Below are 126,706 nucleotides of genomic sequence, written 5' to 3'. Positions count from 1 at the left end.
CAGTTATTCTTTTCATTTTGGGTAGGAAACTTGACATAGAATGGTGTTTTTTTTTTTCTCACATTCATGATAGAGTTCATTCATGAAATTCATAGTGAGGTTTACCATGAATATGAGAGAAGATAACACTATTTTGTATTCCGCTATCTTTTGGGAGTATCTAAGAATTTTTTCCCAAAAAGTAAAGAACTCTAGGACTAACAACACTTCCCCACATCAACATTTAATGTACTTCACCCACCTTCAATTGCATTAAATATTATTGAATTTGCCCTCAGCCTGTACCCAGGCTAGTCACCTTGAAACACATCCTGTTAAAAAAAAACTATAGTCTACACTTTTTTAAGTGTCTTAAGCCAACCCACCCCCTTTATATTTATTAAAAAAAAATTATTTTAAACTTGCCTTAATGCCGAACGAACCAGATTGGTTCAACTTAAATTTGAACATCTAAAATATTATCTAACTAAATTTTAAGTATTAGCATGTATACTAAATTCAACAATAAATAATAAAACCTAAGCAATTTTTTTTAGAAGAATATATAATCTACACATAATCAAGCACACTAACTAAATCATCATGAGAATTCATAATGTTCATTATTGTTCAACCCATTTAAAAAAGAAGAAATAAAATAAATACGTTTTAAATTGTTTCATGTCACCTTCCAAAAAATTGTTTAGAACCAAAATACCACTTCAATTGTCATTATTTTTGTGTCAATAAAATTAATAATTTTGGATATTTTAGTAATTTAAATGCGAGTTAGATTTGAGTACTTAAAATATAAAATCCAACATTTGCAAAACCCTAGTAGATTTACAATTTTAAACCAAACCCCATTTAAAACATTTTAACAATATGGGTATTCTAGTTGGATTGAGTTAGAAACCCACTAAAGTTAAACTGTAAGTATGTGGTAAAGAAAGAAGTTGAATGTCAGCCTTATAAGTGTATAGGCTACTTTAGGAGTTGAGCTTACACTTATAAAACTTTTATCTACTACTCTCATTATCCTTAATTACTTGACCAAAACACCTAGAAAAAAAAAAAAAAAAAAAATCCTCTAAAGGATTCCCTCCTTGGCTTTGTCTCACATGGCTAAAGAGAGAGGTGTTGTTCTATAAGTGTTTAAGCTATGTTTTCCAAAAAAAAAAAAAAACAAAATTGGGAGTTGGGCTTACACTAATAAGGTTCTGCTACTACAACTACCAATTGGGCCTACAACAACGTCATCTTTGCAGCCCAACCCAAAAAGAGAAGAATGCTATAGTCAAACGTCGCTGTTTTAGATATGTTTCAGTTATCAAAGAAAGCTTAGTGAGTTCACAGTTCAGGAAAAAATTGGCAAATAACACCAATCCCCAAGTAATATAGTTAGTTAGTGCTGTTTCTAAACTATATACTAAACTAGCATTTTGAGTTTAAGAGACTCGGTTTACCCCTAAGAACTTGAACCTTATAGGCTAGATATAGGCTGGATTTCCGTGTTCTGATGTAGATGACGTGGTTTTTTATTCACATGGAATCCACCTGGAACTCGACCCTCAAAGGCTCGATTTCATAAAAGAAAAATCCCCTTCACACTATCATTCACTCACACTCTCACCATTCTCCACTCTCAGTCGTTCACACTCACCATAGAGACACTCTCGTTCCTCAATCTGATTCTTCCTCTACACTCTCAATTCCTTGTCCGCCACCAAATTCCTCGTCCAAACAAGGATTCTTCTCCCTCAGTTCTTCCCCCTAAATCAAACCCACACACTCCGGCCACCCTGCCTCACTGAAACCCGCTACCCATAAGTCCTAGCTTCTATATCACTAAAACCCACAATCTATAGAAGCGCGTGAAACACCAGGTAATCCATTTCTTTGTTAAATGCTTTTTTTTTTGTTTTGTGGGTTTGATTTTTTATTTTTATGCCTTTTTTGTGTTCGTGGGTTGAACTATTGATATATGCTTAAATCATTGAATCATGTATATATTGATATACAGATCCTCATTGTCCTAAAATTCACTATTAAAAAAAAGAATTAGGCCAATCAGATTTCTATCTTGTATTTTGTCAAAAAAAGGGAACAAGAGTGTGTGAGTTGGATGGATCTTCTATCAAATTTCTATGCATTGTTCTATGATATGCATTTCATTTCATTAATAGCTTGTAAGAGTTGCTAAACAAAGGGTGTTTTTGCAAAACGGTGATTTGAGTTTAAAATTAGCGATTTGTAACAAAAGCTAAGCTATGAGTGTTGGCATTGCAAAATGGAGTTTTGGGTTTTAAGAATGCACTATTAAGATTGGTTAGGGTTTTAAGAACGCCTAACCAAAAAAGGCCTAGTGGAGGCATTACAAAGGAATTTACTATCACTGATGGTTTTAGCATTTAGTCCTTTTTTTCTCTTTGCACTGGTAATGTCATGTCTGAGCTCTGTAAATGTAAATTAATTCAATATGAAATTCCACAGTGTGTTCTTTTCCAATGATATAGTTTTAGTGGAGGCTTGGAGTTGGTTGATGGTTGATTAGTTTGTTCTAAATGATATTATGTTGATTTTTGCTGCTTGATGTATTTTTTGCTTGCAAGTTGTTGACCTAGGGGTGAAATTTAGGGATTTTGAAAGTTTTCACAAATTTTTAATGACATTTAAAGTCACATGATGAATAATGCATACAAACTAATTATAAATAAATATATATTTGATTTGGTATCATTCACTAGAATTTTAATCTATGAGTATGACATTTATCATCTTCTGATGTCTGAACTCTCTAAGTTAAGATGCCCTTATTCCAAATACCTTGTCAGATTTAAAATATATTTGGATATATTGAAACTTAATTTTGTTGTTCTTGAGTTGACTTTGCTCAATTTATGTTCAGCATTATTAAAAACTGACCAATCTGAACTGAAAAAACTTCTTTATTAAAATCTAAAGTGAAAAATTGTGGGAAACAACATTTAATGAAGTGAAAAATAGAAGGTTGCTGGGTTACCAAATCTATATATTACTAAAAGCTAAAACGTAACGTTTAATGTTGTTGCTCTCACGTTGCGCCACATCAGCTGCCACGTCATTCCTTTTTTTCTTTTTCTTTTTAAAACATAATTTGTCCTACAATTTTAAAATGGTTTTTACAATTTTCAGTCCTATAAATGCAGTCCATTACTTATTTATTTACTACAACTATCACCCTATAATAAATCCAGCTTACTACTTATTTATTTACTTCCACTATCACCCTATAATAAATCTGTATAATTAATCCAGCACACCTCTTATTTATTTAGTTCCACTATCAAGCCCAACCCAAAGCCTTTTCAGTTCAGTTTTAGGGTTTTGTGTGAGCCTTTTCAGCTTAATCTATATATTACTAAAAGCTGAAGCATAACGTTTAATGTTGCTGCTCTCACGTTGCGCCACATTAGCTGCCACGTCATTCCTTTTTTTCTTTTCTTTTTTAAAACATAATTTGTCCTATAATTTTAAAATGGTTTTTACAATTTTCAGTCCTATAAATGCAGTCCACTACTTATTTATTTACTTCAACTATCACCCTATAATAAATCCAGCCCACTACTTATTTATTTACTTCCACTATCACCCTAGAATAAATTTGTATAATTAATCCAGCCCACCTCTTATTTATTTAGTTCCACTGTCAAGCCCAACCCAAAACCTTTTCAGTTCAGTTTTAAGGTTTTGTATGAGCCTTTTCAGCTTAAAAAAAAAAAAAAAAAAAAAAAAAAAAAAAAAAAAAAAAAAAACAACAACCACCTTTCAAGCTTTAGGGTTTTTTTTTTTTTTTTTTCCTTTCCAATTTTCTTATAATTATTTTTAACATTTATTTTTTTAATATTTACACTTCTCCAACCTTTCTCTCTCCCTTACCATTTCATCTCCCTACTACTTCTTCAATCTTTCTCCCTCCCTTACCTTTTCATCTCCCCACTACCCTCTACAATTAATATCATTCTTCCCCTTTCCCTTCATCTTTCTTTATTTTTGTCTCTTCTTATTCACACTCTCTTACTATAAATTTGTCACTATCTCTTCTATTCTATACATAGTTTTCCCTCACAAAAAAAAAAAAAAAAAGGCTCCCTCTCTTTCTCCCTCTCTCTCTCTCTCTCTCTCTCTCTCTCTCTCTCTCTCTAAATTTTTTGGTGGATTTTTTTTTTCTTGCATCTCTACTTTAGGTTGATAATTTTTTTTATATTCTTTAAAACGCTATTTTGGGTTAATGCGATTTATTTTGTTTTTTAAATTGTGATTTAGTTTTGTTTTTTAAATTGTTGTTATTGTTTTTTTATTTTTTATTCTCTTTGATTGTTAAATGTTATTATATTGCGTTTGTAGGGTCACAGTTTGGAGCCCAAGCCCAACAAGTATGGGGTCTTAGTCCAAGGAGCCCAGAAGCAATGAATTTGTAGAGAGTGGGCTATAGAACTAGGTCTTAGCGAAGTGGACAGTAGTTAATATTGGGTTATACTACAATTGAACACAAGTGGTGCATGTTAGTATCCATAGATCCTTAGTCCGAGGAGATGAAATGAAGGTATGCTGGTCCTTGTTCGAAGATTACGGTTGTTTGTACTATTCCTTTGTTCTCCTCTCTTTTTTCCCTCTCTCTCCTCATAAGGACTCCCTTTCTTATATAGTCTTCTTGAATCCATCGTGGCCTTACACTTATTGATTATCTGGACACTTACTTGAATGTTTGTCCCATTGGACACCCCCTTTCAGCCTTTTATGAGTTGTGGTGGCCAAGGCAGCATTGTTCACAAGTTCTCTCCACATTAATGCGGCCAGAAAAGTAGCTGCAACGCATTTAATGCGGCAGCAACTGCCTCTCCGTGGACACCTTACATTCCTTCTTTCCTGCAGGTCTGTGTGACTCATCCCTGCTACTAATGTCCGTTGGGGTGGGTCCTTCTAGTAGAGAGAGTGCATGTTTGAGTCATACTCATCACGTTCGAGGAGGCATTTCTCCTCGAACCGCCCTCTAAATGTCCCCCTATCCACAAGAACTAGGCCGGGAGCCCTTTTGGCACCCACTTCTTCTCCTCAGACATGGCTGATCTTCCCGTATGGGGCCCAAGGCCCATCATATGATTTTGGGCCTTTGCCCTTACAGCGTTCTAAAGAATTAAATATAGCATATAAAAATATAATATTATTCTATTACATAGCATGATTTGGATAATTTGGTATTTATTCTGTTACATAGCATGATTTTTTATAGTGCTCAATTTAGATGTTAAACTATGAGACTTTACTAATTTTTGTTTATTTTCTAATCCTTTGTGGTGGAAAAAGTACTCTTAATAGTTGTATTAGAAGTACTCTATAATGCCATTTATTTAAAGAAAAGCAAAGGTTAGCCAAACAAAAATAATCGGATAGGTGACAAATTTTAACTTTTGCAATTTTATTTTTATTATTATTATTTTATAACAATGCATGCATAGAAATTTAATTCTTAGATTTTGCTAATAATTGTTTATTTGATAATATATTTTCGGCGGCTGAAATTATAATTTCTACAAAGAAAATAACCTTAATAGATTATCAAAAACAAAATTTTATCCTAATATTGATTCAATTAATCATTGTTAAGTTTTTTTTTCTTTTTTAGTTTACGTTTTTTTGGTGTTTTGGATTGTTCCTATATTACATTTATGATTGTTGCTATAATAAATAAAATATAATTATGAAATACATTACTCATTATTAGATCAGTTTAAATTGTAAAAAAAAAATTAATAAAACCACCATAAAAATAATAATTACACGCAGCGCGCGGGTTTGTGGCTAATTATACTAATGTCTAATGCTTGCTGTAGTAAATGTGGGGGTGTGGTTAGTTAAATGTTGAAGTTCCACATGGGATACTAATGACAAGCGTGAGTGGTTAGTAGGCTTAATCTTTTATGTGTTATTTTAATATTATCTCCTCAATTGAAGTCTCCCCAATGTGTTATACCCCTTGAATTCAAACATAAAGAGTACTGCTTGAACCACCTTTGTAGCTTGATAGGGTTCCAAAAGATGATTATTCATTTTAGGCATGCATTAAAACTAATTATATTTGATTTGGTATTAGTGTAGCAACTGTAGTTGCTGCAGAAACCAAAATTCAATCTATGATATTTTCATCTTCTGATGTCCTTTTTTTTTTGGTAAGTCTAAAGTTTAAACTTATAACTCTTAAGATTGGTATGCGCTTGTTTTTGTTTTTATTTTATCTTTTAAGATTAGTAATGTATGTTAAACAATTAATACCTTGCAAGTCACTCATTTATCAAACTAACTACTTATCATTCTTGTGTAGTATGGTTGCTGCGAATGCTGACGAGATTGAGGCTGCGCAGCCTGGACCCATTAATGATTCGATGTTGACTCTGCAAGCCCAACATTGGTCAGATGCTATTTGGAATGGGCAGGTAAAACACATTATGTCGTATAACTTTGCGTAATATAACTTTATGTAAATTATATATTAATCCATGGTTTTGTCGTGTGCAGGATCCGGGGACACTTACCTGCCGCAATCATAATGAAGAGTTTAACAATCTAAAGCTAATGGTGGATGACCGTGTGGTTGACATAATTAAGGGAGTTGGTTTGGAAGGACTCCTCAGGACCCCAAGTAGAGAGATTGATCATGGACTGATAACGGCCTTAGTGGAGCGATGGCGATTCGAGACTCACCTTCCATATGCCACATGGTGAGGTGACTACCACGTTAGAGGATATGGAGATTCTTTTCGAGCTTCCTGTTGATGGCAAGGCTATAGTCGAGAGCACTGCCGAAGTTTGGAGGGACGTGTGCCGGGACTTCCTTGGCTTTACTGTTCCTATGGATAATACGTTAGTGCTACAAGGCCAAAGGATTCTCATCAAACGACTTTTGGAGCAAGTTGCAATTCCATTGCCGCCTAATGCTGAAAAGGATCAGGTGCATAAGTATGCACGATGCTACATTCTAACCCTACTGGGGGACACAATCTTCATGGACAAGTCTGGCGATAGGGTGCATATAATGTAGGTGCAGTTATTGGTAGACCTTCGCAACCCACAAAGGTACAGTTGGGGAAGTGCTTGCCTTGCATGGTTGTATAGAGAGTTATGCAAGGCAAGCGATAAGATGGCAAGTCAGATTGGTGGGTCCTTGCTGTTGGTCCAGTATTGGGCATGGGCCAAGTTCCCATTTTTGTACCCAAGGGTTGAGCGTGGCCCGCTAATAGATGCTTATAGTCCTCCAGTGTCTGGTCCATTGTCCATGAAGTAAGTCTCTACCTCAGACACCTTATATACATTCCATGATCATTACTTAACCATGTAACTTAATTACATTATAGATTGATTACATTATAGTTTTAATCATAAAAAAATTTTAAAATGTGTTTCTGGGGTTTTAATCAAAAGAGTATGTTTGTAGGAAAGTTGTAGATATTGATCTCCTCGCTCTTGATTGTAGGAAATTGTGGGTCCCAAGCAAGAAAAACAGGCCCTCCAACGTCTTTTTACTCCGGTATCGCGAGCAAATAGCTTCAATGCAACCAAACTAGGAACCAAAATGTGTTTTTGACATGTTTAGGAAGAGGATATAGCTTTAGTGAACTTTGAAATATACACATTGTAATTGTCAATTACTCGAAAAGATGGAAAGTTTCCTAATGTGTTGCCTACTTGTTTTTTAGCTGTTGTAGGTGGTGTGGCAACCATATGAAGCTGAATTAAGTGACCTTCCTACATACTGCATTGTAGGGAAGGTAGTATGGACGGCAACGGTGCTGCTTGTATGTTTCCACCTAGTAGAGAAACATACATCGGATCGTGTTGTTCGTCAGTTTGGGATGGTCCAGGAAATTTCCCAACCTATTAATACTGATGTAGTGCTTCATAAGATTGATTTAAGGAGGAAGTCGGTGTCGATTGGACACAAAAACATGCTGAGCATATCCTCAATTGGGGTAATTGATTCAAAAGGCGGTGTCATGCAGTGCTTGGTGATATGCCTCTTAACCATGAGTACTTCGACTGGTTCCATAGGGTAACTCGGATGTTCATTAATCATGGGTGCGCTAAAATGATTATAATGGTAAGTTCTTTCATTTCTCCATGTCTTATTTAGTCTTTGAATTTGTTTCCTTGGGAGCTTTTTGCATTCTGAGTTAGGCATGAGAATTTTCAAGTGTTTCCTCATGGTAGCCTCTGTGATTTCAAACATTGTTGAGCATTAAATATGCTTTGTCGAAATGTTGTTGTTGTTGGGTTTTATGTTTTTTTTTTTTTTGGTTAAAATGGTTATGAGTAACGGATATATGGAAGGAGTGGTTCATTCTAATCAGTTTGGAAAATATATATGATAAGAGGACAAGGAGCTTTGTTTATGTCTGACCTGAAAGTATTAACTAGGTATAGTTATGGCATGGTGTAAATGCATCATATTGATGCATTACAAACTTATAAAACGTCCTGTAGGGATGGAAATTTAAATGATTACTTCCTAGTTTTCATGAAGCATACCTTCACCTTAACATTAAATTTAATCACTATAGATTAATGCGGTTCAAAATGTACGTAGATTCGGAAAGCGTCATCTATAATAATTGCTTGTGAGGCTGTTGGATATATCATTTTGCTATTGATAATATAGTCATTTGCAAAATGACTATATCTCCTTATAATTAGTAGAAGTTACTAGCACAGCTCTTCATTTTGATTTGGTATTGTATTACTAATGGTAGTAATGTACTTGCAAATTGAAGGATACCTCCGTTTGTTGAGGCGTCATGAAATGGACACTCCAGACTACAAGGACATTATTGATGTGCTGAAGGCAGTGAATGAGATTGACTGTGTATGCGGTCATATTGTTGAGGCCCCAAATGAGGAGGCAGCTACTCCTAAGGCAGCGGCTACAAAGAGGCCAAGCAAGAGCACAGCTCCTGCTAGACGTGGCCATGGTTAGTGTGTTGCAACCCCTCGAGTTGTCCCTAGCCCTGATCCCTCTCCATCCACCCCACATTCATCTCCTAACCTCGACATCCCTCTACCCACCCCACATCCATGTCTTGGGTCTAACATCCCTCCACCCACCCCACGTTCATTTCCTAAGCTTTCACCCATTTCATCCTTTGGCCTAGGTATTGACTTCAATCCAACCCCTCCTTTCATGCACACGGAGCCACCCTCCCACACCAGTAGCCATATAAACCACGACTCCCTCCCACCCACTAGCTCTACTGGCCCCACTTCGGCCATCGACCCACTCCATGCCGACCATGTTCAGAGCGAAGCTCAACAACTACATATGCATGTGCAGACTGAGCAGGCCGTTGGGTTACCTACAGAGCTAAAAGGTCGGCCGAAATGCACATCAAAGGCACCTCCTTGTGGAACAGGTGGTCACAAATATGGACATAAAGCTGGGCACGAGACATCTGACCAAGGACATGTAAGACCTCCTCCTCCGCAAAGTAAATATTATATGAGACAGCATAAGCTTCAAAAATGGTAACTGACAAAGATTGTAATGTAATTGCTGGTTGACAAAGATTGTAATTGCTAGTACATTGATGTTGCATGTGTAGAAAGATAGGCATTAGTCTAGTATTTTGATGTGAACAAGTGTACAAAGTTAGGCATTTCTCTAGTATTTTGATGTATCAAATTATGTGAACAGGCAGTGGTGATATAGAAAATTCCTTCCACCATCATGTGATTGGGTCCATGTGTCTAGATCCTCACTCATTAGATATGTGTATGGCATATAGTGTACAGGATCACCTTTCTTCGTTTGTGCCATCACATTCCTCCTAAGGGCATTAATCACAACTTCCTTAATCGTTTGCATTATAGATTCAAATTTAGCTTCCTAAGTAGCATATCCAGCTTTCAAGGCCAATGCCTTTAGAATCGAATCCTGAAATTGTGCGTTGAAGTTACTAGCAACATGTCGAAGGCAATATCGGTGAAATACTCGTAATCTTCCGTCATCACCTCTAGGCCACGCTACAATGGCGCTTTTGATACCAACATGCTGGTCAGAAATAATGCAAATGCCCTCATCAAGTATCACATGCCCTATCGAAACCCTGAGGCACTCTAAAAATCACTCCCAACTAAGCCTTGAATCCTTGTTCATAACGACAAAGGCGAGAGGAAAAACTTTGTTGTTAGCATTAATTGCCATTGCAATCAACAACACCCTTCAATATTTACCATACAAATAGGTCCCGTCAATACTGATCACTGGCTTGCAATATCTGAATCTATCAATGCATGGAGCGAATGCCCAAAATACATAGCGCAGTAACATCGTACCAAGTACGCTCCTAGGTATGGTGTGATAGAAGTACCGGGTACCCGGATCTTGATCCAAGTATGCCAACAACAACTTTCGCAACCTTTGGTAAGACTGTTCCCAATCCCCGAATATTTTCGCAATTGCTTTTTGTTTCGCATCCCATACCTTATAGCAAGAAAGCTCATGATCATACTTTGTTTTGATGATGTCCTAAAGCTGATCAATACGAGCACTGTGATCTTGTCACAATTTTAGAACAATTTCTGATACACCAAAATTAGAATCCATCATTCTACCGTCTCTTCACAAGCCAAGGGGTATACAACTATATGGACCCACATAAGACATGACCATTTATAGACCATTAAGTTTAGGCTTCGTGAATACCCCAATGTACCACTTGCATGACTCATCAATGCATGTCGCGCACAATTTACTTTTGACCGACCTATTGATTGTAAAATTTCTATTATCCTTTGCTGCGTAAATTATGAATGCATGCTTCACCGCCTCTTTATTTGCAAAAGTCAACCATTTACTAAAATTCATCCCCTTTTCCTAAGTACAAACAAATGGTATCTGAAGACATGAAGGATCAATCATATTTTTCCAAGTATTTGCATAAAATGACGAGGCAAGAGGTGTGTAAGCAATGGTCATATTTGTAACATGTTGGACACCAATATCATCATCCGCATCACCTTCATCACAATCAACCATATTTTCATCTTGAAAATTGGAGCAACTTCATGGTCATTAACATCCCTATTAAAGTTTCCTCGCTCAATCCTCTCTTCGTACTTATCTATATAATCAAGATTTTCACCACTATTGGCAGCATGATCTTCGTCTTTGTCTTCCTCCCCTAAATGTGTCTCTTGAGGTAAGAGTGTTTCACCATTATTGGCAGCATAATCTTTATCTTCGTCTTCCTCCCCTAAATGTGTCTCTTGAGGTGGGAGTGTATAGTCTTCCATTGTAGTGCATCCATCATCTAGGGCTGTAAAGTTAAAGATGTAGTTGTTTGTTGCACCTCCTCGGCACCAACTTCTGCAAGCGGCTCCTAACTGACGTACAACTCAATAGCATTTACTTGGGGCATTTTATGGATCCTATTAAACATGATCTTCACATGTTTGTCTTTTTTGATCGTCATATACCTGTAATTTATCCATTCATGAAGGACTTCTTGTGGGTAACGGTAAATAATCTTTATGCCATAAAAAGCAAGGTTCAAATTCAATTCTTCCATAATTTTCATCTTCAAATCATTCAACGTCTTCAACTTACAACGTATCACCATATAATAGCACTCAATACTCGACCCTTTAAATGGGAATCTGTCAATCTCGTCAAGATTGATAAGGGGTCCACCGTAGTATATATTTATATCAATCATCTTCAGTTGTAATTGTAAACCTATTAGAGTCAAGTGTAATATGTTAGTGACATAATTTATCTTTTTCATTTAACATCAATTACAAAACCTTTTATCTAGTCAAAGTACAAAAATTACAACTTGTTACATCATATGCATATATAAACACACCTCACATTTGCATATACTCACCCCACATCACATAAAAACACACTCAATCATTATCATTTCATACTCAAACTGAAAAAAAAAAAAAAAAAAAAAAAAAAAAAAAAAAAAAAAAGAAGCTAAAGATACAACTGCAACTGAATTTGGTTGTTCAACTATAACAAAACTCACCCCCATTACAAAATTTCAAATCATTCTAACATAAGTTTTGATAAAGAAAAATATCAAACCAAACCAAAAAAAAAAAAGTCATGATCCATTACATACCCATGATAAAAACCTAACAATACAAATATATCTTAAATCATTTTTACTTTTTATAAAAATCTAGCAAATACATACACTAACAACTAGATACATATGAACAGTATTTACAACAATATCTTAAAAACCTCACTCAATAAATCAATGAAATTGGTAGAAGTTCAAAAGTGTAGATACCCTTACCTAACATGTGGATTTATGAGCGGCGAGTGTTAGGATTGTATGAGAGAGTGAGAGAGTACAAGAATGAAGAGAGGTTTTCTTCACTATTCACTGCTCGAGAGACCCACAACAGAGAAAGAGTTGGGGTCTAAATGACCTTTATGTCAAAATAGAGACCCATCGAAACCACATGGATTAATATCCACCACACTTTGCAAATCGAGCCTTTAAGGCTCGATTTTGATTTTAAGAAATCGAGCCTCTAAGGGTCAATATGGAACTTAAGCCTCTAAGGGTCGAGTTCCAAGTGGATTCCACGTGGATAAAAAACCATGTCATTCTACATTAGAACACGAAAATCGAGCCTCTAAGGGTCGAGTTCCAAGTGGATTCCACGTGGATAAAAAACCACGTCATCTACTTCAGAACACGGAAATCGAGCCTTTGAGGCTCGATTTCTTAGGGGTAAACTGAGTCTCTTAAACTCGAGATGCTATTTTAATATATAGTTTAGAAACATTGCTAACTAACTATATTGCTTAGGGATTGGTGTTATTTGCCAATTTTTTCCCACAGTTCACACGTCCAAGGAACTTGAACTCCATGACCAGACAAGAAGAGAAATCAAATCAACGATATTGCTATTGTAGTTCACTACACAAGCACTAAAATGACAATCAATCACAACCCACAACAAGGTTTCACTTTCTCTTTTAATGCAAATGTTGTCTTTGTTGTATTACTTTATGTTGTCCCAATTAAGATTTTCATATAAATAATTAATCCTTTAGATAACCCAATAATTTTTTTTTTCCTTGTTTAAATTTATATATTTTTTTTTTTTGGCAAATTGCTTCGTTTAAAAGAAGAAAAAGAAGAAGGGTCAGGATTTTTCTAATGATTCTGTGGATAAGATGACTAAGAAAACAGAAATCTTGGGAGGTACACTTCAATTGAACACAACAATTGTTATCTACGTTTTTCCTTTATCTTAAACCTTTAAGTTGTATTCATTGTTTGTTCAATTGCTCTCTTATTGCAAATGCAGTGTAGGATTGGGTTTCGCAACAATGATATCACCCAACATACTAAAATCAAGTAACTTTTTATTTGATTGATAATCATATAAAGTGGAAACTATTTTAGCCAATTGCATCAAGCTTAAACTTCTTTCTTGCATTCTTTCTCCTCCGGAAGCACACACTAAAATAAGAGGGAAAAATTGATTGGTGGCATATTAGATCAAAACCAACAAAAAAAAAAATCCTTTAAACTGTGTGAATTCTTGGCACTTGTGTTGTAGTCATTGGGAGACTTTTTTAGTTCATCTTGAGTAAAGAGAAGTAGAAACCTGTAAGTTCATATCTTCCTACCTAAACAACAAACCAGACGCAAGTATACATTTTGCCCAGTAAGTTGGCATCATGCCTGTGTAGGCGTAAGCCGAAGTTCTCAAAAATGTTGATTCTTGGGAGCATATTGATAAGAATATTTTCCTCACTTCCGGGTTTCTTGTTGGTATATATAGTTGATTGTTAATGATACTTTGCATAAAGGTTGGATCTTGATGCGATGGTAAGTGCTCTCCGCACAAGTGAAGTGCTAAAGGTTTGAGTGTGAGAATAGGTTAGATCCAAAATTAGGAGTAAGACTTCCTACCAACTACCTTCCCAAATCCAACAATAAAGGCCTTGTGCGCTGAGTTTGAACTTTTTCAGATGAAGTTTGTAAGGTTGAATTTTATCAATCATCTTGTTGGCTTTATTCCATGCCAAATTTGCTTATATTTTAGCAATTAGTAACTCATGTAAGGGTAGTCTGTGAGAGAACGTGAAGACATGCTCAAGATTGTGCAAAGAAGCAGGAACTCGCGACTAGATCTCGCGGGTGGCTCGCGGCTTGCAAGCCGCCAGAAGTTGCACACGTGCCAAGCATGCCAGAAGTTGAAGCGTCATGTCAGCTAGAGCACTACAAGACAAAAAGTACAGACTAGCCGTTTATTTACCTCGCAGCTTGAACTCGCAACTCAGTCAAGTCGCGAGGCCAAGCCGCCAGCCAGCTCTATTTTGAAAAACCTGACTCTTCGCATTCCTCTCTCACCTTAGTATATATACCCCTTATACCCATGAAATGTAGAGAGCTTTTAGAGAGAATTTTGATAGAGAAACCCTAGAGAAAAACAAGATTGACTCATCCACAATCTTCACATAGAGACTCTTCAAATTCCTTTACTCTCTTCCTCTTCATTGTTACATCCTTGAGAGGTACATTACCAAAACCTTTTCTCACCATACCTATATCTGTGAGAAGGCCATTTGGTGCTTTGGAAAGCAGTTAAGAAGGGACCAATTTCATATTGGTTGATGCTATAGTCAAGTAGCGGAATCCGGTAAGCTAAAGAAAAAATAGGTTTGGCGTAACCTCGTTAGAGTAGGAGGTTGGACGACTTAGGTACACTGGGTAGATTAGGCTTGGAGGGTCTTCTGCTATTCATATATCCTAACTGCATTCTTTAGTGGATTATTTACCGCTTGGAGGGCGGCGGAGAGGTTTTACGCCGAGGGCTTCGGTTTCCTCTTTGATAACACATCGTGTGTTGTCCTTGTGTTTGCATCTCTCTTCCCTTAATCTTTGCCATTTAATTTCTGTTGTGAATGTGATTTTATTTGGTCTAAAATTGTTTATCAATTCTATTATATTCTTATGTTCATATTTTGCACATTAATTGTTTGATAATAAGCTTGAATTGATAATTTGTAAATTGGGGGTCTAAACGTTCAAGGTGTTTTATACACTAATTGAACTTTCAAAGTTTATCAAATTCCTTTATAACTGTTCTAGAATATAATTATGCTTTTTAACTTATTCATTTGTTGAAGACTACCGATGGTAGAAAAACCTCTAAATTTTCATTCTATGTTCGTTCGGCACTATGGATATCAGGGTTTCAGTCATTCCTGTCATTTGAAAATGCTTTGACACTTGGGAGTAGAAATCTTTCATGATGCACAAACAACTTTCTAAGATGTCATTATGAAATTGGGTCACTTTTATTATATGCAGATGAAGTTCTCATGGTATAGGATACAGAACATGACTTCTCTTTTTGTAATCTTTTGGGTGCTTGGTTTTATCTATTCTTGAAAATTCAGTATAACGAATTGTTAGTAAGACTTCTACACAAGGAAAATTATTTTGGAGTTGTTAGAATGAGTTATATATGTTATTCTACAAATCAAATTTTTCATTTGATGTATTCACATGCGATGAAAGATGATTAATGAACTGGTATTGTTTCTTTGAATGTTTCACACTTTTAAATTGTGCTTCATACCTTTGTCCATGTGCATATTATCAATTAAATATGATACAGAGACCTTTATGATTTTGCTAGATTATATGTTTCTTTAGCCATTTTGGGTGTCTTACTGGCTGTGTTCATTTTAGAAAGAAGGGGGGGGGGGGAGGGGAATTGGATATTCTTAATCTCATTGTAAAAGATTGCAATGTCCATGGTTCATATGACTCTGCAGTTTTTTAGTAGAGCTTTCAATATCTTCTGCGAGAATAATCCTGAGAGTGCAGGAGATAGACGTAGGACAGTTATGAGGCCTCCACAAGTTCTTCAAGGGGGCACACAAAAGACAAGGTTTGTAAATTTTATGATCTATGAAAAACATATGCTTAGTTTTTGCTTGTTAAACATTCATAATCTTTCCTTCACATGTATTATTGCTGAGAACCTGTTCAAGATAATGGTTATGTGCTCACCTTTTTTAATCTACTTTAAAAATTCCAATATTAAATTTTTGCTTCAAGATTTTTAAAGGATTCAGATAATTACTACCTTTATTTGGGTTTATTTATTACTTACTTGAGTTGTTATGTCATACAAATATATGGTCACCTTTAATGCCATTTTGATTGTTTCTATTGTTTTGGAATGCATAGGCAGACAGAGCATGTCTTAACATTCTTACCTTCTAAAATGGGGACAAGAAGGGATCTTTGGGTGGACAACCGCAGTTAGTAGTTAAGGGTAGATTTGCTCCTAAAAGCTTGGAAGGGATCCTGCGAGACGTTTAAGTACGTACATAATATACTATTTCCTTGGAGAAATTATGAGATGCATATATCAAAAATCTAGTGTGAAAGTTGAATGAGATAAACTAATCCGTTGAGGATCCATAATCGACTCCAAATTTTGGAACTAAGGCTTTATTGTTGTTGTTGTGTTGTTGTATATATCAAAAATTCAGTGTGAAAGGGGAATGTGCTAAATTGTTTCAAATTCTCATTAATAAGTAAAATTAGTAATCAAAGTTACAAAAAATTGGAGCTAGAAAGGGATATACCTTTAATCTTAGGGATATACCTTTAATCTTAGGGATATACTTTTAATTTTAAAAGTATTATATCAAACTAAGTTAAATTTTATTTTGCATCATACAAATTTCAACTTATAAATTCATGATCTGACTAATCGCTTTTGTCTTCCGCTAATTACAAAACCTACTACCTACCAGAAACATGTCATAAGTAAACATGATACTCAAGTTCTCTCTTTTCCTTAGTTTTGATGATTCCAGTCATCTCCTAAAGATAAGGTCTCAAATGAATTGCATATGTTGATCAGTGCTTGATTTGAGTCATAATATCAGCTCTAAGTACTAAATTGTCTGGACCATGTTTTGTTGCGGTAGATGAATATGTCATAAGTAATAGCTGCAATAGTCCAAATACCTCACAGAGAGAGAGAGAGAGAGAGAGAGAGAGAGAGAGAGAAACCCTTGTTCAGGAAATTTGTCTCAAAAAGCCTCCCCCCATGAAAAGTACGCTTTTTATAAGACAAAATTTGGGTATTCATGTTTTAATCCAATGGTTTAAGTAGACCCTAGATGTATTAGATGGTTAAGATCAAAATTTAAAATTTTCTATAGGTTTTAAATCACAATGCCCCCTCACCCAATAAGTTTTAAACTTTTCATAGAAATTGGTAATATATATATACACACACAATTTTAGTTATTTTTTGAAACATTTTAGCTTGCATGGGGAGAGATATGACAAATTAATTATTTATCAATTATAATAAGACTATTGGATCATGGGTGGATAGCTAAGGGCTAAGATATTTATAATTGTTTTGCATTAATAAATTTACATTATTTAATTATTTCAGAAATGTTACAGTGAAATGTGTTATTGAAATATTCCGTTCCAAATAGGTAAACTAGAACGGTTATTAGGGAACAAATTTAAAACTTTGCTCACATTGTGGACATTTATTCTCATTTAGATAAAGGGTTTTACTGCTGAATGTTGATGCTCCTTTGTTTTGTTATTGGGTTTTTCTTATAGGCCTGGAGTGCAATGATAGCTTCTAACAACCACTAGTTGTCTAGAGTAAAGAGTTTCAACTTAAGAAAACCCGGTCTAAAGAGGGCCACTATTAGGCTGTTGACATGTGACTTCATGAGAAAATGGACCTCCATGACCATCAAATGCTAGGGATGCATGGGGATTTGGCTTTGACTTATAAGGTACAAATGGTTCCTTTGTGATGTGCATTTCACCAATACCTTCATCACTCTCCTCTATATTCCCCTGTAGCTGTAAAGAAAACTCAAGGTTCCACAACACATCATCCATAAATGGCCTGTCAATGCGTTGATTAGCCACACAAGCATTCGGGTGCAATCTTCCCCTTTAGATAAGGGATCCGGATCCTCTCCATTTCAAAGTGAAATGGAGAGTGTCCAGTTAAGGGATAGGATGCATCTAAAATAAATCAAGGGTGTAAAAACTGCCACGTCAGTTAAAATTTAAAACACTTAACTCTACAAGTTCAACTGTGGTGTGGTTAAACAAAAGGGTTAACTCAGTAAACCCATCTTATCTCAATCTCTCTTCTCCATCGTTGAATGTATCAAAATCACCCACGTAGAATATAGCAAACCCATCTTATTTTCCTTTGCCAAACCAAATCTTACCCTCTTCTTTCTCCCATGTCTGTATTTCGCTGATGGAAATCCTTTGGTGGTGGCCGGTGGGTCAGAAAATTTAATGGGTTTCGTTGTGAAAGAGATGAAGAAATTCCTTTTGGTTTTCTTGGCAACCAAACACTAAGTAAAGGAGTCTAAAGAGCAAATGAGATTATATGGGTTGTCCTTTTGATATTTTGGCTACTTATTAGATTTAGGAATGAAGAAGATTTATGGGTTGTTCTTTTGATTTTCTTGGCTGCCAAACGCAGAATGGGGAAGATCCATGCGACTTTTTCTTTGGATTTTCTTGACTACCAAACACAAAATTAATAATAATTTTATTTTAAGAAAAAGTCTAAGAAAATCTTTGGTGTGGTGTTGATGAAACAAGAAATTGTGTGGTGTTAATGTCCCACTTGCTTGTTGTCATTGTAGTCTTCCTTTAGAAATCCCAAGTTGCTTGTTGTCTCTTCCTTTAGAAATCCCAGGTAGCTTTGCACTAGGATAGAATGCACAAATGGCCTTACACACCGTTAATGTTTAAAGAACCAAATTGGACATTTTAAAGAAGTTTTGGATGTTTGGCTTAATTCTTTTATTTCTCGGACCATTGGTGCCACACCATCTAGCGTGGATTCGGATTTGAACATGATGATTTGGCCTACCACATGCTTAACTGTATCGTGCAAAATGGCAAATCCCTCTCCAAAAGCTGCCCCCACAACACCCCCTAAAGCAAGATCAGCCATATCTTTTTGGAACCTCAATTAAGAAAGAAATACAATACGACAATGGAGAAGAGAGATTCAGAGAGCAAAGCACAGCATTGGTGATTTTGATACATTCGGCGATGGAGAAGAGAGATTGAGATAAGATGGGTCTGCTGAGTTAACCCTTTTGTTTAACCACAGTTGAGCTTGTAGAGTTAAGTGTGTTAAATTTTAATTGACGTGGCAGTTTTTACGCCCTTGATTTATTTTAGATGCATCATGTCCCTTAACTGGGCACTCTCCATTTCACTTTGAAATAGAGAGAATCCGGATCCTTAGATAAGGATCAATTATCTGATCTAGAATACCTTTCTCATGGCACTGTGCAGCCCACTTTGCCAAACTCGCTTGTCTAGAAGTGTTGTGTCCATTACTGGCCAAGCACACAAGATCTCAAAAAGAACAACCCCAAATGAGTAAACATCAGATTTTTTTAGTTAGTTGTTATAACAGGAAGTACTCTGGATCCAAATATCCAAAACTAACTTTAACAACTTTGGTTACATGTGTCTTATGACTCTTGTCCAAAGTAGGATACATTTTTGACAAGCCAAAATCAAAAACCTTGGCAACCCCTTCTCATCCAAGAGAATGTTAGTTGTCTTAACATCTCGGTGGATAATAGTGTGCTTGGTACCAGTGTGGAGATAGTGTAAACCGCGACTAGCTCCAATGCATATCTCAAACCTTCGCTACCGGGCAATGGCGGTTTTTGGGTCTTGCATAGATGCTCACGCAACATTCCATGAGCCATGTAGTCATAAACAAGAATTATTTCACATTTTTCTTCACAATAGCCAATCAATGAACAAGGTGGAGACGACGAAGTTTTGAAAGCATTTCAATCTCAATTTAAAACTCATGAACTCCTTGCCCAAAGAGTGGGTTTCCACGTTCGATTGCTACTTTGGTTGCTCCATTGTCAATTTCTCCCTTGTAAACTTTACCAAAACCTCCAACCCCAAGGAGTTGAGCCTCATCGAAGTTCTTAGTAGCAGTGCTGATCTTAGTAAATGAGAAGTGGCGACAATGGTTCTTGGTAAATCCTCTTGATGTTCTTTGTGCCACCAAGAAGGAACTACCCTTGCACTCAAATCTTTTCCATGCTGGCGACGGGAAGCAGTAATAAGAAAGAAACCCAGAACAAGTGCTAAGACAATTCCACCACCAACACATCCAATGATAATTGCTTTTTGATTCTTTGTTTTACCACCATCAAATGATGCTCTAGCCCTTGTTAGGTCAATCACATCTTGTTTAGGAGCAGGAATAGGATTTGGCCCAGCAAGATTACCATTTGAACTATTAACTTTGAATATCTCTACCTCACTCAAGGTCACATCGTAATAATCAGGCTTACTAGATGGGACAGGATGCAGCACAAGCCACATATTCTACTGTGGGCTTCCATTTGAAACAAGAACCACGTACTCCTTATACACCGCAATCCCATCTTGCTCACCTGCCCAGGTAATAACATTTGCCCCTTGCTGAGCAATTTGATTATAAAGGAAGATATCAAACACACTTTGAGTAATCTTGGTTATATTTCCTTGAATTTCACAGAAATGAAGCCTAACAAGGTAAGAGAATCTGGAATCAACTGAGAAAATTCAAGTCAAATTATAATTGAGATTGATTTGAGTATTCGGCCCCATTGATCTAACAGCGCCGTAGACATCAACTGGGGCAACAAAAGTAGGTATGCCCATAGGATACTGGATTGTAATGTTATCAGCAAAATATGCAACCCCAAAGGAAGCCCCATAGAGGTATGGCAAGTCATCAACCCAAGACCTATAAAGACCCGTATCATGGGAGGGTGAAATATCATTTCCACCAATGTTCAACCTATTTGGAAATTTAGACCCCAATTGATAGAATTAACAAGTTTTAAACTCAAATTGTTAATTAGATTTATTGTGAATAAACCTTATTAAAACAAACAAACATCAATATCATGTCAATATTATGCATAGCGGAAAATTAAATAAGACAAGATATGATGACCCCGGAAAACCAATGAAACAAACTAGTTTCACAAAAAAAAAAAAACCTGGGGTGAAACCTTCCCGAAAAGCAATCCACTATAATAAAGAGAAGTTTCAAAATCTAGTATAAAACATTTGTCCCTAGACTCTACAATTCCCGTAGATGAACTTACAGCAAAAACCTTTTACCGCTTCAAAACCTCTGAACTCTTCAATATATGAACGCCACCCTTTTGCACGAATCTCAGTACGTGACTAACCAGAGATGCACAGCTCCCAGTACATGACTAACACACCAACTTAAAGAGGATTGTTAGCTGCAAAATTCTTCACTTTATCAACAATGAAGATTAAGAAGCACTTGGTTACAAAATCCTAAGGCGCAAAGACGCAGTAGTTTCTTTCAGAGAGAATAAGGCACTTGGTCACTTTTTGCATGTGTTCTCCTTGTATTCTCTTGTGTGACGGCTTTTAAAATAAGCCTTATATATGTCTAAGGTTGTATAAAAAGAAACCCTACACAAATACATAAGCATGGGCCGAAAATCATATCTGAAAAACTTATTTTTGTAATTTTTGATAGATACAGCTGTCAAGCAGCTGTCAAGACTCATTAAATCTAGATAGATACTATTTGTCGCAAGCTGTCGAGAATCTGTCCAGCTTTAATGAATAGCCCTTCTTCACTTAAACAACATGTTTCTTGAAGTATTAAACACATCCTAGATCTACCCAAATACAAGTAAAGTGCGTTTTGTCAAAGGATTAGTCAATTCTAAATTGACATATGTTCCTAACATGATTCACATATGTCCTAACACAATTGATAAACATTCTCAAGTGCAATGGAGTTATCAATGTAGAAAGGAGCATTCTGGCCCACAATCATTAGAGTTCCATCTGTTGAACTATAAATATCAGGCATTGACACAATCTCAATGCCTTTCACAAATGCATACACCCTCGGAGCTTTGGCGGATGGGACGAAACTTATATCTACAAGTTGCACCCTCATCATCGATTGAATACTCCTTCACAAGAAATGCAAAATTCAATGCTTCCAAAGTTTGTGCAGCATTGAAGTTGTTAAGGAGAGTATAAGGCCCAGTCGTGACGGAGAAACTATGAAGCACGGGTGCGTTTCGGGACTCGGGTGCGGGTGCGGGTGCGGGTGCGGGACTCGGCAATTTTTGAAAAAGTAGGGTGCGGGTGCGGCGGGACTCGGCGATTAAAAAATTATTAAAAATATTTTTATTTATATTTTCTATATATTTTTACTATTAAAATATTCTTAAAAAACACATTAATATACTTGATTCACAAAACAAAGAAAGAATAAGGCAAGAAACGCATCTGAGGCCAGAATTTCGGCCTCTCCGGCGATTTTCACGGCCGATTTCGGCCTGTTTCGGCCGATTCCGGCATGTTTCGGCCGATTCCGGCCTGTTTCGGCCGTATCGGTCGCCGGCCGATATGGCCGATACGGCCGATACGGACCGATACGGCCCGATTTCGGCCGCGTCGGCGCCGATTTTTCCCGCGTCGGCCCGAGTCGGATCCGCCACGTGGCGCGACGCGGGACGGACGCGCGGTCTGCGGCGTCCCTCCCGCGTCACCGCGTCCCGCCGCGTCGGACGCGGGTGCGCCGGCCTGGGAGCCGCGTCCGTGCATCCTTGCGGAGAAAACACCATCAGATGCATTTAAGCCCACGTAGGAAGCTGCATAAAAGTAAAGACAGATAAATTTATGACCAGCAACAACCGGAATACTATATGTGAAATTCGAGGAAAAACTCGAGCATTCATGTATGAGACTGAAGGGTCCTGAATAGCAGCTTAGGATGTGATGGATTTCCCATTTGCTGATAGATACCTAGACCCAATATCAGTGGTCCATTGTCGACCATAAGTATCGGTACCTATAGGACCCCCACAACTTAGGAGGATTTTCTCAATTGGTACATAATTGGCAGCCAGATTTGCATGAAATGTAAAGGCCAAGTAAAGAATAATGGGTATAGGTATAGACACAAAACCAAGATTATAAGTGTTCCTCAGTGACTTAAAGTTCAAAATTTTCACCAATTGGTTGAGGTTTTATAAACCAAAAAATGGATATTTAATGATTTGAAAAAATCTTGAAGTACTCACCAAATCACTCAGAGCCAAGAAAATGCAAATGATTAAAGAAGTTGAGCTCCAAAGGTCGGAGTTGAACAACTATTACTACAAAATCTGAGTTACAAAAACGAGAAGCTGAAACAAAGTAGAGCTTGCTTTTCTATAATCTACCTTATCTCTTTTATAGTCTAACTTAATTCTTGCATTTACTGTTTATTTGGATTAATGCCAAATGTGGTAATGTGTTTGCAACTTGCCTACTTTCCATTGCTAGGAGCTGGCAGTGGACGACAAATTCAACGAGGAAGTGATTATGTTACAGAAATGCGTTAAAAGGAAAATCAGTCACATTTTTTCCATCGGTTGTATTATTTTTGGTTAGAATCAACTGACCCCTCAGGGATTCTCTTGCTAATTTCAGATGATTCTATGGACTATTTGAATTGAGTAAAGACAGATGCACCAATTTTTTCACACAACTTGTTAATGTGGCAATTGTGATTGGGTTAACATTTAACAAAACTCACAGATTATTATTGTCGCCACATTTATCATGCACTAATCACAACAAGATCATATCAATAATAGTAAAAGAATTTGTAAAAATTTGGTGTCAGACCTAAATTACTTTAATTGTGTCATCTCTATTAGAACCTTAAGTGGGTCTCAGCTGATTTCCGAATGAACACATTACATAGGTGAGTGTAGGCGTGTAGCTGTCCCTGAAAATTTGATGGTATTGGTCTTAATTAGTTAATAATTCTAATAGTGAACATTATTTCCCAGAAGTTGCAGAAGCATGACAATTACAGTGGTCGTAGTCCTAATAGTAATCAAAGTGAAGTGAAGACCCTTTCCTTTCCTTTCCTGGATGTCACTATAAACACCTCTCCCGTCTTTGCACTCATACGGAAATCAAAATCACCTTACTTTATACGCACTCCAAAACCAGACCAGTCGGATTGGTTACATTCAACAATTTTCCCAGGTACACTATTCACTAGCATGTTGTTGGACCCCAAGTCTCTCACACCATTCATAATGTCTTTCTGACTAGACTCATCCCTCCTCTTCACTTTTGAATTCAAACTTACTCCAGTTGTATTTATACTACCTGGATTGCATTGATTCTTAGTCCAGATTTACAATCACTAGGTGTTGCACTGTCATCCTTTTTGTGTAACACCTAATAGATCATGAAAATCCTAACCCTTTGTATCAATTCATCCTTGACAGGCATGATTCTTTTTTTCTAGTCGGTGAACCTTGGATAATAAAGATACTAATATCTAGGAAATTCTCCATTTATTTACGAGCTTAATACAATCAGCTTCCTCCTTTTGAAAAGGGGAAAAAAAAAAAGCCAATAACATTTATATATACCGTGTGTCAAATGTGCATGTCACTTGCTAAGATATTGAATACCCAAAGTAAAAGAACAAAGTTGCACAAAATGCAATGAAAGTATAAGTGACATTTCAGGGTAACTATAATTAAATTAGAGAAAAGTTAACATAAGTTTATGAAATATTTTTAAAAACTTTATATGGAAAAAGAAAAAAGAGATTATTTTTAAAAAATTTTCATAAAAGTGGTATCAAAAATTTTCTAAAATGATCCATTAACGAATAATCTAAAGGCATTCATTATGCAAACTCATTAATTTATCATCTTAAACATAATGAAGAAATTAGTCGTAGACCCATGTGATGCGTGAGAATAAATAGTTGTTTTGTATTGTAATATAATGTATAATTTTTTCTCTAAAATTTTTTGAAGATAATTTGTTCTCCCTAAAAATTAATCAAATTTTTATTCGATCCAATTAGGTCTACTTCAGTCCAATTTGGTCCACTCGGTCCAATTGTCTCCACTCAGTCAATTTCGGTCTTCCTTCAGTCCATTTTTGACTAATTGGGCCTTAAATTGATTCTTTTTGTAGCTTCTTTTATATATAGTTTAGCTCAAAAACTCCTTTTTTTACTTAATTTTTGGGTTGAAAAGTATGAAATTTCATTATAATTGTGCTAAACTCTTTTGTTTTGAGTTAAAAAATACAAAGAAAATACTAAAATAGACATTAGAAAATAGAAATATGAGCCCTAAAAATGCAATAAAAATTATAAATATTCAAAAGTCTTATTCGGTCCACATTGGTTCTATTCAGTCCATTTTGTCATCTTTGGTCCAATTCGGTCCAATTTAGTCCATTCTATCCACTAAAGTTATATTTGGTCTGATTCGGTCCATTCAGTCTTATTCAGTCCACTTCTGTCCAATTCGGTCCATTCAGCCCACATTGTCTTCATTCAGTCCACATTCAGTCCATTCTGTCCGTTCTGGTCCTATTCAGTCCATTCTATCTACTTTGGTTCTATTCGGTCCTATTCAGTCCACTCTGTCCACTTTGATCCACTTCAGTCCTATTTGGTCTATTTTGGTCCTATTCGGTCCATTTTGTCCACTTTGGTTCTATTCGGTCCATTCTGTCCACCTCGGTCCTATTCAGTCTACCTTGGTTCTATTCGGTCTGCTTCCATCCAATTTGTCCTTTTCGATCCGATTTGGTCCTATTCGGTCCATTCGTTCTCATCCAGTCCATTCGGTCCTATTTGGCCAAACTTGTTTGGTCCATCAGTCCATTTGGTCCAATTCAGATCACTTTGGTTGATTTTGGTCCACTTCAATCTATTTTTGTGCACTTGCATAATGAGAAAAGATATATTTGGGTTGAAAGCACCTACCTAAATCCAAATTTATTAAAAATATATATAAATATCAAATTCGTAATATCCAAAATATTAACCATAGCATTTTTTGTTGCTACACTTTTTTTGAGCCACATTAATGTAGCAAAATAAATAAATATATACACCTGTATGTATGTATGTATGTATCATGTATGAATAATTTTTATTTAAATAAATTATTCAAATTATTCACTCCCTTAAAAGAGATTATCATGATAATCAAAGCAAATATCAAACTTATATTGAATATGTATAATTTATTCTCTAAATTTTATTGTAGAGAGAGAGACTACTTGTGATGGGGAACTAAAAAATACAACACCAAAACGTAGGAACCCAAAAAAGAGTTTTAAAAATCACAATGATTCATCAATATAAAGTAGAGTTGCAAGAAAGAATAAAAAATCAAAAGAAAGCGAATAACTACTTTTTCAAGAGAGAATGTGAGAGAGAATAATAAGAAATTTATAGAAAATAATATGAGAAGAAAAAAAGTAAAATAAAAAAATATATATATAATAATAAACACCATATTATCCAAGTCATGTTATGTAATTGTAGGGACTCAATTCGTAATGACCCCAAACTGATGTTGGGTTCGTACGTTAAGGGTCCAAACAATATAATTTGTAGAGCGTGGGTTTGAAAGGCTGGGCCTTGGTCACCGGACGGTAGTTAATCAGGGTTTCCATAGCGATTTACACAAGGATGAACCTAGCGTATTTAATAATAATCTATTCCGGTACCTCATGAGTGGCTCCGGTCCTTAGACCTCGTCCAAGGAGCTTCACGTCCTTCTTATTCTCCCTTTTTTAGTACTCCATGGTTTGGAAGCCCCCCTCTCTTTGGCGCATAAGTCTTCACATTATATAGCCCTTCTCGGTTGATCCTAACCCTCCACCTGTTTATCAGGCAGGTACCTATTCAAATATCTGTCCCATCAGCCGCCTCCCCCTGCTTTTTGTTAGTTGCACTAACCGAAACCACACTGTTCAGGCGTCTTTTCTCATTAATATGGCTAGGACGTTTGTGGGCGTGTTCAATGCGGAGGTGACGTATTTACCTTGAACCACCCCCACTCCATACCCCCATGTGGGTCCCATTCTACTCGCCTCTTCTTCTGGGGGCATCTTGGAGGCAGCCTTTGACTAGATGTCGCTCTTCCCTTTGAAGTTTGGGGATGCCGAGGACAGGGTCATCCTCGGCCGCGTCTCTAGGCTATTTGGTCTTTCACCACTTGTCCTCGACAACTACTCTCCTCGGCACGGGCTTTAGGTCCTAGTGGAAAGTGGACTGGGTCATAAGTTCTCTGGCCCACAGTAATAAAACAACATTATATTCTTATATTCTATCTTTATAATGCAATAAGATAACATTTATGAAATCAAAGAGAATAAAAAATATAACAACTTAAAAATACAAAACTTAGTCACATCAACCCAAAGTAGAGTTCCAAATAATACAAAAATTCATCAACCTAAAGTAGAAATGCAAGAAAAATATAATAAAATCCACCAAAAATGAAAAAAAAAAATGAGGAAGAGAAAGAGAGAGAAATAACCTTTTGTGTGTGAAAAACCTATGAATAGAATGGAAAGGAAAATTGTAAATTTATAGTAAGAGGAGGAAATAAGAAAAAACAACAAATAAAAGAAGATAAAGGGATAGTGGAAAAATGATATTAAGGTAGATAGTAGTGAGAAGATGAGAAGGTAAAAGAGAGGGGAAAAGTTGGAGAAAATATAATAATAAGTTTGGAAATTAATAAGAAAAAAAAAGAATTAAAAATAAGAGAGAAAATGTTGAAAATGGGTGGATGATGTAGCTGTTGATGTGGCTCAACAAGAGCGTAGTAACAGTAAGTGTTCTGTTTTAATTTATACACACACACACACACACACACACACACACACACACACACACATATATATATATATATATTTATATATATTAAGGATGGCAATTTTGCCTAACCCTGCTTTGACCCACCCCTCCCCGCTTCGCCCCATGTGGGTTTTCCCCACCCCGCAAAGGTGGTGGGCGGGGATGGGGTGAGATTTTAGACCCGCACCACGGGGCGGGGCGGAGCGGGGATGGGTTTACACTTTTTAGACCTACCCCGCCCTGCCCCGCATTAATAAGGGTTAAATTGCAATTTTTTCATACCCTAAAACCCTACTATTTAAACAAAAATATCATCAACTTATTTTATTCTACCTAACGTGGCTCTTTACCTCTTTTTTCTTTCTAGCAAATTTGGAAATAAAGTACCAATTTTAACGTTTTCTTTTGTCTTTATTAGAAACAAATTTATATAGTATTGAATTACTGATTTCATTCATGATTCATACGTCTTTCTCAACTTAGATTTCATCATGAACATAATTTTTTTTTTTTTTTTAATGAGGTACGAGTCTGAGACCGAATATTTTTCTGTGTCATTGTGTGTGTGTAGGCATTTGTCTGTTATGAGGTATAGGTTTGAAACTTTGTCCCTTTCTCTATGAAATAGTCACAAAATGGGAGGAATTAACTAATGCACACTACTTAGTAATTTATAACATTTACTAGGTAAAAGAGACGCATCTTGAATGCAGCTTTATTCTTATCTCTTATTGAATGGATGTTTTGAAAAATATTAGACCTATCAAAGAGGAAAAGAAAGTTATAAAGGAGATTTGTTTTACTGTTTTTTAGGCCAATGAATACCCATTTGTGTATGTGCTGTCGTTGCTATGATTTCTAATTTAATTGTTTAACGACGTTGGTAAATATAGTTTAATTATTTAACGACGTTGCTTAATTGTTTAACGACGTTGCCAAGGAGATTTGTTTTAATTTTTTTCTTTCCCATTATTTTATATTATCTTTGTTGGAGAAATATAGTTTGCCCATTACTAAGGAGTGTGAAAAAATGGTAATAGTTGTAGGGAAAATTAATAAGAAATAAAGTTTTACGGGGTGGGGCAGGGCTTCACGGGGCATTAAGGGGCGAGAATGGGGCAAGAAATTTTCCCCATCATGCGGGGCAGGGCAAGGATGGGGCAAGAAAAATCCATGTGGGGCAGGGGCGAAGAGCCCATCCTTCAGCCTCGCCTAGGAATGGCAATGGGTCAGGTTCGAGCCAGGTTTCTTTATATCCGAACCCGACTTGCAGGTCTATACCTGAACCTGACCCGTTTAATAAACAGGTTTTTTGGTTGCACCCAAACCCGACCCGTAGGAGCCCGCGGGCCCCGACCCAAAATCACTAACAAAGAAATCGGTAAAAACCCAAAACCACAAATCATCACAGAACAACATTTTCCTAGCAATTTTCTTGGCATCCAAATGGATGCCAAGATCTAACAAACCCAGACATTTTGCAAATCCAAAAATAAAACTAGTAAATATGAAAATCCCACCAACAAAATACAAAAAATAAAAAATAAAAAAATAAACCAACAAATTTGGCTCACAAAAACAAAACCCAAACCCAAATTTTGCTCACAAAAACACGAAAATAAAAAAACCCCAACCCATCTAGTGGTGAGTCTGTAACTGGTGAGGGGTAGTTCACGGTGGCTGGGCTTGTCAGCGAGGATTTCCTTGGTCGCTTGAGGGAGGGCTTGCGTGGGGCTTGATCGCTTAAGGGAAGGCTTGATCAATGATCACTTGAGTTGAGATTGAGAGTGAGAGTGGAAACTAGAAACTAAGGTTGAGGCGTGAGAGGCAGAGAGGGGCGGCTGCTAAGTGAGGGTAGAGTAAGAGAAGAGTGAGACTAAGGGTTAGATATATGGTAATATATATATATATATATATAGTTAGGTTTTTTGGTAATTTTAGCTAAACTAAGTGGGTCGGGTCGGGTTGGGTTTTACTCAAAAACCGAACCCAACCCGGACCCACTTCGAGTTTTTTTTTTTTTAAAACTCAAACCCGACCCTATTCTTTATCAGACCGGGTCGGGTACCCTCGGATCGGGCAAAAATTGCCATCCCTAACCCCGCCCCGCCCCATTGCCATCCCTAATATATATATATATATATATATATATATATATATATTTGAACTTACGTCAATGTAAAATTTTTGAATGGGAATAAATAGAAAATAAGGTGATTTTCTAAACTAGTCAAACATTATAATTTTTAACAAGACAATTGAATTTGGACTCCTTTAATTTCTGCAATGATTAAGATATGATTACTTAATTCTCTAAAGAAACTCTAACAACACAACAATGAACAATCTCATGCTATTGATATTTGAAATATAAAAGGTAAAATCATAGAAAAAGATCAAGCATTTATATATATAATGTTTTAGATTAGGTCTCATATTTATAATTTTGTCAAAATTAAAGTCAATTTGAAGACTCTGTCAATCTCCATCATTCATTTTCATTACTCTGGACAATAACCAAATAGAGAAAAATGGTAGTCATTGAAAAAAGTTCGTGTTTCACCTTGATAACTAGTTCCAATTTTCTAGCATAGAATTTTCATTTTCACTTTCTCACTTTAAGGGGAGCTGTCTCTCTCTCTCTCTCTCTCTCTCTCTCTCTCTCTCTCTCTCTCTCTCTCTCTCTCTCTGAGGGCCAGCTTCTTGTAATTGTCTAGGTCATCAAGGTTGTGTGAGTATGTGACCACTTTCCTCGAGTTGTGTGATTAACGTCCAACGATTACTAGCAATCGAGAGGATTAGAAATGTGATCGCCAATGTTGGGCACTTTATTGGGTTTATTGACTACAAATGTCGTCAAAAATTGTCAATGACAAGATCATTGACTCTAGGAGTGGTTGCCAACATCAGAGTGAGCTGAAAACCAATTGACAATCACGCTTAAGGTCAGGCAATAGTTGAGATCAACTCGGATATTATGTTGAATTTCAAACTCTCTGCTTATAAAGGTTTCCGATTCCCTAATATTTATTTTATTACTCTTAAATAGTCATTAATAAAAATTTCAAATACCCCTTATGAGTGACAAAATAACAAAATTAGACATTTAGTCTAAACTATGCATTCCAACAAAAATCAAAATTTAAACTTTTCTAGAAGATTTGGACCACAAAAGGTTCCCCCTTCCAATGACTGTCTAAACAATACATAGAAATTGGCTATGATTTTTTTTTTTAATAAAAAAACTCAATTGATTTTTTTCATAAAAAAAATAAATAAAAAAAAACTCAATTTCGTAAGTGTATATAGGCCATGTATATAGAAACATCTCAGGCTTGCATTGACAGAGAAAAAACAAATTAATTGTTGAGTTATTATCATTTGGAGCTAGGCACTTAGCCTTATTAATCAATGCTAAAAGAATGATATAGACCCTGTTGGTTGATTTTAGCTGAATTAAATAAACTTAATCAAATTAACCAATTATGATGTTCTATGAATGACACGGGCAATTTATTTATGAAGTGAAAAATCAATGGATGAACTAGAGTTTCGAACACAAATTCCTAGAGCATCTTCATAAAAGATTAAAATATAAGAGCATCTCCAACAGGACTAGGCATCTCTAAATTTTGGAGAAAAAAGCCACTATTCACGCCCAAAATGAAGTCCAACAGCCTCGGCATCTCCATATTTTTTTTTAGATTTGCTACAGTAGCTCTCAGGCCTGGAGAGCACTGTAGCAATCGTTGTAGTTTTTGCAAAGATTATTTCTCATTAAACTAATACCGGTTGAATTAAAAAAATATTTTTTCCTCTTTCCTCCCTTTCTCTTTCTTCCTCACTCTCTTTCTCTCTTCTTTATCTCAACGGCTACAAAACGCAGAATACAATCCAAACATGAAAACACTTTTTCTCATAAACCAAATGAAATCAAAAAAAAAGAAAAAGAAAAGAGAGAGACCTATTCATGAGCAAAATAATTAATTCAATCTCAATAATCACAACCGATTAAAATTTTTAATTTTCACTCAATAATCACAACGGTAACAACAGAACTATTCTTGATCTTTTCTCTCAAACATCTCTAAACTCAGTCTCAATCAAAATACAAACTCAAATCACAATTTTAAAACTAATCAAATTAGAACCCAAAAAAAAAAAAAAACAAAGCTGACCCATCTGAGCCTCGGTGGGGAGGAGGATATGCGGTGGTGGGAGAAGGACAATCGGACGATCTTCATGTGTGAGAGAGAGCTCCAGCCGAAGTGCTGCTAGAGAAAAAAAGAAAAAAAGAAAAGTGCTCCTAGTGTTCCAGCCGAAGTGCTCCAGCCGCTGCTAGAAAAAAAAAAAAAAAAAAAAAAAAAAAAAAAAAAAAAAAAAGGTGCTCCAGAGAAAGTGCTAGAGAAGAATAGAGATAAGGGAAAGGTGTGGAGGAGAAAAAAAGAGGAAAAAAGAAAAGAAAAGAAACGTGTGGAGGAAAAAAAAGAGATAAAAGGAAAAATAAAAAATCCTAATTGAAAAATACTACCACAATATTTTTACAATATTTTCTCAATAAATTTTAGGTAACAGATTTTTATTAGTTAATATTGGCGAGTAAAAAAATAATTTCAGTGGTGGGTTCAAATTAGAACTAGTAATAATTTTCCACATAAATTTTGTTGTGAAAGTATTGCGTAAAATGTTGTGAACATAGCAATTCTTATTGAAAAATATAGTTGTTAAAAAAAGAATAAATGATGATTAAAAAAAGAATAAACAATAAATGATGAAATAATATTTAAATGAGATAGAGAATCTGTTGGAAGGTGTATTTGAAAAAGTGGGTAGTTAAAAGCTAAATGTCACTGTTCATTCTCCAAACAGGTAAAAATTAGACAAAAATTTAGAGAGGCCGCTGGAGATGCTCTAAGCCTGGAGCATCAAAGAAACTTGTTTTACACTAATATCCATAAGTGAGCCCAGGATCATGTTGTGTAGCTATTTTCTTACACACGCTTACATCCATTATTTTACACAAATATTTCCAATTAACGCTAAAATCTACTATTTAAAAATAGATAAAAAATGTCCACATTAAAACATGAAAATGGATGTGAGAGATTAATTGCCATTTTCTATTTCTATAGGTCTAAAGTGCAACGACAACAACGATTTTCCTAGAATTTTGAACTTGCTCACTTAAAAAAACCCAGTCCAAAGACGGCCATCATTAAGCTTCAAGGACCTGTCTTCTTCAGATAACAAACCTCCACCCCCATTAAAACCTGGAGATGTATCAAGATCTTTCTTCCAATTACAGGGTACTAATGCCTCTTCCTCGAAGTGGTTTCCACCAATACCTTCGTTGCTTTCCTCTGCACTCCTTTGTAGCTGCAAAGAAAACTCAAGGTTCCACAAAACTTCATCCATATATGGCCTGTCAATGCCCTGATCAGCCATGCACTTAATTGCAATCCTAGTAAACTGCTTAAAGCTTTCAAGTGCAATCTTTCCCTTTAGATAAGGATCAATTATCTGATCTAGAATACCTTTCTCATGGCATTGTGCAACCCACTCTGCCAAACTCACTTGCTCATCTGGAAGTGTTGTGTCTAATACTGGCCGAGCACACAAGATCTCAAAAAGAACTACCCCAAATGAGTAAACATCAGATTTTTCAGTTAGTTGTTGTATCAGAAAGTACTCCGGATCCAAATATCCAAAACTACCTTTAACAACTGTGGTGACATGTGTCTTATCCAAAGTAGGATACATTTTTGACAACCCAAAATCAGAAACCTTAGCAACCCACTTCTCATCCAAGAGAATGTTTGTTGTCTTAACATCTCGATGGATAATAGTGTGCTTGGCACCAGTGTGGAGATAGTGTAAACCACGAGCAGCTCCAATACATATCTCAAGCCTTCGCTTCCAAGACAATGGAGGTTTTTGGGTCTTGTATAGATGTTCACGCAATGTACCATGAGCCATGTAGTCATAAACAAGAATCATTTCACAGTTTTCTTCACAATAGCCAATCAAGGAAACAAGGTGGAGATGACGAAGTTTTGAAAGCATTTCAATCTCAGTTTGAAACTCATGTACTCCTTGCCCAGAGAGCAGGTTTCCACGTTTGATTGCTACTTTGGTTGCTCCATTGTCAATTTCTCCCTTGTAAACTTTACCAAAACCTCCAAACCCCAGGAGTAGAGCCTCGTCGAAGTTATTGGTAGCAGCGTTGATCTCAGCAAAAGAGAAGTGTCGACAAAGGTTTCCTCGAAGTTCTGGGTGCCACCCAGAAGGAACTACCCTTGCACTCAAATCTTTTCCATGCCGATGACGAGAAGCAACAATAAGAAAGTAGCCAATAACAAGGACTAAGACAATTCCACCACTAACACTGCCAATGATAATTGCTTTTTGATTCTTTAGTTTACCATCACAAGAAGATGGTCTAGCCCTAGTTGGGCCAATTACATCAGGAATAGGATTCAGCCCGGCGAGATTACCATTGGAATCATTGACTTTGAATATTTCTACTCCATTCAGGATCACATCAGCAAAGGTTGGTTTTTCGTCATTGTTTGGATGCAATGCAAGCCACAAATCCTGTTGTGGGCTTCCATTTGGAATAAGAACCACATAATCCTTATACACTGGAACCCCATGTAGCTGACTTGCCCCTCCTGCTTCGTCACTTGCCCATACAATAACATCCGCTCCTTTCTGAGCAGTTTGATTATATAGGAAGATATCGAACACTACTTGATTAACCTTGGTTATATTTGTCTGAATCTCGCAGAAATGAAGCCTAACTAGGTAAGAGAACCCGGAGTCAACTGAGAAAATCCAAGTCAAATTGTAATTGAGATTGATTAGAGTATACGGCCCCATCGATCTAGCAGTGGCATAGACATCAACTGGTGCAACATAAGTAGGCATGCTTGTAGGATATTGGATTGTCATGTTTTCAGCATAATATGAAACCCCGTAGGCAGCCCCATAGAGGTATGGCGTGTCATCCTTCCAAGACCTATCAAGACCTGTATCATTGGAGGGCGGAATATGATTTCCACCCACATTCAACCGATAAACATTCTCAAGTGCAGTGTTGTTGCCAATGTAGAAAGCAGAATTTTGACCCACAATCATTAGAGTTCCATCAATAGAACTATAAATATCAGGCATTGACACAATCTCTATCCCATTCACAAATGCATACGTGTTTGGAGCTTTGGCAGATGGAATGAAACTTATATCCAATGTCTGACCATCAACATTGATTGAATACTCCTTAACAAGAAATGCAAAATTCAGTGCTTCAGCGGTTTGTGTAGCACTAAAATTGTTAAGCAGAGTATATGACCCTACTGTGACAGAGAAAATGCCATCGAATACATTTAAGCCTGCATAGGAAACGGGATAAAAGTAAAGACGGACAAATTTTCGACCAGGAACAACGGGAATTTTATAGGTGAAATTTGTGTAAAAAACCCGAGCAGTCATGCAAGGGACTTGAGGGACCGAAGGTTCTTGAGTAGCAGCTTGAGATGTGGTGGATTTCCCACTAGCTGACAGATACTTGGACCCAATATCTGTGGTCCACTTCCGACCATCGGTATCACTGCCATTTGAAGCTCCCCCACAATTTAGGAGGATTTTCTCGGTTGGCACATAATTGTCGGCCAAAGTTTCATGAATTGTAAAGGCCAAGTAAAGAATAATGGGCATAGGTATTGTCATACGACCAAATTTATGAGTGTTCCTCATCGACTCAAAAGGTCCACTTGGTTACAGTTTTCTCCTAATTTGGAAAGATCATGAATCAGTAATCAAATCAATAGAGCCAAGAAAAAGCATATGAATAAAGAATTTGAGCTCCAAAGCTCGGGGTTTTACAACGATTAACACAGAGAATTGAGCTTCTTAACACCTGAATGAAGACTAGAACAAAGATATATAAGCATGGAATCTTAGGCTTTTGGATGAAGAATCTAGAATCAAAGACCAAAAATAAGACAATAAGATTTTGCACCAAAGCCCCTACTAAAGTTTCAGATCCAGTTACTGAGCTACCGGAGTAGCTAGAAAGGAAGACAGAATACGAACTTAAGCACTAAGATTGAACTGAACAGATTTCAAGGCATTTAAGCTGAAAAGAAAAGACTGATTGGGAGAATGAAAGTTAAACTACTGGACCAGAAGCTGAGACTCCCCGAGTTGAAATGGGATTCTAAGCTTTGGAGTTCAGGGATGGTGAAAATTGCTTGTTTAAAACCTAGAAACTGTAATAAAAGCCGAGCTTGCTTTTCTGTACTCCAAGACTTAGCTTTCTTATATACACCACTTAAAAGTGATGATTAATTTCTTAGATGTTTCGGATGCCGTATGTCCTGGGCTGCAATTATCATCTTGAAATAGATTATAGTCATAGATTACGACAAACACGTGAACTAAAGTCAAATAAACCAGCTGGAAAAACCATGCAAGCCATGAAAGGGCTCCACCGATCGAATTCTCACATGCATCTTTCACTAGCTGACTAGCAAGTCGCAACTCGTGGGCCATTCACTTATTCGATCTAAGTGGATATTATCTGTAAAACACGTAATTGGTTTTCCTTTTAATTCGTTTCTATTCTGTGATCAAACCTCACTGGATCGATCTTCAACTGCTAGCTCCTGGCAAATGGCAAGTGTGCAAAGTTTCAAACACGTACAGTACCACACTACCACGTTCATCATTTTGAGATCTCAAACCCGTCTGGTATTGCGTTGGAATGTGAGGAAAAGAAAGAGCTTGGGGTACATATATAAAAGTCTCGAACAAAATTTGTCACATAATTAATTGGCAATTTTGTTAGAATTCTAAAATTTAATGTTACGTGCAAAAGAAGTGGAGTTTCTGTTATAGATTTTAACGTTATGCTTGCTGCAGAATATTTGGATGTATGCTTAATTTTAGGATCAGAATAAGTTGTTGCATAATATTAGGATTAATTGCATTTGTATTTGCATTTTAGTAGGATAAGGGAATTTGTTTATCAAGTGTTTGGTGGGTAACGGCTAGTGGAGCTAGTGTTTGAGTTTTATTAGGATTGTTTGTTCCTAAAATGCAGGGCTTATCTTGTATAAAAGGAGCAGTAGTTTATTTGAATAAAATCATCAGATAAGAATTATTTATGCAAAGTAATCTGTAAAGGTCAAGGATTCCTCAATCAATCCTAATTTTCTTTTTAGTGTTTATCCAATATCTATTAATTATCAAAATAAGTAAAGGTCAAGTCTTGTACGTACCATTTAAACTCTCCTAAAGTTAAACAACTTTAATTGGAATTCCAAACTTTAATATTAATGCTCAATTTGTTTCACTATAAAATGTTTTATGCAAAATATTTTCAGCATTAGTTTGTTTCATTATAAAATTTGGTTAAACCTGAAAATATTTTTCATTGACCATAAAATCATTTGTAAAGTGTGTGACTTATAAAATTTTGGTAATTAAAATACAATCCAATTTTGGTGGTTTGTGTTGGAAAAATTTTACATATCATACCTAACACTTAAATCATTGAAATTTTTTTTACAACAAAACAAGCCGAGTGATAAAGTTCTTTAGTGTAACTTTTAATAGAATTTATAAAAAGTAACGAATTAACGAAATATCCATGCCCTTTTTTTATTTAAAAAAAATGGCAAATGCCCTTGTAATCCATCATCATCATCAAACGCTAGAATTATAGCTTTTCAATTAATATTGTGGGGCCCAATAGTTTGTGGGTTCGGCCCGCTCGCTTATGGGGAGTCCACAGACCCCAAACTGAAGGAGGTCAGGGCCCAAGCCCAAAAATAGTAAGCCCAAAGGGGCCCGAAGATACGGCCGAGGACAGCTTAGTCCTCGGCAGACCCAAAATCTCATTGATGAAAGTGGCATACAAGCAAACTTAAAAGATCAGAAAATATCTCGGGGAAATTGTCCTTAATACCCCTCATTGATATGACATTGCACCTAACAGAACCGGATTCTTAGACTTTATTAACCATGCCCAACAATGCTGGGATGGGATTGACGGAACAAATATCAGTCCTGGAAAAACTGACCCTACACGTGGACGAGGGACAACAAACGTAGGCTAGTATAAAAGGAAAGGTAAACTAATTAGGAAGAGGCTCCCCATCTCACTTCCTGGAAAAAACTCCAGGAATGAGAATGCCCGGATAGTATATGCGCTCCACCATGGAAAACCCATCGACGGGTAACCGGAGAAAAACACTAGTGCTCCTCGGACATGATCCGAGGAGTCCAATCCCTCAATTTATAAAGTTATTGGGCTTGGATATCCGGACTAAAGCCTTTTCTAGTCTAGATTTATCTAAGGTCCGGCCTGTATTAACGCCCCGTGACCCAACGCTAGCCTTTCAAGCCCACTCTCTACAAATATTATTGTGGGGGATCTTTCGCGCGCGAGCTCAACGTCGTTGCTGGGCCGTTTAAGAGTCGTGCCCCTACAAATATTAATTCTCTTTATGCAACTACTTTACAACTAAACCTCTATAGTTAGAACTCTACCTCTGATATAGGACAGAATCTACAATTTAATTTTTGTAATTATTTAATTACAAAAATTAAATTGTAGATATATTCTATCCTACATCAAACTCTTCTACTTGAAACAAACTCATCATCAAGTTCATGTTTGAAATCTAAATTCTTCCGCTCCAAATAAACAAATACTTTGAATGCTTGAGCTCCTTAATCTTCTTTATGCAACTACTTTTGAACTCTACCTCCAACACAATCCTAATACCTTAATCCAAACAATTAAACATCCTTTACCGAAGTTGTGGATGCATGAAAATTATAATGATTATAGTCTAAATAAAATCATATGTTCTACTTTCAGTATTCTATTTAATGTTCGACCAATAACAATTTGTTACACTTTTCTATATATACATATATAATACTAGACTTATCACACGTTCTTTGTGCCTGCAATAAGGCTCTTTTTTTTTAATTTAATGGATTTAGTGAAATAATGTTTAAAAGTAAGATATAGATAGTGTCCTAATTTTTAGAATCTTGATAAAAGTTCGAAAGTCTAAAACTTAGAGACTCTTTTAAAAATAGTAAATTACTCTTTTAACCATTTTTTGTTTTTAAATTTAAAATTATTCAATTAAAAAATAGGAGTATTCTTGAGAGTTTTAAGAATTTGTGTGAGTATATTTTAGTACGCAAAATAATGAAACCCAAACAAGGAATTCAGTTATTAATAATATAGATAATTAAAAAAAAAATTAACTAACTAACCATCATATTTTCAATTTGTGAAGTGTAAAATAAAATTCTTTCTTGTCGATAAACAATGGTTGTTTGTCTTAGTCCCAATAGTGAGCAATTGAATACCTTTCTTTCTTAGATGACATAATTGTCTGTCCAATCCTTCCTTTATTTTTATTTTTTTTTTAAAGTCCAATATTTTAAAACGACCTTGTCATGTCTTCCCACCGACACTGAAATCAAAATTGCCTTATTTTGTATGCATCCCAAAAACAGACCATTGATAATGTCTCTCACACTAGAGTCATACCTCCTTATAGTCCTTACCCTGGTTTTTAATAAATATTTTGGAACTGTCTATAAGTCTTGCCTACCTCCTTTTTTTTTTTTTTCTTTTTTCTTTTTTCCTTTTTTGTCATAAGATCTTACATACCCTTAACATGATTTCTTAAAGTCGGCAAGCCTTGGATATAGTAATTATCTAGGAAGTTCTCCATTTATTACCCATTATATAGGAACTTCTTCGTTCTGAATAATTAGAAGCTTAATGCAAACAGCTTCCTTCTTTTGATAATAATAAAAAATAAAAAATGAATTTCCTCGTATGCTTTAACTAAGGGTATGTTTGGATACAACTTATTTTTACTGAAACTGAAAACTGAAAACTGAAAACTGAAAACTGAAAATACTGTAGCAAAATTATTTTTAAATGTGTAAATAGTACCGTGGGACCTATTTTTAATATTTTTTTAATCTGTGAACAGTGCTAAACAGTGTATGAATAATGCTATTGTCCCCTAAAGCAGTAACGCCTGCAGGAAAAAAAAAAAAAAGAAGTTAAAACGCAAAATGTGGCTTTCAGCCGAATCCAAACTCACACTAAATAAAAAGCAAATCTTTTGTTTCATTCAAAAAAAAAAAAAGTAAAGATGAAAATACAATTTACTGATGCACTTGAACGTTCACTTTATTTACCTGATTTTTTTTTTTTAATGTTTTATTAATAAAGTGCAAATATTAGCCTTTCCATGCATTACAACTCATCGAATTATATTCGTGGGTTTATACACGTGTATGACAGGTGTGACATAATTTGGGAATCTTATTAGATGTTTAAGATGGCATGTGGCTTGGGCTGCATAATATCACCTTCAACTTAGAGTGGCTGATAGCCAATGATATGACCTCGAAATAGTTGAGTAGATAGCGACCACGCCAAAAAAAAAATATCAAATACAAATAAACTTGTGTAAAACTCTACAACTAAGGTTGGGTTTGGATTGTAAAGAAAATGGGGAAAAAAAAATGTATTTGCGTTTTTTCTGTGGGTCCCATGCACTGTTCATGGGACTCGCAAGTACAGATTTCAGCAAATTTTTCTTTAAAACTTGGTTCCAAGGCACTATTCACATATTTAAAAATTATTTTGCTACAATATTTTCAGTTTTCAGCAATAAACAGTATCTAAACATACCCTTAAACTCTACAGTTAGAACACTACTTTCTTACAACAAACCTTATACCTTATACCTTAATCCAATAGTGAACAATAAACATCCTCAACCGAAAGTTGCAGACAGTTTTTACTTTTTATATAAATAAATAAATATATATATAAAGTAATTAAATTTAAAATATACTAAAATATATTGGTAGAGAATAAAGTAAAAAAAAAAAAAAAAAATGTGAGTGGGACAAATTATTTTTTTTATTCATTGTAGTCTTAGTTGGGAACAATTCAACACCCATTTCTTTCCTAGATGTCATAATTGTCCAGTCCTTCCCATAAAACAAAAACAAAAAAAAAAAACAAAATTTTCCAATCCTTCCAAAGTCCAAACGCCTCTCATGCGTCTTTCCACCACGTTGAAATCAAACTAGCATGTTGTTGGCTGGACTCTCAACCCATTCATAATGGCTTTCACACTAGACTAGTCAAGAGTCATCCCTCCTTGTCCATTTGTATTAAGTCTTTCTGGACCACAAGGTAAGGATTTATTTCAAGTCGGCAAGCCTTGTATCATATCACATCATGATTATCTAGCTAATTCTCCATTTATTAACCCAGTAGGATCTTAATACAAACAGCTTCCTCCTTTTTTGTGATAAATTATTTTTAATTTAATAGGTACCCTTAAAACATTTATTAATTAACCATTTCTTAATACAATATTTTCAGTTTTCAGCAATAAGCAGTATCTAAACATACCCTTAAACTCTACAATTAGAACACTACTTTCTTACAACAAACCTTATACCTTATACCTTAATCCAATAGTGAACAATAAACATCCTCAACCGAAAGTTGCAGACAGTTTTTACTTTTTATATAAATAAATATATATATATATAAAGTAATTAAATTTAAAATATACTAAAATATATTGGTAGAGAATAAAGTAAAAAAAAAAAATGTGAGTGGGACAAATTATTTTTTTTATTCATTGTAGTCTTAGTTGGGAACAATTCAACACCCATTTCTTTCCTAGATGTCATAATTGTCCAATCCTTCCCATAAAACAAAAACAAAAAAAAAACAAAATTTTCCAATCCTTCCAAAGTCCAAACGCCTCTCATGCGTCTTTCCACCACGTTGAAATCAAACTATCATGTTGTTGGCTGGACTCTCAACCCATTCATAATGGCTTTCACACTAGACTAGTCAAGAGTCATCCCTCCTTGTCCATTTGTATTAAGTCTTTCTGGACCACAAGGTAAGGATTTATTTCAAGTCGGCAAGCCTTGTATCATATCACATCATGATTATCTAGCTAATTCTCCACTTATTAACCCAGTAGGATCTTGATACAAACAGCTTCCTCCTTTTTTGTGATAAATTATTTTTAATTTAATAGGTACCCTTAAAAAATTTATTAATGAACCATTTTAGAAAATTTTCAAAACCAATTTTATTGAAAATATAAATAATAAAAAAATCGAAAAATCAGTTTTTTTTTTCATTTCTTATAAAAACTTTTTAAAATAATTCATCAACTAATATCTTTTGGTTTGGATTAACAAGTATCCTTAAAACATTTGTTAATTAATCATTTTTAAAAAGTTTTAATACCAATTTTATGAAAAATTAAAAATTTTTTTTTTCATTTCCTATAAAAACTTTCTAAAAATAATCTTAAACTAATGTCTCTAAAGAATACAGGAAATTTTCCCTTTAATGTTTTACTATAATAAAGTTGAAAATATTAACCTTTCCACTATTATTAATGGAATTAGAATTATAAACGTGGGCTTTAAAACATCAAAAGTGAAAGAGTGGATTGAACAGCTATAATTGCTACCTTTGGGCTCACCAATAAAATGACTAAATATTAACCAATTGCGCCTAACATCATCTATGCAGCCCAACCTTAAAAGAAACAAACGCCGCCGTTTTTGGGCTCTACTCGTATCCCTCATTTCAGTTTCGGTACATCAAACTCCATAGAGACAATGTCACAGTAGACACATCCGACAAAACTCGACCACGACAACCAGAAAAGACAAGAAAGATAGAACAAAACAACTTGTCGTTGTTTGATCAACCGTCAAAGACTCATCGTCTATGCAAGTTTTACCTCAATACACCAAATTGTTAACCAACTTCACCATATCCAACTTCAAACCCCAGAGAGTCTGAGACAGTTAGAGGCCAACACAGAAGCTCTGAAATTACAATCAATCAAAACCCATATGGAATTGAAGGATGATGTCTCAGATGTAAGCTTCTTTTTCTTGATTTCTAGATATTAATAATTTATTATTTCTCATATCCTTTGAGTTACTTATGAACCCAGAAGTACTTTCAGCTTCAGATACTTCTGGGTGGTAATAGATTACTAGTGCTGCTTAAAGTTATTGTGTTCTGCTAATCCTTGATTTCAGCAAAGATATATGCTCATCTTGATGTGACCAGGAATTCATACATATTAGAATACTGTTCAAATGCAGTTGATAATGTGGACCTTGTTTTCATAGCAGGTAAATATATAATGTGGATTTAATTTTATTTCAAACACAATCCGAGCTCAAACTCATCAATTTTACTATGAAATGGATTATACTATGAACTTATATAAAAATTGCTCATCAATTTTGCTATGAACTTATAAAAATCAAATTCACCAACTTTGTATTGTTAAAAGTGATTTTACTATGAAATGGATAACTAATATTATCAATAAATTATAAATATATTTTATGAACTTATTTACAAACTTACACCATCCAATATCAAGTCTATATTAATAAATTTTTTTACATGTATACATATAAACAAATAATTTTAAATATAATATAAATTGAGCCTCATGCTGCCTTTTTTGTTTTCTATGGAAATATGCATTAGGAAATGTTTGGTTCAAGTTTTCTGAGGAATCAAGTATTTATTACAATTTTTTTTTTTTTTGGGTTAATTTTTCCTTTCTTAAGCTGTTAAATCAGAATATATTGTTACCTATTATGCCATATTGAGTGTAGTTGTAACATTTCAGGATGCATAGGCAACCAGAGCATGTCATGACTTCTTACTGGCTGAAATGGGGACAAGTGGATCTTTGGATGGACAACAGCGGTTGGTCGTTAAGGGTAGATTTGCTCCTAAAAACTTTGAAGAGATCCTGCAAAGATACATAAGTACATTTATTATAGTTTTGTGATAGACCTACTTCTTACTTTAGTCTATCTCTAATCTCATAGTCTACCAGATAACATGTCATAAGTAGACATGATACTAAACTTATCTATTTTCATTAATTAGCTTCTTCCATGTATAGTATTTTTATTTGGATAAGTAGTCAATTTATTTATTCAATCAAAAGAATGGTATAGCTAAAAGTACACAGGAAATATAAAATAGATACACCCATAGTTAAATTTTATAATTGCAATGATCGCTCAAATCTAAAAGGTTAGTAAAAGAATAAGATACAAAGAATGACTTCTCTTTTTGTAATATTTTGGGGACCTGGTTTTATCAATTCTTGAAAATTCAGCATAACGAGCTATTAGTAAGACTTCTATACATAACAAATTCTTTTGGGGTTTTTCAGAATGAGCTCAATTTGTTCTACTACAGCCCAGATTTCTCTTTTTGGTGTATTCACTTGTGATGAAAGATGATCAATGGGACTGGCATTGTTTCTCTGCATGTTTTTACACTCTTTGCTAGGTTTCTATGCTTGATGCCTTTTTCTCATGTTCATAATATCATTTTTTTTTATATAATCGTGCATGATATCATTTAAATAAGATACAGAGCTTTTTATGATTTTGGTAGATTACATGTTTCTTTGGTCATTTGGGTGTCTAACTAGCTATGTTCCTTTCAGAGGGAGGGCGTAGTGGAGGGAGGGTGGTGGTGGTGGGTGGGTTTGGATATTCTTAATCCTTTTTGTAAAAGATTACAATGTCCATGGTTCTTATGACTCTGCAGCTTCTTAGTAGAGTGTTCAATATCTTCTGAGAATAATCTTGGGCTTGCAGGAGATAAACGTAGGACAGTTATGAGACCTCCACAAGTTCTTTAAGGGGCGCAAAGAAGACAGGGTTTGTAAATTCTATGATCTATGAAAAACATATGCTTATTTTTTGTCTTAAACTTTTATATTATTTCCTTCACATGTAGTACTTCTGAAAATCAGTTTAAGATAATGGTTATGTGCTCCATTGTTTTAATCTATGTAAAATTCACAATATAAATTTTTTCTTCAAATATTTTAAAGGATTCGGATACTTATGACTTTTTTTGGGTTTATTGTAACTTAAGTTGTTATCTCATAGAATATATTGTTACTTTTTATGCCATTTTGAGTGTTTCTATCGTTTCAGGTTGCATAGGCAGCCAGAGCATGTCATGACATTCTTACCATCTGAAATGGGGACAAGTGGATCTTTGGGTGGAAAACAGCAGTTAGTAGTAAGGGGTAGATTTGCTCCTAAAAGCTTTGAAGGGATTCTGCAAAGATGCATAAGTAAGTACATAATAGTGATATACTATTTCCATTGGGTTACTTGTTTGGTTATTATCATTGAGGCTGGGCACTTGAGTTTATTAATTGAGACAAAATGGATGTTTATGATTATTAAAATCTGTAAAGAGAAATTCTAGGTTTTGTACAATTTAAAATACTTGCCTATGCTAGCCATTCCAAACAATTTTGGCAATAGCAAGCAGATTGGATTTTTCAGATCCGTAATCTATGTTCTCTCTTTGTCATTATCTCTTAAGATTAATCTTTAAGTGAAATCTACTGCCAATGAACTCTCAGAAGCTAAGTTATTCATGATTACACTAAAATTGATCTCAAGCTGAATACATCGAAGCTTGAGTCATTGTAAACTTGCTTGCTAAAACAACCCTTTAAGTAAAATGTAATCCTTTTATTTATTTTCTATGGTTTTTTTAATAGTTCTGAAGTGCAACAATAGCTACCAACAACCACTATTCCCTTGGGGTTTCAAACTTGCTTGCTAAAAAAACCCAGTCCAGAGATGGCCAGCATTAAGCTTCTGACACATGACTTCTCGAGAAAATGAGCCTCCACAACCATCATAACTTGGGGATGCATCAGAATCTTTCTTCCATACATGGGGTACTAATGTCTCCTCCTCAATGTGCACATTGGCAATTCCTTCATTTATCTCCTCTGCACTAGCTTGTAGCTGCAAAGATAACTCAAGGTTCCACAATACTTCAGCCATGGATGGCCTGTCTCTGCCCTGATCAGCCACACATTTCATTGCAGTCACAGCATACTGCTTGAAGCATTCAGGTGCAATCTTCCCCTTCAGATAAGGATCAGTCATCTGATCAAGAATACCTATCTTTTGGCAATGTACAACCCACTCCACCAAGCTTACTTGCTCCTCCGGAAGTGATGTATCCATTACTGGCCGAGCACATAAGATCTCAAAAAGAACAACCCCAAATGAGTAAACATCAGATTTTTCAGTCAGTTGCTGTAACAATATATACTCTGGATCCAAATACCCATAACTACCCCTAACAACAGTTGTTACATGTGTTTTATCCAATGTAGGACCTATTTTTGACAAGCCAAAATCAGAAACCTTGGCAACCCACTTCTCATCCAAGAGAATGTTTGTTGTCTTAACATCTCGGTGGATAATAGTGTGCTTGGCACCTGTGTGGAGATAGTGTAAACTGCGAGCAGCTCCAATGCATATCTCAAGCCTTTGCTTCCAAGGCAATGGTGGTTTTTGGGTATTGTATAGATGCTCACGTAGTGTTCCGTGAGACATGTAGTCATAAACAAGAATCATTTCGCAGCTGTCTTCACAATAGCCGATCAATGAAACAACGTGGTGATGACGAACTTTTGAAAGCATTTCTATCTCAGTTTGAAACTCGTGTACTCCTTGATCAGAGAGCGGGTTTCCACGCTTGATTGCTACTTTGGTTGCTCCACCATTAATTTCTCCCTTGTAAACTTTACCAAAACCTCCAAACCCAAGGAGTAAAGCCTCATCGAAGTCCTTGGTTGCAACCTTGATCTCAGCAAATGAGAAGCGTTGACAAAGGTTCTTGGTAAATCCTCGTCCATGTTCATGGTGCCACCTAGAAGGAACTCCCCTTGCACTTGAATCTTTTCCATGTCCGTGTTCTTGGTGCCACCTAGAAGGAACTTCCCTTACACTCAAGTGTTTTCCATGCTGGCAACGGTAAGAAGCAACAACAAAGAAACCAATAACAAAGGCTAAGACAATTCCACTAGTAACAACTCCGATGATGATTGCTTTCTTATTCTTTCTTTTACCATGACCAAATGATGGTCTAGTTCTTGTTGGGTCAATTAAATCTTGTTTAGGAGCAAGAATAGGATTCGGCCCGGCCAGATTACCATTTGTATCATTAACTTTAAATATTTCTACTCCATTCAATATTGCATCGTAATTCATGGGGTTGGAAGATGTGTAAGGATGCAGTGCAAGTGATAAATCCTGCTGTGGACTTCCATCTGGAACAAGAACCAAGTAATCCTTATACACAGGAATACCAGCCAAGCCTGCCTTGAAAATAACATCCACCCTTGGCTCCGCAGTTTGATTATAAAGGAAGACATCAAACACTCTTTGATTAATCTTGGTTATATTTGCCTCAATCTCACAGAAATGAAGCCTAACTAGGTAAGAGAATCCAGAGTCAACCGTGAAAATCCAAGTCAAATTGTAAGCAGGATTGATATTGGGATCCGGCCCCATTGATCTGGCAGTGACATAGACATCACGTGGAGCAACATAAGTAGGCATGCTCGCAGGATACTGGATTGTCATGTTGTTATCAGCAGAATACGAAACCCCAGAGGCAGCCCCATAGATGTATGGCAAGTCATCAGCCCAGGATCTATAAAGACCCGTATCAAGGGAGGGTGAAATATCATTTCCACCCACATTCAACCGATAAACATTCTCAAGTGCAGTGGTGTTATCAATGGTGAAAGAAGCACCCTGACCCACAATCCGCAGAGTTCCATCTGTAGAACCATAATTATCAGGCATTGACACGATCTCAATGCCATTCACAAATGCATACGCCCTTGGAGCTTTGGCAGATGGGACGAAACTTATATCCAATGTTGCGCCCTCAACATTGATTGAATACTCCTTGACAAGAAATGCAAAATTCAATGCTTCTGTAGTCTGCGCAGCACTGAAGTTGTTAAGGAGAGTATAAGACCCGGCTGTGACAGAGAAAACACCATCGGATGCATTTAGGCCTGCATATGAAGCAGGATAAAAGTAAAGACGGACAAATTTACGACCAGCAACAACCGGAATACTATAGGTGAAGGTCGAGGGAAAAACCCGAGCACTCATATAAGGGACTGAAGGGACCGAAGGGTCCTGAGTAGCTGCTTGGGACGTGCTGGATTTCACATTTGCAGACAGATACTTAGACCCAATATCCGTGTTCCATTGGCGACCATCAGTATCGGTACTTGTAGGAGGACCCCCACAACTTAGGAAGATTTTCTCAGTTGGTACATAATTGGCGGCCAGAGTTGCATGAATTGTAAAGGCCAAGTAAAGAATAATGGGTATAGGTATAGACACAAAACCGAGTTTATAAGTGTTCCTCATTGACTCAAAAGTTCAACTTGGTTTCAGTTTTTTCCTGATTTAGAAAAATCTTGAATCACTCCCCAAATCAGGCAGAGCCAAGAAAATGCATATGACTAAAGAACAGAGATATACGAGCATGAGATCTTTGGCTTTTGGGTGAAGGAGCTCGAAACAAAGACGTAAAATATGACAACAAGAATTTTCAACAAAATTCCATTGAAGTTTCAGATACTCATACCAGGATAGCTACACTTTATGAGCGGAAGACCTGGCATAGATTGAACAAAATTCTATTCTAAGACTGAAGAAAATTCAGGAAATAGATTACAAACTAAAGCACCAAAGGATTGAAGTGAACAGATTTCAAGCCATTTAAACTGAAAACAAAGACTGATTGTGGGAAAATGAGAGTTTGCCTTCTGGACCAGAAGCTGAAGCTGAGACTCACAGTGAGTTGAAATTGGGGTTAAACACCATGACAATCTTCTACTTAAATTAAATGACAATTAATATGAACTCTTTTTTGGCTGAGTTAGCCAATTATACGAACTCTGAATAAATATTGACCAGGAAAAAAAAATTCGAACTCGGAAAATAAAGTCCATAGTGGAACGGTCTTTGACTACAAGCCCCTGACAAATGGCAACTCCGCAAAGTTTCTAACACGCTACCACATTTTCTGGGTTACATTCACATTTCGAGATCGCAAACGCGTCTGGGTTATTTTATTTTATTTTTTTTTACTCAACTGGGATTCCAACATTGAAACTTTAAACACATTTTTAAACATTTTAAACAATATTACATATTTTTTCACATACTTTTCCACTCACACTTATATCAAAAACACTCAAACTCCTCTACTAAACACCCCATTGCTAAAGTTTTTTAGTGCACTTCCCTTTCCTGAATGTCATAATTGTCTGTCCGCTCCTTCCAAATGCCTCTGTTTACGTGGCTTACTCTTCCCAACTTCCCAATTAACATTGAAATCAAAATTGCCTTATTTTGTATGCATCCCAAAAACAAACCATTGATAATGTCTTTCACACTAGAGTCATACCTCCTCTTCGTTCTGAATAATTAGAAGCTTAATGCAAACAGCTTCCTTCTTTTGATAATAATAAATAATAAATAAAAAATGAATTTCCTCGTATGCTTTGACTAAATAAAAAAGCAAATCTTTTGTTTCATTCAAAAAAAAAAAAAAGTAAAGAAGAAAATACAATTTATTGATGCACTTGAACGTTCACTTTATTTACCTGATTTTTTTTTAATGTTTTATTAATAACGTGCAAATATTAGCCTTTCCATGCATTACAACTCATCGAATTATATTCGTGGGTTTATACACGTGTATGACAGGTGTGACATAATTTGGGAATCCTATTAGATGTTTCAGATGGCGTGTGGCTTGGGCTGCATTATATCAACTTCAAATTGAAGTGGCTGATAGCCAATGATATGACCTCGGAATAGTCAACTAGATAGCGAGCACGCCAAAAAAAAAAATATCAAACACAAATAAACTTGTGTAAAACTCTACAACTAAGGCTGGGTTTGGATTGCAAAAAAAAAAAGTGCGTTTGCGTTTTTCTGTGGTTCCCATGCACTGTTCATGGAACCCGCAAGTACGAATTTCAGCAAATTTTTCTTTAAAACTTGGTCCCACGGTATTATTCACATATTTAAAAATTATTTTGCTACAGTGTTTTCAGTTTTCAACAATAAATAGTATCCAAACAGACCTTTAAGCTCTATAGTTAGAATACTACTTACAACAAACTTTATACCTTATACCTTAATCCAATAGTGAACAATAAACATCCTCTACCGAAAGTTGCAGACAGTTTTTACTTTATTTATATATATATATATATATATACAAAGTAATTAAATTTAAAATATACTAAAATATATTGGTAGAGAATAAAGTAAAAAAAAAAAAGTGAGTGGGACAAATTATTTTTTTTATTCATTGTAGTCTTTTTTTTGATAACCTTATTCATTGTAGTCTTAGTTGTGAACAATTCAACACCCATTTCTTTCCTAGATGTCATAATTGTCCAATCCTTCCCATAAAACAAAAAACAAAAAACAAAATTTTCCAATCCTTCCAAAGTCCAAACGCCTCTCTTACGTCTTTCCACCATATTGAAATCAAACTAGCATGTCGTTGGCTGGACTCTCAACCCATTCATAATGGCTTTCACACTTGACTAGAGTCATTCCTCCTTGTCTATTTGTATTAATTCTTTCTGGACCACAGGCAAGGATTTATTTCAAGTCGGCAAGCATTGTATCATATCACATCATGATTATCTAGTTAATTCTCCATTTATGAACCCAATAGGATCTTAATACAAACAGCTTCCTCCCTTTTTGTGATAAATTATTTTTATTCATTGTAGTCTTTTTTTTGATAACCTTATTCATTGTAGTCTTAGTTGTGAACAATTCAACACCCATTTCTTTCCTAGATGTCATAATTGTCCAATCCTTCCCATAAAACAAAAAACAAAAAACAAAATTTTCCAATCCTTCCAAAGTCCAAACGCCTCTCTTACATCTTTCCACCATATTGAAATCAAACTAGCATGTTGTTGGCTGGACTCTCAACCCATTCATAATGGCTTTCACACTTGACTAGAGTCATTCCTCCTTGTCCATTTGTATTAAGTCTTTCTGGACCACAGGCAAGGATTTATTTCAAGTCGGCAAGCATTGTATCATATCACATCATGATTATCTAGTTAATTCTCCATTTATGAACCCAGTAGGATCTTAATACAAACAGCTTCCTCCTTTTTCGTGATAAATTATTTTTAATTTAATAGGTACCTGTGGGGACCGGCTCAAAATAACAGGTTGGGCTTTGGACCCGTCTGAGGACCCCAGCCCATCCGAGGAGTCAATGTGACTCAAGCAATCCATATTCAGACGTCACTGGAAACAAAGACGACATGTCCGAGGAGGAATTTCTCCTCGGATACTGAAAATCCGGAGCAAATATACATCCCAGCCACTGAAACCCTTCTCCTAGATACGTGAACAGGAAAGAAACACGAAATATCTAAGCAAAAGCTGCCACCGCCACATTGAATGCACTACAGCTACTCTCATGGCCACATTAATGTGGAGAAAACCCCTGAACAGTGCTACCTTGGCTACCGCAACTCACAAAGAACTGAGAGGGGTATCTGATGAGACAGGTGCTCAAGTAAAGGTTTAAATGATCGACAAGTGTAAAGCCCAGATGATAAGAAATGGCCTATATAATGTGTATAAGTCCCCGTAAGAGGGGGCATAATTAAAAAAAAAAAAAAAAAAGGGAAAAAGACTATTGCATGCAAAGGAATCCTGCTGCTTTAACTTGTATCTAGAAATTATGTTTTATCCCTATAATTCTGAGTGGATTTGGAACACTATGACTTTTGTTCTTGTTCATGTATTCCCTCAACCCATGCAAGATCCCGTTAAGCTTACTTAAACCTAGTTCTTAAATCCATACTCTACAAGAATTCATTGTGTTGGACTTTTTGGATCAAGACTTGAACAACAAGGACTGGGCCACCAAATTGTTCCCCCATAGTACCCTTAAAACATTTGTTAATAAATCATTTTAGAAAATTTTCAAAACCAATTTTAGTGAAAATATAAAATAAAATAAAAATTCGAAAAATTAGTTTTTTTTTTCATTTCTTATAAAAACTTTTTAAAATAATTCATAAACTAATATCTTTAGGTTTGGATTAACAAGTATCCTTAAAACATTTGTTAATTAATCATTTTAAAAAGTTTTAATACCAATTTTATAAAAAATATAAAAATCTTTTTTTTCATTTCCTATAAAAAAATTTCTAAAAATAATCTTAAACTAATGTCTCTAATTAAAGAATACATGAAATTAAGGCTCTGCTTGGGAGGAGGGAATGGAATGAAATGGAAATGAATGAAAAGAATCATTTTAAAATATTTTTTCCTTCCATTGTTTGGGAGTTTTAATGAAAGGAATGAAAAGTCCATTCCCTTGTTTGGAAGTTTAAGTAGGAGGGAATGGAATGAGTAGGAGGGAACATTCATTCCTTTCTATTCCCTTAAAACCTCAAATTTTCATTCCCCCCAAAATTGGGAGGAATGAGAGGGAATAGAATTAAATTTAATGATTTTTTTACTAAAACTTCCAAAATACCCCTGTATATTCAATTATTTATTTTAAAATAGAGGTCTAATAGTAATATTGTCATAAAATGATTCCATTACATTCCCTCCATGTTACTCCCTATGAGAGTGCCTTTTTTTTGTGACACTCAGGCCCAAGGATCCCGGGCCTGATAAGTGGTTTGGTGAACCGGGCCTTGACTCACCGCAGCTAACAGGCTGTTTAAGAGTCAAGTAATGTACAGGGGATGCTTCCTACAATACAAGTAAAATGACAAGCAAGGATATTCGTATTGAAAGACATGCCAAAACAACAAGGTAAATTCAAAAAAGAAGGATCAACAAAGAGGCACAAAATAATGTTAGAAGGATCCTTAAATTACTGAGATGTATTTCATTAATATGTTCTCTATTATGGTTACAAAAGGCTCACTAGGACGTGATACAAGGTTCAATCAAGCTCAAAAATTACAGTCTTGAATGGCTATTTCAGCCTTCAAAACTTCCAAAATTTGATTCTCTTTGAATCTGAGTATGTGCAATGGTGGCTTTTATAGGATACCAGGAAGCAATATTCACTTTTCCCTTAGTGTTTTCTTTCTTTTCTCCACAACTTTACTGATAGTTCTCTTCTCTAAAAATCTCTTTTTTTCTCTCTGCCTTGTCTTCGTAACCTACCCCTTCCTTTTATAATGAAGTTCTGGCCTCCCAAAGGAACCATTAGTTCCCCTGTTTTGTCTTATGGTGAAGCTAGCCTGTTCCGTGCCTATCACTCGGCAAGTTCTATTTCCCGTTTTTCTCATTCTTTCCTTCTTTCAGCTTTGATTCCTTTGAAAGTCCCTGGTTGGTTACCTTCTTCGGGATATGCTGAGGTATGCCCTTCTTGGTCTCACCGTTTGGCAGTTCCACTTTTCCCCTTTTTTCCCATCTGGGCGGAATCCTATTCTGCCAACTTGAAAGTCGCCTGTTGCCATTCTCTTTTTTGTATTTCTCTGTTCTGGTTCCCCGAAACGCTTTCTGCTTGTGCCATGAGAGGTCGCTGGGTCTTTTGGCGCTTGTGTTTTTTGCTCTGTTTCTTATTTTCTTTTCCTGTCCTTTTCTTTCGAGCTGTCCTTATCTTCTTTTGACTATGCGCCTAGAAGGATCCGCGCCTCTTGATGGTTGCTAAGGATCCTGGTTACTTAACCTCTTGCCGTGGGTTTCTTTTTCTTCTCGGTGTTTCTTCGTCTGGGTTTCAAGCCTCCTGGGCCTTTTTATTCTTTCGTGGTCCCCTTGCACCTGCTTCTTTGGACTTGGCTTGTTTTTCCTTTTGGGCCTGGCTCACTCTTTTGAGCCTCTCTCACTGTGATCCTTTTAGACCTCAACACTCCCAAACAAAATTACTTACATTCCATTCATTTTCATTCCTTTCCATTCCTTAATTTTTAAACATCCAATCAAGGTTACTTAATTTCATTCCATTCTATTCTTTTCCCTTACTTAAATACATTTCATTCCATTCCATTATATTCTATTACTTTCCATTCTCTTATGATCATTCTATTCCTTTCCATTCTCTTCTCTTATAAACTCCCAAGCGAAGCTTTAATGTTTTACTATAATAAAGTTGAAAATATTAACCTTTCCACTATAATGGAATTAGAATTATAAACGTGGGATTTAAACCATCAAAAGTGAAAGAGTGGATTGAACAGCTATAATTGCTACCTTTGGGCTCACCAATAAAATGACTAAATATTAACCAACTGGGCCTAACATCATCTATGCAGCCCAACCTTAAAAGAAACAAACGCCGCCGTTTTTGAGCTCTACTCGTATCCCTCATTTCAGTTTCGGTACATCAAACTCCATAGAGACAATGTCACAGTAGACACATCCGACAAAACTCGACCACGACAACCAGAAAAGACAAGATAGATAGAACAAAACAACTTGTCGTTGTTTGATCAACCGTCAAAGACTCATCGTTTATGCAAGTTTTACCTCAACACACCAAATTGTTAACCAACTTCACCATATCCAACTTCAAACCCCAGAGAGTCTGAGACAGTTAAGAGGCCAATACAGAAGCTCTGAAATTACAATCAATCAAAACCCATATGGAATTGAAGGATGATATCTCAGATGTAAGCTTCTTTTTCTTGATTTCTAGATATTATTAATTTATTATCTCTCATATCCTTTGAGTTACTTATGAACCCAGAAGTATTTTCAGCTTCAGATACTTCTGGGTGGTAATAGATTATTGTGTTCTGCTAATCCTTGATTTCACCAAAGATATATGCTCATCTTGATGTGACCAGGAATTCATACATATTAGAATACTGTTCAAATATAGTTGATAATGTGGATCTTGTTTTCATAGCATGTAAATATATAATGTGGACCATGAAATCATACATATTAGAATAGTATAAATACAGTTGGTTTCGTAGTATCATAGGGTTACCAAAAATTGAAAAGTTTATAATTGTTGATTTAATTTTATTTCAAACACAATCCGAGCTCAAACTCATCAATTTTACTATGAAATGGATTATACTATGAACTTATATAAAAATTGCTCATCAATTTTGCTATGAACTTATAAAAATCAAATTCACCAACTTTGTATTGTTAAAAGTGATTTTACTATGAAATGGATAACTAATATTATCAATAAATTATAAATATATTTTATGAACTTATTTACAAACTTACACCATCCAATATCAAGTCTATATTAATAAATTTTTTTACATGTATACATATAAACAAATAATTTTAAATATAATATAAATTGAGCCTCATGCTGCCTTTTTTGTTTTCTATGGAAATATGCATTAGGAAATGTTTGGTTCAAGTTTTCTGAGGAATCAAGTATTTATTACAATTTTTTTTTTTTGGGTTAATTTTTCCTTTCTTAAGCTGTTAAATCAGAATATATTGTTACCTATTATGCCATATTGAGTGTAGTTGTAACATTTCAGGATGCATAGGCAACCAGAGCATGTCATGACTTCTTACTGGCTGAAATGGGGACAAGTGGATCTTTGGATGGACAACAGCGGTTGGTCGTTAAGGGTAGATTTGCTCCTAAAAACTTTGAAGAGATCCTGCAAAGATACATAAGTACATTTATTATAGTTTTGTGATAGACCTACTTCTTACTTTAGTCTATCTCTAATCTCATAGTCTACCAGATAACATGTCATAAGTAGACATGATACTAAACTTATCTATTTTCATTAATTAGCTTCTTCCATGTATAGTATTTTTATTTGGATAAGTAGTCAATTTATTTATTCAATCAAAAGAATGGTATAGCTAAAAGTACACAGGAAATATAAAATAGATACACCCATAGTTAAATTTTATAATTGCAATGATCACTCAAATCTAAAAGGTTAGTAAAAGAATAAGATACAAAGAATGACTTCTCTTTTTGTAATATTTTGGGGACCTGGTTTTATCAATTCTTGAAAATTCAGCATAACGAGCTATTAGTAAGACTTCTATACATAACAAATTCTTTTGGGGTTTTTCAGAATGAGCTCAATTTGTTCTACTACAGCCCAGATTTCTCTTTTTGGTGTATTCACTTGTGATGAAAGCTGATCAATGGGACTGGCATTGTTTCTCTGCATGTTTTCACACTCTTTGCTAGGTTTCTATGCTTGATGCCTTTTTCTCATGTTCATAATATCATTTTTTTTTTTTATATAATCGTGCATGATATCATTTAAATAAGATACAGAGCTTTTTATGATTTTGGTAGATTACATGTTTCTTTGGTCATTTGGGTGTCTAACTAGCTATGTTCCTTTCAGAGGGAGGGCGTAGTGGAGGGAGGGTGGTGGGGGGGGGGGGGGGGGGTGGGGGGGGGTGGTGGTGGGTGGGTTTGGATATTCTTAATCCTTTTTGTAAAAGATTACAATGTCCATGGTTCTTATGACTCTGCAACTTCTTAGTAGAGTGTTCAATATCTTCTGAGAATAATCTTGAGCTTGCAGGAGATAAACGTAGGACAGTTATGAGACCTCCACAAGTTCTTTAAGGGGCGCAAAGAAGACAGGGTTTGTAAATTCTATGATCTATGAAAAACATATGCTTATTTTTTGTCTTAAACTTTTATATTATTTCCTTCACATGTAGTACTTCTGAAAATCAGTTTAAGATAATGGTTATGTGCTCCATTGTTTTAATCTATGTAAAATTCACAATATAAATTTTTTCTTCAAATATTTTAAAGGATTCGGATACTTATGACTTTTTTTTGGGTTTATTGTAACTTAAGTTGTTATCTCATAGAATATATTGTTACTTTTTATGCCATTTTGAGTGTTTCTATCGTTTCAGGTTGCATAGGCAGCCAGAGCATGTCATGACATTCTTACCATCTGAAATGGGGACAAGTGGATCTTTGGGTGGAAAACAGCAGTTAGTAGTAAGGGGTAGATTTGCTTTTAAAAGCTTTGAAGGGATTCTGCAAAGATGCATAAGTAAGTACATAATAGTGATATACTATTTCCATTGGGTTACTTGTTTGGTTATTATCATTGAGGCTGGGCACTTGAGTTTATTAATTGAGACAAAATGGATGTTTATGATTATTAAAATCTGTAAAGAGAAATTCTAGGTTTTGTACAACTTAAAATACTTGCCTATGCTAGCCATTCCAAACAATTTTGGTAATAGCAAGCAGATTGGATTTTTCAGATCCGTAATCTATGTTCTCTCTTTGTCATTATCTCTTAAGATTAATCTTTAAGTGAAATCTACTGCCAATGAACTCTCAGAAGCTAAGTTATTCATGATTACACTAAAATTGATCTCAAGCTGAATACATCGAAGCTTGAGTCATTGTAAACTTGCTTGCTAAAACAACCCTTTAAGTAAAATGTAATCCTTTTATTTATTTTCTATGGTTTTTTTAATAGTTCTGAAGTGCAACAATAGCTACCAACAACCACTATTCCCTTGGGGTTTCAAACTTGCTTGCTAAAAAAACCCAGTCCAAAGATGGCCAGCATTAAGCTTCTGACACATGACTTCTCGAGAAAATGAGCCTCCACAACCATCATAACTTGGGGATGCATCAGAATCTTTCTTCCATACATGGGGTACTAATGTCTCCTCCTCAATGTGCACATTGGCAATTCCTTCATTTATCTCCTCTGCACTAGCTTGTAGCTGCAAAGATAACTCAAGGTTCCACAATACTTCAGCCATGGATGGCCTGTCTCTGCCCTGATCAGCCACACATTTCATTGCAGTCACAGCATACTGCTTGAAGCATTCAGGTGCAATCTTCCCCTTCAGATAAGGATCAGTCATCTGATCAAGAATACCTATCTTTTGGCAATGTACAACCCACTCCACCAAGCTTACTTGCTCCTCCGGAAGTGATGTATCCATTACTGGCCGAGCACATAAGATCTCAAAAAGAACAACCCCAAATGAGTAAACATCAGATTTTTCAGTCAGTTGCTGTAACAATATATACTCTGGATCCAAATACCCATAACTACCCCTAACAACAGTTGTTACATGTGTTTTATCCAATGTAGGACCTATTTTTGACAAGCCAAAATCAGAAACCTTGGCAACCCACTTCTCATCCAGAGTCAACCGTGAAAATCCAAGTCAAATTGTAAGCAAGATTGATATTGGGATCCGGCCCCATTGATCTGGCAGTGGCATAGACATCACGTGGAGCAACATAAGTAGGCATGCTCGCAGGATACTGGATTGTCATGTTGTTATCAGCAGAATACGAAACCCCAGAGGCAGCCCCATAGATGTATGGCAAGTCATCAGCCCAGGATCTATAAAGACCCGTATCAAGGGAGGGTGAAATATCATTTCCACCCACATTCAACCGATAAACATTCTCAAGTGCAGTGGTGTTATCAATGGTGAAAGAAGCACCCTGACCCACAATCCGCAGAGTTCCATCTGTAGAACCATAATTATCAGGCATTGACACGATCTCAATGCCATTCACAAATGCATACGCCCTTGGAGCTTTGGCAGATGGGACGAAACTTATATCCAATGTTGCGCCCTCAACATTGATTGAATACTCCTTGACAAGAAATGCAAAATTCAATGCTTCTGTAGTCTGCGCAGCACTGAAGTTGTTAAGGAGAGTATAAGACCCGGCTGTGACAGAGAAAACACCATCGGATGCATTTAGGCCTGCATATGAAGCAGGATAAAAGTAAAGACGGACAAATTTACGACCAGCAACAACCGGAATACTATAGGTGAAGGTCGAGGGAAAAACCCGAGCACTCATATAAGGGACTGAAGGGACCGAAGGGTCCTGAGTAGCTGCTTGGGACGTGCTGGATTTCACATTTGCAGACAGATACTTAGACCCAATATCCGTGTTCCATTGGCGACCATCAGTATCGGTACTTGTAGGAGGACCCCCACAACTTAGGAAGATTTTCTCAGTTGGTACATAATTGGCGGCCAGAGTTGCATGAATTGTAAAGGCCAAGTAAAGAATAATGGGTATAGGTATAGACACAAAACCGAGTTTATAAGTGTTCCTCATTGACTCAAAAGTTCAACTTGGTTTCAGTTTTTTCCTGATTTAGAAAAATCTTGAATCACTCCCCAAATCAGGCAGAGCCAAGAAAATGCATATGACTAAAGAACAGAGATATACGAGCATGAGATCTTTGGCTTTTGGGTGAAGGAGCTCGAAACAAAGACGTAAAATATGACAACAAGAATTTTCAACAAAATTCCATTGAAGTTTCAGATACTCATACCAGGATAGCTACACTTTATGAGCGGAAGACCTGGCATAGATTGAACAAAATTCTATTCTAAGACTGAAGAAAATTCAGGAAATAGATTACAAACTTAAGTACCAAAGGATTGAAGTGAACAGATTTCAAGCCATTTAAACTGAAAACGAAGACTGATAGTGGGAAAATGAGAGTTTACCTTCTGGACCAGAAGCTGAAGCTGAGACTCCAGTGAGTTGAAATTGGGGTTAAACACCATGACAATCTTCTACTTAAATTAAATGACAATTAATATGAACTCTTTTTTGGCAGAGTTAGCCAATTATACGAACTCTGAATAAATATTGACCAGGAAAAAAAAATTCGAACTCGGAAAATAAAGTCCATAGTGGAACGGTCTTTGACTACAAGCCCCTGACAAATGGCAACTCCGCAAAGTTTCTAACACGCTACCACATTTTCTGGGTTACATTCACATTTCGAGATCGCAAACGCGTCTGGGTTATTTTATTTTATTTTTTTTTACTCAACTGGGATTCCAACATTGAAACTTTAAACACATTTTTAAACATTTTAAACAATATTACATATTTTTTCACCACATAGAGTATTTATATCAGATCATCTAAAGTCTTCAAAAATAGATCTACAGTGCAAATTTTACACATTTTGGACCAAAAAACACCCACATCAGTGGGTGTAAAAATGTGTAAAATCGTGTATATATTTCCATGAGCTACAGTACCCGTGTATTTACACGGGTACTGTAGCTCGTTTATAATTATTTTATTAATATCTTCTCTCTCTCCTGCATCTGACTCTCTCATCTCAACTCTCTCTTTCTCATTTCATCACTTTTCTCTCATCTCAAGTTCTCAACTTTGCAAAGCCGATTCTCATCAAAAAAAAAAAAAAAAACCTCTGCAAAGCCGATCAGCTTCTCCTTCTACTTCAAAATCTCAGGCTTCGAAGACGAAGACGACGCTAGCTCTCAACTCTGCAAAGCCGATTCCCATCAAAAAAAAAAAAACCTCTGCAAAGCCGATCAGCTTCTCCTTCTGCTTCAAAATCTCAGGCTTCGAAGACGAAGACGGCGCTAGCTTAGCGGAGATCTTGCGTGGCACGGACTGAGTCCGATCGGCGAGTTTGGGTGGCAAGTGAGTTGGGAACGCCGATCAGCCTCTCCGATCCAACAATCCGTTTGGAAACGAAGACGGTGACGGAGAATTGATCGGACATGGAGGGTGAGTGGGTCAGATTTGTTGTGATTGTGTCGTTGTTGTTGTGATTGTTGTTGTGGAAGATCGGTGAATCATTGTTGTTGTGATTGTTGTTGTGTCATTGTTGTTGTTGTGGTGATTGTTGTTGTGGAAGATCGGTGAATCAATGGTCGGATTTTGTTGAAGGGTGGCTAGCTGGATGTGGGTGTGGACGGAGAAGACAAGGTGATGAGTCTGTGCCAGAGAGGAGAGGGAATGAAATAATAAAAAATGTAAAAAAAAATGAATATTTTATTAAATAAATGTATAGAATAGATAAACTGATGTGGGTGTTTTATAAAAGTGGATGTGTAAAATAGAAAAAGTAGGTTTTTTCTTGCAAAATAGACAGAAAATTTGCACGAGCTGATGTGGTTGCTCTTATATCAAAAACACTCAAACTCCTCTACTAAACACCTATTGCTAAAGGTTTTTAGTGCACTTCCCTTTCCTGAATGTCATAATTGTCTGTCCGCTCCTTCCAAATGCCTCTGTTTACGTGGCTTACTCTTCCCAACTTCCCAATTAACATTGAAATCAAAATCGCCTTATTTCAGTTTTTCTAAGTGAATACTATTTTCAACCATTTTTACTGCAACTTAATGATATGTGTGCTATTGTAATTGATAAACCATCACTTTGATATGAATTCATTGCTTAATAATACATGTCAAGATTATAATAATAGTTGTGGCACGAAATTTGTCCAGGCAAGATTTTAAAAATTAAGTTTTTTTGACCGGCTTATGCTTATGGCTTACCTACCCTTTGTTGGACATGATTTTTTTCTAAGTCAGCAAGCCTTGGATATGATAATTATTTAGGAATTTCCCCTTTATTAACCCATTAAGAACTCTTGTCAAAAAAACAAAAAAAAAAAAAAAAACAAAAAAAAAAAAACAAAAAAAAAAAAAGAACTCTTGTCAAAAAAAAAAAAAAAAAAGTTTCTACAAACTTCTAGGAACTTTTTTTTTTCTTTTCATTTTTTGCTGAATAATTAGGAGCTTAATGCAAACAACTTCCTCCTTCTGAAAAAGAAAAAATGGAATTTCCATGCATGTTTTGGCCAAATAAAAAGCAAAAATCCATGATGTGTAATTTGTTTACACTTTACTCATGTACCTGACCCAAGTTCACTTTATTTTCCTGGTTTTTAAAATGTTTTATTAATAAAAATGATAATATTAGCCTTTCAATTACAATTCATCGAATTTTAAGAGTGGGTTTAGACAAAGTTTGGCTCAAAATATGTTTAGAACTATCTTTTCCAATTCATTACATGCCAAATTATAAGACTATTCATGTATATCATTTAAATAAATCACATGACTTGACTTATTAAAAAGTCATATGTGATATGACTTTGACCATACCTGTTTTCAATTGTTTCATAATAAGGTGAGAGGAAGACAACTCTAAAATATGTTTGATGCTAAACATTTTGTGTGGGTTTTTAGATGTGTATGGTGGGTGTGACGTGGTTTGGGAATCTTAAACTTAGGTTGCATTCGCGATATGATGAGAAAAGACAACTTTTTTTACTATTTAACTTATTTTTGCTATTATTCATGGGTTTTATTACACTTTTTGATATTATTCATGGATCCTACTATACTGTTTCAACTAGTTTTTAGTTTTATCTATAGTACTTTCAACAAAATGTTTTCAGTTTCAACTAAATAAACTGTTCTCAAATGGACTCTTAAAGCAGAAAAATGAACAGGGAAAGAGTGGATTGAACAAACTACAGGTGCTAACTTTGGGCTTACAGCATCTTTGCCTAATGGGTCTCGCACCAAAAAAATTGACTAAATATTAACCGATTGGGCCTACATCATCTATGCAGCCCAACCTTAACAGAAACAAACGCCGCCGTTTGGAGCTCCACTCGTATCCCTCATTTCAGTTTTGGTGTATCAAACTCCATAGAGACACTTCCTCAAAAAAAAAAAAAAAAAAAAAAAAAAAAAAAAAACTCCATAGAGACACTGTCACGGTAGAAATATCCGACAAAACTCGAACAAGACAACCAGACAAGACAATAAACGACTTGTCGTTGCTGATCAACCGTCAAAGATTCGCCGTTTATGCAAGTTTTACCTCAAACACACCGAATTGTTAACCAACTTTACCATATCAAACTTTCAAACTTCAAACCCCATAGAGTCTGAGACAGTTTAGCGGCCAATACAGAAGCTCTGAAATCGCAATCAATCAAAACCCACATGGAATTGAAGGATGATATCTCAGATGTAAGCTTCTTTTTCTGTATTTTTAGATATTATTAATTTATTTATTATTACTCATATCCTTTGTCCTATGAGTTACTTATGAACCCAGAAGTACTTCCAGCTTCGGCTACTTCTGGGTGGTAATAGATTACTACTGCTGCTTAAAGTTTTTTTTTCTTTTGCTAATTCTTGATGTATATGTTCATCTTGATGTGACCATGAAATCATACATGTTAGAATGCTGTATAAATACAGTTGATACCGTGTACCCTGGTTTCGTAGTATTACAGGGTTACCAAAATTTAAAATTTTTAAAATTGTTCGTATAATTTTATTTCAAACACAAACCAAGATCAAACTTATCAATAAACTATATTACTTATCCAAACTCGGTTCAGATTCTTGATGAACAAGCTCGCATTTGTTCGCTAACTACTTAAGTAACTTATTTTTTTCTTATATATGATAAACACTATTACACTACGACAAAAATCATACATCTTAGATAGAATGATTTTTGTTTATGAGCTTATAGAAATCAAATTCACCAACTTTATATTGTTAAAAGTTATTCTACGATGAAATGGATTACTAATATTATCAATAAATTACAAATAATAATTTGATATCTTATGAACTTATTTACAAACTTACACCATCCAACGTCAAGTCTATATTAATAAATTTTTATACATGTATACATAAAAACAAATAATATTAAATATATACAAATTGAATCCTATACTCTCAAGCTTGTTCATGATCACATTATCATGTTTGAGATTGGCTTGTATAATAGTTGAGCCTAAACTTGGGCTTGAACTCAGTTCATTTACTAAATAAACGAACATAAATAAGTTTTTCCTTGAGTCGAGCCTGAGCTATTTATAAACAACTTTGTTCATATACAACCCTCCTAACAATACGAAAGTTTTAATTGACACATAGAAAGCAAAATGGTTGGAATGGTGAATGAGAATAGTTGGGTGTGGTTGGATTTTGCAAATCACTTCATGTTTGTAAAAATATCTTAAATGATTTAGTTTTGCAGATTGCTACTTTTGATCCTACTAAAAAGAAGAAGAAAAAGAAAAAAGGTCTGGGTTTTGCTGATGATTCTGTGGATAAGTTGACTGAGAAAACTGAAAATGTGGGAGGTAGACATGAACTCGGCAAAACAATTGGTATTTACCTTTTCCTCTTATTTTAAGCCTATAAGCTGTGCAAATACTTGCTACTTGTGTTGCTTTCATTTGGAGACTTTTTTGGCTTGTTCACTGCAGTATCTGATGAAGAGGAAGTTCTTAATGATGAAAATGTCGACTCTTGGGAGGATATTGATGGTAATATTTTCCATTCTTGTGTTTTTCCATTGGTAAAAAAGGGTAGTTACTTATATTGCAATGAGATAAGTATACTTACATCTAGTTATACTCATGTCATCATATATCAAACCATGTAGTCATGGATGAAGAAGGGAAAGGGATTGTCTTAATGCAGAATTCCTGGGATAGAACTGATCGAGATTATGAATATGAAGAGGTGTGTACTACTGCTCGTTCAAATTTTATGATTGTTAGGGATGCTGTGAATCCAAATAGACATTAAAATGGAAAATGAAATATTATTGATTCTTTTATTACAGATTACCAGTGGTGGAGAAGCCTCTAACCTCTCATTCCTTGTAATCTAGGACACTATAGATATCAGGGTCTTAGTCATGTCCTCACTTGAAAATGTCTTGACACTTGGAGCAGAAAACTGCCTTCATGCACAAACAACCTTCTAAGATGTCTTTAGGAAATTGGGTGGGTGTCTTTTAGTATATGTAGGTGAAGGTCTCGTGGTATAAGTTACAAAGCATAACTTCTCTTTTTATAATCTTTTGGGCATTTGGTTTTGTGACTGCTTAAAAATCTAGCATAATGAGCTGTTAGTATGACTTCTATTGTGGCAAATTCTTTTGGAATTTCTTATTTTGAGCTATATGTTCCAAGACAACTCTCATTTTCATTGCTTTTAGTGTATTGACATGTGACAAAAGATGATTAATGGGACTGCCATTGTGTCTTTTTCATTTTCACACTTTTGGCTTGTTTCTGTAGTTTAGTACCCTTCTCTTGTCTCATGTGCCTATTATCAATTAAATAAGACACCAGTACCTTATATGATTTCGGTGGATTAAATGTTCCTTTCATCATTTTGGGTGTCTTTTTGGCTGTGTTCCCTTTATTTCTTCTCGACTAAACTTTTATGGGTCATATATCTCTATATATTTTTCTTTCTTTCTTTTTTTGGGTGGGGGAGAGATGAGGGAGGTGGATATTCTTAATCTTGTTGTAATGGATTACAATGTCCATGCTTCTTATGACTCTGCAGCTTCTTAGTAGGATGTTCAATATCCTCCGCGAAAATAATCCTGAGCTAGCAGGAGATAGACGTAGGACAGTTATAAGGCCTCCACAAGTTCTACGAGAAGGCACGAAGAAGACAGTGTTTGTAAATTTTATGGATCTCTGCAAAACGTACGCTTAATTTTTGTTGGTTTGAACTTTTATAACCTTTCCTTAATATGTAGTACTGTAGACAACCAGTTTAAGACAACTGTGATATGCTGCCTTTTTTCTTGTCTATGGAAATATACATTAGGAAATGTTTGCTTCAAATTTTCTGAGGAATCAAATACTTGTTACATTTTTTTTTTTTTTGGTTAATTTATGTCTTGCTTAAGCTGTTAAATCAGAATAAATTGTTACCTATTATTCCATATTGAGTGTCGTTGTAACATTTCAGGATGCATAGGCAGCCAGAGCATGTCATGACATTCTTACTGGCTGAAATGGGGACAAGTGGATCTTTGGATGGGAAACAGCGGTTGGTCGTTAAGGGTATATTTGCTCCAAAAAACTTTGAAGGGATCCTGCGAAGATACATAAGTAAGTACATTTATTCTAGTTTTGTGATACACCTACTTCTTACTTTAGTCCATCTCTAATCTCATAGCCTACCAGATAACACGTCATAAGTAGACATGATACTAAAGTTCTCTATTTCCATTTATTAGCTTCTTCCGTGTATATATATATATATATATTTTTTTTTTTTGGATAAGTAGTGAATTTATTTATTGAATCAAACGAATGGTATAGCTAAGTACACAGGAAGTATACACTAGATACACCCAAAATTAAATTCTAAAATTACAATGATCACTCTAATCTAAAAGGTTAGTAAAAGAAAACAAGCCTGATGCAACCATCCTTCAAACAAGGATAGGAGGAACATCCACTTCAGATCCAGCATAGCTCTTTCACAGCCCTCAAAACTTCTAGCATTCCTCTCCCACCAAATGAACCACATTAAACAATGAGGAATCGCCTTCCAAATTTCTATGCATTCATATCGACCAAAATCACCTTGCCAACAAGAAAAGTAACAACTCCATGACTCCTTTAGGCATAATGAACCCCAAACCTGCTGAAAACAATAGACCTAACCCCCTGGCAGTAGAACAATGAAGAAGTAAATGATCCACTATTTCCCCACTCCTCTTGTACATACAACACCAATCCACCATAAGTATATGTCTTCCATGCATATCTTAAAGTAAGGGTCTCAAATAAATTGCACATATTGGTTGGTGCTTGAATTTGTAGCATAATATCAACTGTAAGTACTAAATTGTTTGGACTATGTTTCATGGTTGCAGATGAGTATGTCATGTGTAATTGCTGCAAAAGTCCAGACACAATTCTTACCAAGGAGAATCGTCTCTTCTTTCTCAGATGTGAGCAGGTACCAAAATCTTTGTCCTAAATATGCAAACGTAATCTTGTTTATTTATGTACAAGTATGCAAATGCTTTGGGAAGCACAGATATGGTGCATGGTTTTGAAACTTACTGGATTGTCTTGACTCCTGATTGATAGTCATTAACCAATTGATTCTGGAATTTTAATGTCAACTTCCTTTTCTGGTCTGTTCTCACGTGCGCATTAGGACATATCGAGAGCCAAATTTGAGGAAGAAAAACCTTTTAATGGCTGATTGATTTTCAAAGGCCAATCTTGGACGTCTCCTATCTTTTGGTTGGGGATGTTTGTGGGGGGGGGGGGGGGGGGGTGTGTGGGGGGTGCGGGGAGGAGGGTAAAAATTCTGGCCAAGAGACAAAAAGATCTAAAGGTAGCTCATTCATTCCATTTATACTACACAACTAATTGGTTTTCTCATTATAATGCTAATAAATGATAAGAAAACCTTGGAATCATATGACAAACTCATCTGGAAGCTTCCCCATCACCAAATGCTCTCCTTGGTACTAATCTTTTGTAGATTGGCATGCAAAAACAGGGAATTTTATCACTAGGTGGGTTTGGAGCAGAACTTTAGTACTTGCTAACGTTTCAGCTTTAAGATTAAGGGAATTATTTAAGGGATTAAACAATGAATACTTATCAAATTATAAATAAATAAAAGGAGTAACAACAAAAATAAAACAAAACAATAAATGTAGCAGAAAGGATTATAGGAATTGATTCGCCTTTTGTTTTTTTGATTCAATGTTTTCCCTCTTTTGTAGTGTGGTTCTAGCCGGTCTGTGGCCCTCATCAAGGCTGGTTTTATTGCTAGGGTGGAGCATCGGAAGGCTGGGACATGATTCAGTATATCATATTTTGTCCTTCTGAAGCAGCCTAATGTCAATTATGAAGTTCAGATTCTATCTTGAATTTTGTATTGCAATCCTTAATTCCTTATTTTGACTTTTGAATTTCTTTTTCCTTTATTTATTTTTTTTTTTTTTCCCTTTCTTCTCCTGTTATTTCATTTACAAAATTTTGAAATTGATATTTCCAATACTAGCTAGCAATTTCCTAGCACTGTAGAAATCATTAAAATGAAAATTTAAGCAGTTATCCAGTTTCTAGGTTTCCTATTCCTTCAATTAGTATGCTTTAGGTCCAAATGGTGACATGTAAGGTTTAGTCATATCATCATATGTATTGTGATCAATCAAATTATGAATACTTACTGTGCGTAAAGAATTAATAAGAAAGCAGTGCTGTCCTCTTGCAATTAAGGGAATGGAAAGAATGAGTTAGGCTGTATCATACTATGTTGTGCTTGATCATAAAAGTGTGGTAAATAGTGAAAGGATCATGCTAGTTCATCTATCTTTGCATGTTGTTAGGTTAGAGACTAAGCAGCATAGGACAAATCACCATGGTTTGAAGTGGTGATGTTCTGGGTTTCACTTCTGGCCACCTAAAGAATTGAAGTACCTTTTCCAAATGTTGTTGGTTTAAAATGAACGTACACTTATGCTTATTAAGGCCACAAGTTCTACTGTGATCATGTAAACAAGTGCAATAGATACCATTAACTTGTTAAGACGAAGTGAATGTAACCAGGGCAACAGTGCAACACCATGTATATAATATTTAAACACTAAAATGTAATATTTATTGTTGTTACGCTTCTTTCGAGCCACATCAACGTAGCATTTTGGTTCATAAGGTTTGTTTCGGTTCATTTAGGTCTTTTTTTATCCACTTCGGTCCATTTGGTCCTTCTTAGTCCTATTCAATCCATTTGGTTCATTTCAGTCCTTTTTAATCCACTTTGGTCATATTCGGTCCATTCTGTCCTTCTTAATCCACTTTGGTTGAATTTGGTCTATTTTAAAGTAATTGGACCTTAAATTGATTCTTTTTGTAGATTGTCTGTTTATTTTCATTTTCATTTCTTTTTCTTAATTTTTGGGTTGAAAAGTATGAAATTTTATTCTATTTTGGTCAAGCTTTTTAATTTTTGGCTAAAAAATACAAAAAAATAACCATTAGAAAGTAAAGATATGTACCCTAAAAAAGCAATAAAAATTATAGATATTCAAAATATTACCTTAAAATTAAAGTTTCAACAATTTAGGCATTATATTTATATTTGGAACCAAAGATCTTGTAGTTAAATTGACACTTCTCCATACACAAAATGCTTGGGGGATTGGGAGGAAAAGGTTCGAACTATGGATTAGCAGAATATTGTAATTATCTCTCTAACAAAATATTTATATTTGGAAAGAAAAAAAAAATGCTGCAATTTTAAAATTATATATATATATATAATAATTTAAACTTAATGTAACATATTACACAGGCTCCATAGAATGGAGGTATACAATTTTTTTTTAATAACATCTTATTCACTTATATATAAAAAATATTTAAATTATGTAATTAAAAGATTAAATTACGTTTTTCATGTGTGTGTATATATCTTTATATAAAAAGCGGCTATGCCGCTACAGTGCTTCGGCACTATGCACTCAATGTGTTTGCACTGTGCAAGCACTGTAGCGGCAACAGTGCTTAGGTTTCGTGAGTCCTCTTTTTTTCTTTTTTCTTTTTTGCTTTTTGTTTTTTTGTCTTTTCTTTCTTTTTTATATACCATGCTTTTGGTTTAGTTGACCGACACTAGAGTTACAGTCCCTAAAGTTTTTTTTTTTTTTTTTTAAATATTTATGTAAGCTGGTATATATATTGTTATACTGACGCCACAATATTTTCACAATTATTGATCGGCACTATAGCTATAGTGCCTAAAGTTTTTTTTTTTTTTTTCAATAATTGTTTGTGTTTTTTTTTTCTTTTAAATATTTATGTAAGCTGGTATATATATTGTTATACTGACACAACAAATTTCACAATATTTTCACAATTATTAACATGTCAATTTCTTACAAGTCGAAATAAAATATGAGATTATGACCAACTGCAATTAAAAATAAATTTTTTGAGAAAATGTTACAACACTTATTGTGTAACACTTATTGTGTAGTGCTTTTACTGTATCGCGAATGCGCATATGTACAGTAGCTACAATGCTTTTGGTTTAGTTAACTGGCACTGTAGGTTTTTTTTTTTTTTTTTTTTTTTTTTTATTAATTGGTTTGTGTTTTTTTAAAAAAATATATATATTTATGTAAGCTGGTATATATATTTTTATACTGACACAACAAATTTCACAATATTTTTACAATTATTGACGTGTCAATTTTTTACAAGTCGAAATAAAATAATAAAATATGAGACTGTAACCAACCACAACTAAAAATAAATATTTTGAGAAAATGTTACAACACTTATTATGCAGTGATTTTGCTTTATTCAAAAAAAAAAATTCTGGCACTATAGTTACAATGCCTAAAGTTTTTTTTTTTTTTTAGTAATCAATTTATGTTTTTTTTTCCTTTTAAATATTTATGTAAGCTAGTATATTTATTGTTATACTAACACAACAAATTTCACAATATTTTCACAATTATTGACGTGTCAATTTCTTACAAGTCGAAATAAAATAATAAAATATGAGACTGTGACCAACCACAACTAAAAATAAATGTTTTGAGAATATATTACAACACTTATTGTGCAGTGCTTTTGGTTTATTCAACTGACATGATAGATACAGTGCCTAATTTTTTTTTTTTTCCAGTAATCAGTTTGTGTTTTTTTTTCTTTTAAATATTTATGTAAGCTGGTATATATATATTGTTATATTGACACAACAAATTTTACAATATTTTCACAATTATTGACGTGTCCATTTCTTACAAGTCGAAATAAAATAATAAAATATGAGACTATGACCAACCACAACTAAAAATAAATGTTTCGAGAAAATGTTACAACACTTATTGTTATCACAATATTTTCACAATTGTTGAGATCTCAGTTTTTTATAGATCAAATAAAAAAATGTTAAGTCTACAACATTTTAACATTAATTTCTACAGTGCCTAAAGTTTTTTTTTCCAGTTATCAGTTTGTGTTTTTTTTTTTTTTTTTTCCTTTTAAATATTTATATAAGCTGGCATATCTATTAATTATATAAAAGGAGCCAAAGGCTCATGAATAGTGTTTTATTGGGTTATTCAATTAGTGAGGTGCACTTTTTGTTTTCTTTCTCTTTTTTTTTTTTTTTCTTCAAGTATGCCAATTGGTTTGAACTTTGTTTTTGTTTTTTGTTTTTTGTTTTTTTAAGATCTTTATATGTTTACTTTGTACTTGCATTGCAAGTTTACATTGTAAATACACAAAAGTGGTTAATATTATACACATTTGCAAAAAAAATGATAAATATTGGACAAATTTGTAAATGTGTACAAAATTTGACAATTTTTTTGTGTCTACAATATAAATTTATATTGTAATTAAGTACAATGTATACATAGAGATATTGTGAAAATGTTGTGACGCATGTGTCAATTCCTTATGGGTCCAAATAAATTAAAATAAAATAATAAAATATCATACCGAGATCTAGCACAACGAAAAATGTCGTTATATATTGTTGTTATTACAATATATTCACAACTAATGAAATGTAAGTTATAGGTCAAAATAAAATAATAAAATATTGAATTGGGATCCATCACGGTCTTATATGAATGAGATTAACTTTTTATGACATAATTATCAAAATTATTAAAATTAATGTCTCTTTTGATTAATGTAAATCTCTATTTTGTGATACAAATAAAATTTAGAATAAATCTTAATCACTACTTTTTTTTTCTTTTTTTTTCCATGGCACGTGCTAGCCCTGACTAGTTATATAAAAAGAGTCAGAGAGTAGGGAATAAATAACAAGGGTGTTTCTTCTCCAAAAAAATAAATAAATAACAAGGGTGTTACTATAGTGTTTGACTACTTGTTAATTTGTTAATGGTGGGGGTGGGGGCAACAAACGATTGTAAATTGAGCTTGGTGAACAAAGTAGTCAGAAAAAGAAAAGTAAAGAAAAGAAAAGTTACGAAAAGGATGTGCGCAACGACCGTTGGTAGTTAATAAAAAATTGGATAGCCCCACAATGGACCAACCGTGTGTACGGGTTAAATATTTAATGCACTATATTTAACTATTTTCTAGATACTATTTTTTAGTTAAAAAGATTAAAAGACAAATCACAAAAAACAAAGACAAATGCATCATAAACATTCACACTTGCACTTGTATATTGCATATGTCAAGATATTTTATCCTTAAAGTGCAAAAGATATATTTTATTTGTACTGTTAATTGTAAAAAAATTTGCAACAGTGCTACATTACTGTCATATATGCTATAGTATCGTCTTACATATAAGACGGTATTATAGCAACTTATAAAACTTAAATTTTATATTTTATTAATTTTTCCTCTCTCTCTCTCTCTCTCTCTCTCTCTCTCTCCCTGAATCACTTTTCTCTCTCTCTCAATCACTTTTGGGTTATATATTTTATTGCGTATATATACTATTTTAATGTATTGTATGAGAAAATAAAAATTGAAATATTGAGTGTGTTGTAAAATGGTATGATATAAATAATAAAATAGTTTTTAAGATAGTAAAATAGAATTTTTTGTAGAAACCGGTTGTTTTTTTTTTTTTTTGGAGAGAGTTTCAACATATGGCGTCCATTCCTGATAATAACTCTTTATCATCAGACCAAAATACCAATCAATTTTTGGTGTAGGCGGGGATTGAACCCCAGATCTCTTATACAACCATAAGAGACTTTACCAGTTGAGAATTTTTTGTAGAAACCGGATGTGAATGCTTAAAATAACAAGGTCAAATGTCCCAAAATTTTTTTTTTTTTGCTAGGTAAATGCGGGGGCTTGAATCCCCGAGTGAAAGGTTTCTTTACAAACCGGGTACCATCTCACCTGGAACTGGCGGTAGTCAAATGTCCCACAAATTGAACAAAATAACAAAGACAAATACATCATGAAATGAAAATATCCCACTTTACTAATTCATAATGCTTTAACTATTATTTTGAAATTACATAAATTTATGAAACTAATAAATCTATAAATTTGAGAAGTTTTTGCTTCTCAAAAAGAAAAAAAAAAGTTTAAATTTAAAATTGATGCATAACATATGGCTTTTAAAGTCACTAATGCACTGCACTTATTGACTTGAGCCAACTCTTCATAGGCAGGTTATGATATTAATTAAAAACATATTTTTACTAAATTTAACTTTGAATTTAATAGCATCAAACTGTTGTGCTTATGCCTTCGATGAGAAGTCATGTTTTTTTCTTAACTTAATAGATTAATCAAAATATAATTTTTATGAAAGTATTCCAACAAAAGCCTACCAGAAGCTGTCCAGTAATAGCAAGACGCATGTCTAGACCGTGACGAAGAAGAAAAAAGACCCTAGCCATTTTATTTTCACTAAACGGCTACAAGTACGTGGCATCCACTAAAAGAAGGATTAAAAGCATCCCCATAAAAACAAAATCAAATTCTTCAAGCCGTTTTCTTCGGAAGGGCCCTTTCTTTCGCTCATGTCAATGTGTGCATTGGAATCAGACTCAGGTCCTTGTGCTCTGATTTGTGGAATATGTTCACTGTTTGTTTCTGGTAAGTGTTTTGTAAAGTGGGCGCTAGGCTGTGCAATGCCAATGCAACAGCTTACCTTTTAGCAAAATTTAACTATTTGACACTCACAAAAGTTATTTTATCTATTTTAAATTTTCACATCCAACATCAATAAATTTATATTTTTAACTATTTGATTAAAATAATACAAATAACTCATTAGAATAATAATAATAAAAATATCCACAGCAAAAACCAACCACAACCACCTCCACCATCAGCCACAACAGGAAAAATAAATAAATAAATAAAACACACACACACACACACAAAACACAAAAAACTCAAAAAAAAAAAAAAAAACACCAACCCAATTCCCCAATCTTTTTCCTCAACTCAGTCCAAACAAAATCACCAACCACAAAGAAAATAAAAAATCACCAATCACAAACAAATTCAAAAATCACCAATCACAGAGCTAGGCTTTGGTGAGGAGGATGGTCTCAACGTGGGTCGACGAGTTGGGTCAGCGGAAACCCAGCACAAACCGAAGACAAACCCAAAAATCAAGCTACCGTGGGTTCTTTGTTCTTCTTCGGTCCGTCAGATCAAGATCCAATAGAACAGATTGGCGATGGGGCTTGGGGAGATGGGATCTCGACGGTAGGCGAGTTGGCCAACGAAACAAGGAGGAGATGAGGGAGGCACTAGACGCCTAGAGAGAAAAAAAAAATGAGAAGGAAAAAAGAAGAAAGAAAAGAAGAGAAGCTAGAGAGAGAGAGTAAGAAAGAAAAGAGAAAATATTTTAATGAGAGAAGAGAGAGAAGTTTAATAATTTTTTTTTTTTTTTTTTAGCTTCTTGCTACAATGCACAACCATTTAATTTGGAGGAGTCCAGTAAGGTCTTGTAGTTTGTTTCTTTCTCTCAATATAATTTCTGGTTCACCAAAAAAAAAAAAAAAAAAAGATGAAATCTTTGTTGGGGTTCTAACGAAGATTCATGTTCCAAACCCCATTAAAACAAAATAAAAAGACAAATACTTGTACAAATTCAAGGTTTCAGAGTCCGACATAATGGAAATTATTTAAAATGGGTAAGGAAGAGAAATGCTAATTAAAAATATAAATTGCACAGGGCATTGATCCAAATTACCAAAATATGCATGCTTACTTGACCAATAAACCAATTAATTTTCTGCCGAGTTTGATCTGTAGCCCTGCCCAAATGATAGAAACAAAAGCAGCCCAAAAAAAAACAAACTACAAAAGGCGTAGTTCTCTTGAAAACCTCTTCTGCTGGGTATTTGCCATACTTGGTAAATGATTAAGAGCATTTTTGGTAGACTGTAATAAATACTATGTAATAAATACTATATGTAATAGTTGTTTTTATGATTTGGCTACTCAATAGTTTAGTTATATTTTTATTACAAATAATAATCATTTCTTATGAATAGTTATTCTTTAAAATGAGGAATAATTCTTTCTAAAAAAATTAAAATGAGGAATAATTAATACCTTTTCAAAAGGATTGTAATAACTATTCTATAGTAGATGTAATAATTTTTAAAATTAATATATTCCGAAATAAATAAACTTTTCATATACATAACAATTATGAAAATAAAAAATCATCCAAAAATAACTTATCTCTCACTCAAATTTAAAAAATATTTTTTTTGAGGAAATATAATTGTATAAGTAAAATATTTCCTAAAATAGATTTTAAATTTTATTTCAATATTATAATTCACAATCAAGGTTTTTTTTTTTTTTTTTTTTTGAGAAACTAGACTGGAACTCCAGACTGGGCTTTTATTGAACACAATTAAAAACTTAATGAACATCCGACATAGCAAGAGGGAGGATATCTCCTGGTAAGTCTTCAACCCACACCTGAAAGTCTAACCCAACCCAAGATTTTTTAGCCAAAGCTGGCCACTCTATTACTGTTTCATTTCACATGGCAGAAGGCAAAAATGGCCCATTACCATCAATTTTCAAAATAATTTGCCCAGAAACACTGTTTCTAAACTATATAGCAATATACCACTTTTTTAGGTACTCGAGCTTGGCAAGCTCGAGTACCATGTTTTTTTAATCCACTATCGCCCCATATTCAAGGAGCCCTATAGTGGCGTTTTTAATCCCTATAGTGACGTTTTAGGGCCAAAAAACGCCACTATAGGGCCCCTTGAACCTGTTATGGGGACTTATAAAAAAATTTTGCAGGAAAACGCCGCTATAGGGCCCAAAAACGTCACTATAGAGCTTAAAAACGCCACTATAGGGCCCCTTGAACCTGTTATGGGGACTTATGAAAAAAATTTTGCAGCAAAACGCCGCTATAGGGCCTGAAAATGTCACTATAGGGCCCCTTAATCTGGTATGGGGGCTTAAAAACGCCGCTATAGGGTCCGAAAACGTCACTATAAGGCTTAAAAACGCCACTATAGGGCTCCTTGAATATGGGGCAATAGTGGATTAAAAAAACATGGTACTTGAGCTTGGCATGCTCGAGTACCTAAAAAAGTGGTATATTGCTATATAGTTTGGAAACAGTGTTTCTGGGCAAATTATTTTGAAAATTGATGGTAATGGGCCATTTTTGCCCATGGCAGAAAGTAAAACTCTGTAGTTGACTAGATAAGGGAGTATGTCATCCACAATATGGCCATAGAAGGATTGGCATGGATTCCCACCTTGGACTGCTTGGATTACCTGTGTAGAATCACCTTCAACTACGGGCAGTTTGGTTTACTCTTAACTCAAAACTCAATTCTCATTTAGGAATAGCAATGGGGCGGGGCGGGGCGGGGCGGGTCCAAAGGGTGGGGTTTTCGCCCCCGCCCTGTAAGATTTTGTCTTGTCCCATCCCTACCCCGCTTCGCATGACTGATAAAATTTCCTTGCCCCATCCCCACCCCTAGAGGCCCCGCGAAGCCCCGTCCCACCCGGTAAAACTCTATTTTTTTTATTAATTTGCCCAACAATTAGTACCATTTTTTTAATGAAATCTATTTCATTAATAAAAATTATACTTGAAATTACAACTAAATTTATCCCATCAAATCAAATCAATTTTTAGAAAAATTGAATAATATATCCAAGTGTTTAACAAGACAATCATAAAAAAATTAAAAATTTAAAAAAAAAAAAAAAAAAAAACTCATAATATATAATACATAACAAAATAAAGACAGAGAACCACATTTGGTAGAATAAAATAAACTAATATCAATATATTTGTTTAAATAGTAAGGTTTTAGGGTATGAAAAATTTACAATTATAACCCTTAGTAACATGGGGCAAGACGGGACGGGAAGGGACAAGATGAGGTGGGTCTAAAAAGCCTAAACACATCCCATCATGTCCCGTGATGCAGGAATAAAATCTTGTCTCATCTCCACCCTACCACCTTTGAGAGATAGGAAAAACTCGCGCGGAACAAAACGGAGTGGGGCGGATTAAGCGGGTCATGGAAAAATTGCCATCCCTATTCTCATTTCTCATCATTCAAACTCAGTTTTCATGACTAATATCTCGATCTCTACTTTTTCCTTAACTCTATCTTATTTTTGTTTGGTTTCAAATCTGGGTGAGCTTAACTCAAAATTTTGACAAAGCAATGGAGCCCATGTACTGTGCAGATCAAAACGGTAACACGTCTCTCTCCTCCATCTCTTTCAATTTTTTTTTCACCTCCTCTTTCATGTAGCCTGAAACATTGAAACCTTTCTCCTCCCATTTTCGGCCGCAACCACTTCCAACAACCCACAAACCCACCAATTGCAATTCTCAAAAACCCAACCTAGTATATATATATATATATATATATCAATAAATAATATTACTTGTCAATGATAGATAGAAAAATCTTCTATTCTCATTTCTCACAAATCCCTTATGCATAAATGGATTGAATCCTCGTACTAGTTTTGAAACAAAATGCAAAATTGATCTATAAAATACCCTTCCATACACAAAACTTAAAGCACACTGGTCACCTGCGCAGAGTGACCACCGACATTTCTTTAGTTGTTTCGCTTTATTCGGCTCTCTCAGGTAAACAATCTCTATCTTTCTTTCCCTGTATATACAGACTTATCTTATACATCTGCAATATCTGCATGTAACCGATGTCTCACTCTCACAGGTGGCAACCACACACACCTATAGATCTCACATGTTGTGGGACATTGGTTTATATACCACCATTACAAAAGATACTACAGTTAAACCACGAGAGTCCTATGCTATGATGAGAAATGTGAACTAAAATAGATAGTAACAGATAGTCCCAAAAAACACACACACCCAGGATATGAAAATTGCTAGCATTGGCAATGTTTGTTTTGTTTTATTTGCTAAAATCCTCGGGCATGTCTATTCCAATGCCATTTTCTTACGGATTCTGGTTTTTTCCTAGGACCCACTGGAACGTACCTTAGGAGTGATGTATTTGCAACTTTACTTCTACCCTTCAATTTGTATGTCAGTAGGCCATTGCTGAAAGTGAAGAGAAGATAATGGTTAGATCAAAGGAAGCAAATTTTCTTGGCTTCAAAGCTAGGAACTTTATCCCTTCTTGACTACTTCACTTTTGTAATAAAGTGGCTTACAAAGAAGACACCTTAGACATTGATACTTATAAATGTGTGGTCCATGAAATGGGCATAATGTGGCTTTTTTAATCAAAACCATGGATACCCAGATGAGAAATGTTGGGCTAAAATTTTTTTCTTTGGTGACCATTTTTATGATTCTTATTCAAGTTTCAAGTTCCACGGTGGCTGATTCCAGCGGAGATGAGCAATTGGAAACCATGGTGGAGGAAGATGAAAATGAATTAGCGTACTCTAGCAGAACTCATGGGTATATACCCAACACAACTTTTTTATTTTTTGCTATAGTGAGTGTCTAGGTTCATCAAGCACCTAATTATTCCTCTAGATGTGTGTAGTTCTTTTTCACACACACCATGAAATTACATGGGGGTGCTCAAGATGCTGACTAGGAGATTTAAACCCATGAATCCTTTTTTTTTAGTTAACTTGCGTATGATAACAAGGACACATGAAACATATTGGTGCATTAATTATACACATCTTTTTTGCATGCATGTGTATTTATGTTTGATAATGGATTTTAAATTTAATATTTTATTTATTAATTAATTATTGATGAAAAGGAGTTCATCGAATGTTTTAACTAATTTGTTTAGGAGGACTGATGAGCTGGGAGCCATGGAAGATGATCCATGGCTAATGGTGCAGAAGAAAGGGAACCAATTTGTTGTTAATGACCAACCTTTCTATGTAAATGGATTTAACACTTACTGGTTGATGGTATTTGCGGCGGATCAATCCACAAGAGGAAAGGTCTCAGACCTGTTCAAGCAAGCATCTTCAGCGGGTCTAACAGTTTGCAGGACTTGGGCATTTAATGATGGACAATGGCGAGCTCTTCAGAAATCTCCATCAGTTTACGACGAAGAAGTTTTCAAGGTACTTTAAAGTCTCAATTGTTTCTGTGATCTCATGCTTTTGAAGTTTAGTTCTTTTTGCATAACAACATCAACTTTTTAGAATCTCCATTAGCATTGAGTAACATTTGTGTTTAGATGGTTTTGGTCTTATTCTGCAGCAGCCTCAGTGGAAAGTGGCTCCTAATGGTCTTTTTATTGTAAAAAAATAGAGCATGTGAAGGTGCAGCAACAAGCAGCTGTGTCTGCTTGTCCTTTGAGAAATTAAACAAAAATTTTATTTCCTTAAAGTTGGTGCCGAACTCATTTAGGCCTTCTTGCTTCATTGATTATGTGATATTAGTGTTGAAGTGACATGTACTGTGATTCCCTGTCTTGGGTTACAGGCCTTGGATTTTGTGGTGAGTGAAGCAAAGAAATACAAGATCAGGCTCATAATGTCACTAACTAACAACTGGGATGCATACGGTGGCAAAGCACAATATGTAAAATGGGGAAAAGCTGCTGGCCTGAATTTAACTTCGGACGATGACTTCTTTTCTGATCCAACACTCAGGGGCTACTACAAGGCGCATGTTAAGGCTAGTTCTTCTACTATGATAACCTTCTTATCTTTGTTGAACTTGGATATCAAACTTGAAAAATGAGCATGAGATAAATGTGTTGCCAATAAAATCTGCCACATGAAGTCTTCATCCTTGGGGATTACACATTAATCTCTTTCACATTTCAAATTCAATTTTTTTCCCCTTTATTAATGATTTGACAATGCAGACAGTACTTAATAGAGTCAATACACTCACAAGTATAACTTACAAGGATGACCCCACAATTTTTGCTTGGGAATTGATGAATGAGCCTCGATGCACCTCAGATCCCTCTGGTAACAAACTTCAGGTTTGTTTTACAACTTGGTATTGTATTCTTGGCACCCTTTAAAGAATGATTCTCTTTTTTTTTTTTTTTTATTGGAAAAGAATGATTCTCTTCATTCCCTCTTAAAGTGATTGAATTTCATTGTTTTCTAGGAATGGATAGGAGAAATGGCGGTCTATGTGAAAAGCATTGATCCAAAACACTTGGTGGAGATTGGATTGGAAGGATTTTATGGTCCTTCAACACCTAACAGAGTTCAGTTCAACCCAAATACATATGCTCAAGAAGTCGGAACTGACTTTGTCAGGAACCATCAGGTTCTTGGTGTTGATTTCGCTTCTGTTCACATTTATGCAGACTCATGGTGAGTACTCACCCATCAAAAATTCTCCCTTCAAAAATAAAGACTTGCAACCATGATTGATAAACATTTGATTCTCCCGTTATATGCCTATACACAGTCTGTCATCAGGTACATGCATGGTCATGTGGACATGAAATTTAATGAAGATACCTGATGTGTGTCCCTATACATCATCATTTGCTTTGCAGCTAATTTACATTCATTGATCAACCTTTCCCCCTTATTATAGACATGTTTATGATAACTTCTGATTGAGTAATACATTATTGATGAAGGGTGTCACAAACAATAACTGATGCCCATCTGCAATTCACAAAGTCATGGATGGAAGCCCACATAGAAGATGCTGAGAAATATCTCGGGATGCCTGTTGTGTTTGCTGAATTTGGTGTATCTACAAAGGACCCTGGCTACAATGTGTCATTTCGGAACACCCTTCTCAGCACAGTGTATCAGACCATCTTGAACTCTACAAAGAATGGAGGGAGTGGGGCTGGGAGTCTTTTGTGGCAGCTTTTCCCTGAAGGGACAGACTACATGGATGATGGGTATGCAATTGTCCTATCAAAATATCCTTCAACATCAAATATCATATCCGTTCAGTCTGTAAGACTTTCGAAGTTCAACTCACTGTGTTCTTGGAAATGCCGTTGGGGTTGCAAGAAGAAGCATGCATTGGAGACATCCGTCTACCATGATGATCTGTAAATTTAAACATGAAAAAGATAAGGCCCAAATATGGTGGGAAAAGAAAACAGATTGATTACAGTGATATCAATCAGTATGTAAACGCAATGACATGAATATGGACTTGAATTTTGAAAACATTGTACAAATAGGGAGAAAAAATATATAAGAATAAGAATTGCTTGCGTCATTCTTCATTTTCTGTTAAATCAATGGCATTGTCTGCAGCATAGTTATCGCATTACTATGGCTCTGCCACCAGTCGTGCCATCTCAGACTACAAGCTATCAGAATTACTATCCTTTCTCCCTTAACTATTCATACTAGATAGTCTGAATGACTGAACATGGCTTAATAATATGAAATTGTATACCATATTCTTAGCATCATAAAAGTTATGTATTGTGAAGTTCATTCCAATTATGTCATAAGTTTTAAATATTTAACCATCAAAATTCCTTGATGGGAACCTCTCTCTTTTGCGCACTAGTGAAGATTGTTAGCTATCCAAATTGAGTTGTTAACAAAGTATGTTTTCTTCTTTTTTGGCTAACATGGGTTTCTAGAGTTCTTTGAGCACCTGAATATAATCCCAGACATGTGTAGTCATCCCATCTCATACACGCCAAATAATCTCAAAGGACTTCCTTGAGGGTGGCAGGTGGCCTCAAGATGCTGGCTAAGAGTTCAAAATGGGTCTGAATAGATTTGCTTTCTTGCCTTAACTACCAAAGATCCTATACATCAAGATTATTATAAGGCTATGAACCTGTTTTCGGAATTATTTATTAGCTGATGTGGTCATGAGAGCCATCTTCTCAACTCTCAGCAGCATACATCAATTTTTGGATTTTCGTATTGGTGGCTCACGACACAGCGAAGCTCTACAAAATTGCTTTGGAGTTTGGCCACTGGATACACTTACTTGCCACACAAGTAATATATCGGACTTATATTTCGTTTGATGAGTAATTTCAGTTTAAGGAAAAGGGAAATAGATATTCGATTATTAGTGGCCCCTAATTCATTAAATATGATCTATAACTGAAGTTTATATTAAATTTTGAACTGTCATATAATTTCTAAGTTGTCATAGACTCAGCTGACTTTCCATTTGTAGATCAACATAATGTAAGCCCTTCATAATCATGTGAAGTCAAGGAACCGAAGCCTTCTTGTCTACAATTGTTACTACTAAATACGGAGTTAACAAGAGAGTGTTTTTGAAGAAAAATATATCTTTAATTCAAGACCAGATTTAACAACAGTGGCAATTAATGTTTTAAGAAAAAAAACGAAATATCACCAAACAAAGAGCTGATGTTTGTTCAGCTACTACATGTATGCTACAGAATTTCCCAGAAATACAAAGATGATATTGGTATAAATCTTATTGCCAAATCTGGTCAAATGATATGGTCATGGCCTCAGCACACCATTTGAATCCTCCTTCAGTCAGAAATATCCTCAGCATTGATGGAGCTAATGAAATTTGTAGAGCGAGTTATTTGACAATTGAGAATGAACATTTTGATCTCTGGAGGAAAAAAAAAGAGAGAGAAATTTTGTGGACTTAACAAAAAAAATCTGAATTACTGTGACTAGCTGCAAACTTACAATCACACCAAAGGGCCAAATAAAATATAAGGATGCCTTTAGCATGCAATGCATATTCAAGTACCTCAGTCACCATATGCAAAAATGGCAAGTTCGTAAATTGGCCAGGAAGCATTCATAGAGCCTCTTCGATACTTCTGCCACTGCATTAAATAGAATGCAATATTTTTATTCCATATTTCAAATATTTAGAAAAAATCTTCTTACAGCTCCTGTCATGAACTGAAACAAGAAAATTATGTTTGGAACAGCTAGAAAGGTATGGCAGGAAAAGTAAACAATAAATCAATTGAGAGTTATAGGATACTTAATGAAAACAGGATTCCTAAATCAATTAGGAATCATTCACCCTCCCTCAAACAAAAGGAGTAGTAATCAAAATACAATTTGAACTCATTTTTCTGGTCATGATTTTATCTTTTTCACCACAGTTTGTGGATACAGATACAAGTTGTGTTTTGAGACAAAGGTATCAGACACAAAGACTCCCAGAAATCTAGACACAGGCACACAACTATACAGATACAACTACATTTGATATGTCTCTTGGAAACTATGATAACACTTAGGGTTCTGCACTTGCAAATGAGTGTTGTACACAGGTTTGCACAATTTTTTTAGTGCACAAGTGGCCTACGTGGCAAATATTCAGCTCAAGTAGTAGCCCTTACTCATAAAAGTCATAGGTTTTGGGAGGTCCCCCAAAGTTTTTCTTGCAATCAAATAAGGGGAGTTCATGCATTGTCCTATCATATTTAAAAATATTCAACCAGAAATTGCAGAAGATGAAAGAATATGAGGGAAAAAAATTTAATCACATCTCCAAGTAGCTCACTTCCTTGTAAAGCTTAATTTTGAAAGAACAGCAGCTGCCTGGTCACCACCCAACAAAAAATAAGGATGCCTTAGAGCAGCAGCAGCAGACATACGCCCTCTTCTGAGAAAACCTCTCTCTGATATAAGCCTTGTGGCCAGATCCCACCCTCTACCCGAGTCAAGATCAAGAATTGTAAAGTCAGCCCTCAACCGCGTGTAGTCCCTCCATTTATTCAAGTCATATCCATTTGTTTTTATTTCTGAATTGAAATTCTTTAAGCCTGATGTAGACCTTAAGGCAGGTATTGACATTTGCAAGAGTACAATTCCAGCAGAATACATATCAAACAGATCAGGACTGTTCAGCTGCAACAATATTTGCAAACACCACTTAGCACTTCAAGGAAAATATTACTGTAACATATTTGGCAGAAGGAAATCCAGGCATTCACATGCTCTGCAGTGTCAAAGCAAGTTCATAAGGCCTACTGACAAATCAAATTATTTTCTGACTCCCAGTAAGTACAAATAAATCCCATGAATTAGATAAAAAAAACATATGTAACTCAATAGCAGGTCCAGTTGTCATTACTTATTTTGCTATTTCCATTTACCCTTTTTTCTCTTAATTTTTCGTAAGCTCTATTTCCATATACCTCCTTGAAAGCAACAAAAAATTTGACACGTTCCTCTACAGATACACACACCAAAAAGAAAAGGCGGAAAATATGTAACCTGCCAAAGAATTGGAGAAAGAAGTGCAGCAATTGGCTCCGGAGGAGGACTTGGTGTTTCCTCTGGGAGTACATATAGTTCAGGGGGACAATAATCAGGATCCAGCAGGCTACGATTGGGTACATAGTTCTTGCCAATACGAAGGTCTGTGGCCGCCCCAAAATCTATGAGCTTGATCTGTCCCTTTTTTGTCACCACTAAGTTGGCAGGCTTTACATCGCGATGAACAATGCCAGTATCGTGGATTTTCTTCAGTGAGGTAACAATTTGGCGCATTATCTGCTTGATGATCAATGCATCACGTTCAACAGAATTCACTCCTTGCAAGACACGTCCAAACATGAGAGACTCTAAGTTTAAAGGGAAGCTGCGATCCCTCATGTAATCAGCAAGATCTCGATCTCCCTGTCACATGGATATCCCTAAATTAGTATGGGGGATAGCTGTGCATAGAATTTAGAACTGTAGACAAATCTGCATGCATGTGATACAAAGAAATATTTGATCAAGTAATCCTACAAAGGCCAAAATAAATAAACCAACAAGCAAAAATAAAGAAGATATCTCAATTATATTTATCATGCATGCATTCAGTATCACAAACTTAAAGTATTCAGTGTGTCCCAATTGTCAGGTAATGCATCTGTGCTACAAAACCGCACCTCAAATTTCCAAACAAGCCATTTTCCACCCTTCGTGAATTGTGAATTTGTTTTGTCGGCAACGAAACTTCCAAGGAACTCAGCGCATGTTTCAGGAGCTGCTCTGGACAGTCTGTAGTTAAACCACACCTCAAAATCGCCACATTCTTCAGCCCCTTGGATTCCAACCTTTACCTGCACATTGCCATCAAAAAAAAAAACCAAAAGTTTATCATTTATATATCAGGCAAAGATTATAAAATATGGATTATGAGAAATCATTAACATGGACAAGAAAACAGTAAGAAAATTCTATTTCTAAGAAGCTGATACAAATTTTAGACTTTGAAGATATTTGCCTTACCAATCAGAACACAACTTCACAGAACCACACTATCAACTGAAATGCAAAAAGTTCGATGCTTTTAATTCATGATATTACACCTAAAAAATCCAAATGACCTTCATTTTACTCTAGGATGCATGGACATGAACACAAGTACGGTTATGATATAACAACACGAGTAATTTTTGAAAAATTATAACATGATATGGCAAATAGGAGTATAGGGCATAGATACGACACCCCAAATGAAGTATCTGTGCATCCTAGATTTTACCAAGCAAACTTAATCCACACTGCCCACCTCAGAGAATCTGGAAAGGACTTAAGACAAATAGAACACAATTATAAACAATCGACCCAAATATAAAACCATGAGCCATAACATACATACCTTTTTGAGAATGACCTTCTCCTTGACCCTCTCATCCAACTCCAAGTCATTTTTTCTTCCTCTCTTCTGCACCTTCCTTTCTGCAGCTACGTTTTTTGGAACAACAGCACCAGAATAAACAACACCAAAACTCCCTTCTCCCAGTTTTTTTCCTATCACAAAATCTGAAGTCTTCAAGTTCCTCTTTCCACTCAAACTATCCAAACCCAGTTGCAGAGGAGCCAGAAGATAAGCATCAATGGCACCCACAAGAACACCAGGCCTTGCAGTTAAATAAACCCACGTCACCCCAGCAAATACCAGGAACCCCCACTTCTGCATCTCGGATAATTCCTCAGTAGCTCTCTGATATTGCAAAAACCCATATTGGAAAACAGGAAATTGATCTAGATGAAGGTTGTTCTCTACCAGAACTTCTTGGACGTTCCCAAAAAATGCACTACACCTTGTTGCGTTCCCTTTGAAACGGCTAGTGAAGATACAGAGATTAGTTCTAGAAGCCAGCTTCAAAGGTGAGAAGCAAGCAGAGGCAATCCTAGAATTATTTTTAAGTGTACATGGAATAGGACAAAGTAGAGAAGCCATGTTTGCGTGCCAAAAAGGACCTTACCAATGCGTTTCTTGAGAGATCCAATAGTAGCGTCAGCACAGGCTTGTGTTTAGCCACGTAGCCATTTTAATGTTATCCAGGAATATTTATTACAATGATTTCTCTTCTCTGGTCTCAGTTTAAGGATAGGACTCGATTGGAGGTTGAGATAACATGCGTCTCATACATAGTAAATAACGAGGAAATGAAGAACAAGGAGTAACTTGGAAAAAAACCTTACGATTTGTAGTTAACATAAGTGGGTTAATCTTAGCATGTCATGCAGTTAAAACGACTGCCGTTGCCATGGGAGTAATGAACCAAAGAAAATAAAACTAATTATTTTGCATTAATGTATTTTGTAAAATGTCAGCTGAAAGACGATAAACATAAAGTTACATGTTCACAATACAAAAGAGCAAATGGTACGGATTCCTCGCAGAACAAACATCTTTTGAAAAGCATAAGGAAGTATTTCCCATAGAACTTGCTATCTAGGGGTATCTGGGGCTCTTCAGAAGCTCTCCTTCTGAAGAAAAGAGGCTGCAGGTTTCACATAACTAAAGCCCATGAAGACGTTTCCACTAGCATTCGGACTGGCAGCTGGAGAAACCACAACCGGCATGTCAGTCCATCGCTTCTCAAAGTTAGCTACACACTGTTTCCCAGCAACTTCAGGCCGAAAACTCGGCTGGATTTGTCGGGCCTCCAATTTCTTCCAATTAATTGGCTTGAACCACTTGTGGTGCGTAATTTCCTCACTGCCTGTAGGTCCACTCCCTAGGCGCTTGCTTGCTTCTTTTTGTAGAAGCTGCAAGAGAAAAAATTAACAAACAACTTTAAATATAAAATTATACTATGCAACGAAGCACACATTTACAAGAAGATCGACCTTGTTCAGAACTAAGAGAACTTAGTTGTATTCTTGATACTGGTTGAAATAATAGACAAGTTTTCTTTACTTCTCTATGTATAAAGTAACAAGGCTGACAAAGACAACATTGGGATGTACACTTGCAAATATTCATTAATTAGCATGGATAGGGGGGGGCAGGCGGGGAAGGTATAGTGCTAAGTTGCACACACACCAGGGGGGTATTTAACCCAGGAATTCACCATCCACCCACTCTTTGGCCATGATAAGGAGAAAACGAAGAAAAAAGGTTAAGGGAAGCATAGAAATTCTCAATTAAGAAACTGTGCTGATTAGATGAGAGAGCTTATGTCAAGGGCAAGAATAATTACCCCTCTCAACAGAGAATGTGCTTCACTAGACAAAAATGCTGGCAACTTGATCTTTTCCTTCACTATCTTTTGCTGGATTTTCTCTCTGTTCCCAGTAAAAGGAGGCTGTACAAGCAGAAAGCATAACCAAAAAAGAAATTATTAACAGTTTTGTACAACCAACCACCGTATTGTCCATGTTATAAAATCCATATTTAAGTTGCAGTCTTCACCGTACTGAGACATGTTGGATCATAATCCCATACATCTATACAATCTGATGCACATATAATATACTAATGTGTAAAGAGAGTATTGGAAGAAGCTACCAAAAAGGATAAGCATTCTCATGGAACGGTATAGCCTATGAAATAGACAAGATAGATAGTACTAGTGTACTACATGAAAGAAAACAGCATGAAAAGATTATCTAAAATAGGAAAGTTCCCACAAGGACATGGTGGAAGTGTTCCAGCATATTAGCACAACACTAAGAACCCCTTCCCCACAACAACCGTGGGTGCATGCAGGGAGGGGCAAAAAATACCACCCAATTATATGAGACCTTTAACTATTGTATCCTTTTTAGTCACAAAGAGCCAAATATCTTTCATAAGCCCAATGAGAAAAAAGAATCACTGTATGAAATGTTGATTTTACAAAACATCCATGTAACCTTGTAACAAGCTTTACTAGAAATAATTATTCCTGGAATTTGAATTGCGCACACACTAATCTTCAATTTCAACACACACAACTCTCAAGAGTGAAAAGTACTATTGGACATCTCTACTAATAAAGACTATCTAAAAGGATCCATCATCTAATGAACAATAAACGAAGCAAAATAAAAATCACAACCACAACAAATAAACACTAGTGAAACACTAACCTTGCCAGTTAGCATCTCAAATAATAAGATTCCCACACTCCACCAGTCTGCAGCCTTATCGTGTCCCTTTCCAAGAATAATTTCAGGCGACATGTATTCTAAAGTTCCACACATGGAATTAGATCTTGTATTTTCGTCAAATTTCTTTGCCATGCCAAAATCAGTCAACATAGCCTAATAAATGAAAGGGTAACTGTCAGATATTTTTCTTCATTTGAAGCACGGACAGCATGCTCAAACACACAAAAGCACACATGTGAACACACAAGCATGCAACAGTAGAGAGAGAGAGATTAGTACATGGCCATCTTCATCCAATAGGATATTTTCAGGTTTAAGATCCCTATGCATTATGCCATTTGTATGAAGGTGAGCAACTGCAGATACAATCTCAGCAGCATATATACGAGCAAGATCCTCCCTGAAAAATAAAACAAGATAATCTTCAATACTAATTAACCCCAATTAAACACTCTGGAATTGTCTATAGTACTGAAATCAATGGTACCTGAAAAGGCCATGGTGGTAGAGCTGAAAGAAAAGGTGACCCCCATTCACAAAATCAAGCACAAGATATAGTCTATATTTGGTCTGCATGGAAATATAACTTAGTAAATACTCATATCTTGAAGAATTGACCAGCTAAGTAGATTTAGATTCAAATTTCTCTAGTACATGTTTGTGTAGACACAATTCATGTTAAAGATACAATGGAATGCTTAGATAAAAAGCTACAATAGAAGAAAAATCAAGGCATATGGAACTATAAAACTTCAGAAATTTAAGGTAAGGTAGACATTACTTGGAAGGAATATCTGAGCTGGACAATGAAGGGATGATCTACATTTGTCAAAATATCTCTCTCAGCTTTCATGTATTCTGCATGATTATTCTCCATAATCTTGTCCTTACGCATGACCTTCATTGCATATATTTCTGTTGTACCCTTTTTCCTCACCTGATATACTTTTGCAAATGCACCCTGCCCAACAAACTTCAAAATCTCAAAATCTTCGATGCCTACACTCTCAACCTTCATACAATTTCCATCGAGATCTTTAAGAGGTGTCTCAATTACGGTGTCATTGGTGGAGGGTTCCTGAAGTTCTTTGATAGTGTCCCCATTCACAGAGTCAACTAGTTCCACCAAATCCTCTGTCTCATTTATAGTGAGCATGCTGAGCTTCAATGATTGACCTACACATGAAGAAGGACCAACCAGAGAGTGTGATCGGCTGTAAATGACAGCTGGATCATCATAAATTAGATCACTGACATCTTCTACAGAAATAGGGTTACCAAAATCACCATAATTCACTTCTATTGGGGTCTGAACAGGTAGAGGACCAAACACGTCAGCGAAATCCAGCTCAACATGATCCATATCAGCAGCATCCATGGGGTTCACAGGTATAAGTAATGGTTTGCAAATGCGGTTGTTGGCCAAACCAGGTAACTGTGATGAAACCATTTTACCAGATGTGAAGAAGTAATGTGACCTGCAGATAACCAAATTGATCGCTACTAGCCTACTACAGGTCGTTATCCCCAAAAGTCTACAAGACCCTCACTGCAGAAGGACTCCTGTCAATAGCCTTAAGTAACAAGAAGTTTCCGTATGCAAAAGGAGTACCCAAGAATTTTGGCAGTAAGCAAAAAAGAATCCAGAAGAAGAGGTTGTTGTTGTTGTTTCCCGATTTACAGGAAACCACGGATGTCTCAGTAAGTCTTGAATTCATGAAGATCAAGTTGTCAAATCTGCAGTTTAAGGTCAAAACAAAGGACAATATAAGCAAGTAATCCCAAATTGAAACCAAAAAAAAAAAATCTTTTTAACATGGAGCAAAGCTTCTCTCATAGAAGTCCACCCCCTGAAAACCAAAAGATATTAACCAAACAAAAAAAAAAAAAAAGATCTGGGTTGGTGAAGACAAAGCTAGGGATTAAAGGTGACATATTTATCTGCTTTTATAATTAGTAAACAGCTATATTTATATATTAGAATTTAATTTTCAAGCTCCTTAATTGTCTATGGCACTTCCTTCTTCCATAAGAATGGATGGAGCATGATAATCTGGAGTCAAGCACACTAGGAATGTAAATTACTTACTAATTATGCAAACATCACTAATTTTACTAGGTCAACAATTCCAAAATTTTATTTTAAGGGAAAAAAAAAATCATGAACAAAGTCTGTAAAAAGAAAAGTTGAACCTAACAGATGCAAAATCAAGTTTGGAATTTCACAACAAACCAAATAAATCACACACATAAATAAAAAATAAAAATAAAAACCCAAAACTCAGTCTTCACACAGCTCTAATACATTAAGGCAATCCCTAAAAACAAAACCTATATGTAAATTTCGGGTCTTAGAACCAGATTTGAAATTGCATAAGCAGATCTAGTATTAAACCAAACGTAAAAATAAAAAATCAAGCTTTTCTAGTACGCACAGAATATTACATATGAATTTTTTTCTTTACCTAATAAGTTTCCAAGTACAATTAAACTAACAAAACAACCTTATAACAACCTTAAGAAACCGAAATTGGAGATTCAAATCCCTAACGACATTCACGAGGTACAACCACCCAAAAAAAAAAAAAAAACATTTCAAACGTAAGACGCTAATCATAGAACAAGCATCCAAAAATAACAAAAAAAAACCTTAACAGAATAAAAAAAACAGAACAACAGACACATCCAACACATAAAAAATCAGATCTCTCGAACAAATCCACAAAAGTTTCGTTGTTTATTCTAAATCTTACTAACAACATTGAATCCTATGGTTGAAGAAAACAACAACAAATTATAGGTTGGAAAGTTGAGGAATTTAAGAAAAGAAAATGGAGATTAAAAAACTACCTTGGAGGGTTTGCAGATTGCTGAGGAAAAGGAACGAAAGAGAGAGACTTTTCTTAAAGCGTGATTTAAACAAAAATATTCTTAACAACAAAACGAGAATGCTTCGCGTCGCCACTTATTATTATGAGAATGCTAAGGTAACGTGTGGGGGTTCTTTTAGAATTCACCACGGTGTTGGATTGGAACACCAAATACGTGGCGTCGTTGGAGTGGTTGATCTAACAAGTTATAAACAACGCTAAATATTGATGGCTTGGCACAATACTTTTGAAACTTTGGAATATGCCTTCTTGGTTAAATTTAGATAGAATTTTGGCTTAGCTAGCACTAGTCTATTATATCGATTTCCTTTTTAGTGAATGAGATTCTGTAGACGTGACCTTCCAAAGTTCAAACTCATATATATCTCTCATCATACCCCACTTCTTGACCAATTTAGTAAATCACAAATTTACGGTCACAACATGAGTTGGTTTCTCTTATAATAAAGTACTCCATTATTTTAAAAAATAACAATTCTTTATATAAATTATACCTACTTCCATCGAATCCATCCATTATACGTGTCTTAGTCTTAACCAAAAAATTCGGATATGCATGTTTGTGCGTTTAAGCAAGTGGTACCTTAGAATAATTCTAAAAATAATTGTGAGTATAATTAAATTCTAGCTGGTTCTTTTTCAAAAAGAAAATTCTAGTTGGTTCAAGCTTTCAAAGTCAAATTTGTCTCCTTAAGTTTTCTAAATAAGTAGAATATTACATTTCAACATAAGACTCATGCCAAAGTTTCATAGAATTGGTAGGCCATTGCAATGATTACATTAAGATAAAATAAACCCATACCAAGTTCCATAACTTTTTTTTTTCTACTATGAGAGAATTTCACATTATGGCGTCTACTTATGATAATTTTTTTTTTTTTAGGAGAGTTTCAACCTATGACGTCCACTCGTAATAATAGCTCTCTATCATTGTTGATGTCCACTTTGGCAAGGAGGCCCCATAACAGGAAAAAGCACAACAATATGGGAGGAAAAGAGTTAGTAAATTGAGAAAAAAAAAAAAAAAAAAACTATTAACCCTGAATGGCAAGAATAATGGACCATAAGCCTAAAAAATAGCAAAAGGGCCTCAAAGAAAGCAAGCGGTCCCAAATGAGCCCAAAGAGAGAAGTGGTAAACCCATGAGCATTATGAGAAATAAAAAACAAGCAAGAATGGGCCAAAGAAGCTCAAAGTAAAGAATTAAGTAAATAAGGGGTTGGTGGAAAAGCCCATAAACCCCGAAATTAAAGGATATGGTAATTTGGGCTAGGGAAGCCCAAAAGACTTAGCAAAAGCCCATGGGAATGAAGAATTGGAATGGGCCAAGGATACCAAAGGAGATGAAACAGGCCGAGGATGCCTAAAAGAATGAAATGGGCCAAGTAAGCCCTAAAGCGATGAAATGGGCCAAGGAAGCCCAAAACAGCATGAGTACTAGCTCAATGATAATGCTAGGCTACTGGAATTGAGCAAAAGGAAAGCTTACAACAAGCTCAAAAGAGGCCCAGTAAGGACAAGTTAAATAATAGCATGGCAGGAATAACATGATAGCATGGCAAAAGTATTAAACGACTCGCAAAGAGGGTAAGGAATGGATTAGAGAAGGAAAAACCCACAATCAAGCAACGCCCAGCCCGGGAAAAAAGTAAGACATAAGAATGAAAGTTTAGAGACTCATTCACGCCACAAGAGGTCAAGAACGAGTAGCAGAATGTGCAAACGAGCTCTCAGGTCATGGCAAACGCATGAACAGCAAACAAGCCATAAACACACATGGAAGTGGAGCATGCACAAGGCTCAGGCACCACTAACTTGTACCCAGCCAATATGGGAGTGGTGGGCCATGGGTCAAAGGTAAGAGAGAGTATGGTCTAGCGATGGGGAGAAAGGGAGAGCCTATTTTGGAGTTCCCGCTCAAGCTCTTCTGGGGAAAATGTCTGTTGAGGTCTAAAAAGGATCATAGTGAAGGAGGCCCAAAAGAATGAGTCAGGCCCAAAAGGAAAATATCAAGCTAAGTCCAAAGTAGCAGATGCAGGGGAACCACGAAGGAATAAAAGGGCCCAGGAGACTTGAAGCCCAGACGAAGAAGCATCCAGAAGAAAAAAAGAAAACCATGGCAGGGGATAAGAAGTCAGGATCCTCAGCAACCATCAAGAGGCGCGGATCCTTTCAGGCACAAAGTCAAAGGAAGACTAGGACAGCTCGAAAGAAAAAGACAGAAGAAGAAAATAAGAAACAAAGCAAAAGAACACAAGCGCCAAGAAAACCCAGCGACCTCTCATGGCACAAGCAGACAGAACCTCGGGGAACCAGAACAGAGAAACACAAAAAAAAAAAAAAAAAAAAAATGATAACAAGCGGCTTTCAAGTTGGTAGGACAGGATTCCGCCCAGATGGGAAAGAAAAGGGAAAAGTGGAACTGTCAAAACTGTGATGCTGAGAAGGGCATACCTCAACACATCCCAAAGAAGGTGGCCAACCAGGGACTTTCAAAAGAATCAGAGCTGAAAGAAGGAAAGAATGAGAAAAACGGGAAATGGGACTTACCGAGTGATAGGCACGGAACAGGCTCTATTCACAAGAAGACAAAACAGGGGAACCAACGATTCCCTGGGAAGACCAGAACTCCATTATAAAATGAAGGGATAGGTTGCGAAGAAGGGGGGAAGGGGAAAAAAGAGAGAAAAAAAAGATTTTATTAGAGAAAAAACTTATCAGTAAAGTCGTAGTGAGGAGAAAGAAAACACTAAGGGGAAAGTGAATATTGCTTCCTGGTATCCCAGAAACAGCCACTATTGCACATACTCGGATTCAAAGAGAATCAAACTTTGCAAGTTTTGAAGGCTGAAATAGCCATTCAAGACTGTAACTTTTGAGCTTGATTGAACCTTGTATCACGTCCTAGTGAGCTTCTTGTAACTATAACAGAGAAAACATTAATGAAATACATCTTAGTAATTCCAGGATCCCTTTAACGTTAATTTTGTACCACTTTGCTAATCCTGCTTCTTTCCTTTTAAATTTACCTTGTTGTTTTGGCATTTTTTCAATACGAATATCCTTGCTTGTCCTTTTTCTTGTATTGCTAGGAGCATCCCCTGTATATTACTTGACTCTTAAACAGCTTTTCAGCTGCGGTGAGTCAAGGCCCGATTCACCAAACCTCTTATTTAGACCCGGGATTCTTGGGCCTGAGTGTCACAAAAGAATACACTCTCACAATGTCCTACTGGGATAATATGCCACCCAAAAGATGGAAAGATAAGTTGGAATCACTAGATGCATGCCATGAAAGATAGTGAGAGAGAATACACACCTCTATCTGGATAGGAATGCCACGGTGAACAAGAAAACAAAATAAGACTCTTTGTCTGAGAATAGGATGTGGCACGGCCAGCACAGGTAAGTGGTGATGGCTGGGTAGCTGACAGACTAGTAGGTGGTCTGGGAAGGACACCCACACCAGGACAAAAGCGATTAAGGGGTAAAATAGTAAAAACCCGACACAGCAGGCAGTATAAAAAAGGTCACAGTCGTACACAGGGAGGGGGGAGAACAACGGAACAAGAGAGTGAAAGATAGAGCAGAAAACATAGAAAGGAAAAAAATGAATTAGAAAGAAAAGAAAAACAGAAAGTAAGTAAGAGTGTGATAGTAGGCATGCACCAATAGGCTATTCTCTTATCTCCCTCTAAAAGCATACCCTTTAGTAAGGATTAAGGAATTTAAGGATAAGTCATTTTGTCTCATTCTCTCAAAGTGGGTAATCTTTGTGGTCGGATTTCCCTATGAGATTGTCCACATTGAAGAGTGATTCCCTTCCTGGACTTAACTCCATAGAGAAATCAAGTATGGCAAATTGACCATTCTTCCTTTATTTTGTTGATTAAGCATTAGTGTGATTTCCTTTCTTTATTGTTATCATCTTATTTATGTTGCATTTATATTACTGCATTGCTTTTTCCTTTATTAAGATCATCATTTAGTATTTTCTATGTTCTAACTGACAATAAGCATATTCTTTTTATTGTTGTCATATTACACCTATCTGTTATGACTGTTTTGTAACAGTTTCCTCTACCATGGGCATGTGACCAAGGTTTTAGAGAAGGGGCTTTAGTTTGTGCACAAGCTGGCTTGGGGTGTGTTGCAATCAAGCCAGTCCTGACTCTCCTACCCAAAACCATTGGGCCATAGCGTGGCAAGAGGTAGCCCAGCCCGCAGTTGTGAAAAAGGCCCACCACAATCATCAAACAAAGACACCAATCGGTGTTTGGTGTAGGCGAAAATTGAACTCCAGATCTTTTATTCAACCATTAGAGACTTTACCAGTTAAACTAATTGAAACTAATAGAAACTTTATTAATTGAGCTAACTAAAACTCACAGTTCCATAACTTTGTTGTATCATTTTTGTAAGTTGGTCCAGCCTATTGCTCTTTTTCCTTATGCCTATTTCTTAAGCTTGTTTTAAGCATATTTACTATGTTTATTGAGCCTTATGAATTCCTTTACAATCAAGAAGGAATTGATTTTGATATATTATCCACATTGTTAACTCTAGCTATGTTTCTCCCAAAAAAAAAAAAAAAAAAAAAAAAACTCTAGCTATATATAAATAATAACATACTTCATCCAAATTAAATAATGCTATGATTAAACCATGCTGCCACTCAAAAAATTTGTATTTGTACCATAATTTTAATGGGAACGTGAAGTTATTATGGCATTATTAATTAAGAATAAACATCATCAAACAGTCACGACTTAGAGCACGTTTGGTATATTAAATAGAAATTATATTAAGAATAATAATTTTTTATTATTGGAAATATTACAATTTGTCATAGAATAACTCTATTCATATGTTCACTATTCTGTTTACATATGGAAAGCCTGTAAATGATGATCATGAGGACATTTTGTATCAAATTGTAGCTTATTACAATCATTTTAAAGAGGGATACAATTTAAAGAATGGTTATTCCTATATAATAACTATTACATGTAATAAAGATGTCAACAAAATTGAGTACAACATTGACTTAGACTTGTGTGGAGATAGTAATCTATATTAGGGATGGCAATGGGGTAGGGTGAGGCCGAAGGATGGGGATTTCACCCCCACCTTGCATAGTTTTGTCTTACTCCGTCCCCGCCTCACAAAACTTTATTTTGTGTTAACTTGTCACACTCGCCCCACATCTATTACAATTTTTTTTTTTTTAGAAATCTTTTTTCATTAATATAAATATATTTGAAATTACAATTAAATTTATTACATCAAATCAAACCAATTTTTAGTAAAAACTTAATAATATTATCTAAAGTGTTTAACAAGAAAATATCACAATAAAACAAAAAATTCTTAATAATTATGCATTTGAATATTTAGTAATGGAAACTAAGTATTTAACACTAATAGAGCGGGGCGGGGTTAAAAAGCCTAAACTCATTCCTACCTCAACCTATTCTTTTAGTGTTTAACAAGTTGTATTCCATTTTCTTAAAGAGATTTTTTTTTTTTTTAATATTCAAATACAAATGGATTGAGAATTGGAAACAATAGACATTTGTATAGGTGCCAACCTAGTAGAGATGTATGCCTTTTTTGGTAATGCATGCAGTCATACAACTATTCGCATCCTACTATGAATAATGAATAATATGCCAATATGCTTATTTATTCCAACTAATGAAAGTTAATCAACCTTTTTTTTTTTAAAGTATCTTTAATATTTGATCATTTGTGTTTTGTGACATACAAAATAGTTATAATTTTTATAAGCCTTTTATTAGAATACTAATAAAGGACTCATGAAAAGTCTGGTTTAAAACACTATTATTACTATTTTTGTATGTATTCTAATAAGTATTATTGATTACTCAAAAATAATAATTTATATGCTAAGGCTCATAAAAAGCCCAACAAAGGTCCATGATAGCCCATTTAAACGCCTATTTACCATTTTTCTATAAAAAGCCTATTAAAGTAGCCGCTAAAGGCCCAATGGGCATTGTCCATGGCCCAATGATTGGATGTTAGAGCAAGTCATCGTTCTAGTTCATAGATCATAGATGTGTGAGCTCCGACAACTGCAATTTCTTAACAGCTGAGCTCAATCTTCATGGTTTAAACGAATGAGTCACTCGTCGTAAGTAAAATCCTAGGCTTCGACCTCCACCATGTGTGACTGTCTTCTTCCCTCAGTCCCTCTATCAATCTCTCTCACCAAACATCGCTGCAGTTTCATTCTAACCAAACCCAAACCCAAACCCACTTGGGCACCACAAAGCAGACCGGTTCCATTCATTCACACCCGAAACTCCACTCGTGTTTGGAATTCCAGAGTTCCTCTCAACCCAGGTGGAGCTCAAGGCGAATTAGCGTTTAAGGAAGAGAACGAGTTCGAGCTCAAAGAGAAAGAGGGAAACGGAATTGGTACAAAGCGTGATGAAACGGCATCGTCTGGTTTAGATTTTGGTGAATCGAAGAGAGATAAGAGGAGCGAAGAAAGGTTGGAAGAGAGGGATTTGGTTGAAGTTGGAGGGACTGAAGAAAGAGTGGGATTGAGGAAAAGGAAACAAGTGGTGCGGAGGTCGAGTTTTCTGGCGAAGCAAGTGATTAGCATTCGAAGTGCTCTTTGCTTGGGCTTTGTCTCTCAGCTTTGGGTGGACACCACATATGTAAGTTCTTATACTGTTCAACTTCAACTTCTTCATCATGAGTCATGACCAACTTATATTCATAAATCTATGAATTGCTAGAAATTTTGTGAGTGGTCAACAACCTTATAGCTTAGTGCCATTGCCAACTTTTCATTTGGTTGCTATGAATTGCTAGAAACTTTTCATTGTTCAAGTTTTGTGAGTGCATGTTGATAAATTAGCGATTGTACCAAAAGCTCATTTAACCATAATTTTAACACTCCCCTCCTCACATGTGGGCCTAAACTCCTCATTAATAAATAGGACCGCAACAAGTGGGATTTTTAACATTTTAAATTGGAGTAGAGTGGAGACAACAGTCAAACTCAGGATCTCCTGCGCTGCTACTTTGCTAAAATTATCAATTATCGCAAAAGTTTAAGCTATTAAGAAAATTTGTTCATTTAATTGTAATTCTAGCACATATTTGTATACTAGTGTGTTATTAATTGCAAAATAAAATCTCTAATATTTCCAACAGACAAATACCCCTCCCCATTGTAACTATCGAGTTATCAAAACAAAAAAGTGAGATAAAACCAAAACGTATCCAACAACAAAATTGAAAGAACATAAAATAAAAGATAGCGAACTTCGGTGTTGGCACCTTGACTTGCTTGGAGTGAACACCAAGTAAGAGAAGGTAAACCTAGGAGACAGCTACAAGGGTTTGCTGGAGTTAGTACTTGGCCATTGCAAAAATCCCAAGAGAACTTTTACTAATCAATCAAACTGTTTAACTGTCTCTAGAGAATACAATACTGTGCTTGTATAGTCAATGGCTTAACCCTGATTTTAGTTGACTTGAGAAATCCTAATTTTAATTCTAATTGATTTGGGAAATCTCAATTATTGAATTACAAAAATAATTTGACTCTAGAAAATTTATAAAATAACCTAATTAATTAATAAGACCTAAGGTAAAAATCTAATTGACCAATAAAAATATAATCGCTTTCAACAATAAAATAAAATTTCTTTGTGCTTCACATGTTAGTTATGTTTATGTAAGTTCTCTGCTAATTGTTACTGGAACTATTATTTATTTATTTTTATATTGAATATTTTGTTTTTCCAGTGGGTGGTTTTGTTTGTAGAAGTGAGGCCAAACTTGCTTTCAGGGGAATCAGAAAGGTTTCTTCTTGAGGATGTCAGCCAGGTAGTTTTTAAAATAAATAAATTGTTAATATATTTATTGGGATTGTTTTGTGCACTCTATCTCTCTCTTCATAGCTATACACATGAGGATTACATCACAAGTAGAATTGTAGTTCACAAACCTTTAGAAAGATACAGTGTAATTTGGAAATGTTCCAACTATTCTAGGAGGTTAGGATCAAAGGTTGGGATTTATCATTTTGGGTATCTTCTAGGTGTTAGTCTAATATGCATGCAAGCTGTGTCTGTTTGTTACAGATAATCTTCATTTTGATGGCATAGGTGTCATTTTCTTGTTATATGGAAGAACATGCTGATTTGGAGAGGATGATGATGAACATATGTGGATTGCTTTTGGACCTTAATTTTGTTAAAGATCTTGTCCTGTCCTCGGTCATTTTCTGTAACCCATTTCACATTCAGTTTCTGCATGTTACCCTTGGCATATGTTTGCCATCCTGTTAGTTCTTATGCCAGCATTCTAATGTGAACATGTGAAGCATTTTTTTTACCACACTTCAGTTATGTAGTTTCCAGGAAATTGATGGATCTATTTTACTTTAATTTGAAGGAACTTAATGCCTTTTAGATCTGCAAACCATCATTTCATGTATCTGTCTTGATTGTTATTATAGACATTTTTGGTCACTCTGTAGGTTATTCAATCTGTTATTCTTTGCAGGTTGGTGATGTTGTTCTCATCCAGGATGAGAGTGTTATGGAGAATGAGTTTAAAATGGTTGGACTGGAAACCTTGGTATGTTCCATTATTTCTTCTCTTACTTAACACTTATTAAAATGAACCTATCATTATTTATGATTGTCCACTCTTTGTTTTTCCTTTTCTTTGGTGGCTGGGTGGACAGGGGGGATTCATCATCTGGTAGGCTGTGCATAAGAAATAATCAGGGCATTAATCATTATGGCTAAGCAGTAGAGGACTTTGTCCAACAAACACATGGTCAATTGTAATCCTAGCCAAAATAAATAAGTAGATAAATAAAATTAAAGAAGTAAAGAATGCCATTGTCGTTAGATTGCAAGCAATATTTGTATTAATACAAGAAAATTTATGAGCTGCGCCCAAATGGCTTGGAAAAACTCAATACTGGCTAGTGCAGTCAAATCAGAAGTTATAATAGCAGGTGGAGCCTCTACAGGAATTTCGTAATTTAAGGTATCAGACATGGCTTAAACATGGAGCTCTCCTTTTAGATATTGTGGTGCAATAGACTCATTCTGTTTGTCTTATGGTAATTAGTTCATCAACTAATTTAGTTTTCCATCCTTGGGGAAATGAGTCTATTTAATTTATGCTTAATTTTATCTGAAGAATGAATTTGGGCAATCAAGTGTCATGGGAAGTTGATTGGAAGAAAGACATGCTCTTGGATGTCAAACCCCCTCCCCTCACTTTTGTATTTTTATTATGTTCATTGGATTTGGATCTCGAGTTGTTTTCATAATGCTGAAGGTTAGTACCATACAGCCATATTGCCTCTTGTAAAACCCCAATTTGTGGGATTAGCAGTAGCTAGTGGATTGGTGTTACCTTCTTCAGAATACTTTATAGAAACATCTCATTTTTTTAGATTTTAACTTGCGATGTTTGTTAGGTAGGATACAAAGTCGTAACACCAGCTCGTCGGAATATCGGGAAGGTGAGTCAATTTTGTTTGCACCTACCTTTGTATTATTATTAGCTATTCTACAATCACCTAATATTTTACATGCTACATTTCTAGGTGCGGGGGTATAGTTTTAACATTAATTCAGGGGCCATTGAATCACTGGAGCTTGACTCTTTCGGAATCTCCATTATTCCATCAAGTTTGGTAGGTGCACTAAAAAGGCAAATGTCAAAGATTTGAGTGCAGACTGCATGCAAATTACTTTTCACCTTCTTGAAAGATTCTGTGATTGCATGTTTTGAAGTCAATTATCTGGTTCAATGTGTGATATATTGACAATATACCTTTTGTTTGAAAAGGTGTTCTTTGTGAAATGTAAATGCAATTTGCTAGTAATTTCAGGTTAGCACCTATGCTCTCTTTGTGGAGGATGTGCTGGACGTTATACCTGACGCAGTTGTCGTGCATGAAGCTGCGGCCTCACGCATACAGAGACTAACAAAGGTATTTTTCCATGCATAATGAAAGCGCCCATCTTGCTTTTGCTTTGTGGTATGCTTTATTTGTAATCAGATATTTTGGATGCTTATAAAATTCTTCCTTCTACTAAATTTATGCCATCTTATTGATGTTTGTATATACGTGATGCATATATATGCACAGGTAAAGAGGCATGCATAAGGCACACAAATTGACTCCTTGCCTGTGCTTCTATATAAATATGATTATAAGCACTTTTATGGCATGCAGTTGTCTCTTAATTTTTTTTATAAATGTGTTTTGTCTTTTGTCATTTGGTAGTTCAGTGAGAATAATGTCATGTTTCTGTGAGCTGGTTGGGAGATCCATGAAGTGAACCTTTCCAGCCTCATATTATGACACTAACCTGATCAGGCATTGTGAGCTAAATGGGATTTAAGGTCTCCCATGGAGCTCTCCCAAGTGAAAGAAGCTGACTTTGACAAATATTTGATCACTCCTAGTCAATTATCACATTTTCCCTTAAGTTTAAAATCCAAGTACTAAGCCCTGTATTTACTCTTAGCAGGGTTTTTTGGGCACCCAAAATGTGGGGACTTCAGTAGATGAGCTTGGAGAATATCCAGACTTTGAAAGACCTGCTAGGTCTGAATATGGTCAGAGTGTAAGAAGAAGTTACGGTAGCCAGAGATTCCAACCAAGGAATAGGGAAACTGAGGATGATTGGGAGCTTCCGAAAGATTACTTGTGATCTCTAGGGTTTACCCGCTGACTCCCATGTAGATACATATGTGCATTCTCATTGCTGTCTTTCCTCAATAGTCATGCCATTCATTTTCATCTTTGTGGTTGGATATCTTAAATTGCTTTCACATTTATAAGATGGAAGCTGTTGGACATACGAGGGTCTTGAGTTAACGATGTTTTGCTGGATTCATTTGGTTTAGTTAATAGCTATGTAATAAACGAGACCATTGGGTTTTTTGGCTTGTTGTATATGTATTGATACTTTACTCTCTGCAGTATGCTCTATGACAACATTTTCTTCAAAACATGGAAAATAATGAACTGTTTATCTTGGGAAAAATGCACAAAACCCTCTGTGGTTTCCTTGTAAAACATAGAACCCCCTCAAGGTTTTGAGTACCACACACCCTTCTATGGTATTGTTTTATGAATGAATCATTAATTTGTCTTAAAGGGAAACCAGAGAAAGTTTTGGTTATTTTTCCATTATGCCCCAAGTGGAAGCCTAATTTTGATGCGAACTGTTATTATTCTTGAAAGATAAATAATAACATTGTTGAGATTAAGAAAACTCTGAGATCGACTGGCAAAAAAAGAAAACTCTGAGATCAAACGAACCGTAGAATACTCCAAGTCCAACAATTCGAACATGGGCCGCAGAGAAAAAAAAAGCCCAATAGAAGGAAAAGAGAGCAAACATAGCACATAGGCCGTAGAGAAAAAATTTCAAAAAAAACCCAAAAAAATGGCCCATGCAGGTCTCGAACCTGCGACCTTCGCGTTATTAGCACGACGCTCTAACCAGCTGAGCTAATAGGCCAACTGTTGGATACGGAATTTCATGTTTATAATTTTATTGTTATTTTATTAGACACCACTCAAAATCGGATACACCAATTGACCAGGCAAATAGAAGTTCCACAGCCTCTAGATCTGCGCTATCTGTATGTATGCAAGTAAATGTAAATGTTATCAGAACCGAGCAGCAGTATAATCATACCTGCCCGAAATGATTGTCTCGCATTTACTCCTTACTTAGCATGCATGCTGTCACTGTGAGCTAGTAAACGCTCAACATTAAAGAGTAGAAGACTAACACCTTTTTACCACTCACTCTTTATTGCCATGTCAAATCATATTCATAGTTTGTGCAGGAAATAAATGAATAAATACTTATATATTTTTCTGAATTCTCTCAAGAACACTCATTACAAGCAATACATACCAATATTGAAAGGGTGGCCAATATCCATCAAAAAAAAAAAATAAATAAATAAAAAGAAAAGAAAGAAAGGATAGTCAATTAAATTTTATTTGAGCGTGATTATAATAGTACCTTATTTGTTGGATTTGGAGTTTTGTTGAAATGCAGAAAGACTATGGTAATTTTTAACTTCTCAACCCACGAAGGACACTACAATGATTAATAAAAACAAAAACAAAGGTTTTACGTACAATAAAAGAGATTGAGATCATTCCTATAAGATTGCACAAAAGGGCTTAATTTGCAATATCATGTACTACAAAACCTTTTTTTTATTTTATAATTTTTCTTAATGTAATTATCAAGTCATCTTAAAAAGGATTTTAGGATACCAATTGGTTGCTCAATGGTCCAATGTCACGGGGTTGAGGGGTTTTGTAATGTGAGAATCACGTTTGTTTAATGCAATTCCTTCCCACATCAAAATTTTGTATTAACTTTACTGATTTTGACACTGCTACTAGTCTTCAATTCTCAATGGGATGTTGTTCTTTTTTATTAGCTTTGTTTACACAAAAATCATCGCTTTTGTGTGGTTTCTTCCCACAGCTACTATGCATGCTTTCTTCTCTTTTACTGTTTTACACCAACATCAAAGTCAACCTTCACATAGGGGGACCGCATTAGCTGTTTCTTGGATTATCTCCATGTGTGAATTCCCAAGAGGACAGTGTTTGGTATATGTACTTAAAAATTGAAAATTGTTATTTGAAAACATGTGTGAAAATACGTGTGAGTGAAAAAGTGTATGAAAATACGTGTAATATTGTTTAAAAAATGAAAATTGTTGTTTGAAAACATATATCAAACCCCCATTGCATAGATTTTTAACATGTAAAATTAAAAGTATAGGATCTAAAAAAGACAAATCTTTTAGTTGCTATCTCAAAACACTATTCCTTGTCGTCCATATTGTGTCATAGTAGACTACTGTGAATAAGGTGAGAATTTTCACTTATTATCTTTATAGCTTCAGCTTGCCTTCTAATTAAATGAAAATTTTAACCCACTCGAATATGGAATTGATATTCAATTCAAATAACCTAATAAGCCCTAGTGATTGAGCTCGTGTAATTATTGTTATTGGGCGTTCTACAACAATGTTTAATTTTTAAACACATAGTTTTTATTGACATAAAGACAACATACGATATGGTCCCTATATAAGCTATGTTGTTGCTTTTAGAAAACAATGGTTAAGTATTAGAATATATAGAGAAATTCCTCTTAGGCAAATTAAATCGATAACTAGTATGAAAGCAAATGAAGACATTATAAGTGAGTTTTCTATGATTATTATAGCTTAAAGAAAAATGTAATAAGTTAAATAGAATAAGGATTTAAAAAAAAAAAAAAAAAAAAAACCAAAGACATGGGATATGCTAAATATTGATTCCATGGTGGACAAATTAACGTACTAACCACATTTTATATAGCCAATTCTAACATACATTCAACCACTTTAATGCCCCAACTTAGTTATAAGTTTACGTTGTTAAGTTCAGTAGAAAAAAAAAATTAAGTAATTTGTGAATATGTTTAAACATGCTCAATAAAACTAAAAAAAAATTAAACCAATAATTTAGTTTGATAATAAACTTGATTTTTTTTTTTTCTCTTTTTTTTTTTTTGAGAAAAAATGATTTTTTTTTATATTTTTTTTTAAGAACCGGCCTGGAAAACCATACAACTTGAATCCATTGTGTTGAAAATCTATTAGTATAAATCTAAAGTGGGATCCACAAGACTTCTCTAAAAGGGTGGCTTCATGGTGTTAATCAACAAACTAATCATTTAATCATAGGTAGAGACTGGTAGTTGTTAAGAGAATTATTTATTTATTTAACTCTGGTCTCTGTCCATCCAAATCTCAACCGTTTGAAAATGATTAAGTAGCCGTTTGATTAGCGCCTCCTACTTTCAAATTCAAATCTTATCCCCTCTTTTAATAATCTCACATTCACACTCACATCTCCCAAAAAAACACACAAACCACAAACAAACCTCACACATTCATTCACCGTTCACCAATGCCAACGCCTCGGTGCCCAGTCGCCGGAGACCATAAGCTCCGGCCAAAGTCCGGCAGAACACCTCTCCAGCAGCTCAACTCTCCGGCGAATCATGTCACCGACTCCTCTTCACACACCAAGCCAGCAAAGCAAACTCAGATCGAGATCTGCATCGCCGACCAGTCAAACAAAGAGAACATCCTCCACCGTCCGACTCAGATCGAATCTCTGGACGCGTCGCTCGCGGAGGAGCTGAGCGCGATCAGGAAGAAGATGGAGAGGCTGAGGTCGGACGGAGAGAGAACGGAGAAGATGCTGAGAGAGAGGGACTTGATGTTGGAGATGAAGATGAAGGAGGTCGAAGAGAGAGGAGAGATTCAGAAGAGCCTCGAAATCGAGCTCGATAGATTGTACAGATTGAAGCAACTCCAATCTCAATCTGTGGTAAACCACTCAGTATTCAAATTTTCATTTCTTTGTTTTTGTTTTTGAATTCGTTTAATTTTTGAGATATTTTGCTTTCAGAGAGTTTCTACGATTCGATCTCTAAGAGAGAAGGAACAAGTAAAGAAGAGTAGTGAAAGGCAATCACCTCCAAATTCGGTATGTTTTTTTTGGTTTTTCATGCCAAATTCAATTTTAAAATTGACAATTTTTTTTATTTGTTATATTAATTTAAACTCAAAATATTAATGAAATGTGTACTTAATAGCCTACTTAATGAAATGTGTACTGAATTTTCATGCCAAATTCATGTTTTTTACCCTCTTAACACCGTATCAAATTCTGTATCAATCGGATTGTATTTACTATATAATTTATAAATTTATTTTTTTGCATAATTTTATCTTACAATTTTAATAATTGATTGATAACATAATTATTATTCTTTTTGATTTTCTGACAATTTTGCAGTATAGAGAATATAAGAATAAAATATAATCCATCGGTAAATTTGTCAAAATTTGATATTTAAATGGCTTCATTGACAAGTATTATTTATTTAATAAAAGTTTTTTAAAAAAATGTTTAAATGGCTTCATTTGTAAATTGATTTGAACATAATACCACATTTATTCGTTTTGACAAAGTGGGGGATTAAATTGATAATAATCAAACCTTAAGAACTAATTTAGATTGAATTTTTAATCTTGAAGATTTGTTATTGTATAAAGTTTAAACTGATTGATATTTTTTGTAAAATTTAATTAATTGTTCAGGAAATGACTGTGGAGGATAGAGAGGAATCAGAATTTGGTGATGAAAGCATAATACAGAGTCCGGGTTCAGCTTCGTCAGCAATTATAATAGAGAAATGAAAGTTTCTCTATAAAATTAGGCTTTTAATTTTTGGTTTTTTTTTTTTTTTCAATGATTTCTTTTACGGTTCACTTTTACTTGGAAAATGATCATTTCCCTCGTTGTAGAATTTGAAGAAACTTTAGAAAGGAAAAAAAAAGTAAGAATATAATATTTCATTGTTTATCAGCTTGTACTGTCACTATTTTGTAATAGATTGAGCTCCAATTTTGAGACCGTTCGGCGCTCCTCTTGGCTAAATTTCAACCCTGCTTTTCAAAAAGTGGTGCTGCAAAGTCGCAAGGACTGTTGCATTGCATATAATGATGATAAGAGTAGGCCGTTTGAAATGATGAACGCGTGGCCAAGAAAGAGTCTTTGTTTTTGTCTTTTTTGTTTTTTGTTTTTCTGGTTTTTTTGTTTTTGTTTTTGGACGAATACCACAGAATTGCAGTATACAAAGTCTACTCGATAACCACGGCTTTTTGTCATCATACCAACCAAAAGTTCAAAACTCTAATTGATTTTTTTATATAATTAAGGTTCAAAACTTATATATTTTATTTGACAATAATAAACTTTAACAGTTGAACTAACTAAAATTTACGACTAATAGTCCTAATTGAGGTATACCTTTAGTATCACATAAGCTTAAGCTTTGCTTCAATCATTCATCTTTCTAATTTTCCTCTCATTTTCCTGTGATACATCATACATTGTGACAGGCAAGCTATAGCTTATGGTGATACTAGTCCATGAAGCTTAAATCACTACTCTTTGGACCCATTATAGCCATCAGGCTTAAATTAATTCCACGCTAGTTTCACGAGGGTTTTGTGTATACATATGAGATTTCCATAATTAGAATTATAATAATCTGGTTCAAATCAGCCATGATTCGATATACTTTATTTGTTTATCTTCCTAGATATATATATATATATATATATACAAATACTGAAAGGATGGCTTGCCATCATGCAAAAATTTGTTTTGATGCAATGTTTTGAACATCTTTTTCTAAAATATGTTTTGCAGATTTACAATCAATCCTTATTAAAACTTTTGATTCAAAATATCATTTTGAAATTTTGAAATGCATAGTACTATAGATAAAATCTCTTTCTTAATAGTACTATAATTAATCTGAGTGGGGGTCCAAATTCCTGAATGGAAACAGACAATCTGTTCAGAGGAAGTGGGACTGACACGCTGAAGGAGAATGCCACCATAACCAATGTTAGAGGCATCTGTCTGGACAACCTTGAAGGAATTTTCTGAGGGGTTCCTAGACAAGGAAGTGTCTTAACATATTTTTTGATTTCTTGGACAACTGTGGTATGAGTTGGGGTCCAAGGAAGAGGATTGGTTCGAAGTCTATCAAAAAGGGGTTTGCATTGCTGCCTGAGGTTTTGATAGAAATCGGAAATGTAGTTAAGGGATCCTAGAAATCTCTGAAATTGGGTTTTATCTAGGATTTCATCTGGAAACTTATCCGCAAACTGAATGGCTCTGTCTATGGGTTTGATGACACCATGTCTTATATCAAAACCTAAAAACCGGACACTAGTTTGGAATAGTTTGATCTTAGGGGCTGAAACAACAAGACCATTAAGCTTGATGGTATGGAGGAATGCTCTAAGGTGTTTCCAATGTTGTGTCAAGGATTCAGAAAAAATGAGTACATCGTCAATGTACACAATAGCATGACTGGAGAATGGATTGAAAATCTCATTCATGATGTTTTGGAATTCAGAAGGTGCATTTTTTAGACCAAAGGGCATTACATTCCATTCGAAATGGCCAAAGGGTGTGGTGAAGGCTATCTTATACCTATCAGATTCTCTGATTTGTATTTGCCAAAAACCACTCTTCATATCAAACTTATTGAAAACCATTGCTTTGTTAAGCCGATTGACTAAGTCTCTTTTGTTGGGAATTGGATACTTTATCCATTCTAAGACTTTGTTAAGGGGCTTATAGTTGATGACAAGTCTAGGGACACCTCTCTCAATCTCAGCATTTTTCTGGACATAAAAGGCTGGACAGGACCATGGTGACCTAGAGTTTCTGATGATTCCTTTCTTAAGAAGATCATCTATTTCTACTTTACAAGTATCCATGAGTTCTTGACTCATTTGGATTGGTCGAGCTTTGGTAGGAATATTCTTTTCTTGGAAATCTTTCTATAAGAAAGGAAAATCCAAGTCCACAGGAAGGTTCATACCTAAAACATCGGGAAAATGTTTTAAGTGTGGAACAAGAGGTCATTTCCAGAAATAGTGTAAAGCTAAGGCCAAATCCCTTATCAACACCCTTGTTAGTGACCAAACCAGTAAGGAAGAGATCTTCAAACTCTTAGAACTTGACCGCTCAGATAGTGAGTCTCCCAATAGTTCTAGTGAGCAAGAGAAACACTAGTTATATAGGTCATCCTCAGAATCCTCTAGAGTCTGCTCTAGCTCCTTTAGTGGCCCGGATGAAACCTTAGCATGCAAAGATAGTTGATATAGGAACAAGACTATCAATGTACTTTCTAAGCAAGAAGAACTCCTCTTAGATCTCATAGAACAAATCGAAGACCTAGTGATCAAACCCAACGACTTAGTGATTTCCATAAAACCCTAGTTAAGGAAGCCAGTACATCCAAACCTAGGTTTCAGGAACTCAAAGTTGATTTGGAAAAAATCTACAATAGGTTTACCAAATCCAAGAAGGAAGTTACCGTCCAAGATCTCCAGAAAGAGATCAAAGATACCAGTCAGAAGTGAGAACCCTTAAGCAAGAGTTAACCATCCTTAGGATAGATCACAACCTTCTTGACCAGAGAGTCAAACAGATAGAAAACACTTCTCATCAAGGCAATGAGGAAGGAACCTCATTACAAAACCCTTCTAATGATGAAGTTGATGAAATAGTTAACCTTACAGCTGATATGGTACAGGAACCCTCCAGTGAGAAGTTCTTAGAAACCATCAGTAGGATTAACTTCTAGAAATGACATTCCAAAGTTAGGATTGTCATTAGCAAAGATTTTGAATTTGAGGTCGTTGCCTTAATAGACTCAGGTGTTGATCTCAACTGCATACAAGAAGGAATTATTCCCTCCAAATACTTCAAGAAAACCAAAGAAAGGTTATCTCTAAGGGCCATTAGGATTAAGTTGTTCAACCCTTCTCTGATTAAAGGTTTGACTCCAACCTGGACTAAACCTATGTGGAGGAAATTGTGTCCTTCTTTCCTGTGAGCTTTCAATGTTGCAGAGGGTAACAAGTAGCATGTTTCATACTCCTTGTTGATATTGTAGACTTGTTCTATAGTCCTAACATGGTAATTTGTCTTGAAAGCCTTTTTCAAGGACCATGAAGATAACTTATAGATCTGGTTGGTGGGTACTTTGGGTATGTTCCAATCTCCTAGTTTTATTTACCTTGATAATTGAGGGGTGGCTCATTGAATTTACAAAAGTTTGTAAATTAAGATTTTAGAATAAGATTTAAAGTACTTGCAACAACAAATTTGTCACTTTTAATTTTTCTGGCGTTGTTATAAAAATTATAATTTAACTATAAAGTTTTAGTGCCCGTATAAAGTAGAACTTTAGAAGTAAAGCATTAACGGGAAAGTTCTAAAGTTTTATAATGCTACTAGTGTTTAATAAAGTACCTATTGTTTAGATCCAGTATGTACATGGGCTACCGCCCTTTCGCTTACTTAATGCATTATTGTTTATATATATATATATATATATATATATAAATATATGTTAACTAATGTTCTAAGAGTATTTGTTAATTAATAATTTTTAGAAATTTTTATTTGGAAAATAAAAAAGTAATTGACTTTTGTGACAACTTTTATATTTCTCATGAAAGTGATATTAAAATTTTTATTGGTGCGATGATCACTTCACAAGTATTCAGGAGGGAGCTTACATATACATTTAAATTATGTTTAAGTAGTTTTATAAAAAAAAAAAAAAATGTTAGAGTAGAATTTCTATATTGTATCAAAAAAAAAAAAAAAAAAAACTTTTCTTAAAAAGTTCATTAACAAACACTTTAAAAGTATTCATTGATATAACCCGTTTATATATATATATATAATGAATTACATCGAATAGTGCTTTAAATTTTGGATGGTAAAACATAAAACTTAAAAAGTTAAAGTTGCAAATTTCCTAATAACTTTAGAGCTTAAAGTTCAGAATTTGAATTTATATATAACGAATTACTTTGAATAGAGTTTTTTTCCCCCTAAAAGCTCTATAATGCAACTTTAATTACCTTAAAGCTCTAAAGGGTCCCCTTAAAGCTCTTATTGAATTTGCCAAATGTTTTACAATTTTTACAAAGAGCTATAAGAATCTTAACACTATCAAACACGTTCTTAGTAGTAGAGTCTTTGCAATATAGAGTTCTATCTAAAGAGCTTTCTAAGTGGTTTGAGTGTTTGGCAAATTGCTTTAAAGTTCTTGATTTTGGAAATATGAACAATGAAATGTAGTTTTATTTTTCCTAAAAGTTTTAAATTTCAAGTTTTGCTTTAAAGTTGTTTTAAGTGTTAAGAGCATTTCAATAGCGCATGTAAAAACAAAATATTCTCTAAAATAGAGAATGAAACCAAAAAAATGGTCTCCAATGGTTTCTCTAAATCACAAATTTTTTTTTTCATGAATAGTAACTCATCAAGTTTGATGAGTTATTGTACATTAGCAATTGGATTTTTTTATTAAAAAATTATAGCAATTACTATTATATCAATTCTTTCTCTTCTTGATTTCTTTTTTTTCTCATACTATTATATCAACTAATATTTAAATAAGATAGAGAAAAAATAGAAAATCTGTTAAAAAATATATTTGAAAAAGTAAATAAGTAAATGGTAAATGCAACTATTTACTTACCAAACAGTATAAAAATTTAGAGAATTTTCTAGAAATGCTCTAAGACTCCTTAACACATCTCCAACAGGAGAGCTAAACACAAAATGCTTTCTACTTTAGAGAAAAAACCCACAAAATAGGCTACTATTCATTCTCCAATGGACTCTATATCTGGAAATTTATTTGGCTCATGAATAGTAGCTTATTAAGTCTGATGGGTTACTGTTCATTATTCAAATGTTTTTGCTAAAAGATAAAAATCACTGTTCATCTTCTAAGTAGTATAAAATTTTGCCTAATCTACTAGAAATTCTCTTAAAAGACTTTTTAGTGGCTTGTGAGACACTTTTATATTATAATAATAATAATTTTTTTGGTTGAGCAAAAAGAAATGTAATGAATCACATGAAACAATTGGGAGGAACAAAATGAAAAGAAGTTATCTCCTGCTCACGATGTGAACGAAGACTATTTAACGGTCATGAAAAATGATGAAGTTGAAGAGACAAATAATAGAAGAAATCACATGGAAAAAAAAAAAAAAAAAAAAAAACTATTTTACTATTTTTTTTCCAATCCACAAACGTTATATAAGATAAGGCCATAAGGACATGTCGCCATGTCGGCTAAGGCAACAATTTGTGGTCCAATTAAAACGACAAGAACTTGAGACTTGAAAAATCATGCAGAACACGTACTTTTTCACGAGAGCGAGTAGAGGATTCTCTCTGTTTGAGTTTGAGTGAACAGCCCAGCAAAATCTGCAACCACAAAAAGCTGCAAATTTTCTTCTTAAGTATATGTAAAGGATAGTATGTGTTTTTTTGAAGGGTAGAGAATAGTACATGAAAATAGGGAAAGTGGTTAGGTACTGATTGTACTCTCACCTTTCTAGTACACTTCATTGTAAATTTTAAGGGATTTACTAATATGTGTCCTATTAATTTTTATTTTTAGAAAAAAATTTATTGAGAATTAAAAAAGTAATGATTGTTTTTTCAATTCCTGAAAAAATGTTTTCAAAAATAAAAAGATTAACGTGTGCCCTTCTTTAGTATATGTAAAGGATAGTATATGTTTTTTTTTTAAGGATAGAGAATAGTACATGAAAATAGGGAAAGTGGTTAGGTACTGATTGTACTCTCACATTTATAATACACTTCATTGTAAATTTTAAGGGATTTTATTAATATGTGTCCTTAGGGCACACATTAATTTCCATTTTTAGAAATTTTTTTTTTCGAAAATTGAAAAAGTAATGACTGCTTTTTCAATTTCCGAGAAAATGTTTCCAAAAATAGAAAGATTAATGTGTGCCTTAAGGGCACACATTAATCGGACTCAATTTTAAGAGGGAACCCTACCATAAATGTAAGAGAAAAATACATTATTTTTTATGTATGAGAGTACTCAAAAATTATTTTGCAAATGAAAATTTGTTAAACACTCTCAAAACAAGTGTTATGTTTCGTCAAGTATTAAGTTGTGAATGATGGAAAAAAAAAAGAGTTGAGTTTTTTAATTCCCGAGAAAATGTTTCCAAAAATAGAAAGATTAATGTGTGCTTTAAGGGCACACATTAACCGGACCCAATTTTAAGAGGGAACCCTATCATAAATGTGAGAGAAAAATACATTATTTTTTATGTATGAGAGTACTCAAAAATTATTTTGCAAATGAAAATTTGTTAAACACTCTCAAAACAAGTGTTATATTTCGTCAAGTATTAAGTTGTGAATGATGGAAAAAAAAGGGTTGAGTTTTGTTGCATTTGGCAAATATTATTTTTGTCAACTTATTTTACTATTCAGTTTATTTTTGCTACTATTTATGGGTTCATTGTTTTTTTGTTACTATTTATTATATCTATTGTACTATTTCAACTAACTTTTAATTTTATCTACAATACTTTCAAAAAAAAGAAATTTAATTTTAACAAAATAAACAAATCTCAAACAAAACCGTAATATACTTTCCCCTCTCCACAGCTTAAAACCCGCATCATAGAAAATTGTTGCAAAAATGGTGTAAAATGTCATATTACTACCATTGGTCACATGTAAATAAAGCTAGAAAGACTCCAAAATAGGCTAGGTCCTCACTTTCTTGACATTCTCAACGGCACGATCTGGCTCCATCGGATCTTTTCATGCAAAAAGATCGACGGCTATAAGAACTGGATCTGGATAAGTAAGCATTTTAGAACACAAAGACACAAACACAACACAACACAACAGAGACCTTTTCAACTGCAACATGGTAAATAAAAAGTAGTAACATGTTACTGTGCTACGTTTAGAGGGTGTTTTGGGAAATGAACAGTGTTGTGAATACAGCGTAAAAGGAAAGTGACGACATATACAGTGATCCGTATGATCAACTGGTCTGGTTGTCTGACTAGTGACTACTACATGATAGTGAGTTTGATTAATCGTCACGAAACGCAACGCAACGCAACGCACGGGCAAGGGAAAACAGTGGCCCTCATGATGAAGATGAAAGCTACATTTGCCGCTAGCTCTTCCGTACCTATCGTACTCAGGGCCATGGGTCAGTTTTGGGAATAGCACTTCAAAGTCCAAAGTTGCACTAAATTTTTCTGAACCTACTGCAACACTAATATGTATGAGGATTTTCATTAAGGAAAAAAAAAAATGTATGAGGATTTTTTTAAAATTTTTTTATTTTTTTAAGTACACGTCTCTGTTTTCTTGGGATTTGCACTTGTACCATCTTGGCTGATAGTTTTCTTATATTTAAATATGAATTAAATAAATTTACTCAAATTGGATTGGATTAAGATTGATGTAATGAATTAAACACATAATTTCATGAATTATCTCACTAACCATTCTAAGGTTAATTTCATATGGATTCTACTAACGTGTTTATTTGTATAGTGTGAGGCAAAATATTAAAAACAGGTCTATTTCAAAAAGTTGAAAGTTATATTATTTGAAAATTGAAATAAGCAATGTAAATATAAGATCCACAAATAATATACGAAATAAACAAAAAAGTCTATTTATAATTTGATGCCAATCATGTAGGAAATCAAATATCATGGTTCAAGTATAAAATCTAACTAAATGATATGAAAATTTATTATTGTCTTAAAAATAAGAATTACTTTAGTTTGGATAAGCCGGTGCATGGTTATGTAAATTAAGTTATAATCTAATTTTCAATTTTAATTTTGGTGTTAAAAAAGAAATAGTGATTGTTTGGTGTGTGTGCGCGTGTGTATGCGACCAATACCATACAAGAGATTAAGTGACTAATGTTGACAAATTATTGTGTAGGGATATTGTTTAATATTTGCCTTGAATCTACCTGAGTTGATTTGTTTACAACTTAAACTCCAATCACAAGAGGTCATATAAAATATTGTGAAAAAAAAAAAAATCTAAACAAATATTGTGTCTACAATACACTTAATAATTGTACTTCTCAAAAAAAAAAAAACACTTAATAAATGTCAATTGTAGTAAATAATACCTTAAATTCCTTTATATATATATTTATATATATATATTAAAAACTTAAATTTCACATATCAGGTATAAGGCATTTATGAGGGTTAAGCAGGAAGCTTCTAATTAACACCGAAAAAGGGAGGAGAAATATTTGGCAAAATATTAGTTTGTATTTTTTTTGTTTTTTGAGAAAGAATATTAGTTTGTATTTGATGTACCTAGACATTCTTTATTTTACTAAATATAGATTAGCTTTATAAAATTACTTTTTTTTAATAGAATCCTTTTATAAAAAAATGATTTTCTAAGATGAGTTGGTTCAAACTCTTATCATTTATTTTTAAGTCACGATTTTCCTTTAAGATTAGTTGTACCCACTAAACAAATCTTACAAGTTAATTTTGTTGATAATTTTATTTCTATGGTGATACATAATTGTTAATATAAGTCGTTATTCCTTCTTATATTTCATGACTAATCATTATTCTATTGAAATACAAGACAAAAACACCATATAAGCATCAGTTAGCTGTACAATACAAAATAAATAAATAAATAAAAATTTGAGGGAAAATATAAAAACAAGCTTAATTAATAATTTTTTTATTATAAAATTTCAATTTATGACTTCTGTTATTAATAATAGCTCTTAAACTTGACTAATAATAAATATAAGTACACACATGTTCATCAAAAAATAATAAATATACGCATGCTTCAAATCTTACAAAACTATTAAAATAAGTCAATATTAAGAAGAATGGTATGATTAATTGGTTATACTTTTTTTTTTATTAAAAAAACTAGTTTCTTGTTATAATTAATTTTTTTCCCTTCTTCCCTGGCCAATCGATTGAAGTTCCTTTAAGATTAGTTGTACCCACTAAACAAATCTTACAAGTTAATTTTGTTGATAATTTTATTTCTATGGTGATATATAATTGTTAATATAAGTCGTTATTCCTTCTTATTTTTCATGATTAATCATCATACTATTGAAATACAAGACAAAAACACCATATAAGCATCAGTTAGCTGTACAATACAAAATAAATAAATATATAAAAATTTTTGAGGGAAAAATATAAAAACAAGCTTGACTAATAAGTTTTTTTTAAGAGAGTTCCATACAATGGCGTCCAGTCCACTTTTGATGATAGCTTTTAAACTTGACTAATAATAAATATAAATACACGCATGCTTCAAATCCTACAAAACTATTAAAATAAGTCAATATTAAGAAGAATGGCATGATCAATTGGTCATACTTTTTTTTATTTTTTATTTTTTATCAATTGAGGTCTTACATTTAAAATTTCATAACAAGTTCACATATCTTAAATGTTTTTTTAGAAACAGCAAAAAAATACTAATTAAACTACAGGACTCCTCATTAATGGCTAACCATATGTATTATGTATTGTTTTTTCTTTTAATTTTTTAAATTTAAAGTAGTTAAAAATATCCTTACATAAATACCTTATTCCTCCCCTTTAGACTCAGCTCGATGTTGTTGCGTTTCCATGTACTATCCATTCCCTCTAGACTTGACTTAAGGCTGTTGTGTTTCCATGCATTTAAGGCATGAGAGGTACTATTCAACTCAACTCACACGATGATGACCGCATATATTGTTGAGCAATGAGGCATGAGAGGTACTATTCAACTCACACGATGATGATCGCATATATTGTTGAGCAATGAGGCATGAGAGGTACTATTCAAATCAATTCACACGATGATGACTGCATATATTGTTGAGCAATTTTTATGGTTGTGTATATATAAAAAATAGAATAGAATATGGAAAAAAAAAAAAAAAGAATAAACTCTTTAATGCCTCACAATTAGACAAGGGGCACCAGAATGTGCAGCGGATTTACTTGTTCTATTGAACAAAGTTTATCATATAGTAGAAAAATTGGAAATAAAACAGTTCATAGAGGTGAATATTTCTAGAACAGAATAGAATCTAATACCATGTCCGAGCATCATAGATCTTGATATTAACGTCCTTTTAAGTTTCATTGAGAAAATCTAGGAAGTAAAAAAAAAAAAAAAAAAAAAAATTAAATACGAATAATTACAGTGCAATCCCACAAAATCCTTGCATTAAAATTTACCAAAGCCTATAATATAGCCTTTTTTGCAAATATATTAATAAACAGTAGTCCACAATTTTTTTGGCCACAATTTCGAAATGTCAAATAATATGGGTGAAAATTTGCGTGGTTTTAACTTTTAAACTCTTTCTTTAATTTAAAACAAGCAAAGTAAATAATAATTAAAAAAAGAAAAGAAATAGAAATGGACTCAGCCTCAGCCAGCCACACCCACACCCACGCAAATAGAGAAACAGTAAGAGAGGGTTGTGGCAGAAAAGGAAAAAAAGGACGAGACGAGACGAGAGAGAAGAGGAGGTCAGTGAGTGAGAGCAGCCTAAGCCACCACCCAAGATTCGTGCTTTACCTCTCATCTCTCTCTCTCTCTTATTTTCTCTCTGCGATTTTCTCGCTTTTCGTGCACTCTTTCTCTCTCTCTCTCTCTCTCTCTCTTCCCATCCCTTTCGTGTTAGATCTCCTTCGTTTCAAACCAAAAAAAAAAATAAATAAACAAGGAATTTGTAATTACAGCCTCATTTTTATTTAATTTATTTTAATTTTATTATATATCGAGCCCTAGGTTTTTTCCTGGTTCATTGAGAAATCAGGGGCTAGATCCCCGATCTGTGGTCGCTCTCAGATCGATTTTCGCTTATTTTTTGGTATTCAGTGCTGCATTGATTTGAAAAAAAAACCACACTCACAGAGAAAGTTTCTGATCTGATTCGTTCGATCTCTAATTCTGAGCCTCCAATCTGACACCTTTGATTCTTTTCAGGTACGTTTTTTACGATTGCGATTTGAGATTTGCAAAAAAAAGAAAAAGAAAAAAGAAATTGTGATGCCAGATATGTGTTACGGAAATAAAATATGGCAGTGATTCATAATTTTTGTTTTTTGCAGTTTTGGCATTTGGTTAAGGATTTCCTCCGTACACGAGATCCAAAAATTGATCTTGTAAGTGTGCTATCATTATCATTGTTAATTGTTATTCATATTCATATTCATATTCATTGCGTTCAAGTTTTGTTATAGAATTTTGAAAAGAAAGTATGTTTGTTTTTTTGTTTTTGTTTATAGAGCTGAGTGGAAAAGGTGTAGTGGGGTAACGAAAAAAAAAAATGGAAATTTGGGGTTGAGTTTTTGAGGCGGAGATGGGAATTGGGGCGAGACGAGTTTTGGAGAATCTGATTATTATTATTATTAGTGATCTTTTATGACTACTGATACAGCAAATTCGCCTCGACAAATCGGCTCCTTAAGCTGTCTCTTCCCCAATGCTTCATTTTCTTCTTCGGTTTCGAACGATGCTCAGTGGAATCTCTTAGGTGAACAGCAACACCAGGATAAGGTTAACGAGGACGAGTTTGATCAGATTGAGATTGAGGAAGGCGAAGGCGGAGACGAAATCAAACCCCTTGAGCTAGATCATAGTGGTTCTCCTTTTAAGGATCCACAATTGGGGGTGTTGTCTCAGTCCAGGGTTTTCTTTGAGCAGTTTCCATTGGAATGCCCCAGAGAAGAGAGGATTCGGCGAATTTTATCTATGGGTTCAATGGAGAGGCATAGTAATGGTAATAATCACAACAACATTCACATCAATGCCAATGGCAATGGCAATGGCAATGGCAATGTGGCTGCCTTGGAAATAGAGAAGCCGCGTAGCAAGCATCGATTTCGCCATAGCCAGCATAAAAGTTTGCAGTTTGATGAGGATAATCTGTCACATGAAGATAATCCGAGGTTGATTTATATCAATGACCCAAGGAGGACTAATGACAAGTATGAGTTTACAGGGAATGAAATCCGAACGAGCAAGTACACAATCATAACCTTCTTGCCCAAGAATCTCTTCATTCAGTTCCACCGTGTTGCTTATTTGTATTTCCTAGCCATTGCTGCTCTCAACCAGCTTCCCCCTTTGGCAGTGTTTGGCAGAACAGTGTCACTTTTCCCGCTCCTGTTTGTGCTCTGTGTCACGGCTATCAAAGATGGGTATGAGGATTGGAGAAGACATAGGTCTGATAGGAAAGAGAACAACCGGGAGACTCTGGTGTGTCAGTCTGGTGAATTCCGGATGAAGATTTGGAAGAAGATACAGGCCGGTGAGGTTGTGAAGATTTTTGCTAATGAGTCGATTCCTTGTGACATGGTTTTGTTAGGGTCTAGTGATCCTAGTGGACTTGCCTACATCCAGACTATGAATTTGGATGGTGAGTCTAATTTGAAGACCAGGTATGCCAGGCAGGAAACGGCTTTAGCTGTATCCGATTCCGATGGGGGCATGATTTCGGGGCTTATCAGGTGTGAACAGCCTAATAGGAATATATATGAGTTCACTGCCAACATGGAGTTCAATGAGCGTAGGTTTCCCCTCAGCCAATCCAATATAGTTTTGCGCGGTTGTCAGCTGAAGAACACAGAGTGGATAATTGGTGTTGTGGTGTATGCAGGGCAGGAGACGAAAGCAATGTTGAACAGTGCAGCCTCCCCTTCCAAGAGAAGCAGACTGGAAGGATACATGAATAGAGAAACCCTTTGGTTATCTATCTTTCTCTTTATCATGTGCCTGGTTGTGGCCTTTGGAATGGGCCTATGGCTCCTACGCCACAAGGATCAGCTAGATACCTTGCCTTATTACAGAAAGAGATACTTTACAACTGGGAGGGATAATCAGAAAAGATACAAATATTATGGTCTCCCTATGGAGACTTTTTTTTCCTTTCTGAGTTCAATTATAGTGTTCCAGATTATGATTCCGATATCTCTTTATATAACGATGGAGTTGGTTCGTTTGGGTCAGTCATATTTCATGATCGAAGACAATCACATGTATGACAGTAGTTCTGACTCAAGGTTCCAGTGCAGATCGTTGAATATAAATGAGGATTTGGGTCAAATTCGTTATGTTTTTTCTGACAAAACCGGGACTCTTACTGAAAACAAAATGGAATTCCAAAGAGCAAGTGTGTATGGGAAAAGCTATGGGAGCTCCTTGCCTATGGTGGATTTACTGCAAGAACAGAACATTGTTGGTATGACAAAGTACTTAGCTTTTATGATCTTCTTTAACTTTGTGAAATTAATCATGCCTGTGGTTTCTGCGCCCCACCCCCCCCCCCCCACCCCCTTTTCCCTTTTCTTTTAAAGTTTTATCTGTTTCTATACCATAGGTATACTGGATTTGGGATTTTTATTTCCTTGTGAACCTGAGGTTCTTTATGTTATTCCTTCAAGCTTGTTATTCTTGTCGACTCAATGATTTACTTCAACTTCAATGGCTACATATCCAACCAATAAATGTTTGGTGCACAAAGTCTTTGTGACAAATTTACTATGTTGGGCAATAATTTGTGTTAGATTATTTGCATTATGCTTGTCTTCACAAGTCACAACAATTTATTTTTTGGCAATTGTCCAGTCTTACCCTTTTCCAGGCAGTTACTTAACCTAAATGATCTCTTCATAATTTAGATGAAAGACTTTTACGTGACCTGGCCTCTTCTAACTTATTCCGCATCTCACATTGTTGAGGTGGCAATTGCCTTTCTACTATCTGGAAGTTGATTGGTATGGATAGGTTTAGGTTGTTCAAATTGTTGTCCATGTGTCTTGCCCTTAAGAAAGCCCGCAATATATGGTGTGCCCAATTTGTAACATTGCTTCAACAATGAAGTTGGGAATCCTTGTGAATATTTAATTGACGTGGAATTCTACTTGCTAGAATGGTTAGATGACAACATTATTTTTTATTTCAGTTGTTGAGGTTTTATTTTCTTGTGCATGGAGATTTATATTCTTAGTTTACAAGATTGGGAGACGTTAGTTTATTTTTTTGAGATCAGGAATGGATTTTATGTAATTATTATAAAAAGAGTCCCAATGTCCCACCAAGGAAAAAAGGTTTTGATAGTTTTTGTGGTAATTGTTGATCAGTCTGCAAACCAAGTTTATGGCGTGTGGCGTTTTAAATCTTATAAATACGTGAATATGAACATTCATTCTATTGAATATTTTTTGATTGAAAATGATTCAGGGATTTGATTGGCATAGACATTGTTTATATGACTCGTTGGCATTTTGCACTATCATATTTTATAATCTGATAAGTTAGGTCATACTAGTTTGACAGATGATCTTTTTTCACAGTGCTGTAGATGGTTTCTTTGTTGAATGCAGGAGTTCCTGCATAGAACATTCCCCATTTTCACTTGTATGAACCTTCATCCTTTATGATTTTGCAGCAGCAGCAGGTAGGAGGTGGAAGCTTAAATCTGAAATTGCTGTTGACTCTGAACTCATTGAATTGTTGCACAAAGCTTTAACTGGAGATGAAAGGATTGCGGCGCATGAGTTTTTCCTTACACTTGCTGCATGTAATACCGTGATTCCTATTCTTACTCATGGTACATCTTCTAGTTGCATAAAGAGTGAATTGCAAAAAGACAGTGTAGAAGCTATTGATTATCAAGGAGAATCTCCTGATGAGCAAGCACTGGTTGCTGCAGCCTCTGCTTATGGATATACTCTTTTTGAGCGCACATCTGGGCATATTGTTATTGATGTCAATGGTGAGAAACTAAGGTAGAAAGTCTCTCACTGATGACATACTTGTATGTGATATCACCAAAGATTCTTTTACACAGTTTTGATACTTCTTAAAGTAACTTCATCCAATTTTTGTGCAATTTAGGTTTGATGTACTGGGACTGCATGAATTTGACAGTGTGCGCAAAAGAATGTCTGTTGTCATCAGATTTCCTACTGGTGCAGTAAAGGTGTTGGTCAAAGGAGCTGATACTTCAATGTTCAGCATTTTAGCAAATGGCACTGAGATGGATGATCATATAAGGAATTCCACTCAAAGCCATCTTAGTGGATATTCATCACAAGGCTTACGCACACTTGTATTAGCTGCCAGGGATCTTACAGATGAAGAACTTGAGGTGTGGCAATGCAGGTATGAGGATGCTAGTACTTCATTGACTGACAGAGTGGTAAAACTCCGTCAAACAGCATCTCTTATAGAATGCAACTTAAAGCTTCTTGGGGCAACTGGAATTGAGGACAAGCTACAAGAAGGTGTTCCAGAAGCTATTGAGTCTCTTCGGCAAGCTGGCATTAAGGTCTGGGTTCTGACAGGAGATAAGCAAGAAACTGCGATTTCAATTGGTCTCTCCTGCAAACTGCTGACCTCAGATATGCACCAAATTATTATTAATGGCAATTCCGAGGATGAGTGCAGAAGTCTTTTGGCTGATGCTAAATCCAAATATGGTGTGAAATCATGGAGAGGAAGAAATTCGAGTCTGAAACGTAAGAAGGATGCTGAAAAAGACTATCTTGAGTTACCTGTTGATACAAAATTGTCTAATCTGCCACGGTGGCATGCAGGGAAGGAGGATGGAATCCTGGGTTTGCCACTAGCACTCATAATTGATGGGAACAGTTTGGTGTATATTTTGGAAAAAGATCTGGAGTCAGAGGTAATAACCATTCCTCACCCCCCGTGAAGGATAATGCTTTAATGTGACGTGTATTTGAAAGCTTTTCTACTTCTTATCTCTGGGATACCACTTAGTTTCAATTCTAAATTTCTCTAAGTTCACACACAATTCTGTTAGGTTTGTGTTTTATATGTATATGAATTTTGCTAAAGAATTACTTCTCCTTTCATCTTTCTACAGCTTTTCGACCTTGCAACTTCTTGTAGGGTTGTGCTATGCTGTCGTGTTGCACCCTTGCAAAAGGCTGGAATAGTTGATCTGATTAAGAGCCGCACTGATGATATGACCCTGGCCATAGGTGATGGTAAGTTGTCACTCTTATAAATTTTTTAATACATAGACACAGGCAGTTGAGTTTTAGGTTGGTGTGGTCTGGCAACTTGTGTTAAGTTCTGTACATGGAAGTAATACCTTTGATTATACTCTTCTCTCTTCAACTTGTGTTTTAGTAGTTGCTACATGGTGCATGTAAAACAAGATTTTGTTATTTCTGTGTTATTCTTCTCATGTCTGATTAATGACATTTGGTAGGGGCCAATGATGTTTCAATGATCCAAATGGCGGATGTTGGTGTTGGAATATGTGGTCAGGAAGGGCGTCAAGCAGTGATGGCATCGGATTTTGCCATGGGACAGTTTCAGTTTTTGAAAAGATTACTTTTGGTGCATGGACACTGGAATTATCAGCGTGTTGGTTACTTGATTCTGTACAACTTTTACCGTAATGCTGTCTTTGTGTTGATGTTATTCTGGTATGCACAGTTTCCTTTTGTTATTACTGGATTGCCTATTAGATACTAGAAAGAACCTGATGCACTGCCTCATAAATAGGGTTGTTTGTCATTTCCATCTCTCTCTCTCTCTCTCTCACGCATTTCACTCATGCACACTTAACATATACAGCATTAAATAAAAATATGCAAAAAGAATTTTGAAGACCCACATGTTATGATTATTTGTCTATTCCATCCCTCTCCCCCCCTTCCTCTCTCTCACCGTACATGGCACTAAATAAAAAATAGAAATTTGCAAAAAGAATTTCCAAGATCCAAGTGATCTGGGCACAACTAGGTCACATCCTTTTTTCCTGTTCTACTATTTTCCCATATCTGATTGAAGAATCACAAAATAAAAGTATTTTGGATTGACAAATGGGAGAAAAAAAAAAGGAAGACCTGAGCAATGCCATATGTGCTTTTGGTAATGTGGAGACTGACTCCCTCAGCTTGTGATAGTTGAAAGATTTAGCTATTTTGGATTTTAGAAGGGGACAAAGTTGTTCAGGCAGATATGGTCGTTTTTATTTTGGATAGTAGTAAATTTTTTGATTGTTACAATGGGGAAGGGGGGAGTTGAACCTTGAACGTCTCCATTGAATTACCAGGAGGTGCTGATTGAGCTACAAAGCTCTTGGCCATTTTGCATGGTAGTAAAGTTGAATTTAGAAAGTATGTACTTAGCAAATATTGAATCTAGCAAGTAGAATATATGCAAATTCTTTTTCATTATGTTGTTATAACAAATGAATTAAAGTCCCTGTATTAAATTCTTAGAGTTGGATGATATTAGCTTCATTTATTTTTGCTCAATTTTATTGTTATTGCCATTAGTAATCTGGAATAGTTATTTCCTTTTTGAGGTGGACATCATGAATGTAATAGGTCTGAAGGGTAGAAATCCAATATTGTAGATTGAATTCTTTGAAGCACAAAGTTCTCCTCTTTAAATTACACTAGATGCATATTCTCTTGAAGTTATTAATCTGATTTTCTTTTTGTATTTGTAGGTACATATTATGTACAGCTTTTTCAACGACTTCTGCACTGACAGATTGGAGCAGTGTATTTTATTCTGTTATTTATACTTCTATTCCTACTATTGTTGTTGGAATTCTGGACAAAGACTTAAGCCATAAGACACTTTTGCTATATCCAAAACTCTATGGTTCTGGGTATAGACACGAAGCTTACAATTTGCGTCTCTTTTGGATCATGATGGTTGACACACTATGGCAGAGTCTTGTACTCTTCTATATACCCTTGTACACCTATAAAGATAGCTCAATCGATATATGGAGCATGGGAAGTTTGTGGACAATTGCAGTTGTTGTTCTTGTGAATATTCACTTGGCCATGGATGTTCGGCGCTGGGAAGTGTTTACTCATTTCGCAGTATGGGGATCGATTATCATTACATATGCCTGTATGGTGGTATTGGATTCTATACCAGTCTTTCCCAATTACTGGTTAGTCTTGGTATCTGCAATTGCATGTTCTGCAATCTAACTTGTGACAGTTTCATAGAGCAGAGCTAATATTCCTCTTTATCTTTGGCAGGACAATTTACCACCTGGCAAAGTCACCTACCTATTGGCTCACTATTTTGCTTATTACTGTTGTAGCGTTGCTCCCTCGCTTTCTCTTCAAAGTTGTACGGCAGACTTTTTGGCCATCTGATATCCAGATAGCCAGAGAACTTGAGATACTGAGAAAACATGGCAATTTGGAGTCAAAGAGAGATCAAGGTTCCAGTTGACATGCATGACACCCGGTTATAGACAGGCTTCATTTTGGATGGCTTGCCATGATTTTTCCTTTGTGTGGCTTTCTTGTGGAGTTTGGTTGTAAAGTTTAATGGTAAGCATGTGTTTTATTTTTCTCATGCACTCCATCATAACATTACCTATGGTTGTCAAATCCCTTTAGTACTACATGCTTGGAGCATAACTAGTTTTAATGGTAAGGAGTGATTGTGCAGGTCAAGTAATATAACCATAATATATGTTTTCTATATTTAATTATATATATATATATATATATATATCTATTGTGGAAAACTCAATATTGTGAGCAACTACCAGAAACCGTGCCTGGGGTCGTGAAATCAGTGTTCTTCAGATCCTCTATTGTTACAAATTTGAAAGACAATGGATGTGTTCATATTTGTCATGGGTCCGTAAGTTTAAGTTGATGTTACAGGATCGAGTTTGATCAAGAAGCACTGTAGCATCAATTTAAATATGCCTGTTTTTATAATGTAGAGATGCATAATTCTTTGTTGATAATGACTTCAAGTTCTTTTATAATCACTAGACTTTCTTGATGTTTTCTGCTTCTCATTCTTCAGATGGTTGCAGAAGCTAACCACCAGCATGTTAAACAAGTTATCAACATTGGACCGGACTGGAGCGGAGTAACCAGTTAAGAGGATAGAGAGCAGTATGGATAGTTTAAGCCAAGGCGAGTCTTATGGTGGATACAGAATTTAGAAGATGCAGGTCAGGGAAGGAAAAATGATGTAAAAATAGGCGGAGGGGCCTTATGTTTTCACAGGAATTGGTGTTGTAGGAAGTGAAATAACAGGGTGGCGGTCAGAAGTGTATCATATGTTAAAGGTCCTCTAGAGGCCTGACACAGAGTTTGAAAGGTGAAAAAAGAGGGGAAAAAATAGAGTATATAATAGTTGTGTAAAGTACAGGCTTGACCTCTTTTACGGTTTAAAATGAATGAAAAGATGTCAAAAGTATAGGTTAGTCTTCCTCAATTAACTTAGGTCATTTTTGCACCTTTGAAGAATATATTAACTTTTTTAATGGCCTTAGCCCTAGATTATACCCTTATCGAGACCAGGGCAAATCTAATTGGCTAAAGAGCTTCAAGTCTTTAATCTATGGCTAAGGCCATGGATTATACTTTTAGGTCACCTGGCATTTTCTAATGTTTCCAACCGAGACGTCCATCATTTAATCCCTCTCACTCATTGATGTTTTGAACTTCTTAAGGGAATATTACTAATTACGAATATGAAAATTTGAATAACAAATCCAACTTCCACCCAGCTTCCCTTTTGACTTGGACCATATCATTGTGAAGAAAGTGCTGCCCCACAGCGAGCATGTATTGTGGTTTTAGCACCTGAGGAAGATTAATGATAAATACTTTTCATTACTCGGCTTTACATATATGTTTTCTTGTACCTTTAAAAGAAAATATGTGTTTCTTGCACTAGAAAAATATGGGAAACGATTAACTGCATTTTAATTCTTTTTCCTTCCTTTTTCCTTTGCGAGTTCTCTGTGCAAAGTTGGTATTGATATTGTCTGAATTTAAATAGTTGGGTAGCAGGATATGATAAAGAAGAAAAGTCCTCTTGCTCTGTGATCTAGCAACTATGCTGAATATCTGGAAGGAAAACGACTCATGCACTTCGTTTGCTTTTTAAATTCACCAATTGGGATCAAATAATCAAATGATTGTGATCACTGATTTAAAAGGTTTCATGTGTTTTATAGTAATACTCTTATATGTTGTTATTAATCATTTCTAATGAAATATCACGACATTTTAAAAGTTGAGAGTTGCTTTCGAGCTCCAGGACTTGTTTTGGTATATGCCAAATGCATTTTGACCATCAATTTTAAGGGTCATCATCAAGACTGTTGGCAGTAGGGCTAGGTTCTCAGTTTGTTATTCAAAAGGGATCAATGAAATCTTTCGACTTGGGGAGTCATATTTTTGTCTTGTATTATTAACCAGTTTCGTTTTGGATTTCTTTCATTTCCTGTCGAGCTCTTCCCATTTTTGTGATGACCTTTGTTGGTGACAGTTGATCAAATTATACCAAGCAACATCAACCCTTCGAGCTCTACCATTTCTACAGCCCACAGTAAATATTTTCATATCATATATATGATCCGTTTGGTTAGGCGTTTTGAGAGCCTATTCAAAACTCCATTTTGCAACAACAACTCCTTATAGTTTTTTTTTTAACAAATGTTCATTTTAAACCGAAATAACCAGTTTGCAACAACTTAAACGCGTAATCTCCTATTCTCGCTACTTATCCAAAGAAGAAAATACTCCTCCCATGTTCTTCTTTGACTGCATTTCTTTTCTTTAAGTGTGACCAACATGGTGTACCATATTGTACCCCGAACCTACAAAGAC

The 126,706-nt window shown here is 35.1% G+C and overlaps 10 protein-coding genes, 1 non-coding gene and 2 pseudogenes across 24 annotated transcripts; 6 read left to right on the top strand and 7 right to left on the bottom strand.

Annotated features, from left to right (window-relative positions):
• Nucleotides 1-6,763: 6,763 nt before the first annotated feature.
• Nucleotides 6,764-7,580, top strand: LOC126691099 (serine/threonine-protein phosphatase 7 long form homolog). Its single transcript, XM_050386176.1, has 3 exons — nucleotides 6,764-6,967; nucleotides 7,058-7,296; nucleotides 7,451-7,580. Exons 1-3 carry the CDS (start codon nucleotides 6,764-6,766, stop codon nucleotides 7,578-7,580), a joined length of 573 nt encoding a protein of 190 aa, XP_050242133.1.
• A 10,152-nt stretch (nucleotides 7,581-17,732) lies between these two features.
• LOC126691097 (receptor-like protein kinase FERONIA) lies at nucleotides 17,733-27,044 on the bottom strand (annotated as a pseudogene).
• Nucleotides 27,045-32,699: 5,655 nt separating this feature from the next.
• LOC126692575 (receptor-like protein kinase FERONIA) lies at nucleotides 32,700-36,126 on the bottom strand. Its single transcript, XM_050388225.1, has one exon. It carries the CDS (start codon nucleotides 35,551-35,553, stop codon nucleotides 32,983-32,985), a length of 2,571 nt encoding a protein of 856 aa, XP_050244182.1. The 5' UTR covers nucleotides 35,554-36,126; the 3' UTR covers nucleotides 32,700-32,982.
• Nucleotides 36,127-42,481: 6,355 nt separating this feature from the next.
• LOC126692579 (eukaryotic translation initiation factor 2 subunit beta-like) lies at nucleotides 42,482-67,472 on the top strand. Of its 4 annotated transcripts, XM_050388237.1 has the most exons (9): nucleotides 42,482-42,612; nucleotides 54,326-54,434; nucleotides 63,593-63,725; nucleotides 63,825-63,884; nucleotides 64,004-64,083; nucleotides 64,921-65,066; nucleotides 65,335-65,477; nucleotides 66,251-66,336; nucleotides 67,121-67,472. In XM_050388237.1, exons 2-9 carry the CDS (start codon nucleotides 54,408-54,410, stop codon nucleotides 67,196-67,198), a joined length of 753 nt encoding a protein of 250 aa, XP_050244194.1. In that variant the 5' UTR covers nucleotides 42,482-42,612; nucleotides 54,326-54,407; the 3' UTR covers nucleotides 67,199-67,472. The 4 variants fall into 4 exon arrangements, with proteins under 4 accessions (XP_050244194.1, XP_050244196.1, XP_050244195.1 ...); XM_050388238.1 differs by lacking the exons at nucleotides 42,482-42,612; nucleotides 54,326-54,434; nucleotides 67,121-67,472 and adding exons at nucleotides 62,215-62,562; nucleotides 66,541-66,641; XM_050388236.1 differs by lacking the exons at nucleotides 42,482-42,612; nucleotides 54,326-54,434 and adding an exon at nucleotides 62,223-62,562.
• LOC126692573 (receptor-like protein kinase FERONIA) lies at nucleotides 45,470-48,616 on the bottom strand. Its single transcript, XM_050388221.1, has one exon. It carries the CDS (start codon nucleotides 48,163-48,165, stop codon nucleotides 45,535-45,537), a length of 2,631 nt encoding a protein of 876 aa, XP_050244178.1. The 5' UTR covers nucleotides 48,166-48,616; the 3' UTR covers nucleotides 45,470-45,534.
• On the bottom strand, nucleotides 57,178-59,193 carry LOC126692580 (receptor-like protein kinase FERONIA; annotated as a pseudogene).
• An 8,940-nt stretch (nucleotides 67,473-76,412) lies between the features above and the next one.
• LOC126692570 (mannan endo-1,4-beta-mannosidase 6) lies at nucleotides 76,413-80,517 on the top strand. Of its 4 annotated transcripts, none has more exons than XM_050388217.1 (7): nucleotides 76,413-76,574; nucleotides 77,691-77,790; nucleotides 78,140-78,422; nucleotides 78,787-78,981; nucleotides 79,175-79,297; nucleotides 79,429-79,640; nucleotides 79,916-80,517. In XM_050388217.1, the coding sequence occupies exons 1-7, from the start codon at nucleotides 76,544-76,546 to the stop codon at nucleotides 80,346-80,348; spliced, it is 1,377 nt and encodes a 458-aa protein (XP_050244174.1). In that variant the 5' UTR covers nucleotides 76,413-76,543; the 3' UTR covers nucleotides 80,349-80,517. The 4 variants fall into 4 exon arrangements, with proteins under 4 accessions (XP_050244174.1, XP_050244175.1, XP_050244176.1 ...); XM_050388218.1 differs by having other exon boundaries at nucleotides 76,421-76,980; XM_050388219.1 differs by lacking the exon at nucleotides 77,691-77,790 and having other exon boundaries at nucleotides 76,421-76,980.
• LOC126692568 (serine/threonine-protein kinase STN8, chloroplastic) lies at nucleotides 80,199-85,598 on the bottom strand. Of its 4 annotated transcripts, none has more exons than XM_050388211.1 (6): nucleotides 84,874-85,598; nucleotides 84,158-84,331; nucleotides 83,496-83,900; nucleotides 82,780-83,126; nucleotides 82,009-82,087; nucleotides 80,199-80,342 (listed from the first exon to the last, which is right to left on the bottom strand). In XM_050388211.1, the coding sequence occupies exons 1-5, from the start codon at nucleotides 85,456-85,458 to the stop codon at nucleotides 82,060-82,062; spliced, it is 1,539 nt and encodes a 512-aa protein (XP_050244168.1). In that variant the 5' UTR covers nucleotides 85,459-85,598; the 3' UTR covers nucleotides 80,199-80,342; nucleotides 82,009-82,059. The 4 variants fall into 4 exon arrangements, with proteins under 4 accessions (XP_050244168.1, XP_050244167.1, XP_050244169.1 ...); XM_050388210.1 differs by lacking the exon at nucleotides 80,199-80,342 and adding an exon at nucleotides 81,548-81,809; XM_050388212.1 differs by lacking the exon at nucleotides 80,199-80,342 and adding an exon at nucleotides 81,548-81,809 and having other exon boundaries at nucleotides 82,763-83,126; nucleotides 84,874-85,597.
• Nucleotides 85,599-85,792: 194 nt separating this feature from the next.
• On the bottom strand, nucleotides 85,793-90,638 carry LOC126692569 (serine/threonine-protein kinase AtPK1/AtPK6-like). 3 transcript variants are annotated; one of them, XM_050388215.1, is made up of 8 exons: nucleotides 90,450-90,638; nucleotides 88,887-89,336; nucleotides 88,381-88,775; nucleotides 88,087-88,169; nucleotides 87,879-87,999; nucleotides 87,579-87,752; nucleotides 86,708-86,812; nucleotides 85,793-86,273 (listed from the first exon to the last, which is right to left on the bottom strand). In XM_050388215.1, the coding sequence occupies exons 2-8, from the start codon at nucleotides 89,047-89,049 to the stop codon at nucleotides 85,977-85,979; spliced, it is 1,338 nt and encodes a 445-aa protein (XP_050244172.1). In that variant the 5' UTR covers nucleotides 89,050-89,336; nucleotides 90,450-90,638; the 3' UTR covers nucleotides 85,793-85,976. The 3 variants fall into 3 exon arrangements, with proteins under 3 accessions (XP_050244172.1, XP_050244170.1, XP_050244171.1); XM_050388213.1 differs by having other exon boundaries at nucleotides 88,381-89,336; nucleotides 90,450-90,637; XM_050388214.1 differs by lacking the exon at nucleotides 90,450-90,638 and having other exon boundaries at nucleotides 88,381-89,342.
• A 5,914-nt stretch (nucleotides 90,639-96,552) lies between these two features.
• LOC126692566 (uncharacterized) lies at nucleotides 96,553-101,451 on the top strand. Its single transcript, XM_050388205.1, has 7 exons — nucleotides 96,553-97,179; nucleotides 98,279-98,359; nucleotides 99,041-99,115; nucleotides 99,975-100,019; nucleotides 100,104-100,193; nucleotides 100,392-100,493; nucleotides 101,038-101,451. The coding sequence occupies exons 1-7, from the start codon at nucleotides 96,679-96,681 to the stop codon at nucleotides 101,218-101,220; spliced, it is 1,077 nt and encodes a 358-aa protein (XP_050244162.1). The 5' UTR covers nucleotides 96,553-96,678; the 3' UTR covers nucleotides 101,221-101,451.
• Nucleotides 101,452-101,962: 511 nt separating this feature from the next.
• TRNAI-AAU (transfer RNA isoleucine (anticodon AAU)) lies at nucleotides 101,963-102,036 on the bottom strand. The gene has a single exon. It is a non-coding gene; the product is annotated as a tRNA-Ile (tRNA).
• A 2,323-nt stretch (nucleotides 102,037-104,359) lies between these two features.
• On the top strand, nucleotides 104,360-106,028 carry LOC126692567 (uncharacterized). Its single transcript, XM_050388206.1, has 3 exons — nucleotides 104,360-104,936; nucleotides 105,018-105,095; nucleotides 105,713-106,028. The coding sequence occupies exons 1-3, from the start codon at nucleotides 104,511-104,513 to the stop codon at nucleotides 105,809-105,811; spliced, it is 603 nt and encodes a 200-aa protein (XP_050244163.1). The 5' UTR covers nucleotides 104,360-104,510; the 3' UTR covers nucleotides 105,812-106,028.
• A 10,451-nt stretch (nucleotides 106,029-116,479) lies between these two features.
• On the top strand, nucleotides 116,480-125,292 carry LOC126692564 (phospholipid-transporting ATPase 1-like). Of its 3 annotated transcripts, XM_050388204.1 has the most exons (11): nucleotides 116,481-117,032; nucleotides 117,158-117,211; nucleotides 117,335-119,289; nucleotides 120,499-120,838; nucleotides 120,948-121,570; nucleotides 121,649-121,740; nucleotides 121,942-122,065; nucleotides 122,293-122,512; nucleotides 123,547-124,005; nucleotides 124,097-124,396; nucleotides 124,887-125,292. In XM_050388204.1, exons 3-10 carry the CDS (start codon nucleotides 117,471-117,473, stop codon nucleotides 124,293-124,295), a joined length of 3,876 nt encoding a protein of 1,291 aa, XP_050244161.1. In that variant the 5' UTR covers nucleotides 116,481-117,032; nucleotides 117,158-117,211; nucleotides 117,335-117,470; the 3' UTR covers nucleotides 124,296-124,396; nucleotides 124,887-125,292. The 3 variants fall into 3 exon arrangements, with proteins under 3 accessions (XP_050244160.1, XP_050244161.1, XP_050244159.1); XM_050388203.1 differs by having other exon boundaries at nucleotides 116,480-117,032; nucleotides 120,502-120,838; nucleotides 120,948-121,740; XM_050388202.1 differs by having other exon boundaries at nucleotides 120,948-121,740.
• The last annotated feature ends 1,414 nt before the right edge of the window (nucleotides 125,293-126,706 follow it).

Source organism: Quercus robur, chromosome 7 (genome assembly GCF_932294415.1).
Source record: "Quercus robur chromosome 7, dhQueRobu3.1, whole genome shotgun sequence".
NCBI classification, from domain to species: Eukaryota; Viridiplantae; Streptophyta; class Magnoliopsida; order Fagales; family Fagaceae; genus Quercus; species Quercus robur.
This window is presented reverse-complemented; position numbering and strand designations above follow the sequence as displayed.

Excerpts from the sequence above, each read along its gene's own strand:
- LOC126692567 (XM_050388206.1), top strand. The coding sequence starts at position 104,511 with ATGCCAACGCCTCGGTGCCCAGTCGCCGGAGACCATAAGCTCCGGCCA. Across the intron at positions 104,937-105,017 it reads AACTCCAATCTCAATCTGTG|AGAGTTTCTACGATTCGATC; the intron begins GTAAACCACTCA and ends TTTTGCTTTCAG. Across the intron at positions 105,096-105,712 it reads GGCAATCACCTCCAAATTCG|GAAATGACTGTGGAGGATAG; the intron begins GTATGTTTTTTT and ends TTAATTGTTCAG.
- LOC126692579 (XM_050388237.1), top strand. The coding sequence starts at position 54,408 with ATGGAATTGAAGGATGATATCTCAGAT. Across the intron at positions 63,726-63,824 it reads TGAACTCGGCAAAACAATTG|TATCTGATGAAGAGGAAGTT; the intron begins GTATTTACCTTT and ends TGTTCACTGCAG. Across the intron at positions 64,084-64,920 it reads GAGATTATGAATATGAAGAG|CTTCTTAGTAGGATGTTCAA; the intron begins GTGTGTACTACT and ends ATGACTCTGCAG.
- LOC126692568 (XM_050388211.1), bottom strand. The coding sequence starts at position 85,458 with ATGGCTTCTCTACTTTGTCCTATTCCATGTACACTTAAAAATAATTCT. Across the intron at positions 84,332-84,873 it reads AGAAGGTCATTCTCAAAAAG|GTAAAGGTTGGAATCCAAGG; the intron begins GTATGTATGTTA and ends GGCAATGTGCAG. Across the intron at positions 82,088-82,779 it reads AAATTAAGCTTTACAAGGAA|TGGCAGAAGTATCGAAGAGG; the intron begins GTGAGCTACTTG and ends TATTTAATGCAG.
- LOC126692566 (XM_050388205.1), top strand. The coding sequence starts at position 96,679 with ATGTGTGACTGTCTTCTTCCCTCAGTCCCTCTATCAATCTCTCTCACC. Across the intron at positions 97,180-98,278 it reads TTTGGGTGGACACCACATAT|TGGGTGGTTTTGTTTGTAGA; the intron begins GTAAGTTCTTAT and ends TTGTTTTTCCAG. Across the intron at positions 98,360-99,040 it reads TTCTTGAGGATGTCAGCCAG|GTTGGTGATGTTGTTCTCAT; the intron begins GTAGTTTTTAAA and ends TATTCTTTGCAG.
- LOC126692564 (XM_050388202.1), top strand. The coding sequence starts at position 117,471 with ATGACTACTGATACAGCAAATTCGCCTCGACAAATCGGCTCCTTAAGC. Across the intron at positions 122,513-123,546 it reads TTTGTGTTGATGTTATTCTG|GTACATATTATGTACAGCTT; the intron begins GTATGCACAGTT and ends TTGTATTTGTAG. Across the intron at positions 124,006-124,096 it reads CCAGTCTTTCCCAATTACTG|GACAATTTACCACCTGGCAA; the intron begins GTTAGTCTTGGT and ends TATCTTTGGCAG.
- LOC126691099 (XM_050386176.1), top strand. The coding sequence starts at position 6,764 with ATGGAGATTCTTTTCGAGCTTCCTGTTGATGGCAAGGCTATAGTCGAG. Across the intron at positions 6,968-7,057 it reads CTAATGCTGAAAAGGATCAG|GTGCAGTTATTGGTAGACCT; the intron begins GTGCATAAGTAT and ends CATATAATGTAG. Across the intron at positions 7,297-7,450 it reads TCTGGTCCATTGTCCATGAA|GAAAGTTGTAGATATTGATC; the intron begins GTAAGTCTCTAC and ends GTATGTTTGTAG.
- LOC126692570 (XM_050388216.1), top strand. The coding sequence starts at position 77,618 with ATGGATACCCAGATGAGAAATGTTGGGCTAAAATTTTTTTCTTTGGTG. Across the intron at positions 78,423-78,786 it reads ACGACGAAGAAGTTTTCAAG|GCCTTGGATTTTGTGGTGAG; the intron begins GTACTTTAAAGT and ends CTTGGGTTACAG. Across the intron at positions 79,641-79,915 it reads CACATTTATGCAGACTCATG|GGTGTCACAAACAATAACTG; the intron begins GTGAGTACTCAC and ends TTATTGATGAAG.
- LOC126692575 (XM_050388225.1), bottom strand. The coding sequence starts at position 35,553 with ATGAGGAACACTCATAAATTTGGTCGTATGACAATACCTATGCCCATT.
- LOC126692569 (XM_050388213.1), bottom strand. The coding sequence starts at position 89,049 with ATGGTTTCATCACAGTTACCTGGTTTGGCCAACAACCGCATTTGCAAA. Across the intron at positions 88,170-88,380 it reads AGCTCAGATATTCCTTCCAA|ACCAAATATAGACTATATCT; the intron begins GTAATGTCTACC and ends ATTTCCATGCAG. Across the intron at positions 87,753-87,878 it reads TATTGGATGAAGATGGCCAT|GCTATGTTGACTGATTTTGG; the intron begins GTACTAATCTCT and ends TTCATTTATTAG.
- LOC126692573 (XM_050388221.1), bottom strand. The coding sequence starts at position 48,165 with ATGAGGAACACTTATAAACTCGGTTTTGTGTCTATACCTATACCCATT.